Raw genomic sequence first — 142,123 nt, 5'->3', positions numbered from 1 at the left:
ACTACCTGGAAAACAGGTCATTCAGGGGAATCACACATGCACGCATACACATACCTACAAGCATGAATGCACAGACTCGGGTACACTCACAGGCACCTGCATACGCACAGTATACACATATGCAACACCCACATATCAACGCCTGGGGCCAAGACAGTGCTTCTTCTGCTCTGCTTTGTGTCAGTGCTCACAAATTCACTTTTTTTTTTCATATGAACTCTCAACAGCAACAGCAGCAACAGTATTGGACTCCAGAATAGACCCAGACTGTATATAGTCCAGCTAAAACTATAGTTACACTGGAAAAACTGTTGATCTTAGGTCATTTGGTGTGTGGGTTCACTATCTTGTTTGCACTTTTGATGTGAATAATTTCAATACTCGCTTTTCTTATTTTTCTGCTGTCAAAACAGTTACTAGCCAATCTTGTCCATTTTACTTATCGCACTCTTTACTCGTTCCTCTTGTCTGTCCTTTTGATGTCTATTCAACTCATAACTTACTCATTTATTATTTCCCATATGAAGTGCTGTGGTGAGATTACTCCTTTTAACCCTTTTTCAACTGTGTTAAGCACTTTGTAACTCTGTTGTTGAAAGGTGTACATTTACTATTCAGTGCCACAATCACTCCGTTTTTCGGGAATTTTCCAGAAATATTTGTAGAAAGTTATCAGCATTTGTGACAGGGAAGATCACTCCAGTGGAATCGAGAAACTGACTTCATTTAAAATAATATGGAAAAAGTACAAAAAGCACATGAAATAAAAATTGATTTGCATTAAAAACCTGAAATTATCTTGAAATATTTTTCTTGGATGGATATTTTGTGCAGTGCATGCGAGAGGCCAGAGGGTATTTTGCGAGATATAAAGTAAGTCCAAGACCATGGTGTAGTGAGCTGAGCTGCCAATATGCTCAAATTAGTGACACTGTTTCTGTGTTAGACAATTTATTCTGAAAAGTGCTCTTTTACCATAACTAGGACAACATTAATCGAAAAAACTTTGTTCTGTAATGCCCTGGCCCTCATTTCTACTGAGTACTGTTTAACCCAAATCTATAAGTCAAAAACTTGTCAGTGCTACATATAAACACAATGCTACCAAGTATGCACCTGTAGCTAAAAACGCACCTGCACACCAAATCACACGTTACTATAAACAAATATCATGCCCCAGCTAGGTCACCCAGCATTTCTGCGTGACTGCAGGCTTTTTTGAACCATTCTCTGTGGTTAGAAGTGGGTTTGCCAACAAACTGAAAAGGGGACTTTGTGTCATTTTCTCACAAGTACGGCAGTCACGCTTTTCACAATTGCCTGCAACACATTTATGGCCAACACCAAGTTTAATTTGCAGTGGTAATAGTCCATGAAACAGCTGAGCTTCTGTACCAGGGTGACCAGCTTATAAGACAGTGCGCAGAGTTCTTAGATGGGCGATGCAGTTTTTAGTAAGGCGTGGGTCAGCGGAGAGTGCCGGGAGGTGGCATCAAGGGAGAAGCCAATTATACCTCCCTCTCCCACGACGACAGAGCCCACTAATACGGAGCCTGATTGCCATCCTTGCAGAGAGAGCAGACGTCTCATTTCCACCCAGATCACTCTCCTTGGAAAATAAGGAAATTAGAATTCTGAGCACTTGAAGGATCTCTCAAGCCCCCCTCCCTCCCTCCCTTCAGATATGACCCAATTCAGGGGAGCTCCTCTCAGCAGGCACAGAACCAACCATTTTAAAAATAAATAATTTCCTAATCAACCAAAATAAGCCCCTCTCCCTCTCCTCCTCAACAGCGGCTATCCTACACAGGGTCAGGGGATCGATCGTCTTTCTCTCACAAGCTCACGTACACAGATGTACCTTCGACCACTGGGAACAGTCCTGCACGATGCACATGTGCACAAAGACAGATCTATTCCTGCTACATTTACAGTACACCCATATTATTACTTTTAGGGTAGAGGATCTTTGGATGATGCCCTAAAGAAAATGCCACGTGTGCATGATCATGATTACCACACTGTAAAGATCTCGGACCCTCCAATACAATCCCACAACAATGGTCTAATCCTGTCAATTTGGGTAGTGTTACATTGAGGTGGAAACATCAATGAATGTGTTTACTCTGCAAGATCGACTATGATATGCTGACTGAGGGACTATGCAAAGAACTACATATCAATTTCTGTAGCCCCTGTGTGTGTGTGTGTGTGTGTGTGTGTGTGTGTGTGTGTGTGGCATGATTGCATTTTGATGAAGAGCACAACGCGATGGAGGCAGATAAATGACACTGGTGCAAGAAATTAGTCACTGAGCAAGCTCCTGCATCAGTTCTGTCGCTACAGCGTTTTCATTCTTATCTTTGTTACAGAAACGGCACCCATCTGGCCTACACACACACACACACTTTCCATTAGGCTTGATTACTCTCTTTCTCTCACTCCTCAATCATTTCTTCTCTCATCTGCTGTTATCTCTTCTTGGTTACCCCCCTCTTCTGGACAATCTTATCTCCTAAATGCAGCGAAGAACACTGGTTTTCTTGAGCGCACCTCTGCTGCTCCCATCCCCCAATGGCTCAAGGCTACTGCTGGTGTGCAACCTTCATCCATACACTTACATGGACTGCTCCCTTCAAACTTGCTAAAAGCGTGGTTGTGATAGACCCTCCCCCTCCTCCTGCAGGGTCCCTGCAAGCTCCAATCAATCGACCCCCTGCCTAAACCAATGTAGGGGTCTGGCTGTAACAAGGAGCAGTGGACTTCATGATGAGGTAGTGCATTCACCACAGAACACATGCACAAATCGATCATGTGAGCTTAGATGTGCATACACAAACGTGAACACGCTCACACACACCTACACACACACACACACATACCCACACGCCAAGTTCCATTAAATGCCTTCCAAGCCTTCTGATCTGCCCTTCTGTTGCCTGCTTGGGCAACAAAGGTGATTTCAAAAAGCTACAGCTTCATCCTCTAATCTCCCATCTAAGATTGCATCTCATTACTACAGCAAATCCCAAGGGCACTCTAACTCATATATATTTGAAATCACTCACTGACTCACTCACACACACACACACACACACACACACAGGCCCCTTCAGCTTCTAGACTAGACAGCCTGTAACAAAGCAAAGCAGGGGCTGTGAAGGAATGCCAGTCAGTTATTCGGGCATCAGCCCAAAAGCACTTGTTTACCTCTGACCTTGTGATCTTCAGCTGCCAGGGGGTCTCCCAAGGCTGGCCTAGACACACACACACACACACACACACACACACACACACACACACACACACACACACACACACACACACACACACACACACACACACACACACACACACACACACACACAAAATGAAAGTAGACCTCTAGATTTGCATCGGATGGCCACCAACGGGCCCAGCCTGACCTGGCCTACAAGTGACAGGAGGTGGGAGCAGAGGGGAGACAGCAGGAGAACAGTCTCTGTGTTAGGCTGGGGAGGCGTGGGAAGACGAATGGCAGGAGAACACAGGGACAGTGGGAAGAGCGGTGGGACGATCACAGCTCTCCCTTTGTGTCTGGAAGCAGCCTCTCAGGACATTCCTGAACACGGCCCAGGCAAAGGGACTGCAGGCTTCAGCATCCTTGGCTTTTACTTCACTGTTATTTCTTTGTTGCAAATCCACCGGACCATCTGGGGCCTACTGAGCCTATAAAAGTTGTCCCTTTTGGTCATTATTTCCTGCCGTGGAGTTGCATCACGAAGTAAAACCTCAGCCTGTGTTCTTCGATTGCGGTCATAAACCCACTGCCTCTGGATGAACCTTGGCACTTTTATTGCTCAGACATATGACCCCTGAGAGTCAAATAAATGCACTCCTGCCTACCATCCCCCAGCAGATACACATACACACACTTTGCTCCCACTGACAGCGCCACATGACCCAGCCATCAGCCTGCTGCACTGGTGCTCAATCATCTATGTATGTCAGTCGATGAAACAGCATTCCCTGGCCTTAACCGCGCAGCAACAAGCCTTAACCCAGGTCATACAGGGGAATTACAGGGCAGGTTAGCATTGAAAGTCCACCAGTAAGAGGCTAAAAGCAAGAGAGGGTGGAAATCCATGACTCTATCTACAATTCTCATCATAGCCAATCTTGATCTGAGTAGGGTGGATAGCCCTCAGTTTGAAAGAGTGGGCAATCAATCAGAGAAAACAGAGAAAAGTCCCACATGAGATAAAAACAAGCTACACAAACAACCCTATGAAACAAACAACAGCATATCAATCTAGCAGCCCCACATAATAACCAAGAAAGACAACAAACAGAGCCAACTAACCTGAAAGAAAATCCTAAAAAGTGTGTCAGATTTATGCCTTTCCAGAGAGAGCTCCTCTTCTATATCTCTCCTCGTTCATACAAAACCCCAACAGTCCCTTTCTCCTCTCTCTGTCAGCTACTGTGGGTGAAACCTGGCAGAGATGTCATCCACATGGTAAGTGAGGAAGAGAGAGAAGGAGCCGGCTCCTCCAGAGAGGAAGAGAGAAACTGCCTGGCTCTCTACTGTACAGCACAGCTCTCGCCTCCCAGGCTGCTCGCAGCACACTGCCACAGTCCATATGGGAAGAACCCTTACTCCCTCCCTCCCTCTCTCCTTTGCTGTCACTTCATCAACATGGAGGCTCCACCCAGTGGTCATTCCTTATTCTGCCTCCTCTTCTCTCATACTCGCACATACACACACAGTGAAACCGCACACACCAAGCAGTGTTTCAGAAGGGGAGATGCTATATCACAAGGCCCACAGGCTCAAAAAAGTAATACATAAAGGCCGGTTTATTTCAAAAGTGGGTCATTTTCAAACAAGGATGACATTCAAAGCCATGCGCCAACATATTGATAGCTATTAATACAGAATCTGTCCTGAGTGACTCTAGAGCCAGCCTACTTTTTGATACTTCAAGAAGAAAAAATAATAAATAAATAAACTTTGCTGTGTGAAAAAAATCAAATAATATCTAATAATATCTGAGTACCTCAAATATTATGGATTAATATGGATCTGATAGCGCATATTAAGGGTGTAATGGTTCAGAAACTGAGACTGAAACCGTGATATAAACGGCCACAGCCTCAAGTTGCGGTTCTGTCTTCCACCATGCGGTCCCTGAAATGGAAGAACAGAACTCTGCTGTATAGAACTCTATACAATGGACTGTGGAGCGCACAGACAATAATTACTGTGACACAAACAGCAATTTTACAGTGGGAGCTGCAAACTATGGTAGCGAGACAGAGGAAGGGAGAGAAAAAACAAGTGAAGAGCGAGAAGAAGCAAGCTCGTCTAGAACACCAGAGAAAGTGTGTAGATTTTGGGATCTATAACATCAGTGGCTACAACCGGTTTGTTTCACTACAGGGGCTGAATACAACTGGGCGTCTCTTCTTCCCGCTGTTACTGTTGGTAAATACTGGCTGTCCTCTTAGTTGACTGAGGCATGAGACCTGTGAAAAGGGATTGTGAAATTTTCCTGCGGTACCGAACATTTCCCCAGCGAGACAAGCCAAACACAATGCACTATTTAACAAGAATAAACAGAGGCACTGTCGCAGATGACGCACAAACCGACCAACAACACATGAGAACTGCATCTTACCCGTGGCCGGCCTACAAGTGAGGACCGACCGGGGATGAGGATCATAACCAGCCCTGAGGTGGAAGACCTAATGTCACTGCTGACTGCTTCTCATTAGAGGTTGCATTGAGTTAAATTGTGATGCATTCAAGCTCTATTCATTAAAAATGAGTATTGGGCACAGGTAAATTATTATGTTATCAGGATTTGTTCAAATGTAATCTTGTAAAACTTTGTTTTGGTGAGTTTTTGGTGAGAAACTTGAATAAGTACAGTTGTTTGAGGGAGGAAATTGTTTTCACAGCAAAATAAAATAGGTATTAGAGATCGACTTATGACCTGTTTAACTTCCTAACAATAGTTCTAACCAATAGTTGATAAGGCATGAATGTAATATTGCACTTCATGTATTAAACAGGTTTTGTTTGTAAAGATGTCTTTGTATCATTAAAATATTCAATAAAAATGTTGATTTTCTTATATTCCCCCACCCCCCACCCATAACCAGCCCAAAACAGAGGGAAAAAAAGAAAAAACAAGCTAAGAACCAAACCACGGCTTAAATTTTGAGATCTGAGCCGCACCATGGATTTGGAGAATCATTACACCCCTGATAGAGAATAACAAAAACAGTCAAATAAGTTAAGAAAATTGCATCCTTCTACTGTGATGCAACCCCTAAAACCAGGAAAAGAGTCATGCCACGATATTAAAATGTCCAAAATTACAGACGATGGCTAATGTCCTATCACAGTGTCGTGTCAACAGTTACCGACATAATTCACCCAGCCCTACGGGACATACTGTTCTTCCACCGAAACATTCATCTCCTATGGCAGCTATGAGTTTTCCACAGGCTCAAACATGAGTTATCGTTATGAGTCAGGCCTCCAAGCCAGGTCCTCACTCCAGTCATACAACCAGTGATAAAATCACCATCACCTTAAAACCCCAGCTCAACAATGGAGACTGTGCTTAAGACAATAGTGTATTATTCTTTTTTGTTCTTTTTTTTTAAGGATAGTGTGTGAGTGGAGTCCAGGCTTGCTCATTCCATGGTAACGATGCACGCTGACTGATTGAGCAAGATTCCCAGCATTCCTCCTCCCTGCGTCCCAGGCGGCGTGCTCGATCAGTATGAGTCTGCTCTTGCCTCAGATACCTCTGCAGCGGCGGACAGCAGACATGAGCACTCCCATCACGTCTGAATGTAGTTAGATGAGTCAGCCTGGAGCCCTCTGCTGCGCTGGCTGTACCCTGCAGTCCCCTGAATAACAGAGCATCCTATGACTCTACTGCTGGTGTGGGACCCGTGAGTCAGTAGAATTACAGCTGGGATCAGGTGGCTGCTCTGACACAGTATTACAGCTGCAATAGGCATGTTTTTATGATGAAATACAGCCTTACCGGTGTAACTCACAAAGTAGAGCTGTAAGGAGGAGTGTTCCAACCCCTTTAATTGAGACCCAACAGATTCTCCGAGACTGACAAATGAATGGGGTGTTGACAGGTGTGTTGACTTTTCTGGATCAACATGACAGATCGTACAAATTGTTTTAACTATCGAAAACATGTGATGTCAGTTCCTCACATTCAGAGCAATGGGTCACCATATTGAACCAGCAATCACTGATTACAAAGTGAGAGATCCATTGCAGAAGAGAAAGAGATACCAACATCACCACTAAAAGTGGGCTCAATAGACCGCTTTCACAGCAGCCATTGTGACATGAAATAGCAGGTGAACGCATGTAAGCTATTACACGTTACATTAATTAAGGCTCTGTTCCATTTAGGTCTAACAGAGCTAATATCCTGGCATTGTTCACGCTGGCTCTCTGGAAAGACTCTGGTAGACCTAAATGGAACAGAATCTGAATTAATGTCTTTAGTAACACCTGCGTTTACCTGCTATTTCAAGTCAAAATGGCAGTTGTGAAAGAGGTCAATGAAATGCAGATGCAAGATATGTTGCATTTTCAGTAAAAGGGCGCAACTTTTGCCTTTTCTTATCTGGAAAACCCCATTCTATCCATCACGGTCTTTATCAGTGCTGTTATTAGTCTCTCCACATGCACACACCTAAACGTCACAGTTAATGCAAACAGTTCTCTGAGGGTTGTTGAATGGCATTCTGGGAAACGCAGACATCACTGACTAAAATGGAAGTTAGGGGGATCCACAAACAAGTCCAAGTTGGAACAGAGTCACAAAAGACCGGGGTCTCACTAAGCTGTGACCCGACCCATGTTGCTGTCCGCTCCCCTTGCATTAAATTACATTATGATGTGTTCAAGCGATATTCAGTAAAAATGAATATTAGGTAAAGCCAAAATTGTGTTATCGTAATGTGCTCAAATGTGATCTTGGAAAAAAAAAAAAAAAAAAAAAAAAAAAAAAACCTTTTTGGCAAGAAACTACAATAAATTTCTATATAGAGAGAGTATCTGTCAAACTGTTATTTTAAAAGTTGGCATAGGTCTAGAATTTCACAATTGTTGCATCCCTAGTAAATTAGCTCTGTAGCCTGCTGGGGGCATGGGGCGTTTCTCACTGTGAGAGGTCATGAGGTTCAACTGAGGGGCGCTGCTAAAAGAGAAATAACCCCATCACTCTGCTGAGAGCAAACTTTGTCCTATACAGCATCCAGTCACTCTTGTAGCTTTGGTAAGGCCGCTGTCAAATAATGTATGGACAGGAAAATGTTAGCGGGTGGGAACCAGAGCTGGAAAACACACAGAGGAGGCTGCCTCTGTGTTAAGAAAACATACACTCGGCTTGGCAGCATAAACATCCTGCAGGATGAGGGGAATACACACAAACAGCAGTGTATGCAGATGCACACATGCACGTACACAACACAAACAAACCTTATGGATATATATTATAAGATCAGCTTGCTTTATTTATCTCAATTCTGCTTCATTGGCATTTTCAATATTAATTGATTTTCTAGGCCAGAATGGAGGCATCTCAATGTTTTCATCACAGGACAATGTGGGCCATTGTCCTGATACTGCTGCCCCTGATTCTTATCGGGGTTGTTCTACTATCAACATCCTCTCTCGCCGGTAACACACACACACACACACACACACACACACACACACACACACACACACACACACACACACACACACACACACACACACACACACTACAGAAATCACATGATGGAGCAGTTACAAAGGCCACAAATACAATCGAGCAGCCAGGCAGGAAACGGTCTCTCCCTTTTTTTTCGGTTGCACCAACATGCAGCCTAGTTTCTGTGTCTCTCTTATGTCTGTCTCTCTCTCTCTCCTTGTTTTTCTGTCTCTGTCTCTCTAGATTGATGCAAGGTGGTGTAACAACTTCACTCGCAGGCATTGGGACGTCACTTCCTGGCAGGCAGATAGTCGAGCTCTTTGGCTTCCTGTTTGTGAGCCTTTCTCACAGCTCATGGGAGGAGAGAAAGTCGGCGCTAAACCCACCCATCCTGTGGTAAAGACAATAAAACAGTGAGAGCGCCCACACCACATCACCTCGTCCTCCTTCGAAAACTTCAACCTTCAGACTGAGGACCACAAGACGGTGTATTCGGCTTTCTCACAACTTATTATGAAAGGCAGAGTGCCATCTAACGAGCACAGATTATATTAAAAAAAACTGACTAGTGTGGACAGCACATAACTGAGCGTATAGTTAGGGCTGGACGATATATAAAAAAATTTGAAATTATTTTGACAGAAATTGCGCTTGAGATACGATTAACAATTTGAGCTGAAATGATCATTTTTGCCTCAGATTTTTAATTTATTTATTTCTTATATTATAATTATAATAATGGCCAACTATTTTGATAACCGATTAATTTTTAAGAGGAAAATGTCCAAATTCTCTGATTCCAGCTTCTTAAATGTGAACATTTTTTGGTTTCTTCAGTCCCCTATTATTATATTATATTATATTATTATTTTAAATAGCATTTATGTTGTGGATGGTTGGCTGGGACAAAACATTTGAGGACGTCACCTTGGGCTGTGGGAAATGGTGATCAACATTTCTCACCATTTCCCAACACGCACAATAATCGACATATTAATCAATAAAAAAATAAATAAATAATCTGTTGCAGTTCTAACCTCAATTCTATATTGTTTTTGATAATTCTTCCATTAACTGTTCAGCTCCAGCATGCACGGCTAAACTGTTCAGTTGTTTAGCAAAGTTTCAGTTCTTCCTCATAGTTCATGTCATTCCTTCCTTTTCCTAGACAGCCAGCCTTTATACACACATGCACATGCAGTCACAATCCCTCCCCCCAGTCACTCAACATCAACGGGAGATTATATCTGCACATACAAGTTAGCCGCTCCTCCATGTCATGAAAAAAAGATAATGCCATGAATTGACTTTCAGTTTTATCACATTTTCCAGCAGTGCAAACAAATCATACACAAATAATGCTGAACGGAAAACATGAGCAGCAGACCATAACCAAACCACAAACTGCACCGGGGCTGTGAGCCTGGTAGGCAAATCAGCCGACTTCTTGAAATGCTTTCACAACTAAGCTCCTGACAGCCACCATTTTGAATCTCAGGGCGCTATCAAACAGAGCTGATCACTGAGTTTGTGCTTTACAGCGGGAAGAAAATGATGCCAGGCATGTTGCTACCTGCTGAAATAGAAAAAGAAAATACTCAAATCAGTGCTGCGGGAGAAGAATGGAAAATGGACTGCAATCAAAGCCAGTTAAGTGCAAGACAGGGAAATGAAGGATTTAGACACTAGTGTGGTCAGTATAATGAGCCTGTCATCTCCTCTAACTTGCATTAATCTTCCTTTAAATGCTTGCTGATGATGACAGCTGTGAAATACAAGCTTGGTGTGAAAATTGTTAGCCATGGCCTGTCTGGCTACTGGTAAAATTTCCATCCCAGGAGGAAAGCAAAGGAAGCTCTGTTGAACATGCACATTTTCCATGTGATTGACGGAGGGAGAGTGGTTATGGATAAATGTTAAAATGTTAAAACAAAGCCCAGGCTCTGCATGACTGGCAAACTCCTGCCACAAACTAATCCATATCCTCATACACTTAAAAGTCTGTATTTTGGACTGGGTGAACCATCTGTGGAGCTCAGATATTACAAGCAACACAGGATATGGTTATGCATAAGCCTGTCTGTAATGATAAGCCTGTGAAAGGAAATACAGCTTCCATGCAAATCAGCCACGTCTCTAAAGCCGTTAAAAGTAAATTTAATAAAATTTGCAATGGATCAGGTAGAACCAGTCTAGTGTATAATCCTCTTATCATCCTGACAGGCAGCAAAAGGAAAAGTGCAGTAACCTGCAGCAGGCTCCAACTAGGACTGCACAATTTTGGTATGAACTCAATTATTTTGTTACATTAGAATGACAATTGATTTTAGTCGAGTGATCAAACAGAAAATTACTTCATTAAAATTACTTGATTAAATCATTTTAGTCATTCATCATGTGGAAAAAACAAACATTTATCTCATAATTACGAAAGTTTGCTTACTTTTCTCCTTTTCATATTGTTATGAAATGACTCCCTTGGAGACGGCAGGGGATGGGGTCACTTTAGATTCTAGTAACTTGTACTAGGCATTTCTTTTCTTTTCTTTTCTTTTTTTTTTTTTTTTTACATTTTATAGTCTAAATGATTCATTTATTATTTAATTTTTAATTAAATTAAATTTAATTTATTAAATAATCCCCAAAAGCTGATAAATTTATAGATTAACAGGCAACAAAAATACCTGATAGTTGCATCTATGCGTCTTGATCATTTGGGGAACAAAACTAAATTAACCTTAGATTAAAATCGTGACTATTTTCAATTACTGAAATAATTGAAAATGAACTTGTTTCCATACCGTTGATATACGATTGTGCAACCTAAAAACAGAATATGCAATTATTTAAACCAGCCTACCACTAACAAGCGCTATCACTCTAAACTATGCAAGCAATGTAGCCTACTGGCGTGGTGTGTGTTTGAAGATCCTGTTGCTGAGTTACCACACATGGAGCCTACAGCCACACAGCACAACACACTGATCACACATTAGTCCTAAAGCATCATACCAGTAACCACATTAAATGCATACAGGCCCAGTGGAATGGAGAGAGTGGAATGGAGGGATGAAACTGGTGTAGAAATCAGGACAAAAATATGATTATGGAGAGGGGATGATGACTTCCAAAGCATGGGGGCATTAGTGCCAGGCAGGGCTCATTGTTCTGGAGAGCCCATTAGATCTCTCAGAGCCGCTCATTAGGGAGCCATTAGAGACAACTACTCTAACTTCTCAGACCACCCACCTCTAAGTGGCAGAGACAAATAGACGGCAAGAGCATCGACTGTTTCCCTCTCTCATCTCTGGCTCAAAAAAATACACACACACACACACACACACGAGTCGTGCCACCACGACTCAGCCTTGGCCAACGAGACAAAGACTAAGCTCTGCCTCTTAATCAGAGGAACGGCAGCAGCACATAATCAGACTGAGCTCGTACAAATCCAACAAGAAATAAAAGTAATATTTAGATTTTGTTGTGTTTTATTTTAAGTTAAACCATGTGAGAAATTTGATGTGAATGTATTTCCAAAGTCAAACATCAAACCAGGCAGGCTGGCTTGTGATTACAAAGCACAAATGCAAAAAACATAACAATGCATGACTGTCTCATAGTGTCTCCTCAGATTACATTCTTTCATTACGGCCACATCAGCTCCACATATAAGACAGACAGGTTTATCCTTATTAAAACACCTGTTTTCACTGTCCACTTTACATTTTGCTTTTGACTGGCTTGCGAGCAAGTTTGTCAGATAATAACTGTCTCGATACAAGTAATCCACTGAGCTGCTGATGAGTTTGTCAGGAGGAAGAGGGGGCGGGGCACGCAGGTATTTGGAGCTGCTAATTGCACAATGCTGAATTGCACGCTGGGGTTTGTAGTATCGTCGTTCTGGGCAAAACAGAACTGGGCTGGTATTAATAGAAAATCAAAAGTCACCTCACGGGCCGGATATAATTGTGCCATGGACCTGATATGGCCCATGGGCCTTGAATTTGACATATGTGCTCTCACGCTTCTGATAGCGACACAAGTCAAGGGTGCTGATGAATGCTGCCATGCTGGCCAACCCAAAACAAATGAAAATGAACAACAAAGGAGGGGAAAGCTTTCTGTTTAGAGCCAACACACTCATTTAACTCTACACAGGTATACACCTAGTGATAATAGTACAACAGATTATCATTATTAAAAATAAATATCAGTCCTAAAGAAGACACCTTACAGATATCAACAAAATAATTGCCCCAGTAGGAATATTGGTAATGGCACAAAGGAAATAAAATCAGCTGTCTACTATCAATCTGTTAAAAGTAAAAGAATGACTAAAGCAAATCGTGGCTTACAAAATCAAATCAAACTGAATCATTCCAAGAAAGAAAAACATTATTAAACTGAATTGCCAACGAGAAAATTGTGAATAAAACTGAATCACTGTGAAGTCATATTATAGGAACATTATTATGATTTTTTTTTTTTTTTTAAATGTGACCTATTCAAGGACAGGAATAATCATGAGAGCAAATTACCCTAAATGACTGGGCTAAAAATGAGCCTCAAGTAATTACAATATTACACTGAAGACAACAGGCCTCTCCTATGTTGTGACTGGAGGGGCTGCAGGTCCAGTCACACACCTGTTGCTAAAGCCCAGTCCTGCTGGTAGCCCAGCATTGAAATGAAAAATGACACGATGCAATGAAAAATGACACTGTGCATGTGTTCTTTGAAGGAAACAGCAAGCATATGGCATAAACTGTTGAGGTGTTACAGTCCAGTTACACTATAAATGTGTTTATGTGTTATTAAACTGTAGAAGTGACAAACAGGAGGCAGCATCCATGCTCCTGAAATGCATATAAAACTGATTTACAACTGTTTCACAGAACTGTGACAAACCTGATTAAATACATTAGACATGCAAAACAGTGGCAACACTTGCACAGAATCATATAGTAATGGTTTATTTCACTAGCTGAAAATATCACAAAAATATACCAAGAGACACTTTAAGTCTGTAGTAGCCCAAGCTGAGTTTCAGACATATATTTAAGTCAACTTTCAATCTCATATAGTTCATCTTTAGTATTCACCCATAATATTACGCATAATTAAGTTTTGCTGTGATGTTATGCTTCTGTTTATACAATTATTAAAGCCCAGTGACTCTATATGTGCACAGTGTTGATTCAACAAATAAAACCCCATAGAAAGTGATGGCACAGCTACACAGTAAACAGTGTAAACAAGGCCAGAGTCGACTAACGTGAAGTAGCTAGCACCTCCAGACGTTAACATTAGTCACCAGTGTTAGGAGACTTGTATCGTACAAATGTGACCCATAAACAAACACTAAAGGTATCAAGCTGACGTGTAAGTTTATCCCAAACACTTCATCACGTACACACATTCACCGTGACAACATTTAGAGGAGAGCGACGTCTTTTCTTGACCATTTCACTCACCGACTCCGTCCTCTGATTTTAACACCATTCTGCTGTGTGCGCCACGCAGGACCGACTCAACAAAGTTTCAAGCGCTTCTCTGCGTCAAACTTTTGACCCGATTCTTGTATCGATAGATCGACTTTTCTGTCTTTTTCTTTTCTTTTTTTTTTAGTCTGTAGTGCCGTTATAACAGCGACAACAGAAGCGGGTTTCTTCGGTAAAAGAAGGGTGTTCTCGTTACAGCTCAAGGGAGTGGTTTGAAGAGACGGAGGACTTTAGACAGCCAATCTTTCCTCCGCAGTAAGCCTCTGTCAAGTCACACTGAATAGGAAACACAGCTTCCGGTTGGGGCTTTCAAAATAAACCTCTTTGTTTTCAAACGCGTACAATTGGTGCCACAATTTAATATGGCAATGTCTGAGTGCTATTTTAAGATACCATATGTGTTGTAAATTAGCGTTGAGTCAGTTTAATTAATTTATTTTTTAACTAATTCAAATCACTTGAAGGCAGTCTTTTGCATTGCATTCTCAGTGGACCCACTTCTCATACTAGACAGGATTTCATATATATATATATATATATATATATATATATATATATATATATATATATATATATAAAGTGGGCACAAGTAATATCAAAAGGGCACAGATGAGTGCATTGATAACAGCCGGGAGAAAATGCCGAACTTCCAGCTACACGTTTGAAATCAAGCAACTTGTTGACAAATTTTATGCATACGAGGTGTATGCATACTAGGCATGGCACATGAGTAGTAGATTTTTCAATTTTTGCAATGCTACACACACTGTTTTAACAATGAAACAGAACTTTTGAGTCTATTTTCCACTTTTATGTGTTTTAATAAACCCATTGCATCATAACCCATATTTAATCTGCTGACCAAGATTTCCCTCAGTGGTTTGACTGGGCCGCCTATGGACTCGAAATGCAAGTAAAATCAATCAGATTACGGTAATATACTGAGACTGCATTTGATTGCATTATTTTGGAGGCTAAATTTCAACACTTCCGGTATCTCCCGCATGTGGCTGCACGACTTGACGCAGCCGTGCAACTAGGTGCAGCAAATGGGCCAGATGACGCGTTCGTCGTGTTTGCGTCTCTACCTCCACCCTGTTGCCTTGGGCGTCTCTCTCTCTCTCTCTCTCTCTCTCTCTCTCTCTCTCTCTCTCTCTCTCTCTCTCTCTCTCTCTCTCTCTCTCTCAAACTGCTCTTGGGAAAGTATCAGGGCTGAGTGGGGGCAGGGCGGACAGTGATTGACACAGCTGCTGCTGACTTGAGCATATTGCCGCATGTCTTCTCCACCACATCCTCCCCGAGAACAGAAACGTGTGTGTTTACATGTGTAGCAGTCTGTACCTAGGAAGTCAATGCTAACCATTCTTTGGAAAATAGCACAAACATCTGTCTGTGGGGGAAAGAGAAAAAAAAAAAACATACCCACATGTTCCTGTTATACTCTAAAACACCTGTTGAGTATCCCTTACAAAGAAAATAATTTTAATATTCCCATTGGGACTTATAATGTGTCTGTAGTGTGACTTCAGTGACCTTAACATATGTTATTGCATTCTTATCATGTGTGGTAAAACTAGGCTTACAATGCTTCCAAAAGGAATTAGAGAAGTTACAATAAAAGACTGGTATATCTATATTTTACATCCACTTTATGACACTCAATTTTTTACTCATATTTTGCTGTGAAATGTGTTCATTTCAGTTGATGCACTTCTGAATCCAAAATGTGTCTCTTGATTATATCCAGGTCATTATCACACACCACCAAGTGTCACATCGCTGCCACAAACCCACAGAAACTAACGCAAGGAGCTGTCAGGTACAGAAACTGGTTCCACCACATGATGGTGAGATTGAGCAACACGTTTTATACCTGACGAAACTTCAGCCATAGTTGAATAAATCACCCTGCTGCTTGTGCTGTGTCACACCTGTGCCACTGTGCTGCTGTATGTCCGACTGGAAAGGACTGAGCTTGTCTCTTCCTGTCGATGAATACAGGTAGGTAGGCTATGCTGATAACCTATAAAAGAGAGAATAACAGCTATTTTCTCCCTTCTTCCCCTCTATCTGACACACTGGGAAAAAATACAAGAGTCAAAAATCACTCCTGCAGCCGTTTACTTGCATTTCAGTTATCTTGACTAAGCAGACACGTGGGAATCAAAGCCAGATATCGGGATGTGCTGCTTGTCTGAAGACCTTATTGGCTCAAAGGGGAAAATCCTCAAAGACATACTGGGCTCTGAAATGACCACACTTCATGAAAAGGGGCTCTCCACTGAGTCGAGGACTGTGAATGCCTCGGTTGTGCTGCCCAAACAAATGCACGCTGTGTGAGGCAAAACCCCGTTAACATAAAGATGCGATTCACTGTGACGAGTTCATCCATTCCCGCGTGGACTGGTTGTAAATCTAAAAAGCAAAAACAAGCGCAACTGGAAAGCAGGCTGACCTTTAAATCAAAAGACAGTGAACTAATATCAACATATGTGAAGTGTACTGTTCTCTGCTCGGGCCACTTCCTCATCTGCAGCTGGCATACAAGGCCAATGCTTGACTGAATTTGACATGAATGTGTTGCTTATGCAAATATCATATCAACGTCATATCATACTACACAATGTTGTTGTTATGTTATTATACAATGTGAGGTTTTTGTTCTTGCGTGCTAAACCATGCAGCTCATTACTGTGTTCACTAAGCTGGACAAATTCCTCAGAAGGGCAAAAATTTTTTCCTCACACGTTGCTGTTCCTAGTATTGTATTTGAGAGAATGCGTTAGTGTCATGCTTTTTGGCACTCAGTATTCCTATTCTTCCATGCTCCTTTTTTTTTGTAATGTTACCGAAAATTACCACTGAGCTGTACTTCATAAGTTATTGTGAATATGAGCCAGAATGTCAGTTTTCAGAGTGACAGTTCCACTTTCACAAAGCAAGCTTGCAAGTTTGATGAATAGTGGGCTATTTATGTTCTTTTCCCCTGCATTGTTCCTCAAGGTCGAATGTGCTCCATCCACAATGGGGGAAATGTGATTTAGGTTAGCCAGTCATCACGGGGCGCTTTCAGGCAATTTGTTGTCCAGCATGAAAGAAATTCTTAAGCAGTTACAGCAAAGCATTGGCATAAACACAAAGCAGCTCACTAAACCCTGTAACACTTTGTCCTGCTTCACCTCACACAGCAGTCTCAGTCACACTCTGGTTGTGAAATAGCTGAGCTGTGTTTAAGCGCGCTGTATTGAGCCGGTGGATTATGGTGTTATTGTGAGTGACAGAGCCGATCCCCTGGACAGATCATTGTTCTCACGTTAGAGAGGTGCCGCCCCTCCAGTGTGCTGAGACAACAAGCCATTCTGCTTCTGGCTGGCTGGCAAACCACTGGTTGAGGACAACACCCACTTTAAGCAACCAAACAGCATGTCTACATCCCATGCATGCCCATATCATGACCTGATGTACATAAATATGGCCAAGACAGAGTAGGACCAGGTGATGTATTGATATTGTGATATGAGACTAGTTATCATCTGGGACTTTGTATATGGTAATATTGTGATATGGCAGAGGTGTTGGCTGCATTACATGCAGTTTTATCAACTTAAACTGTTCTAGCTGTACTATTATTTGCCTCTATCCACATTCCTCAAAAATCTCTTTTGTGTAAATGTCTTACAAAAGCACTGATAGTCATCCCTACAATATTGTCACAATTTATATTAAAGTATTCAGTCAAAGATATGATATTTGATTTTGTCCACATTGTCCAACTGTACTAAAAGACAAGGATAACATCAAGTGGATGTGGGTAATGCAGGCCATGATGTATGGAGTTGTCAAAAGCACAACATTTATCTGCTAATTTGAGGAAATAGTTACACATGCATGCTGTATCTACAGAAAATCTACACTTGACTGGCCAGGCAGAGCTCATGATTCAACACCTTGGATTCAAAAGAGAGCAACTCGGGTGCTGGGTCAACCTGACGTCACAAAGTCTGATTATTGTAGCCAATCAGATCACAGGAGGCAATGGACTAACGAATCCTCAGGTGGCAACAGCTTACAAAGCCTTCACCTGGGAGTAAGACAGAGCAAATCCTCTCTAACCATGATAGAAGCAGTGACCCCTGCTGGGCATTCCCATAAATTACAGCTCCAAGGTGCAACATTGAAAAGAGGGCACTGTTATGGGAATGATGTAGGGAAATTAAATCCAATATATCTGAGTTCCATGAGTGGTAGCACACCAGTAAAACAGTATAAATTACCCCTGAGAGCCAGACATTAATTTGTAATTAGCTTCATAATTGCCTCATATTTCCACCCATTTATTCCCTGGCTGTGGCCGTTGAGTCACAGGGTGCCGAGTCACTTCAGATGCTGAATGGTTTGTTTTGGTCTAGCTCATTGATATACCATCAAAATTCATTCCCTGGCACACGGTGAGAAATCGGAGGCTTGTGTCCTTATTAAAAAGGGTGACATTACCGTTTAGCTTGCTGCATGGCAGGCATACGCTGTGGCTGGACTCATGGTGCTCCATGACTCATTGCACATGTTGATTTTGGAGGAATTGCTTTCTTTTTACAGGTGCATTCAGAGATAATAAGCCCGTTGGATCTGTCCACAGTGTACCTATCTAAACAACCTGTAATTTCCTAGGTGATAGGGGGTGTAACCAGGAAAGTTGAATTTCTGACATGAGTCATATAATTACACAAGAATATATTTATTCCCCTTTCCCTCTCTCTCGCTCAGAGAAAGAGGTTCGGTGGCTGGCTCAGTGCCCCAAAAACACTGCTCTATCTTCTTGAAGAACACATTCTACACTTTACCTACACTTTCATTTTAGCGTAATTAGCGCAGGAAAAGACATGTATCTTAACACTTGGGCAGGGAAACTAGTGATGTACCACAGATGTATGGTGCATTAAATCCTGCGAACTCTAATTTTCCCTTAATTTTCCACTTAAGTAATTTCAAAGTTTGTTTTTTCCCCAATTTGTACAACAATGTCATATAAATATTCTCTGTATCCTAGTTGCCATGCTTCATCGAAGCTACATCACGATTATTGAGTGAAATGCTAAAACCCAAAATACCATTTTTTTAAGACTGCACCACTGAAGTAAATAGAGAATATCAAGATGTCTTGTGCATCATTTTATAACATTTCCCAGTAAGTCAGTGGGATATATTAGATATCTTTGGAAACCTTGGGATGTCTGCTAGAATTTAAAATAAAGTTTTGTGTGTTTGAACAAAGCTCGGTCGCATGGTATGCATTTGTAATGACAAACCCACTGATGGGGCCAGCATGACTGAGGTATTAAGATGCAGTGTACCACAGTGCAGATGATAACACCGATGCACAGCAAAGCAAGCCACCCAGGTCTTTCACTGAGCTTTTTAGCAGTCGACCACAGAATGGAAAAACCTTACACACACCTACACCTACACACAGACACACAAACTCCCCACTGTGTGACTTCACTCATCAGTCTTAGGAAGCAGGTGTGAAATGCACAGAGCTCCTGCCTTACTTTCTGGGACAAGTCATTGCCCTGGGCAAGGCTTCCAGCACTCTGCACTGTATACATTACTGCGGTTGATTTGGTCATTCCTACAAGCAGCAACACTGCCGAGTAGCTTGACTGTACACTGACAATGCAGCCAACAATACAGACTGACAAAGCAATTGTTCATTTGTTATTAATTATGCATGAGTCTGACTAATACACAGTTCATAGATGAACAGACAAATGCTCATCGATGAATGCATGGCATCCTGCTTTAAATTCATAAAGTTCATGCATGTATACACATGCATATTTTAGATCTAAAATACTTCTGTCTAAAAAATACCACTTCCCTGTCTTTGTATCTCCAAAACAACAGTAGCTGTGTGTGTGTGTGTGTGTGTGTGTGTGTGTGTGTGCAGGGTTGCATGTAAGCTAAGTGTGCCTGCTCTTCTCAAGTCATTTTATCTAAATGAAAATGAAGAGTATAGAGGGGAAAAAATCCCACAAAGCAGCTAGAGGCAAATCTTACTTTGGCTTAAAAGGGTCTGTGGATTTGATCTGCCTCTGTTTGGATTCCCACATATTAATCTATTTGAAGCAGCGTGCTGACTGCCTCTGTGTGGCTCAGCATCCAAAACAGATCTAGCGGCAGACTGCCCTTCTTTCACTCACAATTACTGAGACAGCAGCACACTCGTGCATTACATCTGATTGTAGTGGGCTACACATCAGAGGGAAGGTAAACTAAAACATGTCATTTTTCATTAAATTGTTCATTGTCATCACTGCATGTAAAAAAACATCACAAAACTGCGAGAATTTTACGTTCTTTCTGTGCAGTGAGAGGCTTATCAGCTGATTTCTGCTGAGTCAAACAAACAGCTTTGCAGGGAATTAAAAGCTACTTTCACTTAAGAGTAGAATGATCCTTCAGTCGACAATGGATCTTTTGCTAGCGGTGGCATCAGTGGTGGACTTCAACGCCAAGTCAACTCCACTACTACAAGCCTCTAAAGTGTACATTTCTTGGATGTGAGATCTATGAACACATTTGCTAAGATATTCCAGCAAGAGGTTTATTTACACTTTGCAGGACAGCTGATATCCTCTCACGAAATTAGTTTACTAAACAATTTTTACCCCTAGTAATCAACAAGAGGAGTATATCTACATTATTCAGTCACCATACTGAGTTATAATTTTGTATGCAGAAATCCCATGCACAGCATCAGCACCCAGCCTTGCTTCTGTGCAGCACCCCCTGCTAACCTCCTTTACAAAAAGCTGATTTGGCAAATATTCTCCAACACACAGAAGGCTGCTGACGTGCCGCTTTGTGCCTCCAGAGCAACAGCAGCCCGAGCCAAACAGATCACTGTATCCACAGCTGTCCCTGGAGCCCGCAGGAGTCATTTCCACGTCAGGGAGCCCAGGCGAGGCAGCTCTTTACCAGGCGCACCTGCCCCACAGCGTAGGCGACACTACTGCACTGATATTAATCAGCTAAATTACCATCACATCTGCTTTGAGCGAGGCAATATCAGCATCAGTCTCGCCCTGTCCCATGCGCTGATTAATTAGGCATGTTGAGTCACAGCACATGAGCCTTTCACACTCACATTATCATTTGCAGCTGAAAAGGGCATTGACACAAGATTGCACAAGTGCTGCACTGTATTAATTAATTAAGATCGAATTGAAGGTGGTTACAGATATGAGAAGACTGCAACATGTCAAATATATTAAAGCATTCCGTAAAAGATGTACGAGATTAAGAAGCCACTTTTTTTGTTTTTATTCTCACTTAAACAGCATAACAGCATGGTAATATACTGTAGGAGTGATCTGATGGTGTTGCAAATATCATTTGATCCCACTGCTGAACCATTTGGATGAGTCACACATGAATCACTTGCATGATTCACACTTAAACACACGATTCACACCTAAATGCAAATATCACACAAGCACAAATACACACACACAACTCGTGAGATGAACCACCCAATCCCTCCCCACCACAGGGGGAGTCTTTCAATGTACTGGGACCATCACCAAAATTTGTAGTTCCTGCTGTTATAATTCATGAAAATAGCTGATACATTGCAGGTGGGGTAAGGCCAAAGTGAAGCATCCAAAACAAATAACATTCAGCTCACAAGGATAGGAGGCTGAAAATCAAAAAAAAAAAAAAAAAAAAAAAAAAAATCAGCATTGCTGCGTTGTATTTAACTGGAAGTCATCTGTGACAAAAATCTAAGGTTGCCCAAGTCCAAACTATGTCGTCATAGTTTGTGCTTTGTACTGGTATTTCATATGTGCAAGTGAAATATTCGGTTTTCTCATACAATTTTGCTTGTGTCGCACTCTTCATACCGGAACAATCCAGCTCATAGATTCACTTCCCCCTCAAATGTCTAAAAACGAAAACGTCCCCTCGCCTCACACGTAGTCCCGGTGCTGAGTCAGGACTTTTGCCATCACTGAGACAGCACTGTTTCCTCTAGCTGCGCACCCAGTCAGCTGATTCACCACATGCACAAGTGCCAGAGAAGCCCTTGAGTCATGTCAGCGCCGTCTGCAAACAGTTTGCAAACAGTCCCAAAGAAAAGCTGCACCACCCCAAACAGTGGACCACACACAAACACTGAACACTGAAGCTCCATTGTTAGATGAGACCTTGATATGATCTGTCTTTTTACGATGAAATGAATAAAAGGAAAAAAAATCAAGTTATGGGAACAGATGGCCAGTATAAACTAACTCCCCAAACCTTAGTTCAGATAACAGAGACTATAATGTCTTAGCCCGTGCACCTCCTGCCTGCTTCTTGCTCTGTAATTACAGTGGGATGCACCGAGAGTTGCTTATCCGGGCTTAGGAGATGATCTCAAGTAAACACTGCCATGCCCGTTGTCAAGGGACACAGCAGCTACCACTGGGCACGGAGAGTCAGTCTTGTACACAGGGGCGTAAGCAATCTGAAGGAAGTCATTAAGTCACACGGGGCAGGAAAGGAAATAACAGAAAGCTGTGTGTTCCTCTGTGTGGCAAACGGGCAGTGTTTTACTCCACAGCTGTCCTGTGATCACGTGAGGCTGCTGAGTTGCAGTTTGTGTGATATATGAATTTAGTTGGGGAATCAGGAACACAGCGGCTGTCCACGCGTTCCTGAAACATGTGTGCGCTCTGCTCGAGATTAAATCTGCTCAGTAACGCCATTAGGGGGGCACGATCTTCCCCTTCTCTGAGTGTGTGCGAGTTTATTTATGTTGTGCTTAGTGAGAGGGAAGGAGAGGCTCCCACTATTTCTGTTCAACTGTTCATCATCTCCATGGAAGCCCTGTTTTTGTACCTGTACACATATACACATGCAATCACCACACACACACACACACCAGATGAATAACACCAGATTTTTTTTTTTTTACCTTCGATGATGCAACCAAAAAAACTTGGAACTTGCAACAGACACAAAGAATAAACTGATGCCTCATCACCTCTGCACACCGACTCTCAACATTCACAGATGTATGTGGGTTTTTTTAAAGGCACTCTGCGCAAAATCGCAGAGGATTGATTCAAGTGAGGACCGTTTAGGCTCTACTGACATCAACGTAGAATAAACATGACTGTTAGTGAGTCGAGCCGATGATGAGACCCGTGTAGACTCAGCCAACACATTACTGCTTATTCCGCCTTTTGTAATTTGAGTTTAAGTGTTTCTCACTTCAGTGGGCCCTCATCAATTTTGCACTGTGCGCCGTTAACAGAGAAACAACAATCAGCAGATTATCTTCTTGTATGTTTCCAAAACATACATGCCAAAGAAATGGAGACACTGGTTCAGAAATGAAACACTGTAGCGAGTGCGTTATGTGGCATTATATAGACAAATACACAAAACTGAAAATGGCTATAACAGACACCTTTAAGACACCTTTGTCTATAAGCACCCATTTTTTTGGGTTGAAACAAACCACCTGTCTTTTTGAAACATAACACAAGACACATTGGAGAGTCCTGTCTACAGTCCTGTCACAGCTGTTCCCTCATCAGGCGACATTACCTGGAGCTTGTTGGACGGCCATCTCCACTGGACACAGGAACGTGTGGAGGCTGGACACACAGAGCTCGCTCACTGTCCCCATAGCTCCACAGGAATGCTGTGCATACAGTATATCCGGATGGATGTACGGGAAGCGCGTGCGTATGCGAATGTTGATGTGAACACCCGAGTCGCCTTCTCCTAATGATTCAGATGGAAGCAGGAAAAGGGAGGCAATCGAGGGCCGGGTTCCACGCTGGCTGAGTTGCTGTGTGCTCCATGCGCAACATGTCTTGGCCACCTATGCTCTCCATAGAAGGATTCCACCTCAAGTCCTGCTCTGTGTAAGCCTGCTTCAGCTAATCCCCGGTCTGATGAATCCCGCACTTCCTCTCACTCCACTTGTCTATTTCCCTCTCTCTCTCGTGCTCGCTCTTCCTCTGTGTCGTTTTCAACTTTTCAGTGCGTTGCAATCACTTCTGCTTTCTCCCTCTTCCCTTTTTGTGGCTTCTATGCCTGTGTCTTAGTCACCCTCTCTGCTCCTCTGCTCTCTCTCTCTCTCTCACTCCCTCTCTCTCTCTCTCTCTCTAGCCGCCTTGCACTCTCTTGCTACTTTACATAGTGACTCTACAAGATATTATTAGACTTAACAGATTGCACACAAGCACAAAATCCAAGCTGTATTTAAGAGTATAGATTAACTTGGCTACCAGACAAATTGGTGCACTGTGTATTTCCTTTCTCGCACAATAAACACTTCTCTCTCCCCCCTCTCGCTCCCACATTGTTTGCATGCAGTCACAAACAGAATGAATGCTGCTGCGAGTGTCTATGATAAAGACTTACTAACCACATCACGAAGCAAATAAACAGAGAAGAAAACCAAACACACAAACAACACATAAGAAATTCAAAGTGCTGCCGTCTGCATGGAAATATGGTGGAGCCCCAACAGCAACACATCGCTCTTCTTTAACCAGAAATTTGGAGTTCCATCACCCCTCTGTTGCTTTTAGCTTTTAGTCACTCTTCATTTTGGCTTCAAAAGCCTTGCGTATAAAATCAAGATTTCATTGTTGCTTGGCAACAGGTTGGGAGAAATGGTTTGTTCCTGGGCGCAAATCTGTAAATCATTTCTTTTGATTAGGTTATTCTCCATAATGCAATCATGTTTTGGGTTCTTGGAGCCACATAATGCACACGGGGCTCCTCTTCATAAAGTGCATGAGTGCACATGCACACATGCACACACGCACACACACACACACACACACACATAAACATACACACAAAATAAATTAGGATTGTGAGGCTCATCACATCATTCTCAGTTTCGCTTCGTTTTTCACTTCCCGTTGTGGAGGAAAGCAGAGATTTTCTTCTCCACAGTGGAACAGGAACTATTCATCTGGTCACCATGCGGCTGCCCGCCTGTCAATCACACAAGGAGTTTCTCTCGCTCCTTAACAACAGCCTCTCTCATTCAGTATCAGTCAGTTAAAACTTTTGGGAGTACTCCCTGTGTCAGTCAAGCCATGCCTCAAAACATCACGGCTGGCATGACTATTTATTTACTTTTTTTTAGTTAGTTCATTTGTTTGTTTGTATATTTATATGATTTTTAAATTATTTATCATGTATTTATTATTTGCAACTATTTTCGTTTATGTATTATTTATTCGATTTTTATTTTTTAAAATTGTTTATTGTTTGATGGGTATAAATAGACTGACATATATATTTTTATGTGTTCAATTTTTGTTTATGTTTATGTTAATATAGTGCTTTGTATGCTATGTACACCGGAAAGTCAGTGCTTTTTTTGTATATATATGAATTGTAATTCTCACCTTGGTGTAGGGCACTTTAATAATAATATAACAAAACAAAAAAATCTGTCAGTCAGTTAATCACTCTGACTGAGAGCAGCGGCACTTCCCGAACACCACAGGGTATAGCTGGCATGGAGGTGATATCACCTCTAATCTAACCACCACTGCCAAGTTCAGTGCCAGGGAGCGACCACGGCACAAAGCGTGCAGTCAGGATGAAAGTGCTGCAGCTGCACGTCATCCAGAGCAGCGGCCGTGTCACAGGAGGGACACGGTGAAGTCAGCACAAACGGCACTCCTCTCTTTTTTAATCTGCATATTCTCCACTTGCACAAGGGCTTGACGTTGCCTCTCTGAATGAAAATGTGCTGTCAGCAAAGTAGCCCGGTGGAGCACCTGCAGGCAAGAATGAGCCTGTAAACAGGTGGAAGATAGGGCTAAAGGAGGTGAGTGAGCTGTCAGGATGTATGTGTGTGTGTGTGTGTGTGTGTGTGTGTGTGTATGTATGTGAAAGACAGTGAGTGTGTAGTGTACAATTTCCAGCCGTATGCTTACTCTCACCTGCATGCAAGGTCAAAAGAACCATCAGTTCATCGCAATAAAGGAAAAATATTAATCTATTACACAGACCTGTCGAGTGGCAATACTGTAAGTGGCCTCATGAAACACAAAAGCACGTATCAGCCTGAGCGGTGATAATTTAATTCAGTTCATTATATCTAACATTGCCTCATAAGGGCATGCTGGTTATTTTGAGTAAACCATACCTGTGAGACTGTTAGAGCACCAGATGCAATCAATGTCAATTTGGAAAAACCAGGAGAGCTACATGATCTCAGGCCCAAAGGTGCCCATACAGAATGATCAATTATAGAGCAGCTATTTTAAAAAGGACTCATAACTTAAGAGTGGCACCGGCTGTAATGAAATATTCTCCAATCACTTGCAGACAAAAATTAATTGAAAGGGGGGGAAAGCTCTCCCTTTTGAGTGAAGGGCTAAAGATTCACTCAAAAGGGAGAGCAAGCACACCGCCTCTACACACTCATAAGCAAGTGGATTTAACTCTTGTAGAGCATATGCAGGAAACTGCTGATGAATTGTTGATTTGTTGGTGAAAATTACCTGGAGCTGACAAGTGTTGACTGGAGTGCACTCACAGCCCTGAAGTGACTATCCAAAACGATCTAAAATATTAAATCAACTCTGATGAGTGTGTTGTGGACATTTATAACCACTGGCGCAGTGTTGATTTTTGCACTCAGTGTTACATTAAGACTGACAATTTGCTGTCTATTCACTATCACTATTGGCTCGGCATGGATCAAAAAGTAGGAGGCGCAAAGCAGTCTCTGCCCCTGTTGAGCAAAATGGTCAAATTTGACAAATCCTCCTTTCTCTCCACCAAAATGATTAAATAAATGTAATAAATCAAAAATCAGAAACATGGTATAGTGCTTGCGGCAGGATGTCTAGACATTAGAGGACTTTGTTTCAAACTAGCCTTGAAAAAATCTTCTTGGAGTTCTGTAAAAAACTAGATAGAAATTTTTGGGGGGAGGGGCTCTGTTTCTGCTTTTGCCCATCCTATGGAATATGCTTCCCCTCGGAACGAGTGAAGGCAAAGCATGACTGGTTGGTGAAATATGGATCGTTCAGAGGCAATATGCAATTCACTGGGACGATTAACAAGTTTCACTACTTAGATGGACGACCAGAGAGACCAGTGAGAGGACAGTGGGTGGGTCTTTTTCACTCCTTCCCTTTTCCACAATAATCAGGGACTTTATTCTAGGCTTTTTAATTTGTATAGTGAAGGAAGCCTGGGAATGAGGTTAGCTACAACTATCTGCCCCACTGAAGTGTCCTTGAGCAGTAAAATGAACCCCCCCCCCCAGCTCCTGGGACTCGGCTCTGTAGCTGAGCCTGACCTCGGATTTCCAGGTGGAGAATGGCGAGTGAAAAGGGAAATTTCCTTATGAGAATCAATAGGGTGTTATTTTGCATATTACATTTTCTAATTTATAAAGCATAAGACTTGAAGCTATTTGGTATAGTCATAACTTCAGCAATTAAATGTGCACCTGATTACCTGGAAACTAGTAGATTCTGAGATGTGGTCTCTTCTGTGTAATGCTGTATATTTTGACCTGGCTTTGAACTGGAACCAAATTGCACGCTTTGCTTGAGCAGTTATACATACATGCCACCAGGTGGACACAGCATGCAACAACATTTTTTATATTTCATTCCTCAGATGCAAGCGGTCCATGAGGCCTCTGCCACACACTGACTGCAGCTTTACCATGCATAATTAGCACTAATCCAACTATGACACTAAATTCCAACATCGCTCCGTCATTCCATTTTCAAGCCGCTTATGTTCCACCTGAGGAGAAAAAGAAATGGAAAAAAAAAAAAAACACGAACAAGTTATGACAAGCTGGCAGCATGAAAACCCTAAGCAGCCGACACACTGCTGAAGAACGAGGTGGGAGCGTAACAGGAGTTCAGTGCAGACGTTCTCAGGAAAAAAAATCTGTCAAATATTTGTCTTCAAACAGAGCCAGGTGGGCTGAAAAGTCTTCTGTGTTATCAAATAGTTCCCCCAGCTGGATATGAAACCTGCAGAGAGGTTGGTTCTGTGTTGGTGGAACTCCCACATAGCAGCCTAATGTTAGCATCACCTCCAGTGACTAACAACTGGCCTGGTGGGAGCAGCACAGGCACCTCTGCTGAGCTGTTACAACTCTGAATATGCTCGCCGCAAAGGATATATACCTTAACGTTGAATATACACTGAATAGCGAAAGTATTCATCTTCCTATCAGAGCTGCAGCCCTTCTTGCACAATCTACATCTCACTTGTCTCTAAAGCTTAAAAATCCTTCTCCAACTTTGTTTATTTGTTTACATCTCCTCTTTGGTGATTGGCATGGATCTTTTTAAAGAGGGAACAGGGAAATGTCTTTTACCTCGATTCAGCTCATCAGCATACGTAATGAACAGAGTAATATTTTGTACACTGAAGATATTACTTTTTGTTAGGGCTATTTCTGGGTTTGACAAAAATAGTGGTGATTTATAGGGTACGGCTGCTGAGGAGACTGATTTTAATTTGTAATGATTTTCATCTTTTGATTTTCACCGTTAGGTCTCTCCTGCTGTGTATCAGAGACAAGACATGTCTGTGTAAGTCTGCAGAGATTTCGCTGGGGCTGTGTTGACAATTCTTCTCTGAGGGTGCTTTGAACGTGACACAAGCAGAGCGCTGGGTTGAACCTGTCTTTGTCAGATGCGTTCTGAATAAGACCGTAGTACGGCAGGAAAACAACATATTACAAGCCGGTCGAAGGGACTACACTCCTCCCATGTCAGTTACTCAGCCGAGGAGGGAGGAGGAGGGGGGGTCATCTTTCAAACTGACAGGAGAGATGAAACCTATAACCCTGGCAACCACACGTACCTGCCACTACTACACCACGCCTTTGAACCGTCACTCCATTTCCTCTCTCTGTGCTTGCATTTCATTGTGCAAAGCCAAGAGAGAGCGAACTGCACTGGCAGGCTCGCACGCAGAGAGCATAAATGCATAGGGGGGAAAAAAGAGAAAGATAAAAACAAAGATACATTGACATCCTGCAGCTCAAAGGCTTTGAAGTGAGTCTTGAAACTGAGCCACACCCAAAGAGTCCCAAGATAGCTAGTTTAGGCCACCAGCACCTAGCAACATCTCTAGCACCGAATGAAAAAACAGAGACAGAGGGAGGGCTGGCTGGACTCTCCGGCCTAAATAAATACAGAACCCTGACAAAAAAAGATATATCTGACATACATCTAATATCTGAACAAAGCGATAAATTCTATGGATTATCCTACAAGAATATTCTAAAAGTGAAAGAATGCCAATGTCTAATAATAAATGCTGGTTCAAGTAGTAGAGAAACCTCTAAGACCTTATAGGAAAACAATAGGATTTTTTTTTTTTTTTTTTTTTTTGAGATCGCTAGTCTACCTCAATAAAAGAAAAAAAAAAAAAAGTAACACCACAGTTGCTAAATAATGCTTCTCACTTTCTCGTGCTCTCTCTCTCTCGATGTCAGAGTCCAGCCTTGCCAGTGGACAGATTATTCTTATCTTCTCTCCTTCTCAGACTCCTGTTATGCCAAACAGCCACGGCGTTCAGACAGAGATGGGATGATATGACATATTACTTACTCATTCAAATGCACAAGTCGGTGATTTGACTAAGGATGTGGCAGGGACAGTGAGAGTGCTGTTTGAATGTGCTGAGAGAATCAGCGTGTCCCTTCCCTTGTGCCTCACACCCCAGCAGATCATTACATAACCTTAAACTGAATCTTAAACTGTAGTACAAATAATAAACGTACTAACAAAAGGAATGTGGCAACAGGCGCACATCATTATCCTGCAAGGGCCTCGGGGTGAGCGTGTGGTACGGGGCCCCTACAGTGGCTGTTGGACCCTGTGCATTGTGCATCTAACATGCTGTACACACAGTCAAGAGCCCAAGCAAGATTAGGCAAATATATCAGAACTGCTCATGTACAGCTATTGTACAAGTATGGGAACGTATGGGAATTTGTAATATAGTCAAAATTTACAATCGAGCACATACAGTACAGAAATTGAGAGTAGTCGCCAACTTTTTGTTCACCCATCATTTTTGTCTCCTGAATGTGACTCACTGGAAGAGACTGGAGAGGAGTACAAGGCCCTCCCACCATTTCACCAGAACAGCAGATGAAATCTCGCAATGAGGCCATTGCTGCTGGTTCTATTTTGAGATGCATTAAGCTCACAGAAAACTAAACTGCTAAATAATTGAGAGATGAAGCCTCTATATCACAACCGCAAGCTATCAGCTCATCGTGGCCTGACATCATCATCAAGGGTCATCCTGTACACGATGTCAGGTCACTGGATTTCCTGTAAAAGGTGGTTAGTGTTCATCCAGGAATGGGAGGGAGGGGATGTTGGGGTGTCAGCATCATGTAACAAAAAAAAAACAAAAAAAACTACATGTCAAATTGTTTTCCAGGACCAGTGACCGGCATCCCATAAATAACTCAGTTCATATCCTGATCATCCCCAGACCAAACCAGGAGCTAAATCCTTGACATTAATTCTAACTGTGTAAACGTGTGATTTTCTTTTTTTCTTTTTTTTCCTTTTTTACAGTATCCACAGTGCTGCCAAAGCTACAGCATGACACTCAATTATTAATCATAGAGATCTTTTTATATCTCCACTTGTGAATACCTCCGAGACAACCTGTTTTTCATCTGGCTGATGAAAACAACGCAGGGCATGAAATTAACTTGGCTGAGGAACATCATGGCTAAGGGGGGAAAAGAAAAGAAAAGAAAAGAAAAGAAAAGAAAAGAAAAGAAGAGATTGGGGGAAAACAATTACATGCTTTCCTGTCCATGTCCCTTTAACTGTCCCATCAAGCAAGTCTGGCAGCAGCATGAACATTATGCTGATTATGAGCAGCAGGACTATAAATTCTGTGAAGTATGAAGCTCACTTCAATATGGCACTTAATACTGGGGACACCCTGGCAATAAATAAATAAATAAATAATACTATATGTATGACATCATATACTTAATGTCATATGCTCTATGTATAATGATCAGTAGAATTGAGACCCACCGTAATTCTCCCCCTCCATCCTGGTGCTGATGCTGCTGCAGGCTTCGCTGTCCGGGGATTTCTCTCGACTGGCGCCCGCAGCAACCCGGCTCCCTTCCTCCTTCTCCTCCTCCTCCTCCTTCCTCCTCTCCTCCTTCTTCTTCTTCTTCCTCCTCTCCCCCCCTGCCTTTCCCCACCCTCCAGCTGACGGCTAAATAGCAGCCTGTCCGAATACGCAGTGGCGACCCTTGAAAGTGCTACTTTTCAGGTGTTGCTGCTCTGTTTCCTCCCACTTGCCGTTGAAAGTCTGTGTGCGTGTCAGCGACGCTGTCTGCCTGCGCTGCCTGCTGCTCTGCATCCAGAGGAACAGGTCCACATGCTGGCCCCTCCCATCCCACGTGTGATGTCACTCTCCAACTTATTTTTCGACCAGCAACTACTCTGCATCTGTGTATTATTTTTCTACATTGCGTGGTGCACGCTCAGATAAGAAGAAGCACAGTAACATCAATGCCACAGGTATTAAAAAATACATACATAAATAAAATCATATACCATACAATACCATTATCGACCCTATTTTAGGGATTCAAAGGGAATATTAATGTTATGGCATGTTGATTTAAGGCTGGTTGTTGATGGATTTTTTTTTTTTTTAAGATGGGTAAAATATGACCTTCAGTCAGTGACCGTAGTTAAGACAAACAAGCACAAACATAAACTTGATTCAATCAAATTAATTCCATCATAAAACTGTCCTCATACATCACCCAGATGCTGCTCCCTGCGCCGGCTATTACCTAATTTTTATTTGTGGGTGTACTCTCCACGACATCCCTGTCTGAATCAATAAATTGCTGTTCATTTCTCATTGGCATTCAGGTTCGAGCCCCCATGTCTCACATCTGCCCTGCTGAAGTGCCCTTGGACAAGACACGCCTTACCTGCACTGGCACCTAGAGAGGGAAGAAAGTTGACCTACATTATTTAACTAGATGTGATTATTACAATCTATTATAGATTTTAAAAAGAACAGAAACAAAACAACATTACATGTGAGTATTGCAATGTCATCGTTCAGATAACTGTCTCAATTCTTTGGTGCCTTGTATGAACATGTATCCTTTCTGCACTTCATGGTCACATTTACATTTGAGTACACTCTGCAAAGTGCATTGTGTTTCAATACATTGGAATAAGGTGAATTTAACTATCTGGTATCAGTTTGTCGTCTGATTTATCATATTTCATATTTTGTAGTTTACCAAGGTGTTGTACAGCAGGAAGCATTTGAGACTTTATTTAAACAGCATGTTAGGTATTGTGATACAAATCATCTTGACCCATGTATCATGATAAATCTTACCTTGATGTCCTTGCCAATACCTGGCCCCACCACGTATCCAAATTTCAGATCAGCAATGACTTAAAATAGGTTAATTAATAAGTTTTACAACTTCATCAGGCCAATGTGCCTTCTTATGAATACAAGGAAACACAGCAGCAGAAGACAAATACTAAACCAAAAGAAGAGGAAGAAAGAGAAGTGGTGTTATTCTGAGGTGGATGGTGACATTGAGGTGATTGTTGTGTCGGTGGCTACACCGACACGACCAACCCTGTGGCATCAGTTAGTGAGAAGAAGAGGAAAAAGAAGAAAGACAAAGAAAATGCACACAACCAGTTCACAAAAGTCACAACTTTATTGCACCTGTATAGTTAACTATATTGTGGTAAGAGTCTCTTTCATTATGAAAGGTCTCTTCCCTGGTCAGAAAAGGCGGTGCAAAATATAGAACCATCAATGCAAACATGTGGATCATCCATTCACACTGGAAAATGTTCTTCTGTGTCAGTTCCTTTGAGAGTCACGTCCTAAGTCAGTTTCACAGCCCATGAACACATCCTACGGAATTTCGACTTCTCCGAACCTTTCTTGTACTGTACACAACTACAGTGACATCGGGAAAGTCTTGCATGGGAACAGAGAACTCTCTTGTACACAAATGAACAAACACATTTGCAGAATAATTCTCAAGTTAACATCCACCGACTGTTCTGAGTATTAGTAGCACATTAAAGATCTGTTTTTTTCTTTAAATTATATATTTATAACATTAAATCCTATACTTTTTTATAGCCAATTCAAGGCATCATCTCTAGAATGAAAGTAAATGCATGGGCAAATCTTTACAGCGATGGAAGAGAACACAGGAAGCACAAGGTGGACTGTACAGTCTTCTACACTGGCAAAGCATCTTGTATAATGACATTAATATCTCTATGTATCTGTGCCCAGACAGGTGGAAGATGATCCCATGGTTTTCACACCTGAATTACTTGTGTAAAACAGTTTATACAGGGTGGAAATGGCATGAAGGGAGGACCACTACTCTGACACGGGTCCAGAAGTGTGGGGTGTGATCGGAGAGGAGGATGGGACACAGCATGACAGGGTTCCTGAGGCACAGCCCAGGTCCTTTGTGACCAGCATGACTGTCAGAAAATTGCATAGAGATATAAAATGGGGGGAAGGGAGGATTATTAGCATGTTGCAGCCCCATTCTAACACAGTGCCTTAAGTATAAAATGTAACCCTTTTATTTCAGTACATTAGTTAAGAACAGTTTGTGGCAAGGTCTGTTATAGAAAACAAGTCAATTTCCCAGATTGAGAGCTTTTGAACAGAGGACTGATGAGATGAGCTACATAGTTAAATAGCTGCATTGGAGAGAAGAACTATTCTGGTCCAAGTTACTCATCAATTTTACAACATTCACATTTCCAACATCCCTGCAGTCTTCTCTGCAAACACACACACACACACTGCACAAAGAGAAAAGAATTAGGAGAAGACTTAGCAGGTGCACAGATGGATAAGGGGAATGGATCAAACAAATAGTGTCTGATGTGCTGTTCAGGAATTTCAACACATCAACAGTTGAAACATTCATACAATTATTGGACCAATTTTTTTCCTGGTCAGATGCTTTAAAATGTATCGACTGTATATCCAAAACCAGTCTAACTATTTCTTCCCCAATCAAATGTGTTCAAAACCTTGAAGGAACAGAAAAAAACAGGGACACAAAACCAAGATATCGAAACTTAGAAGGGAGTTTTTCTTTAAGGGCCAATTTGGGACATGCATAATTAAGGATTGATAAGTAATTTTAATACATACAGTTTTCCAAGGGTATGCAGACCAATTGGGTCCTTAAAAACAAACCATGTTGCTCGCATGTTGCAGCAAAATAAAATGAGGGAGGATAAAGGTATAAAATCAAAATAAGAAATTTAAATAATAATCTAAAATAAGATGACTGAGTTTTACTGAAAAAAAAAAAAAAAAATCAGAATCATTGCAATTTGGTATTGATATTCAGAAAAAAGGGAGTAAAACAAGGTCACTTTTCTCATTATTAAACTTACCCAGAGCCTGTATGAGTACATAAGCAGCACAGTGCGTTCTGAGATTGTGTACAGTTTTCAGTAAGTTACTCCAAGATCGTAGGAGTGTTAAACATTATGCAATCAATTACACTTCCGCATTCTTGGCCAATGCTTTTACAAATGCAATACAGGGTGAGACACTTTTCATATAAGCTCAAGACGTTCTGAAGCATTATTCAAGGCTCAAAAGTTGCAAATACAGTAATTCATGGGACATGGTGGTGTCAAGGTACTGCAAAAGACTAGCTACATAGAGCTGCTTGAGCCACTTACTGTAATGCTTTCAGAATAAAAAAAAAAATAAAAAAAAAGCTAAAAAATAAAAATAAAAAGGGACGCGAGTGGTTTTTCCCCCAGGTCACCGTTACTGAGGCCTGAAGGCAACATTTCATTTTGTCATGTTAAAACTGGTCACGGAGAGAACAAAACATGTATCAGTCAAACGCTTCACGAAATGCAGTCATTGTTTTTGGCCTCTCTCTTATTCCATAATTTGGGTCTGAACTTAACACAAGGAAGAAAAACAAACAACAAAAAAAAGGAAGTACAGAAGATGGGTATGTTTGTTGTCTAATTTTCCAGTCAACGCAGCCTCAATGACAATCTGGGCTCTCAGCGACGGACTCCAAAAACCCTCTTCCCCCCGGGCGTCACAGACCACTTGTTCCGCCTGTCCTGGATCTTCTGGAAGATGTTGCTCCCGCTTCTCCACTTCTCCCTTTTATAGTTTTTCATTTTCTTCACCTGTTCATGCATTCAATGAAGAAAAATGTTCAGTGAGTAGGAAGAGTGACAATACTGTATGCTATGCCTTATTTTGTGGAGCTGAATATGTTGTTAACTTTGCCAAAGCAGAGGGATTTAGCCATTTTCTTTGTTCAGCAGCTGACACTGCAACGCATTAAGGCACCTCATACAGAAATTTCTGTTGTGGTCTTTTCTCACCTTTCCACTATCAAATTCTTCATCCCATTCGTCGATCACAGTGTTGTTCTTAGCATGGCGGACATCCTCAATGGCGTCTTTACTGATAACAGAGGCCTCTCCATCCCAGCTGAGAACTGGAAAACACACACACACACAAAAGAAAAACACAACCATGAATACAAACAAAGAAAGCTGAAGGTGTCCTTAACCGTTCATATCTCTTTCATGGATGAGCTCGGGTTCAGCCAGCATTCAGCGTCTCACCATTAGCACCGTAGGCCTTATCCGTGGCGTTCTTGAGGAGCTCCTCTACCACACTGCTGCTAGGTTTTCCATCCCAGCCTCCAGAGGCAGCACGGGGCAGCGGGGCGTCTCCAGACCCCTTCTCCTCAGCTGCTGGCGCCTGGCAACGCTTGTAGCCGTCTTTCACCTGGCTGTCCCACACGACAACCGTGGCTGGATTCAGAGAGACATACAGCACCGGCAAAATAAGCACTAAATATAAGAGTGATTAACTGTGGTAGCCTTGGAAAGTAATTACTACCCCTGTCAGAATTATGGTGAAATGAGTGATCACTCAAATGACAGATGACAAGTTGGGGTGCAGTGGGGGAGGGTTATTTTTAGGAAACGGCTTTGATCAACATGGGAGTGGGCTGCAGGTTCTGACAGCACCTTCCTCACTTACTGTTTGTATGGATGTGCGGGTGTTTGTTTGCATATGTACGTACATTCACCGGCCACTTTATTAGGTACACCTGTTCAACTATTCGTTAACACAAATATCTAATCAGCCAATCAAATGGCAGCAACTCAATGCATTTAGGCATGTAGACATGATCATGGTGATCTGCTGAAGTTCAAACCGAGTATGAGAACAGAGAGGAAAGGTGAGTATTCCAGAAACTGCTGATCTACTGGGATTTTCACACAAAACCATCTCTAGTGTTTACCGAGAATGATCCGAAAAAGAGAAAATATTCAGTGAGCGGCACTTCTCTGGGCGAAAATGCCTTGTTGATGCCAGAGGTCATAGGAGAATGGCCAGACTGGTTCGAGCTGATAGAAAGGCAACAGTAACTCCACTAAACACTTGTTACAACCGCGATATGCAGAAGAGCATCTCTGAATGCACAACATGTTGGATCTTGAAGCAGATGGGCTACAGCAGCAGAGGACCACACCGGATGCCACTCATGTCAGCTAAGAACAGGAAACTGAGGCTACAATTTGCACGGGCTCATGAAAATTGGACAATGGAAGATTGGAAAAAACGTTGCCTGGTCTGAGGAGTCTCGATTTCTGCTGCGACATATGAATGGTAAGGTAAAAATTTGGTGTGAAGAACATGAAAGCATAGATCCATCCTGCCTTGTATTAACAGTTCAGGTTGGTGTAATGGTGTGGAGGATGTTTTCTTGGCACATTTTGGGCCCCTTAGTACCAACTGAGCATCATTTAAATGCCACAGCCTACCTGAGTATTGCTGCTGATGGTCCATCCCTTTATGACCACAGTGTACCCATCTTCTGACAGATAACACGCAAAGCTCAAATCACCTCAAACTGGTTTCTTGAACAGGACAATGAGTTCATTGTCCTCAAATGGCCTCCAAAGTAACTAGATCTCAATCCAATAGAGTACCTTTGTGATGCGGTGGAACAGGAGGTTTGCATCATGGATGTGCTCCCAACAAATCTGCATCAACTGTGTGATGTTATGTCAATATAGACCAAAATCTCTGAGGAATGTTTCTAGCATCTTGTTGAATCGATGCAATGAAGACTTAAAGCAGTTCAAAAGGGGGTCCATCCCCGTACTAGCAAGGTGGACCTGATAAATTGGCTGGTGAATGTATATGTGCCCGTGCTCACATACCTGCAGTGTGTCTGCTCATTTTATCGGTCTCTGTGATGTTCTTGAGATGGGGCTCCGTTGTTTCAGGCTTGTCACTGTGCCCATCTGGGCATCGCTTGCTCTCCTCCCACAGTCCAACATCCTCTTTTAGCCTCTTTTTCTTCTTCTTTAATTTCTTCTTCAACATTATCAAATCTCCAGAGTCACTCTGAATGACTACGGGCTTCCTCTCAGAACTGCAGGAATAAAGCAAATGCTGCTGTATTAATGAAAACAGGTTGTGGGATAATTCTGCTAGGGCACATTCACTCTGATGTGTTTTTGTTATTTATACATCAAAGTGGATGGGGAGGCACCACAAAACAGAGAGCATCAGCTTTGGCTGCATTTTGCTTTTTCTTTAGGCAAAGAGTAACCCTTTAAGTTGGCAACTTTTTTTTTTTCCAGAAAAGCTTAAATGATGATCAAGGACCAACAATTAACCTAGAAATTTCATGAATGAAGGTAATATCTGAACACAGAAACAAAATGAAAATGGGTAATGTACTGGTTAAAAAAAAATAAATCATAGTTGTTAATATGATAAAGAATCTGGCAATCTGGAGCTCATTGGTTGTGTGTGACAGTTGGACATAAACACGATTTGACAATAGTGCCAACTGGTTGTTATAGAAACAAAGCATGTGCCCTGCTTTATCAAATTATAGTCACAAAATGCAGTTGAGGAAATGCTTTTATACAAAAACACAAAATCATGTTGAAAACATATGTATGAAGTGAAAAAAAATAGATACGTAACAATCCTCTTCAACTCACCTGTCTGATGCTAAAGCTGAACCCTGCAGAGTCTCCACCAGCTGCAGCTTCTTCCTCTTCTTTTTCTTCTTCAACAACAACAACACAGAGTCTTTGCCCTGTTCCTTCTGATTTGACTCACATTGTTTTGGCACTAATTGGGGCTTCTGGGGCTTTTGAGGCAGTTCAGGCTGAGGCTTTTCTTTAGACTGCTCGGAGACTGCATTCGAAGGGGATGTGAGGCTCCAGGGCCCACCCTGGCACCAGTCCTCCTCCTGAGTTGGGGCTTCCAGATGGGACACAACACACTCTCTCTCCTTCACTGTCTTCTCACCGTCCTCATCCTCCCTTTTTCGCTTCTTTTTCTTCTTTTTCCTCTTCTTCTCACTAACTGATTGCACAGGGTTTGGTTGTGTCGGTGTAGCCACGGACACAACAATGTCACCATCCACCTCAGAATGACGCCGCTTCTTTTTCTTCTTCTTCTTTTGGTTAAGTATTTGTCCTGACAGGCTGCTGAGGCCTGACTGTTGCAGACTGGAGCTGTTGTTACTGGAAGACCTGGGGCTCTTTGGGTCAGGACAGTGATGCCCATTGGTTTTAAGAGAAAGGCTGGGGTTTGGTTTCTGCAATGTGGAGAGAAGGGACTGTTTCTGAAGGCTCTGCTGTTTGAAGGGTCCACTAAAGAGGGCTGCAGGCGATGAGTGGATTTTGGGTGAATGGAATGGACCAGCTCTGGGGACAGATGATAAAAAAAAAAAAAAAATACATCCATGAACACAACATGCATCTGCAAACTAGACTGGATTTTTTCGAGGTCAACACCCATGGCTGCAAAGTTCCTACCTGTGAGTGTGAGTGGATGAGGCCGAGTTGAGCGGGTGAAGTTGAGTTTGATGCATGGGGTCACGGGACAGCTGGCTTGGCGAGGGGGGCAGAGCATCAATGCTGCTCGGACTCCGGCTGTGAGCCTGCAGTTATCGACATAAATAAAAACTTGGTGGTCTAAAAGAAAATAGCCATGAATGTGACAAAAATAAGGAAGAGAATCAAATAAGGAAGGGGAAACATTGAGGGATGGCAGGAAAAGATGGAGGGAGGAAAACAAAAAGAGGGCGTGGCAGAGAAGAATTAGAAATGGTTAGAAAAAAAGAACAAACTTAAAGAAAAAGAAGTCAAAGAAACTCTAAACAACAGGTACTACCATGTGGTTGATTAGACGGGCACACAGGAGAAATGACACTCATTACAGTGCACATATCAGATAAAACTAACAATGTAAGAATTATTTGCCATCATGAAACTTTTTATAGAGATCAATGGTCATACTGTTGGATAGCAGTGTGGGGTGGGGCAACGGGAAACCAAGGCATGAGCTTGCACTAAGACAGTGAACAGTGGTACTATTGCTGTGGAGGGGAATGAAGTTCACCTTCTTGGCTGACAGGGCCAGTTTCTTGGCCGGCGGGGGTGACATGGTGCTGGTGGCTTCAGATGTGATGGTGCTGAGTGCCGGGGGTTTTAGTTTCACCGTCTTCTGCTCCTCTGTGCTCTGAACACGCTCCAAGCTCTTAGCTGGAGACGCCGGACCACTGGCGCCTTTCCTAGGCGTGGAGGGAGTCTCTCCTACTGGAGCACTTTTAGGACCGACTGAATCCTAGCCAATATAAAAACAATCACAGGCTCTGGTTTCAGCTGGTTTTTAAGAGACCTGATCACACTGAAAATTACTGTTATGCTTCTCCTTGGGCTCTATAATAAAATTTATGTCTATATTGCAACCCCACACCCATTCCCAGTCTTAACTTCACATATGTGCTCTGTAGCTCAGCTTTGGTGAGACAATGTAGTTTTCTGATCACAATGAGTCTTGACTGTTTTCAAATCTGGTTTTGAATATCTGAAAGCAACTTGAACAATGCCCAGTTTCAGTGTCTGTCTCAGTGCATCCTGATGTGCTCAAATGGTAGGTGTTTATTTAAGTATAATGTCTGTATATCACAGTCATAAAGGGCAAAGACCACAAATTTTCTATGACCAGAAATAAGGAAACTGTATGTGCGCCATGAAGTAAGATTTCTATTTTCCTGTGCTTTGTGCATGCAAACATTACCTTCGAGTCAGTGGTGTCAGCTGAGGAAGAGTCAGACAAGGACTTGAATGAGGTAGATGCTGCCATGCCCCTGCCCTCGCTGCCTTGCTTTTTGTCTCCGTCTGACCTGTTGAAGCCGTTGGAGGGGGCAGGAGTGCTGCTCCGTGACTGCGCCTGGCTCTGGGGAGACGGCTTCTTAAGCTTCTTGAAAGGTTCCTCAATCAGCGTAGGCCCGCCTGGCAGCTTGGTGAGGCCATGAGAGGATGAGGTCCCATTGGATAGTTTTGGCTGCGGCTGGGTGCTCACGCCGTTCCTAGATATGGGCAGGCCCAACCCGCCGTCCATAGACTGGATCTTACGCAGCTGAGCAGGCTCAAGTTTCTGTAAAGGGGAGTTAAACCCACATTGAAAAGACAATATTCTATGCACTCTAGCAGACTTTCATGTGTGTATCTGTCGGTCCCACAATGAGCTGTGTGTCATCATGTCTTATACCTTTGTGACCTGCGGGGAGGACAGAGGTCCATTCAGGTTGGCCTTTTTAATCTGTTCAGATGACAAACTGTTTTTCCCAGAGTGCAACATTCCCTGCTTGGTGGTCTGCCCGTCTGCATTCTTCTTGCTATCAGGGATCCTTTAAGACACAAATAATAACTGAGCTTTACTCAATTACCATACATATCCAGGAGGAACGGAAGACAATGTGGTCACCTATAACCAGGGCTGCCCCCTGAAAGTCGACAAACTGAATTATCCATGATAGACCTCCACATTCGACTCAGAGGGTAGAGTTGAAAAGATGTTTTTTTTTTCGTTTGTTTTTAGATACTGGGCATTGCAATAGCACAATAACACAAGACATATTCAATTAGACGATTCATCGCAATGAGAGGCCAACTCTGGAGTCAACTCTGTAAACTGTGAGTCGGGTGCAGCCCTTCCTATAACCTTAACTGACCCCTTCAATGTCTTACCTCAGGTAGAAAAGCACATATGCCTGCTGATTCAAGACCACTTTGATATTACTAGAATGCACCATCGAGTCATTCATTTGGTACCATTGCCCATTGCTTGCCTAAGAAGAGGAAACAAAGAAATAAAGCACACAAGCTTTAAAATCAAAGCAAGAAGCCACAAAAGACCTTAGATTACAATTATTTTACAACAGTTGAAAATGCAGTTGTTACTGTAAGGTAGAGTTACACAAAAGAAGTCATTCATCATTCAAATATATAAATAAAAATAGCAAACCGCAAGGCTAAAAAACACACATTGTTTTATCAACAGTAATTAATCATGGTTAAATTTCATTGTTCTGCCAAACAATATAGTTGTTGAGTGGCAGCTGGCAACAAAGTAGTTGCTAAGCGACAGTCTCTTTCAGGATGCCCTTTACTACTGGGATTGTTGCGTTTCAGTTTCCCCGCAAACACACAAATCTGCTAGACCTGAACTACACATTTTATAAGCTACAGATATACTATCCAAAAAGGTAAGGTTACAGCTTAGTGTCAGGAAGTCTGTCAAGGTGTTTTAACTTGGTAAACAAACGCTCATCCTGAAAAATGCTTCACAACATACTCTGACCCTTTACATCTGGTGATGTGTCTCCTTACTTTGACATAGCAGTAGTAGTGGCCAGCATGACAGCTGTAGCCAGAGTGCACCAGAACAGCATAGAGGCCGTACATTACAGGATCGCCTGAGCTCTGAGACATGTATGGGCGGATGTTGAGGAATTCTGGGTAACCGACATCCTAGAAAAATGATGAAAATGATGAAAAAAAATGAGACACACGGAGAGATGAGACAGCTCTTTCGATAGGAAACAGTGTGAAAATGCTTTGTTTACCTTAGTTATTTTCCCTCCACTGAAGTTGGCAAACCTCTTCAGTGACAGGGTCAGTACATTAGATGTTCGATGGACTGTGAAGCGCTTGGTTGCTGGCACTTTCTTTTTGCACCTGTAGATTGAAAAAAAGAGGAAAGACGTCTCAGCTTAAAATGCTCACCAATGTGAATCTGTCTCTGTGTGCAGAGACAGATTCACAAAACCTAACTCAAAGTACGGGTTAGGGTTTGTGTGGTGTTGACAGACAGCAGAGGTAGAACTCACTTGGCACACATGTAGGCATTCTCACCACTTAATACATCTGGTTTGACAAACAGTTCCAGCGCTCGAACAATGTTTGCTGCTTGCTAAAAGATAAGGAAAGGGAGAAAACTACTCAGTAAAGGTGAAGTTAGTAGGGAAAAGATGAGACTATCTATATATTCAATAGACATATTTAAAGAGATCTTGTGAAACATACCCGAATCTCTACAGCTATGTCCAGGTAAGGGTCATACGTGTCAGACACACTTTTGCAAATAGAGCACTTGACTGAAAAAAACAACAACAACAACAACAAAAAATAAAACAAATGTGATTTGTTTGGGGACTTTTCTGAAGACTGAAAATTCTAACAATGTATTACATGAGCCTCCAATACACTTCCTGTATAAGCACAGCTTCTGAGAACATCAATCAACTGACTGCGCCTCTCATGTCTAAATTAGGACATATTTTTCAGCGATTACGTTCAAACAAACATATGGAAGGTTTCATCAAATTCAAATCTCTTCACTTTCGACCACATAAAGAATGTTGTATAGTTCTGAAAGCTACTGCTCCGAGCATTGTGCAAGCATTTCAGATCAAATGAAACTTAAACTCTTACATTCCAGTTAACTCTATAACTCTTTGAAAATCATGTTCAACAGCAGAGAAATTGGCTGCTTTTCTGAATGTACGATGTATAGTTCAAAATGTCAGAAGAAAAAGTCACATTACTGCAACAGAAATTATGCACAATTGGCCAGGCTAAGTAATACATATGCATAAATGCCCAAGATCTAGCAATTTCACAACAGCGTCGTTGGCACTAAGGTTTATAGTGAAGCAATATTTCCAACAAATCTTGAACATTAAAAAGTGGGCAGCCCTTGTTTAAATACACCTGCTTCCCATCTAATGAGCATTAATAAGTGGGTCTGGTAGGAGATTAAAGGATCAGCTTTTTACAAAGGATTAGTAACAGAATATTTTCACAGCAGCCAGCTTCACACATGAAAACCTAGACAGCTAAAAGCATCCTTGTACTCATCGCTGTGGATATCATTAACATCCCTGCTGGTATGTATTAAACCATTTCCTGAACAAGGGTTTTATCTAGTTATTAAACAAATGCATAAGGTAAACAGATACATTTGAGAGTGCAATAGCAACATCCGGCAACAAGAAATGCAGAAATTCATCAAAGCAAATATTTCTGTTTCTGTGGATGGGCAGCCCGTACCTCTTGACCTGAGGTATCCTCCAAAGATCTGGTGGACCAGTGTTGTAGCCTGGGTCTGCCTGTCAAGCCTAAAACAGGAGGCAAAGGGAAAAACAGAGGTAATCAATCCTACATTCACAAAAAAAAGTCTGACAAATTTGTTTAAACAAGCACTTTTAAAAAGTCTTACTTGGGGTAGCCATTAAGACAGGCTTTCTGCATGGCATCAATGGTGTAACGCAAAAACTCATGGGCATCTTCCTGGCTCCCAAAGCGAAAGTGTCGGGCAATTTCTGTGGAGAAAAAAAAAGTGGAAAGTAGCTCAGTGCAGGATAAAAGCCAGCCACCTATGATCACCTTGACAAATAACTGAAAGCAAGTATTTTCCAGTAACAGTAGTGAATACAGACAATAGCAATGGTTTAGCAAGACCATTTGCTGAGATGACGAGTAGTTTATAGAGGAGAAATTTATAATCCTTAAAATAATGTGTGTCTCTGGCGGTGTGTCCTCATTTATCCTTGTTTGTTTAGCCAGAGAAATTATTGTGGGGGGAATGTGCTTAATAAATGGGAAGCAGACTAATGTATCAATGGACATTTACTGTTTGAGATGAGCACAAAAAAAGCATGATTCATTCTGATTCATGAGCATTCGTGATTCATTCATTCATTATGGAGACGACTTGGCAGGTTACTGTCAGTAAATTAATTTCATTCTTTGTAATCTGGTGAAATATTTTCAAAACATTTGTGCATGTGTGATAAATATTAATGAAGATTAAACAGGCTTCATTAAAGTTGGTAAATTCAAAGTGCAGATTACTTTTAATTATTATTAGGACTATTGGAGTGTCTTTTAAGGACAATGTGAGTCGCAGTGTCTGAAGAGAAACCATACATGAGGGCCATCTGCTGGCCTACATAGTAACTACCACAGTTATTTCAGATGTGCAGTTCAAAAAGAGCTAAAAAAAAGCTTATGTTCACTTTGCGACTTCAGCAGATTGAGAGGGATCTAGATGGTTGCAATGCCTCATAAAACGTCTCACATTAGGCCTAATGCAACCCTAAACCCCTTGGCTCTCCTTTATCTCCTAATGGAAAAAATGTGAAAGTATAAGCTGCTAGAATTGTGTGGTCAGTCATCACCAACACATTCCCAGCATAACATCCCTGAGTCACCCCTGAGCAGGAAGGGGGAATCAGACACCACACACTAATGACCTGTTCAGATCACCTCTGAGAAGCGGCACTGAGGCCCACTGGGGCCCAAATTTAGGGGATGGGGTTTTTTATTTCAATTGTGAAAACCTGGCTGGATCTGAAGGTGATTCCACAAATAATCACAGTAGTAGCTGCAGTTTAAGGGTAGCTCTTTGGTGGGTATTTAGATCACAATAAAGACAACTATGCTGTAATTATATTTTTCAGCTGTGCTGAGCAAACGATACATTCCCATTGTCTGGACATTGCTCTAGCTGTGATGGCAATTTTCTAGCTGCAGGGATGGCCACCAGCTAAATTTATGTGAAGAAAATGGCAAGGCTGTGTATCTCTAAGGCATCATTTAAAGTGAGAGGGAAAAAAGTGGACTGTACATTTTTGTACTAAAGCTGCTCCTCTCAGCCCGCAGTCACAAGGAGACAGAGAGGGCATTGGGGAGGGACGGAGGGAGGGAGGGAGAAAAGGGAAGAGCGAGAAAGAGAAAAGCACAGAAGGTAGAGGCGTGATTGCAGCAGTACATAAGCAGGTAGCAGGCAGGGGTCCCGTGAGACTACAGCGCAGTACCTCAGTGTGTCAAAGTGCAACCTGCACCTCGTCCCTGCTTTGTCTACAAGGTGTTCATTCAAAATCTGCAGTCTCGCCAGTCCACTTACGCCAGTGTTGCGTCATTGCGCTCCAGCCGCATTCAACCAAAAATATAGCCCCTTTGATTTCCCACACTAGCTACAATCAAATTAGCAAGCACAACCTGCTCAGGCAGACATTAACACAGAGAGGATTTTCGAAGAGGTGACAAGCTTACTTTTCAGATCTCTGATGAAGGAAACAGGCTTGATGGCATTGCCTGTGTTGGCAAAGGCTTGGATGATGTGGTTCTGCATAATACAGATCATACAAAAGCCCGACTGGTGACCTGAAACACAGGGACCACAGTGAGGTAGGGAAATCAGAATCACTCAATTTGCCAACTATAAATAATGTGTCTTGGTGACTCTGGTGCAGAGACAAGTAAAAGTGACTGAAGCACATATTCTCACACACGCTACAAGGACAGCAACAACCTACATTTAATGCCTGGTGGAGAGTGCAGGACATACAATAGATAGTGGACACTACAACACCACTAGATGGCTGATGTATCAATATTATATTGCATGGGATTTTGGATACCGTAATATTGTGATACAGTATAGGTGTTGTCTTTTCCTGATTTTACATCACAGTAAAAGGGATGCAATATTCCCAACTGTTCTCCTTGTTCTACTGTTTGCCTCTATGTGCTTGGTTGACATAACTGCATTGTGAATGACTCTTTTGTGTAACTATCTCATGAAAGTACCAATACCAATAGAGGTATTCAATTAAATTTATTGTAATATTTGATAATATTTTAGTAATATTTGTCCATATAGCCTAGCCCTAGGTGACAATAATTTCCCATAGCAAGCAGAAGAGCAGTGCACCAGAGACTGTGTCCACTGAATGAGAGGGTAATTGCTGAGAGTCCAAACATGTTCAAAAAAACGATTCAAGTACTCACAGGCACGGCTGTGCTCCTTGGAGAGTAAGTAGTTGGCAAGTGGCGGGGTGTAAGTGAGACACTGCACTGTGGAGTTGAGGAAGCAGGTGTTTCCCAGGTTGTGGAGGCCGGCTCCAACCCTGTACACTCGCTCCCATTTAAGGGTAAGCTTGTTCCCTGGAAAGAGCATCTTCTGTGGGGCAGGGATCCCATCACTCTGGCCCCCAACCACATTCTCTGAGACTGGGGGAGGAGACTGCGGTCAGTTTTGTAATGACATTAGAACAGCAGCAGTACAGTAAATTACCAAAATTGGCTATTATCATAGATGAAAAAGGAAAATGATGGGCAAAGTAGAGTTTGGAAATCCAAAGTATCACCTTTTTTTTTTTTTTTCAGTGAGTGTTTTTAAGAGCTTACCCTGCCTCTTTATTTGGGCGGGCTCTATGGCCTTCTGCCCTGTGGCTCCCTCATTCCTGGGATTGAGGATCACATACTTGGTCTTCAGGCTGTCTAGTTGGTAGGAGAAACCCTTGCTGGCAGGCTCAAACTCAATCTTCTGCAAGAGGACCTTCTTGGCAGAGGAGGCCAACAGTTTGTTAAGGTCGCCTTCATCGCCTGTGTCCTTCCGGCCTGGTTTGAGGGCCTCCTTGAGTTTATCTACTATCGGCATTGTGGGTGCATCACTGCAGAGAAGATTGAAGGGGATGTCAGAGAAAATATATAAAATTTTTACAACATCTAAATAAAGCCACAAAAAACAACATGGACCACTTAGTTAATTTCCACCCAGGGAGAAATAAGGTTTCATTTTAGTTGGTGGATGCTTTTATCATAAGCCCCTTACAGTATCATAATTTAATTTATTTTTTTACATTAATAGCCTGATGGGATCTGAACCCCTCACCACGGCAGTGTAAGTGGTAAGCACTACCTGTTGAGCTTAAAAGGAAAAGCCACTCAGATAAAACCATGTCACAATTAAATAATACCAAACTTATCTCTGAGCAAATCACTTAAATACTCATTAATGTCCTTTTTCTGTTTGTGCCTGCACAGCTACTGCAGGGCATTGCAGTCAGTTTTTAAATCCATGTGTCCTGAAGTTGCAATACAAGATTAACATGTACACAAAGGGCATTTTGTCAAGATGACTGGCACTTAGCAACTGTCACTATTGATGTTTAAGGCAACAGGCATTGCTGGGGGTTGGGGGCCAGACAGATTGCTGCACATGTGTAAGTGCAAAAGGATAACCACTTAGGGCACAAACGTTGGAACAGCCGCTCTCGGTTACAAGGTCAGAGTCTCAGTCTTTTTGCCCATATCAATCTATAGTCATTGAGCTCCTGCCAAATGACATTTTTCCTCGCTAAAACTGAACATCATCTGGACTATCAGCCATGTAAGAGTTCATAAAAAATCCAATGACCCAAAAGGTGATGGCGGTACTTAGGTAAAAATGATATAATATTTGTGTTGGCTGTCTACTGGCCCTTTAAACACAGCGCACCATGGTACACTGCACACTAAAAAGGGGCCATTTCTGTGGTGATAACACTGTGTGCACACTTCCACGAGCACCATCGGTCAGTGTCAGCCGTTTGGCAAGTGAAAGACTCCTGACACGCCATTTCCTACAAAAGCCATGGAGTTTGGAAAAATGTTGACCGAGTAGTTAGAGTATACTAATCATTCTGTTTCCTACTGCCTCAATTTATGTACACAGAATGAGGGCAATATGTGATTAACAACACAACCACTCTAGTCAACACCTTCGCCACGAGAAGTGACCGCAGGACATCACTGCATACTGACACACTGTACACAAAGACATCCAGTACTTAACAGAGCACGATGAGAGTCATGCTCATCAGAGCAAGCAATGACGTCACAAGGAGGGAGAGGGGAGGGCTGCACATGCATTGCATGCACAAGGGCACACTAACCTTCAAGTGCTGCTGATACAGATACAATTAAGAATGAGACAGCCCACAGGGAGATGGCACAGCTGACTGCAGTGATGCAAGTGCAACTGAAGGCAGGAGGAATGTTAAAACACAGGGTGACGTGTCAGATTATCACGGTATTGTAGGTCAGTGGACCAGCCTACATGCTGTAGATTATTGTAAGTGAGCCATAAGCTAAGTATCAGTAAAGGTATGTAGGTCTATTTCGTTAAGTTATAGGCGAGTGAACATTTTGTTTCAATGTTTTTGTACACAGGTAACAGAAATGTTCCAATTTTCTCTCAGGAATTTGGAGAGCTGATTTTGTGACATCTCATTTTAAGTAGGCTGTCAAAGAGTTTAACATTTGGGGAAGTTCATACTTTAGTAGATGACCCCTGGTACGTAATTAATGTTATAAATGTATATTAAACACTCAATGTGAATATGAAAGTAACTCTCATACTTTTGAGTCCTCAAAAAAAGTGACAAAACTACCATCATGTGTTCTGATCACAAGGTCCCAGGAACACAAAAAGTTCAATCTGTACAGTCTATAAACTGTGCCACTCAACAGTGTAATTACACACTCAGTCTAACCAGCTGCATTGTACAGATTTAAAAAAAAAACAAAAAAACAAAAACACTGCGGAATCTAAGATTTCTCAATGAAAAACCTGCCCACCTTGAAGAGGAAAAATGTGTTGGATAATGACGTTAACTTATTTGATGTTTGCCTATCATTACAGATAATAGTTACACAGTACAATAACTGTTAACAAGGTCCAAAATAGTGACAATGTATTGTGCAGAATGTTTGTGCACGGCAACTTTTTTCCCCCCTCCCACACATCAACAAAGCATGCCTGCTGGTTTTTAGATGACTGCCTTATTATCATCACAAGATTTCAGCTCAACTAACATACAATTTATGTGCAGTTGTAGCTGTAAACTAGGAGCTTTTGACATTAACGTAACACTATAGCAAGCTGTGCAACTCGTTACTGAATGCTTAACAGCTGTACAACTAAATACTTGGTGAATATTAGCTCATGGATCTCTGCATTAATGTATACACACTATGCACACAGCCACAACAAGCTTTGCTTTTAGATCAATGGGGTTTTTAGGGTGACTTCTTTCCTTGTGTAAAGTTTTTTTCTGTGCAAAATGTGTATCGTGAAATACGTCAAAAGAAAAATGGCTGTCAGGGGGAGCATGTCGTGCATAACTTGGACGCAGACAGCTTAGCCATACAGGTTTTAAATACGCTACCAAGTCTAATATTAGTCCACTGTAAATCCCAGTTTATTTGTGCAATACAAGCATTACTCCTTTCATCTGTTAAAGATGTGTGAGTAGAAATGAAATGGTTCCTAATAATATTTGTGCTGATTTATCCCTAAAACCAGTTATCTTCTGGTGGCAGTTTGGATGCAATAAATTACATGGGGGGAAAAGACTAAAAACAATCATATCTGCCACACTTGCGGCTAGATTTCTATATTTCAATGAACCTCCAGCAGCTACATGGTATGCCAAAATTAACAAAACTTTAGTGACAAACCTTGAGACAATTTACATTAGCCTGAGGGGGGGGAATCTAATTAGGGAACCAATACTTATTATTTCCCCGACCAGTTCACTGGAATGGACATGTGTAGCTCACCACTCGCTTGACATCTTCCCTTTGAAAATGAATTCTGGTGCAACCCTGTACATATGCACCAGCAGTGGACAAATCCACGTGGCAAGGGTGTTATTAGTTTACCTTCTGACCCACTGACAGAGCCGTGCAAGTCACCACTTTACAAGTCAGTATGACACCTGACTGACACCGCTCTACTTGTTGGTAAGTGAATTGTGCAAGTCAAAAGTCCGCACGTTTTCCCATCTCAGTCCCATCAAGTCAGAGGGACTCGCGATGCCTTCAAGGCCTGTCAGTAATTACAAATTAACACACCCGACTCCAACACGGCAGAAAACGTGACTGAAAATAAGAATTTGCTGAAACTCCACATGGTGAGATGTGGCGTTTAAGTAGAAGAGTATTAAAACAAGACTGATACAGTTTATTTGCCCTAATGCAACAACTCTGGGGGGCTTATAACTAAATTAAAATAAGTACATGTGCACTGTATGTTACCCCTCCTCATCTTCAACGGCATCACACTTCACATAATTATGCACCACTTAATTCCAAAAATAAGAGCATGTCAACCTTTTGTAAGAGTGCCCGCAATTGTTTTATTATTGTTATTATTTATTTATTTTGCTGACTAAAAGGCACCTGAATATGCGACCTCGCAGCACGTGAAGTCAAACCATGGCGCTTGCGGTGAGCACTTGAAGGCAGCATTGTTCTTGCCGTCACATACAATGTCCCACCGTTAGCACGCTATGAAAATACATTAATACGTAACTGTATTCATTTGTCAGCGAAGTGGGTATTTGGTTGGTGTTTTCTTAGTCGGTGTTTTTTTCTCTTCTTTGCCATGTCCCCCATGCGGTACGTACACCAGCGGGACTCCACTCATGCGGGCCAGTCATCACAGTCAACAGTAGTTGTTTCAGGGCTAGCCCGCTAGCCGAAAGCGACGAGGAATGTCGATATGAACGGAAGCAAGCTTTGAGACACAGCGTCGTCAATGTGTCAGTACACACTTAGTCACTTCGGTGTTTGATAACTGGCCTTTTCCTGGTGTCGTCTACCGCGTTTCTGCCCCCAATGTCCATTTTTCAGGATGGCAACAGCAGCGAAAAGTAGCGAGCGAGCTAACGTGGCGAAAGCCTTCCTCAATGCTGCAATGTGGGTTAGCATGCTAGCTTTCAGTTGGTCAGCAATATAATACTCTGTCTTTTTAAATCAACGATTTTCTCTCATAAACCAGACTTAAAGTCAACTTTATAGTCAATTCTGCCACATGTAATGTTACAGGGCATACAGAGGAACAAAACGCCGTTTAATCTCAGACTCCGGTGTAGGCAACACCGTACTATTGGGACCGAGAGAAGCCGCTGCGTCCCTACACGCCGCCATCTTGTTAAAATACATCCCAACACCATACTGCATACATCCGAGAGGGCCAAAATACACCTACCTTTCGTTCAATCATCCAAAATCGTTGACACTGACAGGACAAGACTCCGCTTCTTTAGCTGAAGCTCCTAGGTCTGGTATTTTCGCCCATGCTGCATTATGGGAGGGCAGGAACAAGAATGATTGATGTGGGTCGGAGGCCAATCAGAGCACAGATCACTCCTGCTGAGGAGCTCGACCAATCAGCGGTCAAGTTTACACGACTCTCAGTCGGGGAGCAACACGACATGTGACTTCCAGGTAGCGCTGTTTACCAGTGATTCATCATACGGCATGATTCGTGTTACAGTGCTTACAACTCAATGTGACAAACACCAAAAACAGTTTCCCGCTTTGTACAGATATTATCACCTCAATAGCCTAACTAACCTCCACGGAAAAAGGTCTCAGATCTTATTTTATTTATTCATTTATTAATACTAATTTCTGTCTGACTCCAAATGCTAATATTTGTTTTTTGTGTAAAAACTAGTCAGCAAATCTCAGTGTTATGTAACCCATCCCATACCTGATTGTTGTGACATTCCCAAATACGGTGGCGTTGCTTTTTAAGCTTCTTGTGTAGGCTAATATACGAATTTGTGTCTTAATATAAATGCTCACATTAGTGCAAATATTCTTGTTAAACTGGGTGTGAGCACCTAGTGTTGTTCTTGGATATCTATTCACGTTGGAACTCTGATTAAGGAGTGGACACGGAAGCCGATAATAGTTTTTGCAAAGTTTATCTAATCACTTGGGGAGAGGTACAAATTACATGGAAGTGGTATCGCCACGAACACACACACACACACACACACACACACACACACACACACACACACACACACACACACACACACACACACACAAAATGTCCTCATCTTGTACTGCCTACAGCAACTAGCAGCCACTGGAAGGATCACCATGTGGCGCACACAATCCCACATTCAGTAGCTCCCCCTATCGGCCACACACAGGTAAGTACATTAAGCCTGTGAGGGAATTCTGCACATGAAGCTCCATCCAGGAAGAAACCAAGGAGTGAGGAAATAACAAGCTCATGGAGGTAATGCCCCCCTCATCCGTGCATTCAGGATTCAAACAAATGCAACCTTTTTTTTTTTTTTTTTTTTAATTACAATTACAGGGCCTTTATTAATAGTGCACTCCTCCAACATTGTTCAGTCTGTTTGAGTGAGTTTCACATTTCCTTTACAAATGTGCTTGTACTTAGCTTGTAGTTGGATGTCTCAGGATGTCATGGGTTGCTTTATCCAGTAGGGGGCAGCTGATTACTATAGTTCTATTTTTAACACTAACTGCTCTGGTCCTTCAGTATTGCATACTGATCTAAAATATGTGAAATTATTATTAGTAGAATGAATGATGATGCCATATATTCAATTGTATGCACAATCTAACAGGTTTTGGCTGTACAAGTCTGTATACCATGCCACTTAATCCTCACATATTTTAATGCATTTATTTCTTGCACTTATATCCTGTCTTCATGCAGTTTTGATCCACTGCATGGGTGGACTCTCACCTGGAGCACCCCTGCAACCTACTGAACTGCATGTTATAATGGACTGCATGAGCATACATAGTGGCATAATGTTTTATTTGTGTGTGTGTGTGTGTGTGTGGAGTGATATGTGTAATGTGTTATTTTATATATGACACTGTCCCTTTGCTCTGACATCTCACGTGCCACAAATTGTGTGCTTGGCAAACAGATTCAGATTCTGAATTCAAATCCTTTTATTTAGTGATAACCATCCTGGAAACTCATCATCCAACACACAACAGATAATCAAGTAAAAAAAAAAAAAAAAAAAATCAACAGATCACATCAAAACATGGCTTCTGGCATTTTATTTTATGTATTTCTCAATTGTACAGTATTGCTTAAGTTATTCATGGACTTGCATGCAAACATCTGCCTTCTCTCAAAAAAGTCTCATGTGAAACCAGCACAAGACATCTAACTACCCATTACTGTCTGCTACAGTTTCTGATGAACCAGTATGCCAACATTTTTTTTTTAACATATCTGTGAACTTGACATAACTTTCACATTAAAGTCACATAACTTTTGCTTCACCATTTCACTTTCATTTCCATGGTTCTGCAAGTGGATGCATCATCGGTCACAACGGGCCACAATCTTTTTTTTTTTTCAATTTGTCCTGTGTAATGTGGCGGTCAAACAGGGAACAGTCAGCCATTCAATTAGGTATTTCGCTGCCACCATTAAAACATTAGGTTTCCTTTGAAGATGTCATTTTTTTCACAAAAAGTAGTAAAATTTGGACATTTTTTTCACTAGAATATGATGAATAATAAAACCTCCTTAAATAAAAGATGCTCTTACACCAAAGCATTACAAAGACAAAAGCACAAATTATACTTGTCAGAGCTGTAATACAAAATACAAAATTGAGGATTCAATCCCCTTGTTTTCAGACATTTTCCATTATAGAAAATATGACTAGTGTGGCAACTGTGTTCAAAGTGCATTCTACATCTATTCAAAAATCATTATTTTTTAAAGAAAACAGAAACTTATGTAAAAAAAAAAAAAAAAAAAAGATTGTATACACAGGCTGGCATCTGATATGTTATCAGTATGCCACTCCTTTAAACAGTCAGATTTACTAAATATTTTGAAGAAACACTTAAAAATAAAATCAACAAATAACACAAAGTATTTCTAATATTTGAAACGGGGCAAATAAGGGGTGGCACTCATTCTTTGTGATAGCACCGCTGTCACAAATGTAGCTCAGGATGCCAGCTGCCAGCCAATGTTTATTTATGAAAACACAGATCATGTACAGAGTAGTTATACTTTTGATTTACAGTATGCGTATGTGCATGTGTCATTCTTTGATTAGTCATTCATTTAGATGATATCTTTGGTTCAGACTGAAAAGCTACCAGAAATGAATAGCGCAGGAAAAAAAAAAAAAAAAAGCTTTGAACAGTAACATCAAATTTGAGGGTTCCCTTTATTTATGTAGTAGGAAAAGTGAGCAGCCAGGAAGTGCTTTGGAATTGGGGGTGAAAGGATCAGAAAGTGCTGAATTTATAAGACTATAACTCTTGATTAAACAATTAACGATTCCTGCAACAAGTCATTTCTTTTTGTAACATCACTACCTCACCCGTGAATGCAAACTCTATGGCTTTGATATTATGAAAAAAAAACAACAACATTGTAACAATTTGCACGGTATATTAATTTGTATTTCTGTAATTTATAGCTTCGTATATTTCAACTGCAGAGATCCTCAGTAAAATTGAACAGTGATGATCTGTGGAGTTAAGGGTCCTCGATGTCCAGGAAATCCTTTTTGGGTGGTGCTACCCCTCTATACCAGGCACAAGAGCCATCACTCCTCTTGATACAAGCAAAGTGTTTGGCCTGTGGGCCGTTGATGTTCTTCTCCATCACCCAGTCCGTCCACAGGCACTCCTCTTGGCTGGTGATCGTACATGGGATGGAGGTGCAGCGAGTGATCTGAGGATCGGACGACAAACAATGATTAGAGATCAAAAGACTCAGTATAATACATCTATCGAGATTATTTTGCTGCTCTAATACTGGCTAAGACTTAACTTCCAAATTTAAAGATCCGCCCTGCTTTCTTACCTTGCAGTCGCAGCCCATTTCATAGCGCTGAACCAGACTTTTCTTCTGGGTGGGACTCATGGTGTCCCAGGGCTCGATGAAGTCACACAGGGTGACATGCATTGTCCCATCATCCTCCAGTTTGCCTGTAGGGCGGAAAAGCAAGTGGGTCAGGATGCAAATGACGTGAAAACTCATGAATATGTATCCAGGAACTAATATTGTCATTGTATAGATTATCGAATCAATGGTTTCGTCAGCTGTACCTGTAATAAGATACTCCTTCTTGCCATTAGTATCCAGAGTCACACCACAAACTGCGGAGGAGGGTGCAGTGTAGATGGCTTCAATATCCTGGTTTGGACCTTTGAACATCTAACAATTCACACAGATACAGAAAATAATCGATCACACATTTCTGTCGATGGGGTGCTGAAGCTTACCCGGACATTAGAATATGAATTTGAATATTTTAAAACAGATTTCGAACATCTACCTTGATCTGCTTGATGTCGTACTTGATCCGTTTGATCGGATTGCCATAGATGTCATTGCCAGCATCAATCTCTTGCCCTTTGACCACCTTCGCTCTGATAACTGAAAAAGAATAAAGACCAACAGAAGTTTTACAATCACAAATCTTTTGCTATTCAAACTCGAGTGGATCTATATCTGTCTGTGTCTGATCTGAGCCCTGCCCAGGTTTGGCATGCTTGGGTTGGCCGCAATGCATTGCTGTGGCTTGGATCTCAAGTGTTTGCAGGTGCCAGGTGGCGGGGAGACAGAGGCACACATGAGTGTTTCATCAGCTGCAATCAGAGAGAGGAATGCATGCTGCCTGCTCCCTGGCTCCTGAGCCGGCACAGGAGGAAGCCAGTCAGCAATCTTTGAAAAGCTAAAGTAGAACACACCCCTCGCCCCCAGGCCGCTCTGCCGGCCTGCCTCTCTGTCTGGACAGAGGTGCTGACATGCAAATCAAACTCTCTCTCTCCCTCTCTTGTACAGCCCTTCCCTTTCTCTCTGGCGCGTTTAACTTCAGCTTCAAAAGTCAGAGAGGTTTGGATGAAAAAAAGGGAAAAAAAAAAGAAAAACAACAGTTCAAGTGGAAAAATATTATCAGAGCCACGCAGATGAGTTTTTGAGCCTCAGTAAGGCCAAATGCTGACTAGTCAACATAAAATATGACTCATGCATTTCACAAACACTTCCCCCTTCACGTGAACTCAAAGGTTGAAAGATATGCAATTATATTCAAATATCTGTGTGTTCCTGGCAAAACGCAAGTTACAATGGTTGCATTAGCACAGCCTCGTTGAATAACTCCCTGTGTGAAAAAGGTTTACAACATCACTTCCAAAATCAAGCTTTTAGCTACATAAGGAGACAAGCGACAGGGATAATGTTAACCAGATGTTCTCTCTGAACTCTCAGTTTAGTCCTCTACTTTCCCAAGGTGGCAGCTACTAACTGCCTTATACCATCGCTAGCATGCTTCCTTACCAAATAAGATCAGTCTTTTTTTATTTGCTTTTTATATGACCAGGGTATGAAGCTGTGAGCCATATGTGCCCTAATTTGATGACAATAGAGGCTCAGAGAACATCTCCTTTTAAGGTTGTAAAGAGTCAACCGTTAGCAGAAGGAAAACAGGGAGAAGAGGGAAAAAAGGAGAGTGTGTGTGCACACAGATTTGGGACAGAGAGAGAGAGAGAGAGAGAGAGAGAGAGAGAGAGAGAGTGATGGAGTGATGAGGATGGTTGCACTCTGCAGGCGAAGGGGAACAGAAGGAAGAGGTGACAGGAATAGAAATCACACTGCGGTGGACAACCAACCCCCACCCATGTCCTGTGAATGCAGGGAGAAGATAGATTTTAAAAGCAACAAAAAGTGAGCTGTCAGCTGATGCGGGGGAAAAAAAGAGGTAGGGAGCAAAACAGAAAGAGTTGTAGCTTGTTCATAGCCAGGAAAAAGTGCAAAACACTGTGTTGTCCAAGCAGCATGCTTTTCTGTGTGCTCTAGAGCTGCTGTTAGGCAGATGCTATAATAACTCTGATGAAAACACAAACAGATACAGGCACTCGCATATGCAAATACAGTCTGACCCACACTTAAGGATAGGCTTCTCACAGCTCAAGGCTAAACAGTAAGATCACGTCTGTACACCAAAGTCATCAAAATCTCAATTTGGGATCACAAACTGCATTTATTGATCCTTCACAACAAAAAAGATGCACACAGTTCTCCAAATGCCCTGAAGCAAATATTGCTAGCGTTGCTCCTGCAGGAAGAATGAAGTGAGGAAAAATCGTCCAACTCCTCTGGTTACAAAGAGGATTGGTGGTAATCCCCTTTCCCTGAGTGTGCAGAATCACACACAGATCAGTTCTCGTGTCCCCTATCAATGTAAAGTAGGTCAAGATCCATATTTACAGTACGTAGACACACAATGCACGAGAGGGACAAAAACTTATTTCAAACATTTGGCATATGAAAATGATAATTTAACTGCATTCAATAAAAATGCTATAAAAAATTACCTCTAATGCATCCCAAAAGTCTTTCTGAGGCTGTATGCACTGCATCTATTCAATCTGATTGGAGCTGAGATGTGAGCCATATTGCATGCAGCTGACTGGTTTTATGTCAAAACAGTGCATGAAGCGGTTATTGCCAACACAGGCCACATCAAGCACAATATGCACAATAAACCTGATTTTAAGGGTTAATGCTTTGAGATTTAGTACATTCCAAGCCCTCATATTCTGCACCCTAACAGACAGATCATAAACAAAATGAAGTGATAAGGTACAAGCATAGGTCACGTTTTAATTGTTAGGGAAAACCCTGGCTTAAAGATTTTCTTTTTCTGTCAGAGTTTTGAACTGTGTGCAGTCTCCAGCTATTTTTCCATTCTAAGTTTTCATTTTTAACCAGAGAAAACGACATGACTCATCCTATAACTTTCCCACACCGTGATGCCACTGACACACACTGTTCTTGCTTGACTATGAGAGGTACACATATACACTAACATGCTATATATATACACACACACACACACACATACACCTAATTCTCATAAGGCATGATGGTGTTTACTGGAAAAGGTTCACCAAACACTATAAAAAAGCACAAGTTTCACAGACCTGGGAACTAAGTGAACCATCTAATTTTCCAGTTATACAAACAATAAACACAATATTTTTGATGTTGTAATATGGTCATGAGAGTGCTTTAAAAACAAAGAGAAAATGAGCAGAAAGCAAATGCTTGTCATGTAATTGCAGGGCCTGCACACCCATTTTCCTCTCTGAAAAGCCACACAGTGGTCACGCGTTGAATGAGAAAAAAGGCAAACTACAAATTCAAACCAATTCCTGTGCTGTCTCTCCCCAGAGATCCGGTCAATCCATCATTATCTTTGTCATTTATCCTCAATAATTTAATGTTGCCTGAAACCTCCATCATGGCCCCATCTAGCACTACTCAAAAATACCCCTTTCAGTGTTTTCTTAGAACTGTAATGTTGCTTAAAGTCTTTCAAAGTTCAGTTGATTTGCATTAAAGTGCTCGCAAGGTGCCAAAAAAAACAAACCAACAAACAAATGTTGCCGCTATCTTTTCAATTCAGTTAGCACAGAAATTGATCCTGCTGAATGGTGAACTTGGTGAAAATCAGACCCTACAGTGGAGCAGGAGTGCCTACCAGTCAATGCGACACATAATCATGAGTGATGCTGGAGCTGAAAGCAATGGTTGTGAAAGCTTACGCACACTCAATTTGGCTCAGAAGCGGGTGATCTGGTTTTAATGTCTCCTCTATTTACACAGCTTGCAGGGCTGTCTTCATACCGGAAATCAGGCAAGAGCCAGCCTTCTTTCAAGCTCCCAAATGATCTGCCCTCTTTCTTCACAAAGCTGCACAGGTACACAGCACTCCAACTATGCATACTGAAATAAACAGTGAATGCATAACGAGCATAGCATATGACCGACATTCCACTGGCTTAAGCCAAACACCCACGGAGGGATTTCAATTTATGAGGAAAGATTTTTTTTTCTGTTTATGTTCCTTCTTTTCTTGTGATAAGAGTATTCTGTTGTGGTGAGGTAAGGACCTACTTACTATACAAGTACAAGTGGAAGTGAACTGGTATTTCAAGAGAGGCTGTTGCAAAATGAGGCAGCAGAGGTCATACCGGTCAACTAGGGGCAAAAGGTGAAGAGTAACTAGGTAAAACTACAAGACATCAACTTGAGTTCATTCTTTTAGATTGATGCTTCTTTTGTGCTACTAAATTTCTACCCTTATTTTTACTTGAGTACAGTTTATTTTGGATATGAGTAGTGAGATCTAATAAAGCCATTCTGGACTTTTGTCTCCCACAGAGGATACTACAACTTGTTAGTCTCCAAAAGCTATCTCCAAAGCTGGAAGTGGCCCAATAAATGACTTAAAATGACCACACTAAAAAGACTAATTGAGTTCACTCCTATATATATATTTATATAAGTATATAAGATTTTGCAGCCTGCAATTCATGTTCTCAATAACATAAGCACCTTTTTCGTCAGCTATGTCTATACATGTGGAACCTCATGTATATTAAGTGACACTTTGACTTTAATAAAACATTGTATTAAGTGGCATACACATACCACAAACTGTAAGTGCGTGAGTAAAAGATTTCCATAATGGATTCAGAAAATCATATCTATTAACAAAAAGAAAAACACTGCATTGTCAAACATTATGTGGCATGTTTTGACATTACTTTCAACATAATAAAGCAGAAATTTCTGTTCATAAGGATGTCATGAATAAATCTTCATTATGTCGTTTACCTCATGCCTTTTAGTTAGGAACCAGAAAGCAAACTATCTGTGAAATCAGTGAAGGTTCCTCAAGGCAGTGTCTTGGGACCTCTGTTGTTTATCTGTGCAACAATAACATGTAAATCTCATGCTCATTAAGTTCATTTAAATGCAAGATAGTGTTTCTGAAGAGTTCAGAGGATGGCAGATCAGCAGATAAAATCAATTAGTATAGCCAGGGCTTTGCATGTCCGATCGTGTTGTTAGCAATGTTTAGCTGTCACCACTAGGAGTCTCCAATGGGTTAGTTCTGAAAAAAAGTCTTTAAGTCAGTAAGGGACATTTAAGTTTCCAGGCTTTTCCCCACTAGCAGGGGTCCAGCAGTAATAAGTCGATGTACATTAGGTCAGTTTCACATATTGGCCATGCAGAGTCCAACTTATTTGGTTTACCTAGTCTGAGCAAAGCTTCAGCACTGAACCTATCTTAGCTTAATTTTCAGTTGACTGAGCTATAGAAACAGTTTGGGAGGGTTAGGGTGGCAGTGAAGGTTCCTGATCATTAATACAACAGAAGTTTTGGTCAGAAAGGCCAAAGAGGGATGCTAAAGAAAACTATTTTTGGTTGTAAAAGTGCCAAGTCCTTTTGACTGACACAGTAGTCGTGTTTGGGCACTACAGCCTATCCATGGTGCTGAAGAAGAAGCTCCTGGTGTGTCAGAGCAAACTGCTCAAGGTCATGTTCGGACTTGATCTCAAAGATTGTTTTGGTCACACTGAGGAGGCCATCTACTGTTAATTTAGATCAGCGTAGCTCCACCCCCATGTGACCGAGTGATTCCCTGAAGCTGATGGTCACGACCATGACATAAAATTTTACAATTTTAAAGCTCCTTGTTATACTCTGGAGCAAGGGAAAAGACCACGATGAGACCAAAAAGATCATCAATGCAATCACTTTCAAGGAAAAGCTTAAAATTTGCCCACTCTGTCTAAGTAAGAGCGAGCTGTGTTTAATTTGCTGTTTGGTGTTCAAGCGTGGTTATAAAAACTGAAAATATACATTATTGATTTGGTCTATTTTAGTGAATGGAAGTTTTCAAAATGTGTTTCAGAAATCACTCAAGAAACTAGACTAAATACAATAGTATTGCTTCATAACTGCATTTCACATTATTAGACATTATAATGAATAAGCCAATACCAATTAAACACATTAAAGTTTTTGTCATTAATGCCTAGTACATTTCCCAAAGTCTCTCAAAGTTTCTAAGGCAAACTTGAAAAAATGCTAACTTTAAAATAAGACTCTTTGAATGCAACTGGTTAAGCAACTGATGAAAATCAGATTTTCCTTTACAGCAAACTCTGCAACAGGATGGTGTGGTTTCTTCATCCTCCAGAGCCATGGAACCCAATGGTAAAGAGAAACCTTTGAATAAGTCAGCGTCTGTATACATACCACACGCTCAGCCAGCTCACAACCAAGAAAAAAGACCCTCAGCAAACCCCAATTTAAATAGCTAGACAAGCTGGTCACTGTTGCGATCCTCGTTAGCATAAGGCCTATGTTGAAGGCAGCAACAAGCAGTGTTTTGTAACAGGTAAAATAAGCGGGAAACTATCTACATGGCCTTTGAAAAGTAAGTAAATTCAAATCCCATTGACTTGGAGGAATTGCACAGTAAAGCCCTGAGCCACTGATCACACCGAAATGATCTGGGCTGAGGACTGAGCTGATTCCTCCTGTATGAGCCTTGCCTCAAATAGACAAAAACAATGATAATAATGTGATAATGTGAGATAATAAAAGTGTCACTGTGGTATGTTACTGTAGCAGGACACCACCCTTGGAGATTGCTCGTGGAGATGAGTGGAAAACAATAGAACTTCCACGTCATTTGTTGTTATGCAGTTGTGAAGCTCCCTGAATGAAACGTAGTAAATACAATCTTTTGATGGCAATGAAATAGGGTTCGTTCAGCAGCGCACATCAGCTGAGAAGATGAAGAGCGGGTATGAAAAAGGGTGAGCACAGATGAGAAGCACTCTTGTGACCCCCTCAGTCCATGTCATTTTCTATCTCCTCAAGTTGGCAGTGATTTGACAGTAATGGCTATCAGATTTATTGCATACAGAAAACTATTAGGCCTACAAAAGGGAACTAGGCTACAGCAAACTATATGTTTTAAAGTGACGCTGAAAACCTCACGGCAACGTTTTGTTTTGCAGCTACCATGGGTCAAAAAGAGAAAAAGGGTCACCAAAGAAAAACTTATATCATAGGAGATAGAAAAGGCCAGAACAAAAGGTCACTATTAACTCATTATTGAGAAACACAAGCCTACTACAATTCCCTTAAGGGGTTTAACAATGATTAGAGACTGAGGAAAGAGAGGAAGACACTGAAATTCTGTTTAAATTGATTCCACTGTAGCTCTAATAACCTCTAGTAATTCCAAACCCAAGATGAAACGGATTATCCCAACAACTGTGTATTTACTTACCGACGTCTGAGCTGCAAAACGCCTGCTGGGGATGCGCAGGGGAGCAGCTGCAAGCCTCTGCTATTTCTTCCACTCGCCATAGGAACAGGATGGCCAGGGTGACCAAACAGCTGTTTACCGTCCAAGTCATTCTTTTTCGTTCTTGTTTAGGCTATGTATTTAATTTTAAATAGAAGAAAATATATATAGGCTATCGCTAAGGAGCGTGCAGTCCAGCAAGCCTAAAGGATATGAACAAAAAACACACGTCCACAGTTTTTCGGTGTGATAAAAGACGGTCCACTTGTCAGAGTGTGAGACGCACAAAGCATGAGAGTGTGTTCATTCCTGTTCAAGACTGCACCCAAGCACCCGGACACCTCCTCCTGATCTGTTTTCCACTACCGTCAGGAGCAGCCGCGTTTTATGACTGCAGGCTGGCCGGGAGCTCCGCCCCGCTGCGGGCTCAGCCAGTGTGTGGGTCAGGGGCTCCCAAACTTTTTTTTCATGTCATTACTTTCAGCGATAAGTCTCCCCCCCCCCTCACCCGACCCACCCACCTACTGCCACCGTCAGAGGCGAACGTGGCTGCAGCACATGATTTGTGTCGGAGGTGAACAATTGTTTTACTGTAAGTGGAGAGTCTGGTCCAAACACGCATTCTTGCGGTTGATCTATTAACCATTCGTCATTCTTCTCGGGCATCCCCTGGAAACCGCCCAGAGACCCGTGGTGGCCCTCGGATCACAGTTTGGGAACCTCTGCTGCGGCCAAAGAGTGAATAATAGCTGCATTAGTAACCTAGCATCAATTACACCCACAACTTTCTCAGGTGACCTTTTATTTTCTAAATAAAATACAATAAAATAAAATGGAAACATGATGGCAATGAGGCAACAGACCTACAGAATGTATTTTCTGTCATCTCAGTTATATCCTTAAAAGGAAAATCAGGGTACAATACCTATATTTTGTATAACTTATTTGTGAGTTTATAGTGACATTATCATCCTTTAAAAAATCGTAAGGTATCACTATAATAGTGTTATGCATATAGGAATAGAGTTTTGCTGTAATTGTTATCTTGTGTTTGTTTTTCATAGGCGCTTAGTGTTTGGATGTTGGTTTTACTATTTGGTGTTTTGTGCTGTGTTGTTTTGTTTTGTGTTGTTTGTGTTCTTTTTCTATTTGTTTTGTTTTAGTCCTTGTTTTCTTTTGTTTAATTTAGTTTAGTTTGGGGTTTTGTTTTGTTTTTGCTTTGCCATGTGATTGTTGATCTTCATTTATGTTAACAGTTCACTGCTGAACAAACACTGCCACAGGTTCTACCGGTCCTCACAGTGCAAACTTTGCACGTGGAATAGTCCTTAGCTCAAGCTGCGCAGTTAATTTATTTGTGATTTTTAATTCAGTGAGAGCATTCAGCTTTGTTTTCTGTTCAAACACAATTTCACTTAAAGACGCTGCAACCTGGAGCAGAAGGAAGGGGAGAGAAAGAGGAACGAAGGAAAGAGAGGAGTGGGGGAGTGGAGAGAAGTGACATCATCCCTTTAAACTTAATAGATTCAATCTGCTGACGATTCCCCTCGCGTAAGCTACCCAAACTCTCCTCCCTTCAATGAAAGAATCATTATTCTATAGTCCATTTCTTTGGTATTTTCTCATCCTTTACTCATGCACAAAAACGGATGGTTGTTTCGTTGGAAAATTCAGCACTGCAACACCACCTCAGGAAACAGAGGATCTCAAGAGTTTGGCTTTGTGGCCTCCCTTGTTGATTCTGGCTTAGAGGGAGAGATCACAGTGAGGGCATGGTGTGTGTAATGATTAGAGTTGATGATGAATAATGAAGAGGACAGAGGAGAGAGGACTGTATCTGCTGTGGTTGCCTTGCTCCCTGACATCATATTTGGCCACCGGCTGTTGGTCTTCTGGGCTCTCCAGCAAATATTTCCACTCTTTTCCATAGTTTAGCATTTTTGCTTGGTTGCTTTTCCACAGGTCTCTGTTACTTGATGTCTGTATAAAAAAGAAGCAGGAAAAGTGGGTAAGAGCGCAGAGGCAAATGGGACAACCACTTTAATGCTTTTACTGTAATAACAAATGTCCCTTGTTTTTTGTTTTTGTTTTTGTTTGTTTTCTTAGAAGGATGATTTAGACAATCATTCATTTGGCCTCTTGATGGCCATTATAATTTTGGAGTAAGACTACTATCAGATAGATGAGGAAAATTCCTGCTAGAAATTTTCCAGACCAGTCTGACTCACAAGCAGAGCGGAAGTTACCAGACACAAGGGATGTGATAGGGACAGCAGCAGAGACGTTGGGCGTGGCACTTAGGGACAGAAATTCAGACACATGGAAGGAAATGACACATCCAAGATCAAGTAGGTTGAAATGTGCTTTCGTCTCCCTCCCAAAGCCATCAGGGGAACAGCAGATGCCTTTTTCTGGGCAAAGGCTCACCGCCCCCTGTCAAAACAGTTCACTGGCTTCCTTTGCACTGAGATGCTGACTGATGTGGTGGGCTCCGCTCAGATCTCAGCCGTGTCCCCAGCTCCTGGGCGGTAGGCCGTTCCACACACACTGCAATCCACCTCCCACCTCGCCTGCAGGACTTTGATATAAGATGAGGAGGGGGATTTGGGTAAACGTCTTATTATGGGAAAGAATTTCAAGAATCCTTCAGAGGACGGTTCCTCTGCTTAAAGAGTTAGTAAAACAAATAAACAAGCGCAAAACACAGACAAATAGTACTGATGGTACAGCACATATTTGATTAAACCAACCAGTAAAAAGACAAAGATTAGAAAAATTGCGTATTTGGAAAATGTTCAGTGAAAAATGGAAATTCAGAAGATGACCAATGGGAATTTAGATGGCTATTGCACACATTGCAACTCTCCCTTTAGAAACAGGGTTTTACGCTCTAATTTAGATCTGGATTATTGTATCAACATGAGGTTTTCATTTGTACAAAGAGGGTGGATTTGTCAAAGAAGTGCAATGTAAGCAGCTCCCCTGTGTACATTACACACTACAAATGCCCAGAGGGGCTTAGGAATGGTCGAACCTCCATTCCCTAAATTACAGACTTGCAAGGCCAGGAATACTCTCAAAAGGAAGTGCCCAGCAAGACAGAAAAAGAGGGTCTCATTGTGGGAACTGGTGGGTGCTGTGGCAGTGACCCACATCCTCTCATTCCCACCCTCTCTCCCCTATTGCATGCACGCATCCCACATGGGGGAGAATGGCTTACATGTGACCTGACCACCTTGCCTTCCACCTTCCATCCCCTGCTGCCCGCCCGCTCCTTCCTCCGCACCATCTTTGTTTTTTCATACTTTGATGTGAGCTCGCCACAGTCCACAGACAATTCCCATAACTTTCCATTCATCAGCACAGCTATTCATATTTTACTGGTGATAATTTGAGACAGTGAATCAGTGTTAGAGATTTCACTGCTGGGATGGTGAGGAGGAGGAGGAAAACATCTGTTGGAAAATAACATGGCAATGGCATCAGAGACTTTGGGTCAAGTGGTCACCATGATGTCAAAATGTGACTGCAAGTCATTGTGTGTCTGGTAATTATCCACAGACAGATTCACTGAAGTTTGGAGGCCATGACTGAATAACCTGGGTGTTCACAGTTGGGACTTTCACTTTTACAAAACCATACTTGTCCAATAACTGTGTGCACACTCACTTCCTCTGCAGTGCCACTGTAATACCAGAGCATGACTAGGCTGTCTGGGGCAACAAATGGACAGCCTAAACAGATGGCTGGTATTGAGCAAACATTTAAAGGGAAGCTTACTATATTGTAAGTCACATTTCATAAAACCCACCTCATGGAATTTCAAAATTTTGACGCATTTTGAACTCAGAAACCCACGTCATGACCTGGGTGGGTGATCAGCTGTTGGGTAAAATGGTAAAATGACACAATAACGAAAATATGGCTTTTTTATTACTCAGGGCAAAAAAAGGTTGTAATCAGTGAGGTTATAATGTTAAAGGATTACACAATAAGTGAACTTTCCCCATTGCGGTGTATGCATACTTTTTGTGTTATTGCTCACAAACTGAGATGATCTGTTAATGGTTCATACAAACAACAGTTTCACCTCACAGACTAAACCATCTGTTATGTCACTTAAGTATGAACTATGAAGTCATCTTCAATACACTGAACACGCAATCTTTGCATCATCTTGTTTTAATGCACCCACACACAGACCCACCACTCATAATTCACTCGTGAGTCACTCCATGTTATTCTTTTACTGTGTTTCGCCCACCTGCCCAGACATGTCCGTTTGCATGTTGTCAAGTGTCACTGTCAGTTCCATAAAGAAGACTTACAGGAAGATTTTAAAACTGCTGGGTGTCAGCTGTCTGGAAGATTCCATGATTCACGTGGAGGAAACCACTAATGCATCCCTAATCAAAAATGGTTACAAAACCCCAACAACATCATAAACCCTTTCCCAGCTGATTTGATTTTATCTGGTATTGTTTACTAAAGCCAGTTCAGTTGAAGTCTGCTGTTTTCATTCTGTTCCACGTGACGTCTGAATTTCTTGTTTAATGTGACTTTTTAGTTTTTTACATTGAGACGAACTTACAGTAACTCGGTGTGGCTGCCTGGCAAGAGTTGTGGTGAATGAGACTACAACTTTGAAAATGTCTTTCAGCGGCACCCTAATTGCAATGCGGCACACAAGATAACATACTGACAGTGAGACATAACAAAGAACAGAAATTCACCTCGGTTTGTATTCAGAAAGAGAGAGAGAGACAGAGAGAGAGAGAGAGAGAGAGAGAAAAGATTGAATAATATGAAAACCTGGGAAAACACAAAACATAAATAAGAAATTATGAAATTCTTGTTTATTTGTTTATTTATTCAGCATACATTTAATCATCAGTTCTAGTTTCAGTAATAACCCACACTATGTACTAAAATGTTCTGTGATTACAATGTAATTAAAATATTCTTTTTCCCTCTATAAAAATTAAATAATACCACTGGTTCTCTGCCAAAGCTTAATTTCATGACATTTGTAAGTACAGTATGTATACAAATCCTTTTCTGTCAATGATCTGAAGAGCATCAATATGGCTGAGGTCATATGCTACTGACAGAGTGATCACACACATCCATTACAGTGGTAATTTGGTTGTCCCAGAAGTAAAATGTCACTTGGTAGTTGTAGGGAGTAAAGTTCTTTTGAAGACTGAATTGAGTTTTTCGAAATAATTGTGCTGAGCAATAGTGTGGAGAAGGAGGTTTATTCCTATTACTTTGTTTATTTTTACAAAGAGACGGGAAGGAATGATATGAATTAGGTTAGTATTAATTAAAGTTAATTGATACAGCTTCATGAGAAAATCATCCACGCAAAGAATATTGTTAGTATTTGATTGCCGTCACTGATTTGATAGAATTATTTCCTGTGGTGGCTACCTCATAACATCTGAGACAGTGCAACTAGATCAGATATAGTTGGGTATCACCACAAATTGGTAGTCGTACTGGCCATCAGGACAGGGATAGGGTAGACCCTGGCTACCATTTGTGGAGATATGGGACAAGTCGTTCTTGAAGTCCTGAACCTGACAGATGTACTTGCCTTGGCACCGAAGCAGGAGCTGGTTACTAAAGCGAATGCTGCTCTGGTACTGCCTGAGGCTGTTTTGGGCTGTCAGCCTCGCCGTGGGGAACGACTCACATCTGACACCCCGGTTTGAACAATCAGATTGGCTCATGAAGATATTTGCCTCCCACTGAATTACGTTGGTCTTGAAGATCAGGCTGTTGTGAACAGGGGTGCTGAATGACTTTTGTCTGAGGTGGCGGTATGGACTGACAGTGGTGTAGCGATAATTGTAACGATAGTCATAGCCATAATTTATAGCTGGATAGTTTCTTCGGCTTTGACTGCCTGATGATTGCTTGACAGCGCTCCGGTCAATAGTGGCAGCCCATGGCGTGGCTGTGTAGATCCTGGCTTGGTAATCATCTTCATCTTTCTTGAACACTGGGTTGTTCTTCAGTGTGCTGAAAAGTAGAACATTAAACTGAAATGCTTTCAGTATGTTGCTACCATACACATCCTGATGAGCATTGTAGAGTGTAGAGTTGAACTGCAGCTCATACAGCTTCTCAGCAGGGATCATAGGGAATCGGATGAGCTTCAGCAGGTCAGCCTGACTTTCCAAACTGATGAGGTTACCCCTCTGTGAGATCCATTCCTCCAGAGAGACTAGCAGAAAGTATTCATCTGACACCACGAGATCGGAGCGAGACAGGAGGGCTCCTAGGAGTTTCACAGAGAGGTGGCTCCAAGCAGGCGACTGGGTAAGATTTTGGTAGTTCCAGGCCATGTACTGGAGGCAGTTCTCCTTCAGAAGGAAGTCTCCAGTTTCCACTGAGTACTCATACAGGGACACCGGGGTGTGAAATGTGACATCCTGTGGGAGAAATTTACTGAAGAGCCGGCCTGTGTCCTCCATCAGCTGCTTCACCCCAAACTTGGAGGCCATCTGGTGGAGGCACTGTGCAGAGGAGAAGGTCACATCTGCCTTTCGAGTGTAAATATACCTAACAAGAACCAGATTGAGAGAGCATAAATTTTAGCAAAAAAAAAAAAAAAAAAAAAATGTATTTGCACAAATATCAGAGAGGAATATGCCCTCTTTGATTGACAAGATGCACTTCACTTGAGAGCAGCCACACTCATCATGATATATTAAACATAATCAGTTACGCTGACAAGGTAAATAATTATACTATGAAATGTAGTAATTAGTAAATATTTCTGATTGTCTTCACATAAGACATGGATGGAAATTATATGAACTTATGAACTCTTAAAGCATTAAAGAGTTATGGTGGTTTTAAAAATATATTCTTCCTCATCCAGCAAGGTTGCCATGTTTCTCTGGGTACCTGTTGTGTAAGTATTAAGTTTCTTTTATGTTTCGTTCTTGAGTTATTGTGTTCATAACTGTGTTAACAACCAGACAGACAGACACGCAACTGGACCGTTCCAATAATATAATGACCTACATATGGGACAGCTCTGCATATGGGTGACTTTAAAAAAAAAAAAAAAATCAACATCAACAGCCTCAATTTTTTTTTTTTTTTTTTTTTGTTGTTGTAAATCAGCCTACCTGATGAATGAAGTGAAATATGGTTGGCAAGATAGGCTGACATGAACAGAGATGGTATTCTCCTCTGAGGTGTTGAAGAGTGGGAATCGTGACAGGATCATTTTGTGTGCACAGATTGTCGTCTGAACTGTCTCCAAGGTCCCATCCAGCTGTTTGTTGCCAGTGGTGCTCTGGACCACAATCTGGAAGTCACAGCCATCTCCACTGTCAAACACCTGGCCAAGCTCCTCCGACAGAGCCAGACTATGGTCCAGCATGTATCCAGTATCACTGATGTTCATATCTGTGTCTAGAAGAGCAAGAGATCGCATGGGATTAGGAAAATATATTGTATCGAGAGGTTGTGGATGGAAGCAGTCACAATCTGGATGAACACTGGCCAGGAGATGAGCACGGCAGTCTCAACCCTTGAGTAGGAATCTCTCTCTCTCTCTCTCTCTCTCTCTCTCTCTCCATTTTGGATACAAACCTGATGATTTACAAACAACTCCAGCATCCTCCTTGTGTGTGCAGTCTGTAACTGCCCAGTCTTTGAAAACACATGTGGACAGGTCGCTCTCGGTACCATTACAGTTCACTTCATCCAGCCAGATGGGTCCAGACCCTAGGATGTGACGTCAAACGAAAGTAAGTAATTATGAGTTGTGTAAGGGACACATTAAACATTGGGCATTTTTGGTGGCCCTGTAGTGTAAATCCTGAAATCACTAAAATGACTTCACTGCCCTCTGGTGGGGGACAAATGGAAGTAGAGGTTACCTTCTCCGTAAGTTCCTCCATTGACAGCAGATTTGGCTCCAAGGAATCGCAGCTGACGACACACCACCTGAGCCTCAGCCAGGTCCCAGCCATCGTCACACACGGTCCCCCATGTCCCGTCGTGGTAGATCTCCACACGGCCCTCTGAGCTTGTCTTCGAGCCTGCCAGCCTCACCTCACCCTCCTTTGCCTGTGCCTCAGGCTTTTTTTCTACATACATACACAGAGACAGGATCTCAACCAACGCCATTCATGCTGAGGTTAAGCAAACACTCTGTTTATTTACATTCAAAGTCGAAAGAACTGCACAGGCAGAATACATTCAGAAAGGAATACATTGTGGTCAGAAAATATACTGTAAATGTTCATACACAAAGTCAACGCCAGCTATTATAAATGGGCCGCTTTTTCCAATAATAATTTTCAAACCTAAGACATTTCTTTAAGTTTCACACAAGTGACATGCACCCCTCGATGACTCACTGAATAGCGAGAATTTCATAGAATCGGTCCCGGAGATGTGAAGAAGCAGCAAAAGCCACAAAGAGAGTGTGATTCCATTCGCCAGCATTTTCAATAGTCAGCGTATAGGACCCTGAAACAAACAATGGAAAAAGCAGGAAATGAGAACAATGTTCATCTTGCTACCTTAGTGTACATTACTGCCTAAGATTATTGAAGGTTTTGAGCACAACCAAGTAACCTCAGATTTTTATTTATTTATTTATTTTGAACACACAATGAATCAATAAGCCAATTTACCTCTTTGGCAGCACAGCTCTCACAGATGGATTTGTCATTGCTGCACATCCAAGCTTTGTTCAAACCCACAGAGCTTTAATGTAAATTTGAGTGGGATCCTAAGGTTTCCAAAATCTATCAAATACTCTAGCTTATATCCTACTTAATTAAAGTGAAATGAATATAAAAGTTTTGTGATCCACAAGACATCGAGATATTATCTATTTGATGTAATGGTGCAACCACAAAACAATGTCATCTTGGATATACCAGAATTTCCCTGGTTGGGATCAATAAAGTATATCTATCTATCTATCTATCTATCTATATATGGAAAAGAAATATGAAAAAAAAAAAAAACATACAGGGAAAATGTCTTTATAACTTTTAAGGAACTGAGTTTAAGGATTTAACATAAAGGATCAAGCAAAGGCTGAGTTAAACTTCCACAATAGTTTCATGACGACAAACAAGTTAATAGTCAGGCCTTGTATTACTCTGTATTTCAGCATTACGCTTAGTTATAACACTATTGTTTTTGTCCAACCACATTCTTAGTTAAGAGCAGTACTGGAACACGGAACTGAAACTAGAAAACTTCAGTGTATACAATTCATGAATTAAAAAAATCAAGGCAAAGTTAAAAGGTTAAATAATCTGTGAAATCTTTACATTTACGCAATACTATCCTCTTACCTGCTGTTTCGCGGTCCCTGGATGTCCTGTAGATCTTTGAACTTCTCCCAGCAGATTTCTATGACAAAATCTCACTCCTTATAAAGACCGGACCACCACCAAGCCCCCCAAAAAGGGGGCTGTCGCTACAATCACTTTCATTTCAGCAACCTTCCCTAAGTTTCATTTCAACTTAAAGCACAAAAAAAGCTGTTGCACAATATCTCTGTCTGGTCCAGCCACAACTTGTTTGAGGCCAATGTCTGTTGTTTGTTGATCTAGTGATTCAGATCCCCAGGAAGAAAAAAAGATGAAAAGACTCACAAAGTAGTAAGAGACTTTACTCAAAGAACCCACAAAAATCGCTATGAAGTTACATATGAATCATTATTCACCAAATATTCCTTCAAATTTTGTCAAGTTGTATGAACAATAAAAACAAGCATTTAGGTATTCCACTGAAGGTGACATGTTTGATGTGTACAGTATGACATTTTTGACACCAAGCAAAGAAATAAAACTCTATGATCGCTCCCTCCCAAACAATATCCGTGTACAGTATGTGCATTTTATAAGGAAATGTAAGGTATGCTTAAAATACAAAACAAAACAAAACAAAAAACAATCACAGTCTCTGATTAATCAATCTTCTTGTACATTCAATTTAAGAAAGGCTACAGTACTTTAGAGGGCCTCATATGGCCTGGAACGAGGGTGACCAGCCACAAGACATGCTGACGTTACTTTTTCTGATTGGTTAGCACTGTCTCAACACCCATAAAAAAGGACCATACGTTACGGTCTCAGACCATTGTTCTTCTATTTTCACAGAAGGAGATCCTTTAAGGAGTGGAAGTGTGCCTTACACAAACTCAGTGAGTGAGCAGCGAGTCACTTCAGCAGTGAATGGATTGTAAACAACATTGAACCACAGTGCAGTGGCCTCTACCTCTGACTTCTACCCTTCTAAATGAACTCCAAACCCTCGTATTTCACATCCCCAATCTTGGTTTCGGGTAAAAGAATGCGTCCATCTAGTGTGAAGGCCATGATGTATGAAGCAATCTTTCCAGCATCTTCCTCCGACTTGAGCGCCAGGATGATTTGGTCGTCTGTATTGGGGACGAACTTGAAGGAGGAGAAACCGTGGGTGGGGTTGTGCGGTCCCACTTTGCTCACGATGATGTCTTCGAAGTCTGGTGAGCAGCTGAGGACGAGGTTTGTGGCGCGGCGCTCATCCGCCGTCTCCTCGTAGCGCTCCATGCTGGCACGGCGAGGGAGGAAAAACCAGCGCTGCAGGGTATCGCTCCACGCCGCTGACTCATGTATAAGATAACCTGTGGAGATACAGAAGAATACACCAAAGAGCGAGCTAAGTTGCACACAAAAGCAAAGGAAGCACTGAATGAACAACAATGAATAACTTTAGATCGAGCCGAAAAGAGAATCACAAAGAGTCTGCTTTCTAGTGCAATCCAAAAAGGAAAAAAAATTCTAGACTTAGCGAAGATTCTGATTTATTCAGGTTTACTTCCTTACCTGGGGGTTTTATGCCTGCAGCAGACTTTAAAAAGTTATACTTGGGGACCCAGTTCTCGTGTTGAATATCTCCTCTGTAGCCGACTACTTTTACCCACTCTGGGTTGTTGTTGACGAACTCCCCCGACGTCGTGGTCCACTCCTTCCCCAGACCGCCAACGTACAGGTGCTCGTCCTTCACTGCCAGCCACTCTGCTTTGAACCCTATCAGGAAGAAAACTTTGAAGTCACAACTTCAAGAGGCACCGTCTCACTTTGAAACCACAGCAACTACTTAAGACCTTTGGAATTACGGGTCTTAAAGTAAAATTAAACTTTGTTAAGTGTTTGGTTGTATAGTTACTTGGGCATTATATGATTCCTGGGTGAGTCCACATGGTGATGAAATATCCTCATTAGCTGCTCCGTGCTCCTCTGGGCTGCTAATACGCAATACTGTATTTCGGATTATGCCAAGAGAAATAAGTCCTGAGGGGGTACCAATATTCTGAGGAAATTAAGTGGCTCTTTTCTTGATATTTTACGATTTGAATTGAAAAGTAGTGCAGCAACAAACTAATGCATAGTAGGAAAGATATGGCTTGATGGTACTTTCATGAATAATCGTAATCACACAATAAAAATGGGTACTGGGATTTACTGTTTTTTATATTGGCAGAATCTGCTTTGTTTGTGTTGGTTTATGTGCTAAAAGTGTTACTTGTGAACCTGGTTTACCACGCTATGGAAGGGTAGAGACACAATTACAGTACCAGCCCAGGGCAGCACAGAGTAATGAGACTATTTCACCACCACATGGACTCCTATCCAGGTAACACTCTACCAAAAATCAATTTTGCTATAAAACATCAGGGTAAGACCAACCTTTGGCAACACTGCCATCGCCATCGGGCAAGATGACCCAGGGCACAGCCTTGTCACCGTCAATATGATAGACTACGCCTGTTCTGTCGTCAACACTGTACAGCTTCCCATTGAACACCACCAGCTCGGACAGCTCCATTCCCCTGCCCTTCTCTGCGAGGTGACTTTCCAGCACCACCCTGTCCTGGTCCCATTCTACTGCCACCTTGTCACCACTCTGGGACACCAACAGATATCCCCGCCGCATGTAGCTGAACCAAGTCAGCTTCTTGTCACTGAGAGAGTTCGTGTCCAAGTCGGCGATGACCCCAATGCGGTAGCGGGTACCATGTGGTGTGCGCTCTGGAGGACTGAGTGGGTAGGTGTCATTGTAATGGGACTCAGCCTGCTTGGGGTCAAGGCGGCTGGCTTTCCAGCTGTGTGGGCTGTAGGGTTGAGATTGTAACCTCGGAGTGAGGTGCATGAGGAGCAGGAGCACCAAGGCCAGGGCGAGTGCTACCACCACGATGGACCTCCACTTGAGGCGGAAGCGAGGATCAGTAGTATTGGCCATGGAAGCCAACATGGGGAGGCCTCCGACAGAAATCCGCAGAGTGTTCATAGGATCATTCTGCTCCAGTCGAGTGTAGCCTGGAGAAGCAGGCATGGGGGACGGAGCCCCTGAGGCACCTACAAAGAGAGAGAGACAGAGACGGTGAGTCAGCAAAGTCGCAAAGAATGGAAAACTACAGAGGATCACAACAGAAACTTAATACCCCAAGTGGATTGATGAATTGATGTTGAATATATTTTGTTCAAGTTTACAAATCAAAAAGTAAAAACTACAAAGTAGCTATAACATACCATTCCTTTTAGTATAACCAGCTTACACAATTTGAGAATGATACAAAAACAATACGTTTAATAGGATAAATGCACACAAAACTGATCATAGGGGAAAACCTGTCTGAAAAAGCGGTCTCAATCCCAGGCTGGACCTGAAACAGTTTCCTCCAGTGAGATTCTATTCAAATGCTAAAACACACGCCATCTCCAAACGTGATGATTATCGATTGAGGATTACTATTATCAGTTACAATTCCAAGTGAAATTAAGGTGAGGTGTACAGCAGGTGAATCAGGGTGGGGACAAAAGGCTCTGCAATTTTCAAGTATTACGAAATTCTTATGATGCCTGCATTACCCTGTGAACAAATGACTGAATCACATTTTAATAATTGTTTGCAAAGTCTCAGGAGACAAACTTTGAAGTAATCCTCTATGGCTAAACAAACTTCTGAAACTGTGGTGAGCTACAAATCAAACTAGTTCAAAAGTATCTTCAAAAGTACCTGTTGTTAAATGTGAAGTAGGCTAATTCATTTACTTTCTTCCACAAAGGGTTAGACTTACATTTTATATGAAAATGAAGTGAAGTACAGGTAACAGATTTTAGCCTTATTCATAATGATATGGCTTAAAACAAAGACACATCATCATATATGTGGCAATAATTTCTAGGATATTACCTAAAAAATAGCAAATAAACCTTGAAACAATACAAGTTACTTGAAGACAAATAAAGCCAATCTCAGATACTATACCAGTCTAACATACAACATGACAATGCTGAAGACATTTAAATAATAAAGTCCAAGTGAATTCTGCTCACATACATTCCATCACAAGATCCTGTTGGCAAGTCCTCGATCTGCATTGCAGGGAAATAACACTGCAGATTTTATATCAGCCTATCAAATATGTTCCACTCTGGGAAGGGCTCACCTAACACAGTGTGAGTGTGAGACCAGCTAAACTGTTAGAAGCAGGAAGTAGTCCAGCCTCAGGTTAGGTGACTATCTGGTGACCGCCTGAATGCTATGTCAACGTGGAGGCTGGGAGGGGCCAAATGTGTGACTTACAAAGGTACAATATCAGTGAAGGCAGGTAAATCAGGAAACACACAACCAGCTGGCTAATAATTTGATTCAGCAATTCCATGACAATTTTTTCTGCTCATTCCCTAGAATAGCAAAATAGCAAAACGCATTTCATTTTAAAACAGATTTGAAACCAAAAAAAGTAGTATCTGATAGGATTCTACTTTTGTTTAAACTAATCTCAGTGTAACAGTACAAACCTTCCAGTATCATGTATCTTAAAGTTTTCTGCACAGAGGAGCGATCCAAGACCTCCATAAGTGTTCTCCAATCTTGTCAGACATTACAGAAAGAAGCTCAGTGCAGTTCAGAGAGGCTCCACCAAATGTTAATTGTAGGCATGGAAATAATTTTGAAACCTACTTTATATTTTGTTAAAAAAAAAGAAAAGAAAAGAAGGCATTACTAAATAAAACTTGGTGCCAATAATGTTGGAGTGGACAGTATAGTACCACTCAGAGGTTACAATGATGAAATGGTGTCTGGAACACAAATACAATGTTTGTGTCTAACAAGGATAGCTCACAAGAGATGGCAAATAGGGAAGTAAATAGACAAGTAGCCTAGATTCTTATTTCCTTGTTAGTCTTAGACTAGCAGTGTCTGGTGTACACACTGACAGATATTTTCATTGACAATGATTGTTTATCTGCCACCCGTAATTTCCATGGCAACTTGAATAAGTCAGCTGATCTGGCATCGTACTTAGTTGGACGGAGGCCACTAACTAGACTAAAATACCAAAATAAAAGGACACTGCAGCCTAGTACAAAAAAAAAACAAACTAATAATAATAATAATAAAGAGGAACAACATCAGGCTCACATCACATGCACTGTGCCTGCAGAGGAAATGCCCACCTGATTGCTCCAAGCCCAGTTACTGTCTATGCATACTCCTAAATAGACGTTTTTTGTTTCTTTTGGTCAGACATAAGTTAGGGGATGTCATTTACCTTGACAGTTTCGGAGGTAACTTCCTCCTTCCTCAGAAACATACTCCTAAATGTTTGTGAAAACTCACTTGAGCAGAGTGGGCGAATTAACACCTACATCTGTAGGGTAAAATGCCATTCCTTAAGTTCCTCTGCTCCCCTATATGACCTATTCAGTTGAACAAATACGTATTAATTGACCTTTGCACAAATGATCAACAGAGGTGAAGTTATGGAGTAGTTCCTGAAGTTAAGTCCACACTGCAGATCACAGATCACAGCTAACACACAGGTTGTCCACCATGTGATGGCACACCTGGCTTCATAGTGTAGACCTTTTGTGCACTTTCAACAAAATTCCAGTGACCTCTAAACTCAGCCTCAGGAGCCTCACACTCTGCGGCCTGAGCGTGGCTGGGTTTCTCTGAAGGAGAGCAAGGGCTTTCACCTCAGCTGAAAGGCTCTTTCATAACAGGGCCCCAAGCCAAACAGCAGTCCATTATGGCAGCAACATCAGGGCCTGCGCTCTGAGGCGAACAAACTAGTCTCTCTGCTCCAAAATATGGTAACAACTGATCGAAACCAATTAACTTAAAGGCACCATTTTCTTTTTCATGCAATAGATTCCACACGCTGTATAAAAATATGACATAATTATGCAAATTAGAGCAGAGCAAGAGTTTATGACAAAGATCCTGTCCATGGAGTCCAAACTAATCCAGATTAGAAAGGAAAGCGTTAAACAAGCATACCCTTTCGTCTCCTTCTGCCAGATTGTCGAGCCACTGTCATCTCAACTGTCCTTTCAGCAGGCTACATTAAACACTGAGCTGCAAATTCTCCCCCCGCCCAAAGACCATCGAGCAACCATGACTAAGGGCTCTAACATGGTTGTACACTTTAACTAGACTTGGAAGATTATGATCAAGTCCAAAGGGGCAAACCTCTCAGGCATTCTACATAATTCAACAGGCTCTCATTCTTCATAGCAGTCTCTGACGAAGTTACACACCCGGCAGTGTAATTCAGCAGCCAATTTAGGAAAATATTGCGTGCACCTGCTCAATCCTCCGACTGCGCAAAGGTGAAAAGTCACTAATCTAGCCGGATAAACAGAATTCCATTCAAAACAAAAGTATTGACAGGGACAATTTCCAGCACACCTACCAGAGGAACTCCTGTGATGCAATCAGCGCTGTTGAACCGAGGCCAGTGACCAACCTGGTGAGGACAGCAGAGGAGGGGCAACAATAATTTACACAGTCTACATGCAAGTTTGGAGGAGCACTAAATCACTTTTATAAATTAATGCCTGAGATAACTTGGTTGACTTGTACAGGATTAGGAGATGTAAAATGGCAGGAGGATGAATACAGCAGATGGTGAATCTCCATGGCATGTGCACAAATTGCCACTTAGTGAGCAAGCAACTTCTGCCAGGATCCATGAAGTTCCCAAGAAAAATGAGAAATAGTTGTATGTTGTATTTAGTGCACTTTGGTGAATTCGCTGTAATGTTTTGCATTCAGTACTGAGTGACTTGTTTGCTTATAACTCGGTGTTGTATTGTTGTGTTTGTACTGGATGGGTCAGTCTTGGGAATGAGACCCAGTTTCATCATCATAAAGTGTTCATCATCACACAAATATTAAACTCCCAGACATTTAGTGCAATGAGAGGATACAGATACACAGGGGTGACTTTCTTTCCTAAGTGTGACTGTAACCAGTTTTTCTGCTTAAAGTACAACCTAAAAAGAAAAATCTACCAGAAGGTGGTTCCTTGAGTCAAAATGCCATTGAATCAAATGATATCTAACCTAATGCCTGTCTATCTGGTGGCTCTTGACATGAAAATATGGGAACTTTGTAGCTGTAAGCCACTACTCTCTCTCTCTCTCTCTCTCTCTCTCTCTCTCTCTCTCTCTCTCTCTCTCTCTCTCACACACACACTCACACACACACACACACACACACACACACACACTCACACACACACACACACTCTCTCTCTCTCTCTCACTCACTCACACACACACACACACACACACACACACCATGTTTATGACAAGAGGGAGGGGGTCGGCTTGAAAGGAAAGAGATCAAGGAGCACCATTTGGAGAGAGAGAGAGAGAGAGAGAGAGAGAGAGAGAGAGAGAGAGAGAGAGAGAGAGACTAGGTGTGTCAAAGACCATAAATAGTTCACTTTGTGCTTCAGGGCGTGATGGGATAAGCAAGAAATACTACATTCCTGCTTTACTAGGAATGCTATAATAACCCTGGCTCACTGATTTATAAATCATCCCAGCTCCAGGCTTGGACGGGTTAATAGAGGTTGGCGAGAAAGTCCAGCCTGATGGGGAACTGTGAGCACACCTTGCTGTGTTGTTTGGTTTAATCTGTTATGAATTATCTTTATGATAGCACGCTCGGTTTATTGCGATGTTGGCAAGAAATAAATGTTTTTAAACACTCCCCGGCCTCCCCCCCTCTCTCTCACCTCAGTTGACACCAAATGTGTCACCTTCTCTAATCCGCGTCCTGCCAGCAGCGGGCACGTTATTTTAGATACAGGACCGGAGCGTGAGAGATGGCATCACACAGCTTACAGCGGCTAGTCCAAACACATTGTCTTAGCGGTTTTCTCCGGTAACCAGGCTCACAATTTACTTGGTACTCACTACAGATATCGGATGGTAAGTTGTAAGTTGGATGTCGTTGGCTGCTGCGATGACATTTTCCTCCTTCCTCAGGGGCCCTGCCTCCGTCCGTTTATCAGACAACGATCCATTTGCCGTTTACTTCCTGTATGTGCTGATGACGCTGACGTCGGCAGTGCTGGCGAGGGATTGTCAATGCTGCCTTCCGGTGCTGTCGGAAATATCCAAACTACAACACACCAACGACCAAATAAACGCTGTTGGTAAAAGCATATTAAAAAGTCAGCCATGTAGGTTAGTGAAAAATGCGGTTTAATGTGTATATTACCTGAACGAGTGTATTCCTGCTTGAAAACCACACCCATCTTTTGGTATGCATAAATTTAGCACACCACTGTTTTTGCGTTTGTCAGATTTTTCTGTGCAGTACACACTTCCCATTGCACGTTTAGTCATAAGCATAATACAAGGAAGAATTTTAGCAGGTGTACTAGAATGAAATTATATACAAATTTGAACCTTAGTAACTGAAGCCAAATGAACTCATGCAACTGTGTATCATTTGGGGATATGTGTACAAATACATGATAAATCAGAATTTTTGCTCATGTGTCCTGTTAATATGTCTCCTGTAACTGGCTTATTCATCTTACATCAGTGGTTTTGTTCAGAGTTGACAAGTTCCCTCACACACATCAATACAATCGCTCTGCAAATATTTGCTAAAGGATCACACCCCATACAGAAGGTCCTGTTCCCGCTGTAAGGAAGGATATGGACGTGGAACATCGCCGACCCAAAGTTTCAAAACATTTTAAGTCTTTATTTGGCAAACTGGTATTACTATGGCATACAGTATATTGTACAAGGCACTTCATGGGAAATTATTTATAAGTAGCAGAGAAGATCAGTGGTACTGCAAGGCACAACTTTGAGGGTGTGAGAAACGGGAGACAAAAAGAACAAGAGTATTGCCAGGTGGATTTTCTGATGGTATGATTGTCATACACTGAATCAACAAGACCGAACGAATCACGAAAGCTAATAAATAGAACAAACTTTGTATTTCAATATACCGCACTACTACTGATTTCCAGAAATCATATTTTGGCTTAAGAGTATACTGTATTGGACATGGAAAAAAAAGAAAAGAAAAAGAAAAAAAGAGAAGAAAAAACATATTATAGAGCTGCAAAACTCCTGAAGGAACACTTAACTTTTGCAGAGGTAGCAGATATAAAGCTCATTGTATAGGATGGGCCACCTTAATACACAATAAAATATACCTGTATATACATTAAACTGTGGCAGTATCTAACTGAAACACATTCAGATAGAGCATGTTAGACTGCATTACAAATATGCAATCAACTGCCCCAAAGAAAGCAATTTGTGTGGTTTTCAGTGCACAAAAGCCCATTTAAGTTCAGTGGTCAATTACAATATCTATGGCAGCAGCCTACAGTAGTTTTTAAGGGAACATTTTCAATGCACCCATTGATTAAATAACAGATGGGTTTGTTGTGTCATTAAAATAAAAAAGTAAAAAGAATTTTGAGGAAGTGTATTCCAAAATTATGAACTTATCAAATTAATATGAAATTAATAATGAAAACATGTTTTTATGCACTGGACAGTAACAAAGCATTCACAAGAAAAAAATAAACCTGTCCATTGTTTAAGCACTCATCTTTGCAAAGCAAAGCAGTGTCTCCTGCAACACAATTTATCCTCAACCACTGGATGATTAGTGCTTTGATATCAACAACTCTCTAATAACTGCAAGCAAAAACACTTCTATGAAGAATAAAACAAGAGGGGGAAAACTGACTACAGTTCTTTTGGTGTAGATATGCATGGCACATTGTCATCATCTCTCTTTTACCAAAGCTAATCTCATTCTAACATAATATTTTACTATATTTATACTTTTGCTTGCCATGTGCCGTTCTTTGCTTGTGGACTGCAAACATCCACCACATACCAAATTACAACAATAGTACAAACTGAAAACATGTCAGTGCACCCTTGTATATGCAAAACACAAAGCATTAAAAATGTTTTTTTTTTTTTTGTTTTTTTTTTGGAACAAAAAAAAAAAAAAAATCAGCATGGAGTGCAGAGAACAGTCTGAATTGCAAATTAACCATGGTAACTCTTAATGGAAAAAATCCCCTGTTGGTTTGATATTCCAATCCCAGTCCTTTAGTATGATGGAGGCTGGTATTCTCCAGGACGCTCTTGACTATGGCTGAAGGGCGACTGCTGGTAGCCCTCTGGCACACCAGTGGGGTATGTGGAGGGTGGGTATGGAGTTGTATGATCACTTGCAGGGTCTCTGTAGTCCTGAGCAAAATCACTCACACCTTGGCGATATCTTCCATAGGCAAAGTAAGTCAGCAGAGCCTGTTGAGAGGCATGGCTTTAATTAACATGTGTAACATCCACATCTGTAGGTCAGTGAAATTTCAGTCAACTGACTGCACTCAGTCAGTGAATTGCTAAGGAGAAGAGGGCGTTATCAAGTCTGTGTCACTTTGTTAGTCAAATACTGGCCATGTGGGGGAGAGAGAAGAGGCTTACCCAGGTGATGATGGAGAAGAAAGAGAAAGCCACAACAGCTTGAGCAGCATCAGTGGCAATGGCTTTGGTGTCATTGGTTTTGGACCACTGGTTGGCCAGGACACAGAAACAGATGAACCACAGGAAGGCCCACACTCCTACACCAGGTTATAAATTGACAAAAGAAAAAAAAAAGTTACAAACACAGTTCAAGCAATTTGTCACGTTTAAAGCACATAAATATCTCTTGTCATCATTTTAAATTGCTTTTAAATTGATATACTCATTCTAAATTAGATTATAAGAAAAATCAAACTCTCACCAGAGAAGACCAAATCCCCAGTGACAATGTACTTTCTCTCTTTGGCGTTGCTGATCTGAGGGAAGTAGGCATCCAAGATGATGAAGATGACACACGCCAGGAAGGCCAGGATTCCGATTGCCACCCCATAACTGCAGGCACTATCATTGTCGTTGAACATGCATTTGGCACTGTCTTGTTTGATATTGTTAATGTAACCCTCTGCTGTGATAGTTGCAAAAACCACAATGGAGAATATCTGCAAACAAAATTATATATAAATGAGAAAGATGGAGAAGAGAGCAATAATCACATTATACCTGAGGCTTATACGTTGAAATGTAATGTTTAGAAACTCTTGATAAAGGCTTACAAAAAAGTCAGGCAACTGTGTGGCTACAATGGATGCAGCTGCTTATCACATGATTCACATGGTAATGGTTTACCCCTTGGTTTTCCCCGACCCGAACAGGAATTAAAACAACTGTGACAAGTGGAGCTCGGTGACTTTGCTGTCGTGTCTGTGGCTAATAACCTGCCGCTGGGACATTTTCAATTCCTGCTTTACTCTCTTTTGTGAACAGTGTGAACATGCAGGAAATAAAAAGATTGAGGTATAAGTCAAACACCGCACACACATGACTTGCGTATGCTCCAGTTTTAACATCAGAGTAACTTTGAGTGTAAACAAATAAAACCAAACAGACGTCCAACTGGTGGTAAACAGTTCAACAGATGGTGAAGGTAACGTTAGTGCAGTGACACAGCAAGGGACAGGTTAGCCAACACAGCTAACAGATGCTAAGGAAAAAAAAAAAAAAAACATTACCGATGTATGTTACAACATTAAAACTTCCTGGACTGGTTAAAGATGGCAACCTGACTTTAGTGTCGTGTCAAACATCACCTAAAAACACGCTGTCTTCCTGATTTGGCTATCGTTGCTACGCACACGTTAATAACGCGGACGTTAACGTCGCTAGCATCGTGATGGGACGGTTGGCTAAACGGTTGCTAACTGCTGTTCGTTACTTGAAGCTGAAGTCACTCACCCAGCTCAAGAAGCGCAATATGGTTTGAGGCTGCCTTATAAAACTCGCGAAATCAAAGGCACCGCCGGCCAGCGAGGCCCCGTAGGCACCACTTTCCATTTTTTACCACAAGACTTCTCCGTGCCCTCCTGTCAAAGTGATTAAAACCCCCGACCAGCAGTGCTGTCAACTTTGGCAGACAGTTTCGTTTTTCTCACCGCTTTCCCGAGAACTTTTTAAACACCGCCCCCCTCTCTGTTGCCTTCGAGTGCTCCTCGGAAATTCCTCGCTCACAAATCCCACTTACGATTCGTCACGTATTTGCGTCGTTTTGCTCGAACATTTTAAGAAAATGCGCCATGAAACAACATTATCATTTTTTTTCTTGTGGTCGTTGCATTTTGGCATTTATGAAACACGTTGATACACGTGTTGCAGTGGCACTATAAATACATGTAACAGGAAATGAACCCTGATTCATGTCGTCAGAAACACCTGTGTTTTACCCTACAATTCCGTGTCAAAATGGCTGCTGTGAAAAAGCTCTTTTTACCATTACCTGATGGTTGCTGCAGATTGTCAGAGAATAATGTCACCCTCCATGCTTACTGTCTCCTAATGGGTCTTCTGAATATCTGCTTTCCCTGTCAGTTTTTACGAAATTTATCGTTCATTGTGCAGTACCTGAATGCAGCATACACTTTGCAAATATAGAAATTTACGACTATCTATGCTATAGTATTGCTATAGTATGCTATAGTATTGTGTATTTTGCTACCTCTTAGTATAGCATCTATAGATACCATAATTTTAGTGTAGAGTGACTTGTGATACAGTGTTCTCAGGTATGGGGATTATACAGTTTATTATCCCCATACTTGTACATATGGGGATAATAAGCTACAAAAGTGCTGGTATCATACCCACTCAGTTTTTTCCCCAACTTGAGTGGGGATTAAACCAGCAAATTCAGCTGAGCTGTTGGTGAAATGGGTGAAATCATTGGAAAAACAACGTACATGCCTTGTGTACTCACTATTAAGGTAACTGGCAGGTTATGTTTCCGAGGACCGGTGTGTGTGTGTGTGTGTGTGTGTGTGTGTGTGGGTCAGTACTGGATGAAAGACTTTTTCACTCTGATGTGTATTGTCCTGAGCACTGGTGGACTCGTGTTTGAAAAAGCATGACTAAAGTGTCCTCTACAGTGTCAAAAATGAGAGGAAGTGCCACACTGTCTGCCTTTCTGCCCTTCACATGGGAAAAAAAAAAAACATTCAATGTCCTTTGGGGTGCCCATTCATGCAATAAACAAATTATAATAATAAATTATAATAAATTTGGTGCTCTTCTAATGGAGAGGTGCCCGTCCGGTGGATAAACTGTGCTGTAGTGCTATAAAGAGTGTCCCTACACGTGTGAGTTTCTTAATGCATGAACCTCCAGTGAAGAAACTGTGATGTGCCACTATGGGGCAGAGGCCCTTACAATGGGAGAAACATGTAGTTTCCTATAGGTGCCTTTCTAATGAAGAAAACTTAGAAGGTGCCCTCTTAGGTGCCCTTCCAAGTGAGAAAACACAATGAAGTTCCCTTGCAATGGAGACAAAAAAAAAATAGCTGTGGAAAAACATGAGATGCAGCGCTCTGTAGTCTCCCAGTCAAGGCGTCCTATAGGGCCGGCTTTCCCAAAGTGAGGCAGTGACAGCAGTCCAGGGCTGCCACCAAACACTTTGCAAGGTGTTTGGTAGGCGTTTTTGCAAAGGGCCAATAAATTAGGCTAATATCTTGCCAGCATTTTGATGTAATCTCTGATGTAATCTGCACTGTCCCAGTTGTTTTAATTTTCAAAGTAGCCTTTAGGTTAGTTGTTAAAACTTCCATCCATTCCACCTATTTTCAGTTTTAGCCACAGCCCCTTTCCAATGTTCAGGTATCAGAGGGGCTCACACAGTCTGGGCTGTAACCCTGCATCCTGCTACAGCGTGGGACCTGTGAGGGAGGCAACACAGCTTACTTTTTTTGAAGGAAATCAAGCAGAAATGTATTAAATCCTATCCTAAGGGGATTATTTTAGAGTAATTTGCACAAAAAGCCTTAATTTAAGCATGGGTTTAGTATTGCGCTCCCCTGTGGTTACAGAATGCCGAGGAGAGAGAGAAAACTGAAACAGATTCAAAAGGAGCAGAAATATGTCATCAGAGGCAGCTTGTCTTTGACAGGACGGCTCCAAAGCTGCAGCAGTAAGGCTGGAGGTGAAGATAAAGATATGTATGGCTGTACGTGCTCACACTGCTAGCGATGTGCTGGCTTGTGTGCTCATCTTAGGTTATCACTGGGAGTCTGGTGCATATGTATCATGTCATATGTAACATAGTCATGAATGTTCATTAAAAAGTGCTTTAAACAACTATCCTTTTAAATTGAACAATATATCTTGTTTGTGTGATGCTGAGTTTGGTTAAATCCATTCAAAGCAAAAGGGCTGCTGGTAGTGCTGTGTTCCTTTGTAATACAGTTATAATACAACATCATATAAGGTACAATTATATTCAGTTATTATTATACAAATGTTATTTGTTCTGGACCAAGACTATTTCATCATACATACATAAATAGCTTTCTGTGTGCTGGTGGGACTGCCTGTCGTGCAGTAGGTGCCCTTTTTATTTTTTCGTCCTTGTCCGTCAAATAGCCCACGTCCACCGCTGGTTGTCAGCCACCGATACAAAGACTGACAGTAAATTATGATCACTGGGCAAGAATAACCATGTGTTCTCAGGCCCATACATAAAAATACTGATAACAGGCTAATACTTCATATATCTTCAGAAATATTGTTCCAGTTAGTTCAAATACAAGTCTGACCCATGTTAATATGCACCATGTCTCAGAGGTTTTTAACATACATTAATGGCTACAAATCCTAGCATACAATGAGTGACTGGGAAGAGTTTTGTTCCAAAATATGACTGATATCATTTGATAAACACTTTTTTCCCCCAAATAATTGCATGAATGGAAAGCACTTCTTGGGGCACTAACAAGACTAATAGTTAGATTGCAGCTGGTGTGCAGCAATGGGATGGGGCCATGCAGGAACTGGGGCGAAGTTGTGGAAGAGGTAGAAGAAGATGAAGAGGAAAAATTAGAACATGACAAGAACAGGAAACAGATCAGCAGTTAGTTCCTTGTCAGTGAAAAACAGGTCTTTCTAACACCATGTGGGACTTGAATCTGCAACTTTCAGTACAACAGGCAAGCTCCTAACTCACTGTACCACTTGAACAGTCACCTGGTCTTAACTTGTTGCACACACACACACACACACACTTGATTTTTAAGCATTTTTCAACATTGAACTTGTTGTTTCCCTATATTTCAGCATATGTCATTTTGAACTGGACAAGACAGCTGAACAAAGTTTGGTTTATTTTCATGCAGGGGAGGACAGTATTTCTATAAGTTACATTTTGATGACTGAATCCTCTGCAATTTTAAAATATTACAACAGTAGTTGTTTATAACATAAGATAAAAATCGTATGTTATTTGCACAGTGTACAAAATTGATTGCATTTTTAAATGATCCCCTCTACATCCAGTCTTTCTTCAGATTTCTATATAAGCGTTCTAGCTCTAGGTGGCAGCAGTATCCTTTAAGTCAGCTGGGGAGAGAGGACCAAAGCGCAGAGCATCTCTGGGAAGTTAAATTGGTGGTGAGTTCACTTTATGAAGACAGATTAATGCTTTACGCCAATTGACAATAACAAGACACAGCTGTGTTTTAATCCCTCAGGGGTGTGGGGCGTTTGTGTGTGTGATTGAGAATGACAGAGAGGGAGGGAGTGACTGAGTGTTTGTGGCCAAGTTTTAGAGTTTGGCGTGTCCCACAATAGTTAGTCTTGAAATGTGGGGTTGAGCTCAAAATGAACAAATGCCACTTAATGCTCTGTGCTGCTCTTGCTCCCTGTGCTTCTGCTCAACCTGCATTTTCAGTGTGTCTGTCTTGTTGTGGCACACAGTACCCCGGTCAAGAGGTTATTGATGTCCTAGCACTATGACAAAGCTGTGAGGGAGGGCAGCTGTCTGAGGTTTACACAGGAAGGAAAGCAGCACATTGTCAAGGTCTAGCTGAGTCTGTACTCTGTGTAAGGCTGAATACAAGCTCTCCTCCAACATGTGGTTGGCAGAGACTAATCCAGAGACAGGTGTGTGTTTGCAGTGAAGGAACACCAACAAGGACCATGGCTCACAGTGCCGGCTTTGATCTCAACAGTTATGAAATGGAGCTTGACTATGAGTAAGTTATCTTTTTGTTTTGTTTTGTTTAGTTGACTGAATATGTGAGGTTGGCTGCTTCTGTTTGTGTGAACTTGGCTGGCTGCTGCACTTCACTGTAATTTTACCTTTAAGATCTGTAAATGTACAATCTCATCATCATAGTGTACACAACCCTGCTTACAAATGCTTACAAATAAAAAAATATATAAATGCATCCTTCTCTTGATATTTTGTTTTCCTATTTAAAGTCCCTTTTCCATAAGACATGGCATTGTTTGGTACATGCAGTATTTTTGTAGTTGCTACCACATAAATTCACTGGAGAGTTGTCGGTGATTTTGAGACTTTTTAAATTTAAATTTCAATCGCAGAAGGAAGACTTTGGTCATTTTTAAATTTGATTTTGTCCCACTGACATTTTTTCAAGGGAGTCCTAGCTGAGATGACCAGCACATGGAGCTTCAGAAAAAAAAAAAAAAAAAAAAAAAAAAAAAACTTGAGTCAAGGTCCAAACATATTGCAGATTATACAATTCTACAAAAAAAAAATAGATGATACAGTGAAATGTATCTCACTAAAGCAAAGACAGAGATTTCAAACGTTCACACAGATGTTCTCAAAGTCCCTCAACAATGGCTTAAAAAGACCAAGGGGAACCACTTTATCAAGCTTAAAAATGGTTTTGTTCCTAATCTCCTGTAATGGATCCCCTGCTCCAGGAATGTTGCAGAAACTGACTCGGTGCAGGACTCTTTCTGCCAGCTCATCAGGGAGCCGGGACCCAACTCGGACAGAAACCCTGAAATCCTGCAAATGGAGGTGCTCGGGGAGTGCAGAGGTACCACTACACATTTCTGGAAGTATTGAATAACTAACTGAGACAAAACAAACACATGTAGTTGTTTTGAGTGCCTTATTGTTGTTTCTCTTAGATAACCAGTCCTTGCATGTTAAAGAAGAGCCACAGGGAAGAGAGCAGACGAACTCTCTGCACAGAGAGCAGAGTTCAGCTGCCACCCATAGAGGCATGTCCTCCTTGCCCAGACGCACCAGTGGTGAGATGAAATGTTCTTTGTTGCACTCAAGAAATCACACAGACTTGTTTTTCATATATATTATACTTCCAAGTGAATGTTCATGCACTAGGTAGCACATCTGTTTATCGGTTCTCTAAATTTTCTAACCAAAAACAACAACCATGAGAGCATGGCTGGCTGCTGACAGTGTTTGTTTCTACATATAGATCTGATTTAAATTTTAAATTGCTTTTTTTTTTTTTTTTAAACAAACTTCCCCTTCCTCCACACAGACCAAAGTAGTGCTGCAGTCAATTCCCAGTGCCCCAGGCGCCAGCACTCCTTACGTGGTGTCTCGTCCAGGACGAGAATTCGGTGTGATTTTGTCCAGGCAGATTCAGATGAAATCAATGAGAGGGGTGAGTGCAAATTCAGAACTCAAACCCACTGTCCACCAGCAACATCTAACAGCCCTTGTTGCTGTCTGTGTCCTGGCTTAGGGGAAATTGGAGCTTGGTTTGTCCAGTTATATAAGGATCCCCTGCTCTTCCTTCCTGAGAGTCAGTATCGGCTGCAGTGGCTGGTCTTAAAGGTTCAGTGACCACAGGTTTATGATCATGGTCATTTTTAACTTGTGGTTTACAGACAACAAGACGGAGCGGTTGCTGTCTAACCTAAAGAGGCTTTCAGTGGGTGATCGCGTGCGCAGGCTGCGTGCCATGCCCATTAGCCTCAAAGATAAGATTAAGCTCAGGTACATATGGCATTGAAAACCAAATCAAATGACCTCACAGCTAAAGTAGGCTACAGACCTGTGGTAACTGTTCCCTCACTTCTCATTCATTAGGAAACGTGCTTTCAGTGATGCAGCCGAGAACTCTCTCATTAACAGAGATGTTCCTTGCTGTAGTCGTCTCAGGGTGTACACTGTGAGGGTGAGTACATGTGGTACGATTTCAAAATTGTGTTTGCAGCCTTGTTTCATCATACGTGTGATGTGCATGATTATGTTTTTCCTCCTCACAGATTTGGCATCACTGCTTGTTCAGCTGTCTCTCCTCCCTGACTTCCCTCCAGCTGTGGCAGTCGCCCATGAAGAGACTGAGTGGGCGTTTTGGAACCAGCGTACTTTCTTACTTCCTCTTTCTCAGGACCCTCCTGTTCTTCAACATTCTTCTCCTCTTCATCAACAGCCTGTTCTTGGTCATCCCTCAAGCCATTCACCCGCCTCCGTTTGACCCCAATCTCAAGACTTTCCCTGGCCTAGAGTTTCTGACTGGCACAGTAAGATTGGCAGGCAATATAAGGCAAAATAAGTGTCTTAGAAGTAAAAGTGCTAACAAGAAGAACCCTTTTTTTCTAAGTGGAACCCTTTGCAAAGGTTATACCAAAACCCTTTCGCATTGTTCTGCTTGAAACCTAATATAAAGAGTTACATGTACAATAAAAGGTTCCACCCAGACCCTGCTATGAGGGCTGATACTCTTTAATGATATCATGGTTTCACCCAGAACTCTCTCTGAGGGTTATATCTGGAACCTTTTCACCTTCTTAGAGTTATTCCAAGAACCTTCAGAGGAGGTTTTACCAAAGAATTTATTTATTTATTTAGAGGGGACAATGACAATGACACAAAAGAGAGACAATCAATTCCTCTCTATTCCCAGGATTTCACCCTATACCCACTTACAGGGGTCTTAGAAAGAACCCTTGAGGTACTGTTTTGTCAAAAAAGAGTTGTTCATATGCAATTGGTTCTGAATGGACTCTCAACCCTCCTTCCACCTTTTGGAACACCTTATTTTTAAGAGTGTAGTTCTATGTGAGATGAAAGGAGCAGGATTACTTCTGAAAATGTACAGTAGATCTGTTAGTACATGTGACATTGGGGTTTCTGTAGCAATCTCTTGACCCAGCTCTCCTCCATTCATACTGTCAGGGTTACTTCTCCCAGAGTGTGATGTTTTATGGCTACTACACCAACAGCATCATCAAGACTTGTACAGCTGCTGACTTGAGCCCTGGTTATACTGGTGAAAGCACTGACCAGACAGTCTGTGACACTGTCACCAGTTCCCAGGTGATGCCATACAACATACCCGTGGCCTACTTCTTCACCATTGGTATAGCCTTCTTCATCATCTGCATCATCCTTGTGTACAGGTTAATTGGCTACCTTTTATTTCATTAACACAATAAGTGAATCGTCTTTACGTTTATTTGTTTTTATTTAAGTCTCCCTGATGGAGTTGTTGGTTTCATGGCTGTTATTGTTGTATCTCAGGATGTCCAAGTCCTTTGGGAAAAGTTTCCAGGTGCTCAAGTCACATGGGGATCTGGCAGTAAAAGTCTTCTGCTCCTGGGACTTTAAAGTCAGTAAGAAGACGTCGATCCGGCTGCAATCAGAAAACATCAGCACCCAGCTCAAGGTATATGAATATGAATACACAGTTCAGATGTTCAGGTTATTTCCCATCTCGCAGTCAGTTTCTTTATCTATTAATAGAAGCTCCATTACAAGGTTTACTTCATATTCTTCTAGTGGCCACTTTATTAGGTCCACCTGTACAATCTAATGCAGTTCAATGCAACAGCTCTGCCATAAATTTTACCTTTTGACAAAGTTCATAATGTTCAGTTTTTGCTAAGAATGTCAAGAATATGTAATTTTAATTGTATACATGACAAGGACAGAATGGTAGAAACGCCTCTCAGGTTGCCCTGGAAGCTCTCCAGAAGAGCGCACGTACCACTTGTTAAGGCCAAGTCCTGATCACAGCGTCCTGGGTTTGAAACCGACCTCAGGCCATTTGCTGCATGCTGTAAGCTCTGTCTCCCCTGCCTTTCCTGTCTCTATACTGTGGCTGTCAAATTAAGCAGAAGTGATTAAAAAAATCTCTTTGAATCACCTCTCAATAAAATGCAGTCCAGTACAACAGCACCACTAACTAGGAGCTCAATGCCAAACACAAAATTGAATGAACACCTCTCTATAGCACTATAGGTATCATAAAACTAAACTTTATGGAATAAGGTTTCCATTAGATTCTACAGGTGTACCTAATAAAGTGGCCACCGATTGTACATTTTATCACAAAACCTTTAAGTTTAAGGCCATAAACCATTTTAAAGCATGTTAAAAATGCCTCCATAAGCTATATTCTGTTCAAAGCCACATACTTAGTCAATTTGCATATGTCTGTCTTCAAGCTGTGTGAGTTTTAAACACTGACATGCCTGTGTACAGGAAGTGTATACATGGTTGAACTTTTGCACAGAATGGCAATATTTAGCTACACTGAGGCAGGTCTGTGAAAAAGAGAATGGGGTGCTAAAATGCCATTTACCTATGACTAAAATTGACCCTGATCATTATTAGTAATAAAACTTTAAAGAACTGATCTTAATGTAAGCAGTGTCCCACAACCAGCATGTCAGTTGCACCGCAGTGTGAAACTGGCGTCGTGCCTTTTAATCAAGTGATGCTGCTGGTTTGACGTTTGACTTTGGGTTTTGCCTCCTGTCAACAGGAACTTCTGTCCGAGTTGATGTGTGGAGAAGTCGAGAAGAGCTGCATGCAGTGGCTGCAACACATGTTAGTGCACCTCTTTGCATGGACTGTGTGTCTGGCCAGCATATTCCTGGGCGCCCTGGCGGTCTACAAACTCTCAGATCACATGCACCCGGTTAGTTAGTTATAGCTTTGCGAGAACTTCTTCACCACCAGACCGTGCAAAATGAATGCAAATTTGAGGAACTTGAGCCTTTAGGGGAACTTTTTACTGACAAATAAACACCTTGACTGCAAAATATCTCCATGACATCAAGTCATTTTGTCTCACATTCAGTCTTGAAAATGTTTTTTTTCCCCCGCAAAAACAGATAACCCCACTTTCCCCAGTGCTCATCAAAAAAATTCTCAATAATCAAGTGTCATTTTCTTGATGGGCTGATCTGCCTTTTTCTGTCTTGTTTCAATATGTTTAGACTCTGGAACATGTGAAACCACATTGCAAAAAGTGGTTTTAAGAAAAACAAGACTGTGAGACTGAATATGAAATGAAATGACGTATTAAGATGCAACTTATTTTTTTACTGTTCACACATCGTACACTGTTTTCACACTGCGTTTAGCTTTTCCACGTTTTGCTTCAGAATAATAATAATACAGTCCTGATCAAAATGGTTGTTTGCAATGAATTGCTTACTCAATTTTTTTTGTCTCACTCCCATTTCTTTCTTTCTTTCTTTCTTTCTTTCTTTCTTTCTTTCTTTCTTTCTTTCTTTCTTTCTTTCTTTCTTTTCATTTTGAAGCTCTACTTAGAACCTTCTTAAGATCCAACAGTGCGAAATGTAAATTCTTGCAATTTTGGTCTTAAAATTTTGATCAGGAGTGTATATTGGAGACTGATGGCTGATATTAAAGATACTGGAGGAAGATTGTGACTGGTGATACTCAGCTCATAAAGTTTGATGGTGATGTGGGCATGCTCCACCTGACCAGGGTTTTCCATTCCCTCACAGCATGATGCTGAGGGGAGTGTTCTCAAAGAAGTTCGTCTTCTGGTCTTGTCAGCAGTCGTGTCGGGGATTAACCTGTTGCTCCCTGGCTTCTTCAATCTAGTGTCCTGGATAGAGACCTATGACTCGCCCAGTGTGCCTGTCTATGTCTCCATCTTCAGGTAAGTTGAGGAACTACAACATGAGCGCTGTAGCATAAACATGGTCATTTTGAAATTCTCGACTTCCAAACAATTGGTGGGTAGGGTTAGAGTCTCTGTGTAAATTTTATTTAAAGTGTGATTAATGTGACTTGGCAATCAGCCCGGCATGGTGATCTCTCTGACAAGATGAAAAGTGATAGTGATAGGAAAACATGCATGTACCCGATAGAGTTGCAAGCATACTCCATTTACGCACTCAGCCATCATAGCCATCCCAAGATATCTGAAGACGTCTCAAAACATAAAACCTGCATTTCTTTGGACGCTTAAACACATTACCAAAATCCAAGACATTGTACGACATCCATAAGACGGGTTACCTGAGACATAGCTGGCCTGGCCCTTAAATTTGCAGTTTCTCTTTAGATACCCTAAAACACCCGTTTGGGGAGCCTTCTGATGAAAAAAAAAAAAATACTTAAATGTTTGAAGTGTGTGTGAAGTGTGTGTGATGTGTTGCTTCATAATTCAGTACAATCACAATTTATTTTAATTAAGATTTAACTAGACAAATGTTTCAGTTCACCTTGAGACATCTCCAGACAAACACCTGGAGCTGAAGTAATTAGCCTTTTTTGCATGAATGTTGAACATAAAAATATGAACCTTCATTTTAAAATCCAGCTGTTTCTCAAAAATAACTGAAATCTAATGCCATGATGTCAGCAATATATTCATGGTTTATATTTTTTTTTTTAGATGTTTAGCCTAAACTATTTGATTGCTCAAGCTGATATAGTCACTATTTAGCCCTATTTATTTAGCAGTATAGAACCAGTTTAAGTCAGAGGACCTCTCATTGGGAATAAAACTTTATTCATCACTGCAACATACACATTTTATTAGTGATAATGAGTGACTTCTGGTCTGTGCCATTGTGAACAGTGTTTTTGTTGTATCTATGTACTGTGTGGAAAGTCTTCTCCAATTATTGTCTTTCTCATTTATTTATTTTTTATTTGTTATTATTACTATTTTATTGAAATTTGCTGCTTGATCATTAAACCCTTTAAGGAACCTGCTATTGAAGGTGAGTGTTATCGGAGTGCTGTGTTACCACTGGCTGGGGAGAACTGCAGTCGAGCCAGAGAGTCAAGGTCTGCAGGTATGTGTCTTAACAATTGTTTTTCAGGTAATTATACTTATGGGAGATGACTGGAATCTACTAAGTCTCTTGTTCCTGAAAGAGCAACTGTTGTTCAAGGTTATGAAATCCGAGTTATCTGAGTGACATGTTTGTTGTGTAACCTGATTAGCTGTCATAAGTATGCAGGGTGCTATTGATATTCCTCTTCATTACTGTGTACTGGATTTTGTAGTAAGGTTGATATGAGGCTGGTATAGTTTTGAATAAACTTTCTAGAGATGCTCTTATGAAGAACCATTTATCTGTATTTATCCACAGTGTTGGGAGAGCTTTGTGGGGCAGGAACTGTATCGCTTGCTCCTGATGGACTTCATCTTCACTGGACTTTACACTTTCTTTGGAGAGTTCTTGTGGAGGAAAGTGGAGCTCGGCCCGCAAACCAAGCTTCTGATGTGTTTCTTCTGTTTATCGCTTATGAAGCCTCTCATTAACTCGTAATCCATACACTGACAGCTGACCTTGTGTCTTTCCCCACAGGCTGTTTTCCAAGCAAGTGTTGAAAAGAAACCGGAAACCAGTGTTTGACATTGCTCGCAACGTGCTCGAGCTCATATATGGGCAAACACTCACATGGTACAACACTCGTTTTTACACCCCTTGATTAAACTTTTACAATCGGCTTACATTTCTACAGCCAAAATAAATAAATAAATAAATAAATAAATAAATAAATATGTATATGTATATATATATAATTATTGTGGTTTCCTTCCTAGGCTCGGCGTGCTGTTTGCTCCATTGCTTCCTGCAGTCCAGATCATCAAGCTGTTTGTGTTATTCTACCTGAAGAAGGTTAGTGACTCAGCAGCTCCAAGTCCAGTGCTGCACCATATGTCTGGGCTTGGTAACAAATCCATTAAGTATTCTTATTTCTATGGTTCCTTCCCCAGAGCAGTGTGATGCTTAATTGTCAGGCATCTGGAAAGCCTTGGAGGGCCAGTCAAATGACTGCACTCTTCACCTCACTCTTGTGGTTCCCCTCCTTCCTCGGTGCTGCCGTGTCCATCACATACACAGTTTGGACGTGAGTGTCAAAAACAGGCTCAGTCTGTCTCTCTCTCATTCAACTCCAAACGTTTTGAAGTCATTGTTGTGCTCGCAAGGGGTGTCTTCATCAAATGGTATGCGCCACTTCCACAAAGTCAGGCACAAGGAAGAATTCAAAAAATCTGTTTGAAACAATATGAAAATACCTCTTGTCTGTACTTTGCAGGATTAAACCATCATCTGGTTGTGGCCCCTTCAGGAATCTCACTGCAATGTTTCAGGCAGGGAAAATGTGGGCCCGAGAGCTAGAGAACACCAATCCCGAGCTGTGGTGGCTCAGCTGGGCCTATACATCTCTGGTGGAGAACCCAATATTTTTATTCCTTGCCACTGGGGTCTTTCTGTGAGTTGGTTATCATCCTATCAATTTTGAGGCATTCCTTTTCTGACACCACTGTAGTTTCCCCACTGAGATTAACACACAAGGTATCATGTGGACATTTTTACCTCATTTTTACTTGCATGATTCTGGTATTTCTTTTGTGTAAAGTTTCTGTGTTCTTTACAAAGCCAATAGCACTACCTCTCTGAATGAGTTTTAAACACTTGATTACGCTAAATGGCTAAATGTGAAAATCACTCAAGCACTTTTTTTTTCAGAATGGTGATTTACATTCATGCTCAAGTTCTCGACGGCCAGAAGAGAGTCATCAGCCTGTTAGAAAAGCAAATTGAAAATGTATGTTTAATCAAGCATCATTATTTCCCTTTAATCAGATACAGATGTGTGCTGGTGTTCATCTGAATGTGTGTTTTTGTGTTTTTTCTGTATGCAGGAGGGCAAAGACAAGAAGTTCCTCATCGCTAAACTGCAAACCATTTGTGAGCAGAGGAATCCAGTTTCCCATTGAAGATTGTAACTATAGTAAAACCTGTCATTCTCCTGCATCCTGCAGCTCAGCTAATGTGATTTATTGTCAGTCCAAATTACCCCCATGTTTTGAAAAATTACTATGGTAGCACTATGGTAGAACTGTGGGGTCGCAAACAGGTTTTGTTTACTTGCTCATTGTTTTTTGTGAAGTTTAAAATTCACTTAATGTAATGTATTTCTTTCATTTAACTTATGAATACAAGGTCGACTATTGAAGTATTATCACCTTAAAGGACCCATACATTCATATTTATTTATACCACCAAATTTTTAAGAAGATACTTAATTTGAATATTGTTGTGAAATAAAAAAAGAAAAGAAAATAGTTGAAGGCATCTATCACTGGAATGAATAATTCATATACAATATCCCACTATTTAACACCCATGCATGATGTGTACAATGGAGTTTCAGTGTGAGTGGAATATTAAGAGACAATATACGGAATGGTAGTGAATGTATAGTTATGTAGAATTAAAAATCAACTTAAATTCAGTGGCATCCCTGTTCAAATACTGACAAACATTGCAACACAGCAAGACAACTGGCTGACTGGTGACTTATCATACACAAGTATCCATAACACCAACAAACTCCATGAAATGACTTGTGTGACTGCAGTATTTAAATCAATAACTGAACTACTAAATTAAAACTTAACAATGCCTAATACTAGTCCAGTTTTGCGAGCATTGTTTTTTCCCCCAGGGTCTTGAACAAGTTAATCATATAATTGGTGAACTGTGCCACAAAGTGCCATAACATAACCTGAATGGAATTCCTAGTATGTCATTTAAACTTCAAGAGACGTCTGTTTTGAGCTGACGTTTTCAGATGGAAAATGTTAACTGCCGGAGTAGACTTTTCCCCCCGTGTCGTAAAACACCATGTGATGTGAAACCCCTGCAAGTCCCCTCCCCTGTGGTTTTAAGTTGGTCTGCACTTACAGCAGCTCCCCAGACAAGTGGCTTGGTGAACATCTTCATGATGGACTCTGATGGTAAGTACAACTGCAACTGGTGTGTTGATTTCATTGTTGGGGACCCTTGTGCCTCTACTGCAACATCAAGGAAAACACTCTGTATTGTTACATATGTCATTTACAGAAAAGTGCAAAAATATCTTTTGTTTTTGTTTTTTTTTTACACCCAAAATATTTAACCCCTTTTCAAGTCAATTTTTTTCCCACATTTTTATTTCTGTAATGTTTAATTGCATTCAGTTGTTTATTGGGCTACAACCTCCACCAGTGCATAACCTTTATTAAAAAAAAATGAAATGTCTTCCTCCAGAAGTGGTGAAATCCCAGGCAGTTCCTCAGACGAGAGTGTACATTAGTCTTCCTAAAAAGCACATGGAGGGATTGGCTATAAACTATGAGCTGGTAAACATTTTGTTTTATTGTCTCATTCACTGGTAGCATCACCGGAAACCAATCTTTTTTCATCTTTACAACATGACATTGATTGTTTCTGTCATTTACAAGGATCATGGATTGGTTATCAAGCAGCTGAATCCCTACATAAATGAAGGATACCTACAGGCTTACTTCAGAGAATTTGGCACCATCACAGCGTGCAAGGTGAAAACTGAAAGGCGACGGTGATCTTCATTACTGCAGTAGTGCCAGTGTTCATGCATTTCTGTGTCGATCGAGATTCTGGAGTTGATTTTGTCAACTTTTAATAAAATAAATGACCAGTAACTGTTGGTTCGCACCCTGTAAAACAGATAATGAAGAACTACACGTCAGAAGATAAAAAGGCCATGGCTTATGTTAGGTTTTCTTGCATGGATGAGGCAGACAAAGCAGACTGGGCTGGACCTCACTACATAGGAGGCACTGAAGTGGAAGCGAGAAGAGTTGTTAGTCCAAAGGTGAGAGCAAATTTTGTTTCTTACTCGCTGTAGGCTTACTAAAAGCCTACAGCGTTTTCATTAAAAAAAGTACAGGAAGATTGACAGTAATGTTTGTGTATTTTTTTTTTTTGTGTCTGCTCTTCCTCCTTTCAGATGGGGGATGAATCACATGAAGAAATCTCCAAAACCCCTGTTATTCCTCGGCCAAGACGCTCCATGGGTCTGGGATACATTCTTGAGGATGCTCAGTGGTTAGATAATGAACTGAATGATTAAACAAAAATTTAAGTTTTCCTATTGAAATAGCTAAAGTAAAGAGTTCCACAAGACATGGACAAAAATAACAAGCTTGAAGCAAATATGTAGAGTCTCAGTGATGTGGTCTTGTGTCTGTTTGCATCACTTAAAAGAATAGTTTGTGTATAGAGGGTATGAATACTAAACGGATGTCACCTGTAATTTGATGCTGAAATTTCATTGTAATAACTGTATAACTAATAAAACTAATGAAAGCAAGGCATTTTTTGTCTTTTTTAAGATACTGTGAAAGAAGTCATCAAGTTTCAAAATCAGTTATAAACCTTTTTTTTTGCATTAATTCAGTCATTAATTTTCCAAGCTGCTTATTTTAATTAGGGTCACGGGCTGCTGGAGCTTATCCCAATGCTCGTTGGGCAGAAGGCAGGGATTGCAGGGCAGACATACACGTTCACGCCTACAGGAAATTTGGTATCCCCATCTCACCTGACTGACACACGTGGGAGGAAACCCACACAGGCACACGGAGAACCTTGGCTGGCCAGCCTTGAAGTGAACCCGGGACCTTTCTGCTGTGAGGCAACAGCAGTACCCACTGCACCATCATGCTGTGTCATTTGCTTTTATTTGTTTGTTAATGTGCTTTGTTGAAGGGCCATTTGTCATAAGATGAATTTCCAAGCAGCCGAGCATTTATTTAGCAACAGAAATAGAACTGAGCCTTAATGTGGATACAAGGGCGAGAGATGTGGTGACTGATGCGGTTTGAACCCACAATGCAGCTGGTGTCAGTGATGTGTCTGTGCTTCTGTTGTTGGGAAAAGGGATGCCCATGAAAAGCAACTTGATTCAGCCTGCAAAACACTAACAGGCCTGGAATGAGGTCACATATTTATGGCAAAGATAAAAGTACAGCTAGCCAATTTGTATATTCTGACACAAGGTTTTTGTCTCCAATCAGATTTGATGAATGTTAGAGTTTTCTGCTTTTTAAAAATGGCAGTGCCAGTTTCCAGAAATAACAAAATATGTGACAGTGGACCGAGACTTATGCAGGGTCAGCACACAGGAAAGGAAAATTTTTGACAGCTTCACTGAGAAGCTGTCGAAACTAAGGGGAAAAAGACGCAATCAATGAGGAATGTCTTTGTTAGGGTCAACTGGCTTCTTGTTGTTGTGTCTGCTTTCCTAGTTTTTCCAGTTGTCTCTCAACTCCTCTTTAATTTGTTTAGGATGGTATAGCAGTATTGGTAGTTTATCATAGCTAATGTTAGGAAGGAAATAAATGAGGCATGGGCACTTTTCAGTTCATATTAGAGCCATAACTATAGGCTAGATGTTATATCCTCTTTCTCTCGCTCTCTTACATGTGTAGTGGAATAGAACCTTGGCTATTTTGTTGGTGTACATCGTTAGTATGTTTATCAATGTGCAGTGGAGATAATTTCAGGAAAAAAAAAAAAAAAAAAAATCCAGCCTGGAAACTACACTCAGGTATTGCAGGCAGTGGCATGCACCAATTTGTGACAATATAATAACACATGAAGGAGAACATGGTGTTGCAATTAAAGGACTCATTGTTGACATGGTTTTGAAAATATTTTCTTATTTACAAGAAACTGGTTTGGCCGGATCCAGGGCAAGGGGCTCTCAACCTCATGCACCACAGAGTTAAACACTACACTGTACCAGCTGATGGCGGTAATGAACTATCAAACTGAAGTCAATTGAAGAAGAAAAAGAAGAACAATGAGAGGGAGGACGGAGGGGGCGGGGCGATGACGTAACAAAGTCAACCGCCTATCGTTAGGCAGAGCGCGAAGTTTTGTCGGCCAGTGTGTAAACATGGCGGAGAGCGACACAGAAGTTGAATTTAAAAAGGTAGGTTTACTTCGCGTCGCTGCGTATTACTGGAATTGTTTTTCTTCCATTGAACATTCACACCGCACACCTTTTTTTTTTTTTTTTTTTTTTTTTTTACTGACAGAAGTGTGCCATAGAAGAAACAATTGGTCCTCCTGTTCACTTGTCCGAAGGCTGTAACAAGCATGTCGCAACTAGCCAGCAGCGTCTGCCCTGCTCCCAACAAAAATCTGGAAATTTCATTGTAGTTTTGCTTATCGACAACTTGCAATAACACCTTACACGTGGACTGGCTTATCGAAAAACGCGAGGACTATTTAACTAAGGTTAACTTGTTCAGAAAAGAGGTTTGACATTTAACAATTAACGTTAACTTGGACGATTATAAACAATGGTGTCTTATTGAAATACGCGGTTTGGCGTATTCTGCGTACGCCGAATTGAAGAGCAAATCCTAATGCTTCGGAAATTGGTCTTATATTGTCGGATATGTGTCTTTAACTGTAAGGAAAGCAGGCAGATATTAAATTAACGTAATTTTGAAGGGAGTTCGGCGTGAGAACGGCACGTAGACACTAGCGCGGACTTGAAGCATCTAGGCTACAAGTTCTGGCTAAGTAAAAGCAGATACTGAATCAATGATCACATTCCTCTAAGCCTATTATAGTATTCCCAGCACTGAAGCTGCTGTTTTGTTTAGGATTCATTTTCGAGAGAAAGCGCGACTAGTACTGATACCTTACCTCAGTATTAACGCGGAAAAACGTCATCTGTGTTGTGTCCTATTGCCTTTGGAAACACAAGAGAGGACTTTTGCAAGAGCACAGGCAAAGAGAAAGCATGTCCTTAAATAGGGAAAAGGCAATGAGCAGTCTAAAGGGCACTTCTCTGACTTTTGAAGTTAATCTCTGTCCCCCCTCAACTAAAAGATCACCTTGTACCAGTTTATAGGATGCATCCTGGAGAAAAGTGTGTGGTTACTGTCCTACAATCTGCTACAGTCAAATATTACAGAAATATGGCCAGTGCCGCTTCCTTTAGGGTTAGCTGTAGTTTCATTGTCAAGATGTGTCCTAGAAAAGCTGTGAGTTACAGATGGGGAAACACCATGTTTTGATTTTTTTTCTTTTGCTTGCGTTTTAATTATCTTGCAGCCACCAAAAATTATCTCATGACAACCAATTTGACAACCACCGCCCCAGAGTAATGATGATTACAGTAGGATATAAGTTAAGTGTTCGAATTTTCAGTCCATTTTAGACATAAACAATATCCCACCTCCAGGTTTTCACAGCTAATCCTCCTTTTTAAGTATGGTTCCCATGTAAACAATGTGTATTTGTGTTCATTCATAATTGCAATAGAGTAGACATGGTGTATATTGTTGTTAGGCCCCAATCACTGTGTTGGAACACACGCAACATGTCACAGGTATGCAGGTGTAAGTAAGTAATTAAGAAAGTAAAGCTTTATTTATAAACACACAATTACAGACTGCCTTACATATGCGGAAAGATAAAAACCAATGCATAGAAAAACCAATACATTAAAAAAAGATATACATATGTATACATACATATACAGACACGCACACACCAACATATGTACATACACACTCATACACACATAATGACAGCACAGACAGAAAAGACATAGATAATAAGACATTCCAGATACTAAGATCTTCAAGTAAGGACCATGCATGTTGTTGGTCTGTGTTGTGTAGTGTTTTTGTTGTATGGTCATCAGATACACATTTCCAATGAATGTTTATCAAACATGTCTTGTGTGTAAATATTTTATGAAAGCACCAATAGTCATCCCCACAAAATCATCAATATCATCGCAATATCGGTATCACAGTATTTGTTTAAAGATATGATATTAGATATTGTCCATATCACCCCGTCTTGGCTGAAAGCACCAATAGTCATCCCCACAAAATCATCAGTATCATCGCAATATCGGTATCACGGTATTTGTTTAAAGATATATTAGATATTGTCCATATCACCCTGTCTTGGCTGAAGTCTCTCAAAATGCATCAGAAAACTATTTGAAGGTTTTTTATGTGGAGCATCTTACAGCATTTCAAGCTAAGTTGTGAGAAGTGAGAGTTTATGGACATGGGAAACTGGAGAAGTTAATACTAAAAATGATTACCGTTTCCTAAAGCACCAATTCACCACGGACAAAAACAACCTCTTGTACTCGATGTCAGCTACGCTGTAATTGTACATTAATGTGTTTATTCTCACTTTCAGGAGACTGTGAGCAAGGTCTTGTCAAGTTTCTTCAGGGAGGACAAAACAAAACGTGAGTTGGCCAAATAGCTTGATATAAGTGACACACCTAAACATGGCTGGAGCGTTTTCTGTGATTTCTAAAGGCCCAACAAATTGCTGTTTTCCAGTCAGTGGTGATGCTACCCTTCTCATGGCAGAGATGCTGAAAGTGTTTGTTCAGGGTAAGGATTCTTGATGGTGTATATAGTCTGTTTGACACCATACTGGATTATGTGATTATTAACATCTTGATCTGTTATGTCTTGATTTCCAGAGGCTGCTGTGAGATCTTTAAAACAAGCTGAATCGGAGGACTGTGACCAAGTAGACATTGAGCACTTCGAAAAGATTTTACCTCAGCTGGTATGTAGCCCAGAGGACCTTTAAGACAAGATTAGGCAGTTAATACATTATTTAGGTCTCATATATATCATTTATGATGATGTATCTCAGCAAAAAACGGCTTTTATTTTGAGTACTTTACAAGAAGTCAGTTGGAGAGCTTCAGTCAGGTGTTTTTTTGTTGTTGTTTTTTAGCTTTGGGTGCTATTTCAGGACATTGACTCGTGTTTTCAGAATTGTGCGTTATGTGATGTGAGCTCAAGACTAGGTTGCTTCAGATTATACTGTCATATCTTCCATAATCTGCACCATTGCAGGTTAGTTCACCTGTGGTTTCTATGACAACCAATTAGAAGAACTTGCCTGCAGAGCTTTGCACTGAAGTTTGATCGCAGCCTGAGGCAATGTGGAGTATCATTTGAAGTTAATCAAGTGTATGAATGAATACACGCTTCTTGAAAGAAAATGGCCACCTTGCATCCTGCTCCAGTCCTTTTTTTAAATGAATTAGAAATGCAGCTAATGATTTTCATTGCTAATAAATCTATTTATTATTTCTTCAATTAATCATTTAGTCTATGAAATATTATGATAAATGCCCCTGGGAAGTGATCTATGTCCAAAGTGATACCATCAAACTGATTTCTTATTCCAACCAGCAACCACAAAAAAAAAAAAAAAAAAAAAAAAAAAAAAATGAAATGAATGTAGAAAACAAAGCAAAGCTTAGCATCTTAATGTCTTTAGTGAAGCTTTAATCAGTAAATGGGATTTTTACTTAATGAGTAATAATCAGTTAAGTTTCTGTGGATCATTCAGTGGTTGGTGATAAAGTATTGGTTACCAATCATTTCAATCAGTAAACACTTGGGATGTAAGTATAGTATATATAGGAGTAATGTTTGTGTTGTGGAAAATGGCTTTGGCTCAACTCTTAGTATCCATTATTTGTTATCATGTGGGTGGATGATTGAGCATTTATCTCTTCTCACCCACCAGCACAAGTATCATTTGTTAGTAACTTATCTCAGTGTGCGTTTGGATAAATAAGACAGATTAAAGCCATTTTCCTGAAATGCCATCCCTGGAGTAGCTATTGCAAACTCCACATCTATTGCTCTGTTTGATCTTTTAAACATCAGTTCACTATAAAGAGAAAATTGGACATATACACTGTTAAATCATAAATTGTGTTAACAATGTCAGCGCTACCTTATTAATCTCTTGACCTTTGCTCTCTTTTCCACTGCAGTTGTTGGATTTCTAGCACCAACTGTACCACAAGATGGAGCCAGAGTGCTGTATGCAGCAATTGATTCAGTCCCTGCAACCAGCTTACCTTTGTTTACACTTTTTGTGTGTTTGTATTTGCATACCATTTTAGATCATCCATTACATTAAGATTCACAGACTGCAGTATTTATTTGAGCTGCGTAATGTAAAGCAGAAAGCCGCAGTGTTGTCCACTCCACTCCTCGCCACCACCAATAGGGCCCACCTGTGCTCCTCTGTGCAACAACAGGTGCTTCCAGCATGCTCTCCGGCGCCCTTCATCAAAGCCTCCTGGAGCAGTTGGAAGCAATTAGAGTAATAAGGGGAGCAGCCAGTCCCTTAGATGATGACAAGTGCCAGGAAAAAAGGAGTACCCCCTCCGGCCACTTTGAAGTTCCCTTTTGCTGTCCTGCGATGTTTAGTTAGAGGTGGGGGGAAGGGCATGGGGGACCTCTGGCACAGGGGGAAAGTTGAATGGGAGTGTGTGTGCGTGGATGCGCGTGCATGTGTTAGCCAAACACGGCCAGAGACCACACGCATAGATATTCTGTTTGAAAGGAAACATAACAAAACACATTGGAGCATGGTCCAAGAAGAGTAGGGTGTAATTCTGAAGGTAAATAAACAAAAGAGGCAAGTAGTAGAGGTGCTTTCTCTCCCTTTCATCACAGCAGAAGGGGAAGTTGGAACTGCTCTGCAGTGGGTAATGTGGGGTTTTCTAACCCAACAGCCTCTGATGGTTTTCCACCAGCGGTGCACTGGGACCGGCGTGTCTTCACTCTGACTCAGCATAGCTCTACAACACCTCACACTATTTATTTGTGTGGCTGATGGGTGACTCACTACACTTACAACTGCTGCTCACATACAGCTGGAAGCAACTTGGGTGAAGCTGGAGTCCAGGCTGTGCTAGGTGTTCAAGGACGTGCCACCTGGAATTTGACCCAGCACCTTTGCAGTAGGGTCCAGACTGGATCTAGTGTTTCCTATGTGTAAGACACACAGCAGACTCTGAAGAAGAGACCCGTATGAAATATAGTTTAATGATCCTTTAGGAGCACTCGACACAATAAAATGTATTTGTGCATATCATCATTCGCCAACAGCTATTCACATTCTCTAGCGGAAAAAAACATGCCTTCTCGTTTTGAAAAGTTCTGTACACTGTAGAACAACACTGCTATGATGTCTAAATGAAATCCTGCCATAACAACACTTAATGGAAACAATTTTCTTATCAGATTAAGCCGAGATGCTAAAACAAATACATCTTAAATACATTTGCATATTGAATGAAGTTATGCTCCAAGGTGTGTCACATGAAATATATACCATGAAATTCCAGGCTGATAGCCATTTACTTTCTCAAAGTTTGTTGTTGATGGATTTGAAATGGACCTCGCCTGATTGTCAGTGCTGTGAAATATAATAAAATCACTTATTCTCTTGGATTTCACACTGGCTGTTTTTTTTTTGTTTGTTTTTTTTTTCTTTCCACAATATGAGCTGTTGGAAGGCCTGTATTGGTGAAGTAGTGCACTACTGTACAACTTTTCTCCTTATGCATCTTAGTGGAACAAATTACATTTGAAGGCAGCATTATTAAACATACGAAAGCAGTTAGGACAAGAATGGGGAGGGGCGTTGAAGAGAGTAATGAGTTAAAGCTTTTCTTGATCATACATTAAAGGCAGGGAGTGTCGACAGCCAGTCCAGACGCTTTGGAGAAGCTCTGGAGTGAGAAGCTTTTCCCAGGAGACAGAGACTGATCCGTCTCCAGTCTCCTGGCTGGTCTTGGACGGTGTTGCACATGGAATAAAGCCTGGATCATTGCTGCAGATATTTGCCTGATTGTAGCCATCATTATCAATATGACTCTATTCAAGCACCAGCAACTTTCAGCTTTCCTTTTAATACAAGATATTGCATGTTTCTTCATCCAAGATAATGAGCTGTGTCAGTGAGTGATGAAGCACTCTGACAACTGGTATTATCAGTCATTATGCTGTTCTTGTTGATGGTCATATTCATTTTAAGCCTCATGATTTTGCACATCTGAGTAGCAAATTTGCATTTTCTAGTTGGAATAAGGAGGGAAAAAAACATCAATAAAATAAAAGAAAGGCTGTCTACTTGTTCTGAGTTCTGGAAACTGCAGAACTATAAAACAAATGACTAAATGCAAAAAAGAAAGTACCCATAAATTACAGAATGTTAAAAAATTTGATTAACAATAAGTCTCTAGTAATTCTAGTGGTGATGGAGGGTGATGATGCTCTAGGGTGGAGTAGTCTGCATCACTCTTCAGTGTTCCTGTGAGGGTCTGTTAAAATTATGTCTGATTTCACTCCCAAATTCCCCATTCACTTGTCTCTATCTTTTTTCTAACAGCTGAAAATGACACAGCTTCTTGGCTCTCCAATAATCTGTCATCTCATAGCTCGTTTCTCCTCAGTCCCAAACTAAATGTCCCATCAATGACAAGCGATCATAATACACCCAGAACAATTATTTCCCTGAGTGTTTCCTGAGTTGGCTGTAATAATATCCAAGCAGGCGAAATCTCAAGCGTATGACCAACATCCAAGTTTTAAAGCTTAAAAACACACTTTTGCCATCGGTGTGTGAATACAAACATTCACTGTAACAAATCATTTTCTTGGGTGAAAGTATAAACCTTTACACTGCTTTCTTTGACTTTGTGGATCTGATTACAACTTCAAGATGATCCAGTGAAATCTTACAATACAAGAAGCTGGAAAGAGGAAAAAATCTACTATTGTGCAAATGGTTTAAGATTTATTGCTCTTTTCAAACACAGGAGGAGCCAAGAAATTCTAAGCATCTACAGGTGGCATTGACTGGCCACTTCTTCTACAGAATGACCCTTTAATCACTTTATCCATGCAGGCCTGGTGTCTCTTAATAATGCAATGAACGTGCAATGCTGTGTCTGTCCCTGCTTGGATGTTTGCGTGCGTGTGTGCGTGTGCATGTTACAGTATGTTGTGTTGTTTCTGGCTACGGCTGTGATGCATTAGTGTGCAGGAGACAGGAGGCCCTGGTGGCCCCCTCATGGGCACGGGGCTGTCTAAGCATGGAGGAATGCTGCAGGGGACACAGAGAGAGAACGCATTCCTCATGGACGCTCCACGCTTCCTGCGCTCACACGCAACTCATCCACAGCTACATGAGCGCTCACAAACACATGGCCTGCTTGCAAACATTTACAGCGCCGTATAACAGAAACACACGGTCACATGTGCGTTCCGTGCATGCGTGTGTGTATCTCAGGGAAGGCTTGCATGTGTGGAGAAAGTAAATAGAGGGGCGGTGTCTGTGGCGACTGTATATACTGCTGTGCATGCAGGGGTTCCTGGAGGCCCCGGGCCTCTCTGAGGGGCCTGGGGTCCTCGGGCTAAGCTTCGTTAAGGAGCCACGGGGCCCATGCCGGGGATGATTAGAACATACCTGGCAGTTTCAGCCACTTGGGCGCTCTGCTGAGATCACTCCTAACTGGTTGTGGCGCTTGGCAGTTAGTCTGAGGCTGGAGATGGTCTGCTGCTGTGCTCTGTGTATTGGTCGGGGCTTTGGTAGCCACAGGGGGCGGAAAGGACTCTTCCGGAACCAGTGAGGTGGATGATGGGGTCAAAGACCTTGGCATGCAGCTGAAGAGGGGAAAGGGAGCAAGAGGGATGTTCAATTAGGCCTAGGGCTGGGTTATTTCTGGAGCCCTGTACTACTACGGTAACTACCCTCCGCTTCCACCCCAAGTCCCTTCTCTACTCTCTCATCCACCTCCCTCCTCTGTATGTTGGCCTACATGGCCAGGGCATAGGCAATAACAACAGAGTAATCCCCTTACATAACACTACACAAACTCACTGAAAGAAGGCCATTCAATTAGTTTTGGGGAGCGACTAAAAATAAAAAAAGGCAGTTTGGCCAAGGTGACGTCAAAAGGGGTGTGGGGGGAGGTGGACTTGGACCCTAAATGAGCTGCTCAGACCCGACAGAGCTGGAGGTCAGCAGAGCACGCTATTTTTAGGCCACATCAAAAGCAGGGATATAAAAATACTGCAGCATGGGCCCTCAGAGTGTCTGTCAGTCAGGCTTACAGAAACTGTGAACCCAAAGGTCATGTGCTTTAAATCATGAAAGGTGCGATGTTTGATGATATTTAAAATGGAGCAAGTAATGACCGAAATCTCTTTAGCTGGTGGCAGGTGGCACAGCGTGAGACTGCCCTTTGTAAGACTTGTTAAAGGACTTCATCAACAGACGTGTAGCCCCACAGCAACTGGCTAATATCCACTGCAATCACACAATAGCTATTAAGGACAAAAGGGATGAATGGGCGAACTATGACCTGATGTTAATGTCAACCTGGACTACTGATGGAAACTGAACCAGCAAGCTGATATGAAAGCTTTTTTACTTCTTTAACCCTAAGCAGGTAGAAAACATAGTATGCACAAAGTCCTCCAGCATGAAAGAGAGGCTAAGAGAAATATATGGTACTGTATTTGTGCATGCATTTTGTATTTGGTCAAACAGATCTGAATTTTTTTACCAACATGAGGAGGCCAAGATGTTGACTGTCTTTCCTCACAGTGGACGAGGGGCACCGGAACTCTAGATTAGCTCTGGTGAGTCAACAAGACAGCTTTCATGTGGACAAGGGTTCATGCCAGATTGCAGGAGAGGTCAGGGTGCAGGGGTCAGGCTGCACTGTTGGTCCTTGTCATTAACAGCTTCCTGTCTGCTGCGTTTCTGGAAACCTGAACGCTAATCCCTTGCATTGCAGGTTCAAAGAAGACACAGGTATGGATCTCATCACTCCACCTGTAGCCGGTCAGAGACACTAGCGATGACTGTCATGGAAGCAGTGTTTAGTTAAGTGGGGCTCAATTTGAACCTTTGAGCTGGGGCTCAGCTCTGTCATGCCCACATTATTAACATACCAGTGATGATTTACAGCGAGGATTGGATTATTTCCATATCATAAATATATCATCAAGAATCCAAGTGATCAACACTGCCAAAAGAATGGTTTAAAAAACAACATCAGTGTTTTTTTTATGATCATCTGTGAACATATAAATGTTATCAGTGACAGAAAATGTGTGCTCTGCTTTCATACTGGTGATGCTATTCTTGCATAGCAGTGGTATACGTGGCATACCGGATGATGTGACTTGTGCATATCTGGTGAGCTCAGGAGCTTTTGCATAACCAGCCTGATAGGAATTAATAAAGAGGATGGTTGAGGTATGAATGAGGCATGAACACACAGCCTCACCCATACCCAGTCAGTGACACAAATGATGGTTACTAGGAGCGTGGGCAGAGGGCATTGTGCATTTTGTGCAGAAAAACCACTGATTAGAAACCACAGAGGCTAGAGGACGATGAAAAGCAAATGAGGTTGATTTCCACCTTTTAAAGATCTGCTTAGCTGCAAGAATGGGATCCAGGGCTCCAGTGGCTGTTCTTGGAGGACACTGGCTATCAAGATCAGATCGGCACATTATGTGTGAAAGTAAAGGTATATGGGATTTGACTGATTAAATATCCCATTGACTGAGTAAAACAGTTCAGTCAGAACAAGCACACTTTACACCACACTGGAATCTCATAAAAACTGCTTAGAGGTAACACATGTAGGATCTGTTGCAGTGATGTTCACAATCATAATTTACTAGACAGCTAAATGCTTAGAGCAAATCCTTTACCCGGCACCTTTAAAATATCATGAGGGTCTGCCCTCAATAATTTACTTGATCCTTGACATGAATGTTTAATTTAAAAATATATCATGAGTGAGTCCCGCTCACCCTCAGACTTTGAAGGTGCACCTGTTTCAGCATATGCGTCATACAATTCAAGTGAAAGCAGCGCTGGAGGGAGGGTGAGACTCAAGCTAAGGTCAGCAGGAGACGCAGCAAGGTGCTCCGATGTGAGGCGTCTCTTTTTCTCACTGAAAGAGAGAGAGAAAGGAAGGAACAACTCAAGCCATTTTTGTTTCTTTGGCAGGATAATAAAAAAAAAAAAAGGGGCAGACTGGGAGAGGTGATTTACCAACCTGTCTTGACATCAGAGTGGAAATAAACCAGAGCTGCTGGAAACAGGCTGGCTAGGAGGAGCAAGAGGAGGACAGAGTTAGTACACACTCGGCACAGTGCAACACTTTCACATCGCACAACTGGAGCTTTGATGATGTATGGTCGCTGCTCCAGGGGACAGTTGACCCAAAACATGGATGAGACTTGAGTCTGCAAATCCCATCGCTTGATCACACATTCTTTTCAATGAGGATGTCTAAATCAAATGACAGGAATAAGGTGACAAAACAAAACAAAGACAGAGAGAGCGATCAAAGGATGACCTTTGACCTCTGGACACAGGTACATCGCACCAGCCTGCCCCCGCAGACAGAGAGACGAGGGCAATACTCTTTTCCAGACATGTAATGTAAACCCTTTCCAAAAACAGCAACAGAGCAGATCCAATCTCAATGAGCTGTAATTTAAAAAACGTCTCCCCTGGAAAAACAACAATAAATTTGAACAGCCTTCAAAAGAGCCGCCGCCGCCGCTTACCTTTCTGTACATAAAACAAAAGTGCCGGCATGATCTAAAACCACTTCAATTGCTCACCCCATGATGGAACACACATCTAACAACACATTGAGACAAAGACTATGAGATGTAGCGGGCATAGAAAAGAGGGAAGACTCCTTTGAATTTGACTTATACGAGCTTTTATGGTGTCTGACTAGGGGGCTGTTGGCTAAACAGTCAATCTCCCTCTCTCTTTTCTCTTTTTCTCGCTCAGACTCTTTCTCTCTGTAACTGGCTGTCAGTCAGCCTTGCTGATGTCATCCCATAGTGTTTCAAAAGCAAGAGGTGGCCAAAATAACACTATGTTTGTCACCATGCTGTTGACAGGGACTGGCACTCGATCACTCCTCCTGGGGTACACTGTGAATCACAAAACGATCCAGTGGCTTGCAAGACTTTGGTTTGGACAAAAAGCCCTACGGAGGAACAAGAGGGTATCAGGATGACCTGTGGACTGCAAGCAAGACTCTCCACTGTGACCAGACATCCTAGTGGTGCTGGTGGATATTGCATTTATACACTTACACGGGCAGAGGAGCTTCAGAAGGCACATCAATAGGAGGGCAATATCCTGCATCCTGTCTCTGTCAAGAGGTGCGGTCATGACATGTTTGAGCAACCAAAGAGAAAAGGCCAAGTGTCACCCAGTCGTCTTTCATACCCCCCATCCAGCACTGATCCTGCTCACTAACAACAGCAGAGAGCCACCACCGCTGGTACAGGAACCCGAGTCACTGAGCTGTGCAGCAGTGCGGGGGCTAGCTGACGTACAAGTGCTGCCTGACAGCACAACTCCGGCATAAATTTACACAGAAGAAAACGAGCAGTCTGGTGTGGCTGTTCAGTATAAACAACAGGATGTAAGGTGTCCCAGATGAACAAAGTTGTAATTCAGATGTAGAAATCTAATTACATAGCGGCCAGGCACATATAACTAACTGCATGCTCACATTTGACACCTAATCATTAAAATAAACACTGAAGTGGAATGAGTAGCGATGGCAGGAGTGAAAATACAATTCTACTGAAATGTGTTTTCGTTTAGAGTCTGCAAAGTGTGCTGCTGGTTTCTATTTTCTGGGCTGGGATGAAGACCTTTCCAAAAGACAGAACACTCAGCAGAGACATGGTTCAGAGTGATGGCATGAAATGTATCAACGAATAATAAAGAAAAGATCCAAAAACAAAAAATGAACAGAAAAGAACACCTTTATTTAATCATCTGGTGTAGCCTGAAGGAAACAATGGGAGATTAACTCAAATATATATATATCAAACACACTCAGCATGAAATTCTGTGACGCAGTGTACAAGACAAGAAACTGCAGCATTAACATACCAAAATCTGTAACAACTGGTTTGAGGGAAATTAAAGTGCATTCTCTGAATTTGAAAATTACGTTATTCTTAATTTTTTTTCTTTCTCACATTACTGATCTTGAGAGTATGTATTGTCTGTCAATACGTCCCTACTGTGGGACAGATGAATCTCAGTGGCAAATAGCAGCTTAATTTACATCCCACTGAGGTCATGGGAGGATTTTTACACACAGGTTAGTTTACGAATGGGATATCCCAGGGAGCCATGCTGCCGACCCAGGTGTAGAAAGCGCGGAAATGACAAGACAGGACGTGCACAGCGCCTTTGAGGTTATGAAACCCTGTATTTGCTGACGGTGTCCCTATCTCCTTCCTTCATCTTTCTTAGTTGAAGAAATATTGTTACAATATGAAAAGGAGGATCAGATGCTCACCAACAATGTAAAAACAAAGCCATCTGAGCAATTTCATTCTTCATTGCATCTCTGACACTGAGAGGGGAAGCAGGACCTGTTCATCTACAGCTGAGTAAACTACTTAAGTCTATCTTATATGGCTGCAGACATGATTTTTGAAATGGGAAAACCCAAAAATGTGGTAGTGATAGAGATAGACAAACATGGCAATGTTTGATTGCCAGACTTCCTTTTGTTATTTCTCTGTGTGTTTGAAGTCTTATGAGAGAGCGAGTGAAATTTTAGTGAACTGTCTTCAATTTCTGCACTCTCTGTGACTCAAATACCCGCTCTTACGATAAAATCTCCTGGACAGGATTCACAGAGGGGCAAGCTTTAACAACACTCCACAGCTACCAAATACTGCACCGGCAAACAGTGCCTTGTCTTTAATTCGGATCTCTTATTGTCCTCTCAAGCCAGCTGTGTTAAGTCTCTCCGCAATAAGATAAGCGCTGGGTCTGTTTCCTGTGTTGCCTATAAATATGGCCTAATCACTCCTCAGTGTAACTGGAGGGACAGATGTTACAATTGCATCCTTCCACCTCACTAAAGTCTATATTGATGGTCCACAGATTGTTTACATAGTTTTCGTTCATCTGTGCTATGACCATTCCCAGTTGGATCCATTTGCCAGCCCGAGTCTCATGGTTTACATTGCAGAGCCCCTCCACCATGTGGAATCCATGCTCTTTACCCTCTGCTTTGTTTCGTGACTGCACACAAGCAAATAAATAAAACGCAAAGATGTATGTCCATGAGTAACCCATGGAGGAGAGAGCCTGGCGGGCACTACATCTAAACAGACATGGATGACTGTGTATGTGGAGTCAGTATGTGGAACATAACTTGATGCTTTGATCTGCTAATTATAGTAGAAAATAACCTGGCACAACAGCGGCGTTTTCCATTTTTACTGCATTACCTGAATTTTCCACCTTGCAAACAAGTATACTGTCCAAGAGATGAAAGTTATACTATAAAGGTGGAAGTTCAGCAGGTGTAGGTCTGGAACCACAACATTGTTCTAGCTGATTATTGAATTAAGAACACTTACTGCAGGCAACTTTGACCTGTTTAAGAGTAAATCTACTGTAATTTCAGCTAGAGTGTAATTGAAAACATCACTTGGTACATTCAAAACGAAGCAGTGAACTTTATAGAGAGAAGATTTTTTGAGATACAGTCAGGGTGACCTAGCTTGTATAAACCAGGTGCATGCCACTCCTCCACACACACACACACACACACACACTCACACACACACACACACACACACACAAAATCAGTTACTGTTTAGCTGTCATTTTTATCTTGCAAAGCCTCTACGTTCCTCAAAGGCATTAATACCTGCACCTTGGTGATGCTTTTAATTGCCATTTAGCATTGAGCCGGCTGAACAATGAAGCCTGGGCTGAGGGGATGCTGTCAGTTTTAATGAGGCCCTCGGTGAAAGAAGGCTGCTGTGTCGGCACCACCAAAGGCTGCTCCCTGAATTCACCTCCAATGGACCAGAGTGGTCCCGCAGGGATTTGATGGGCCGAGGGAGCACAGACTGTCTCTCCCCCACTGTGGGAGTGTGAGGGGGCTGCAGTGGCATCAGTTGCCCTCGCTGTGCACGGGAGGGGAACAGAAAGCACACAGGAGCACATGGGACAAGGGTGTCTGCCCCGTGTTTTAAGGCGAGGTCGTCACCACGGTGCCACAGGGCAGGGTGCTACAGAGCGGCCTGTCAACAGGGCAACGCCAAACAGAAAAGCCAGGCAGCAACGCTGACTGGGAATCGGCACACACAGAGACGAAAGAAACCTTTACTGGGCCAACCAGCAGCTGGTGCTCTTTCACATCACCTGACTGCAAAGAGTGACGCATGGTCCTTCTTTTCTGAATTAAAGAGTGGAAATATACAGTGCTAACAAAGGCATGCAACAGGCACGGCCACAAATAGACATATATGGAGACAATGACATGTAATACAATGGGAAAACAAAGCCAAAAAAGAAAAGCAATGACAACTGTGAAGTCCAGGCCCATATTTAAGAGGGGTACATGGTTCACAGTTTCACATGGAGTCCTCCGCCCCCAAACCCCATTCCACTGCTTTGATTCTTTATTCATCCCTTTCTCTTTTTTTTTTCCTCCTGACCCCCACCACCCCATCCTTAAGTCCAGCTGATGGAGGCTCTTTTGTCCACCAGCACCCAGGCAACAACATCAAAGGGCTGCTGGGTATAAATGCAGAGTGCCTGAAAAACAAAACAAAACTGAAAAATAAAGAAGTCCCAGAGGGGATGGGAGATATTCACAACAGCACCCCGGAGAGGGGGAGGGGGCTGTGTACAGGAAGGGGGGGGAAAAAAAGAAAAAGAAACAGGGAGAGGGATGGGAAAGAAAGAAAGAAAGAAAGAAAGAAAGAAAGAAAGAAGTCAGGACATATGACGGAATGAAGGAAAGAGAGACAGAGCGAGAGAGAGAGAGAGGGAGGGAGAGAGAGAACTAAACTAACACACCCTAACTGGCTCAATAGCAGTCATTTGTCAGACATTCATCATCGTTACTGAATACACAAAGGTGTGGGTTGGGTCATTCTCAGTTTAATGACAACAATAAACAAATAAAAAAAACTCCATTAGACTTTGTATGTGTCCATTATGACACTTTCTTTGTGCCGGATTATCAAAGCCCATTAGGGACGGTGAAAGCCTGCCATTGCGGTTCATGACCATTTCCTCATTCAGTGACAGCTGAATTGGAGGCTAGATGGATTGTTGTGCAAAACAATGTCATGCTTTTAAACTGAATGCACTACTTTGATCTCAGGGGATGTCCTTGAAGCTCCAACAAGGGGCTGATATGTTAACCAGTCTGGTTGTTCCAGTTCGATCCTCCACCTACTGCCATGCCAGTCAAAACTCCCAGGGGAGGCGGCGGGTGGTGGTGGTGGTGGTGGTGGGGTGCTGGAAGGGGAGATAAAAGCCTTTCATCCCCACCCCCCTTTGAGACCCCTGTGGAGTCACGCTCGACGTGGCGGCATGCCTTGTCTCATACCCACAAAGTACCCGCCAGTGACACACTGACTCCAGAGGCTGGCACCAGGTCTCCAGCCAGCGCCGAGCCAACCCTCTATTCAGCAAGACTGAGGAGACACTACTACATCGAGCCCACAGCTTGTAATTAAAAGTCCTCAACCTCAAAGAGCACAACATCTCCATCTTAATGGTAGGCTTTCCTCTGAGGCATTGGCTTAATACTAACTCTGTGTCCCATCAGACAGTGATGTGGACAGAAGAGGAAGAGAGACATTAAGACTACAAAGAACACATGTGTCCCATCCAGGATTAGAGGTTCACATTTTCCTCAGTAGCCTAAGTGCCGGATTGACCAGATCAAAAACAATCACTTCATTCAGATCAAGGCCATTGTCTTGCTCTTGTGTCACTACATTGCACAATAACTCAACAAATGCACTGACAAACTGCGGGGGGACAAAAAAGAAAACGAAATCTAAAAGTCATGGAGCGAAGATGAATGTAGTTCATGTTTAGAGAGCATGTTGTGTGATTAAGGGAAGCCCACATCAAACGGTGTGGCTTAAGAAAACCACCACTTGAAAAACAAGATGCTTCTTCTGTGCAGAGCAGCGGAGACTAGAGATGGTGTTGTTCGGAAGGCGGACCAGCCCAGACTAACCCGCCTGTCTGTCTGTTGGGACAAACAGGGAAATAAGAGACATCATGTATTTACAAAGGACTTGGAGCACGTTTTGAGTAAATGAGGAGGACGTGCCACAAACTTTATGTGCAGTCTAGCAAAAGACTACAGGTTATAAAGCAGCGCATCAGAATTTACCCGTGTGTACTCACTAAAGATTGGGCCATATTCAATAATTTACAATTAAAATTATAAAGCAGTTAAGCAAATGGTTCTCATGAACACCTGAACCACATGTAAAATTATGGAAAAAAAAAATCAAACAAGCATGGCTAAATTACTTATTTCAAAGGAGTCACGCGAATGACAGACAACAAATTGTAACAAAAATGTAAATAAAACAGAATGCGTAATGAAATCCATCAAAGCACATGTGAAACAAGTTAACAACTGAACCACCAAGTTACTGGTTTCCTTTTCCTTTTTCTTTTCCTTTCTTTCTTTTTTTTTTTTTTAAATCACATGATAGTTTATTTGTCACATAACACAAGCAAACGCTGGACATGGTTCAAAATGAATTGAAAATAGGTGTGTTAATGTCAGGCAGTTTAACAGGAATGTATTTGAGTTGATGTGATATTTTATTTGTCTTTCATTTTCTTTACATGTGGACAAAGCCTCAAGGCAAAATTTTACTTTGATAGTCTGCTGTTGGCGCTACATGTGTATGTACTGACTGTTAACAGGATGTCTCGTCTTGTATTCAACCCACTGCTAGTAGACTTTAATACACATCTCAAATGCTAATGTTCAGCAGCTGAGGATCTGTTTCCACATAGGGAATATAAATTCACACAAAAAAAGTTTATGGGGATAATTTTTATTTATAGAAACAATAACTCTGTTAGAGGAGACCTTTTCCATTACATTTTGAAAGCGCACAAAGTTCAAACTACGTTCTTTTAAACTGGAAATGTGGAAATTACAAAGATAAAGGCCATCAACAAAATAAAGCCTGAAGCCCGATTATGCTTCAAAGTCTGCTCACTGACCGATCACTGTAGAAGACTCCACAATTTGTCAGTTTTTGATGGTCCAGTTTCAATATTTATAGAGAGCCAGCCAAATTCAGAATTTCTGATGGACTGGATTTAAAGAGAAGCTAAGTACCATCCACCAGGGGAAAAAAGTAAAAGTTAAAGAAAAATGACTGTTATCATTATTGCTAACTTTAAAACAGACTCAAACAGGGCATGAAAAGGCTTCTCAATTACAGTAACATGAGTAAATATAATAAGTTACTTTCACCTGTGAGCATAACTAAACCTAACCATTCTAATCTATACCAAGTTCTTTTTAAACTTTACCAAAAGTTGCTGCCTGTCTCCCAAAGTCTATTTATAGTCATCTGAGCAGCTGTACTTAAGAGATCAACTGAGAGTTAGCTGACGTAAAGTGCACACACTGTTGAACACTTGTTGATAGTTAAATGACAATCACAGATATTGTGTTGATATGATTCTACTGATATACTGTTGAGAATGAACAGCGGACTACCAATGTAAAGTGAAATCCAAGGCACTCACGGGCTCTGCCACACAGCGGTGGCATATGCCGAATGAAAAGGTTGGATCGTGCCCTCTTTCCCACAGAGAAAACGTCTCTGGACACAAGAGCAGCAATATTGTGGCCACATGTGTGAGCTTGTTTACTTATGCTTGGCTTTTAACTGAAGGAATCTCATGATTTTAACCACAATATAACAATCTAAATTATTAGCATGTTACCACACTGCACACTCTTTCCCAGTGATTGGAGCAGGAGAAAGTTTGCATGAGTCCACCAACATCAATGGACGTCCTACACTTACACAGACACTTCTCCATGTGCCTCTCTCTCTCTCTCTCTCTCTCTCTCTCTCTCTCTCACACACACACACACACACACACACACACACAAAACACACTCACTCTCTCTCTTCTTTCTCCCCCTCACACACACAGACACACGCACAAGCACAAGCGTTTGCACACTCTTAGGTAAAGAGATGGAAAGTTTATTTCTAAAAGCCTAATCATGGAAATCTCCCCTTTAAACAATAAACTTTCAACTTTATTTCATCTCTCTCTTTGCCAGGACCACATCAAACAAGTCCTAAGGTCAGCAAGGGTCAGTGAAAGGATTTGGGTAATCATGAGGCTCAAAGAAAAAGAGAGAGGGTGGTGAAAGAGAGATGGTAAAAGAAGGGGAGGGGAGCTGATGGGAACAGAAGAAAGGATGAGGCCGGTGGGGAGAGAAACAGAGAGAGAGAGAGAGAGAGAGAGAGAGAGAGAGAGAGAGAGAGAGAGAGAGAGAGAGAGAGGCCACTAGCTAGGTGCAAAGGCCCGAGGTCTTGTAATGACAGACCCCCTGATTACATTGTTGCACAAATAAACAGGCACTCTGCAGGCTCCCTGGAGTCCAGCTGCGGTGCAGGAGAGGAAAGCATTCATTTCAGGAGGCTGAGGTCGAGCCAGGCGAGCAGTGGGATGGGGCCTGGCTGTCTACCCACACCGTTTCCTCACATCTCCATCAGCAAGTCAATGAACAAGGGGACTAGGGGAACATCTCATTTCAGGAGCTCGCTGATTACGTGTCATTTCCTGCATTTAAAGCCTGCCCCCAAAACACCGTCACCATGTGGCTTAATAACTGTCAATCTCAGAAAGCTGCAGAGAAGAGCTTGGGTTGAAAAGGGAAGAGAGGATAGGTTGGATATCTGTGTTTTTTGATGATGATGAGAGGCCATCTGTATGCGGTCAGATAAGTGTTAGAGGAAAGAGGCTGGGAGAGACAAGGCTCAGATGTCCTTGAGCCACATCTGTAATCGTCTTTCCTTCACCTCCGACCATTATAGGGTCTTGGCCTTCTCTTCTCTGTGTCCTGCAGCTATCAAGTCCAACATCAAGGCATGCCCCTGCCAAATGTATGCCCCCCATTAAGGGGCCATCATCAGATAAACAAGATAAACAAGTCCAATTCCTGGCAAGCCTGATCAAAGGACTCAATGTTAACCCCATGGCCAATTTCAAGTAGGCAAAAATCAAACGCAGATGAGGTCACATGGAAATGGGGGAGGCTAATCCATTGTCCCTTTATGGGCAAAGAAAAGCAAAGGGACAGAGAAGAGACTGAAGGAAAGAGTGGAAATAGTTTAAAAAAAGTGGAAACTATTTTAGTAAAACTCCAGTTGTCTCTCTGTCCTTGCATCCCCGCATCAACAAATATCTGCAACCCTCTTGGTGTTGTGACAGCAACCAAAAAACACCAGCTTGGCTTTGCATGGATGGGTGCACCTGTTCAAAAACGCACATCAGGAAATGTCCCTCGTTCAAAGCTTCCTGGGACAATGTGCGGCTTTGAAGTGATTATAATAAAGTAAAACAGTAATTTCAGGTGAATATACAAGCCGGTGTAACATTCACAAGATGAAGCAAGTCAGCAGTGACCATGATTTGGCCCGCAACTGCTGCAAGTCACCCTGGGTATAACAGTTTTATGATATTTGTCATTTATTTATTTACTTATTTATGTGAGAAGTGTGGTGTCTGAGACATTGCTGATTGAAGCGCGCTAACATTTTGGCCTGTTGGTAGCGCTGTGATGGGCCAATGAGTTTTATTTTGTAAATTCTGGATATCAATGGAACAGAGAATAATATCCCAAAGGTTCATCAAGGTTGACCCAGCAGTGTCTGAAATATTGAGTGTGATGATACTTTTAGCCATGTTCATGGCACTGCAGTGGAACTATGTCATTTAATGAACTAAAATTATGTAAAAGCCAAATCTTCAATTCAGTTCAGTTCAAATCTCAATATATAGCTACATCATCTTGCCCACGGTGTGTCAAAATGGGGCCAGCTGTATCTGAGAGATTGCTGCTGGAAGTTTGGGAACTTCTTAGCCAGTCAGTGATGCTGTGGCTGGCCAATGAGTTTCATTTCGTAGATGCAGCATATCAGTGTAAAAAATGCATTATTCCCCAAAGGTTCATAAAGTTTGACCCAGCAGTGTCTGAGATGTTGCACGTGAAGGTTATAGCGCTGTTGGCCTGGTGGGTAAATCATGTTCATATTCAACATGCCAGACCTCAGTTTCAAAATCCATCATTGCCGCAAGCCTCATCCAAAGCTGGCCTGCAGAAGCTCCGAAATGATGTGCGTCAGACAAACGGACGGAGGCCAATCAGTAGTCCCTTCCTCAATCGTCGACTGAGGCGAATAATTTCCTTTGCGTAGAAACTTTCAAGTTTCTCTGAGCAGTTGTTCGCATTTTTTCAGCACGGATGGGAGTGAAGTGGGCTAAGTTAACCGTGACCTCTAAGCTTCCAAAGCACATTCTGTACACACACTAATACTGGTGATGGACAGATATGATCACGAGAGTTGACGAGAAGTCAGAACAGGATCGGTATGGTCCTTTAACATCAGTCAGAGAGTCTGGAAGGTAATGCCAAGGGTGCACTCCCAATTGTGAAAGACATCTTTGCTATTGGTTTTGGGCAGGGTGGCTTGGCTACAGTGGTCCAGAAGACTGATATATCTGACCCCCCACCCCTTTGAATTTCACCACTACATAAAACTGCGTCATCAACAGCAAACATTTATATGGAGGTATTCCATTAATCCTCTGCCAAGGCTCCTGTGTCATCTCTCTTCTGTAAATCACCTCTTCCTTAACTGTTGCTCAAACTCTCCCCAGATGCACATGTCAAACAAAATTAGCACTTGAAAGACAAAAACCAGCCAACTGCATGTGCATGGAGGTACACACTCTGGTGATTTATTTTGTATCTCTACACACAGATATCCACACCATATATCATTTCAGAAAGCCATGTGTATGTGCGTATGAACAGAATATCTGCAACACAGAGTGGGGCTGGTCGTGGTTGTGAAATTAAATTTCTGTAAAACAGGTAACAATAAATAAATCAAACGCTGAGGGAAGCTACTGAGTGTGCGAAAGCAAGAGGGATGGAAGAGATGCCTGCCTTTGCTCATGCAATCAGCTCATTCACATAGTCTTTACAGGGGAGAAAAAGGAAATTCCACTGCTCTCTCAAGAGGGCCATATTGAATTGTAATCAAAAGATTATCCCAGAATAATCAAACAGCCCCCCCTTACAAGGGACCACCCACAGAGAGCAGAGAGAAACATGAGACTGGCCACAGGCTCTGCTCTCCACCAAGACCCCTATGGACAGAATAGACAGAACTGGACAGAATACGCAGGACAGAGGCTTTTTGTCCCCACACTTTTGAAGATTTTGGCATATTGTTTGTGAATGGCATCACTCTGTAATTGCTTGTGAGGTGTGTGTGTGTGTGTGTGTGTGTGTGTGTGTGTGAATTTATAGATTGATTAGATGGATGGCAGCACCCTAGACGACAAAGGGAATCATCAGAACAGGCTGTATTTTTAGTGCATGATTGCTCATAATGGACTGATATCATCATTTCAAGACACATTAAAAAAATACTGCCAATTAATTTTACATCATAGTTATGTCATGCTCCCAGAGCACAGCCAACGCCCCAGTGCAGTCACAGCGTATGTCATTGTTTGGGTTGCTGGCTTATCACTTAATGGGACAAAGTAGCTTCAAGCAAACACCAGCTTTACCTCTCAAATGATCCTGATAATGGCGGACGCGGTCTATATTTAGCCCTCGCCTCCCTGACAGGACTTGGACTCTTGTAGCTGGGAGGGAGAGCCATAAACAAACCTGGCAGAGTTTAGACAAGCATGTGTGCCATGATGGCTGCACTGTACTTGGTGAGATACGGTCTGTGGGGGCCAGGAGGAGGGGTAAGAGGTGTGTGTGTGTGTGTGTGTGTGTGTGCGTGTGTGTGTGCCACATGAAGTTTACAGACACCACCACAGACCTTGGTTGAGGCTTGTGGTTCCTCACAGAGCTTTGATTGACTGATATGTCCTATGACAGACAGGCACAGACATCTGCAGTAGCTAGTGAGGATTGTTAATGACGTTTTTCATCAGAGGCCAACCAATAAGGTCGCCTGATTAGGGAGCCATATTTAAAGAGGGCAAATCCTCATCACGAAAAGAGTTAGCCTCCAGCTTATACTTTGGGGTCTGATGGAAAGAAAATGTTTTTGCATCCCCAGTCTTGAAGAATTAGAGTCCCTTTCTCCTCAGACTGGGGTGTTGGGTGGAGGTGGTTGTGGTAGGTGGTGGGAAACGGGTAGACAGACCCCACCCAATTTCTTCAACCCTGGCTAATTAAAGGACCATGAGTCATCCATAGGGATTTGATGGGTTCAAAGAGACCTGGGTGTCCTCTGCTGTAATTTCAAATTACTGATTTCTGTTATTAATTATACATCTTAAGTGCCTTTGAAGAATGCTGCAGACCATCCTTCATCGGGAAGTCATAATGTCTGGCGCACAAAAAAAAAAAAAAAAAAAAAAAAAAAGCAAAGGCCCATTGGCTCCAATGAATCGGAGCTTCCAGGAAAATCAGGAGGCCCCATCTTATTGTATCATTATTGTTTCTCTGCCTCAGTTTTCTAGCAAAACACCCGGGCCTGACGTCAGTGTATCATTGTCATTTCAAGAGTAGTCTTGGAAGCGGAGCAGAGGTTGTGATTGAACTCTGAGAGCTGCCCTGGAGCAGTACTTTGAGGGGAAAGCCACGGAACCACAGATAATGCTTTACAGTCCACTAGTCTCAACTACTGTCATCAGATTTTCACTTTGTAAAATACTTGAATAAGACTGTCATTCTGGTTTCCTTCAGAGCAAAGGGCAATGCACCAATGTCAAACTGAAGACTATGAGAGTCTATGGGCACGAGACACATCACTATCACTAGACAACATCCCAAAACATCTGACACATGTAATTTAGTGTAGCAGGAGCAAAACAGTGATTCAGAGGATCGCTGAGGTGGATATATGAAACAATGTGTCCAGCTGAATACATTTTTAATGCCTGCGTGAACACAGGGAACAAATGATTTATCCAGTCTTATGTGTCCACTTCAGAGGCTCCTCAAGTGCCTGGCAAGCACACATCTAATGGCTCAAATAACCAAACCCAAATATTATTTTTCCCACTGGTGGAGACAAAAATGGAGAGTAGGTGTCAGAGGTCCGCATAGACAGACACAGTTTAGTTCTGCTGGTGTCATCCTTACCTCAAAGAGGATGGTGCTGGGATCATCAAGAATCGTTTTAGGAGGCGCGGTAGCAGTTTATATGAACACAGAGAAGAAAAGCATCATACAAGTGTCAAATGCGCAATAAAGAGCAAACCACCTCCGTTGACTGGTCGCACAGCGAGGGCGCACGAGACATGAGTTCAAACACTGCCTGGTCTCTTCCTCGTCTACTTTCCACTGGTGTAAAAGACTTCAGGAGACAGGGAAGGGCATCACCCTTTCATCCTTTGCCACAGACAAACATAGACATATAAAAACATCCATGTTGAAAAGTTGCAATACTCCTTTTAATTCCAGACAAACCCAATGTGAAGAACTTAATTACAGAATGGGGGCAACCCAGCCCTTTTCAAAATTACACTTACAGTAAGACCTTTGAAGCAAATGCATCCTTTATCCTATTTTTTTGTTTTGTTCAATGTTTTGTCTCTTGTAAAGCATGCCATTGACTACTGTGGTTTCTAGTGGGTCTCAGTCTTTTCTCTTGTGTCTCCATCTCTGTCAGGACTTGATTCATCAAAGGCCTGTCCTCTGGACATACAGTGGAGAGCAAAAATATCTAAAACCCCAGTTAATATCCTTGTTTTTGGACTATTTTAAATAAACCACTACCACACCTATGTCCATATATACAAAAATGGCAAAAGATGACCAAACACATACCAATTCATAATCCAAACGGTACTACCTCTGCTGATAAACTAAACTCTATCAATAAAATCTAGATTCCCAGCACATAATGACACAGTTTGAGATACAGGGAGAGAAAAATGTCTTGATTATTTTATTATTTGAGCAGGTAGAGCAGCAAATCTATGCCTCCCTGGACATTAAATCAATCATTAATGTTTATATATCACGTTATGCTGGCAAAGGAAATATTCAGTGCCATCACTGGTGTACATGAGAGCATTTACTTAGTTTTTCAGCAGGGACTCTGCAATGTTGCTACATTTTTAGTGTGGCAATGAACAAAATAGAATCTGTTCAAATAATTTGGTATTTTATAACATGTTCTGTATTAAGAATGCTATTTTAAACTTACCCTGTTCAAAGTTCTGATTTTTTTTTTTTTTTTTTTTGCTCATTCTGTTTTGGGTTTGCTCTCATACACATGCATTTGTTATGTTGTTATGACTCTGTGATGTGTCCAAATTGCATTTATTATTCCCAAAAGCCTGGTATTGTTGTAATTCTTCTGTGTAAGCCCGTAGCTTCTGACCCTGCTCCACATTAACTTTATCTGATTTTTTCCCCTCTTTCCCCCCCTTCGTACCAATTTTTCTTACATTATGTGCAATAAAAAACAAATCAATCTGTCACCCTAAAGCTACATGCAGGCTTGTCAAACTAGTGCAGAATATGCCATTATATAAAATGACTCTCACACAGGTAAAACTGCTGCTAAGGATTGGCCAGATGCTTTTACACAAACTACCTCAGGTTGCCAACTGCAAACACAAAACACACTATAAGCTATCAACTATTTCTTCAGCAACACAAACATGTGGAAAATAATTCCACCGCAGTCAGGTAAAACAACTTCAAAAGAAGAGCACAATCCCATGACATAATGCCCAGACCAAAGCAGTTACAAATGAAAAACAGACGTTCCTGTTCTGTTTGACCAGAATGCTGTTAATTCCACTCCGTTGTATCTGCACGTCTGACACAGGTAGTTAAGATTTTCTTTGCGTTTGGTGCCGTTTGGAAGGCTGAGTTCCTCCCAGCAAAGATAAATCACCATGCTGGGTTTGGACTGAAGGCCCGGCTCCATACCTCTACCTGCAGCCACCATGGCAAAGTGTGGGAAGCTGGAAGAGGCGTGGTGGGGGCCGGCTCTACAATATCCCCTTTCACTCTCATCTTTTTCTCAAGCAGGCGCAGGCGGTGTTCTGCCAGGACTAAGTTGAGGTGTTGGGTTCTGCAGTAAATCAGCTTGGTCTCAGATGATCAAACGCTTGTCGTTAGTTGCCGCGCTTTCATGTAATCTCATAAAAGGCCGGCCGCTCTGACGGACTGAGTCTGCCTGCCAAAACCAGCCGGGCCTCCCAGGCCGACATTGCAGTATGTGTGGCTCTGCTGACAGTCAGAGCTCTGCGGAAAGCAAACAAGGCGAGGATGACATGTATAAACAATGTACAGGGTCTAACAGCAATATTACAGATGGCGTGTATGCTCAGAATATAATCTGTCCAGCTAAAATGGAAGGGACAGCAGGCATTTAGATACGTATAACTGCACCTGCTTAAGCGACATGATTCATCGGAGGAATAAAATGCAGACAAAACTTCATAGGAGCAGTCTCTACCACATCAGCCGATTTCACAGTCACAGTTCATGTGAAAGTTTGAGAGCATCGTGTTGAGTAAATGATATGCAGCTCATGTTGCCTTATTGTGTCTGTACCACAGAATATGTGCGTGTGAAAAAAAGGTGGCAGGAAGAAGAGCTGAAGCTTCTTGGTGGAAGACTAATAAAATGTCTGAAACCAGCGCAAGACAGAACCAAGGAGACAAACATCAAAGTCAATAGGAATGAGGCTGGCTGTTTGATCTCCCTCGGTTTTTCCTCTCTTTTTAACATCACTCTGGCCCGTTTACACTCTGGTCTTCATTATGCTCCTCTGTCCTGAAAATCATTTCAAATCCATCACTGTCTGACACGGGAAGCGGGGATGAGAGATACTGACTGCTCTGATGTGCAACATTTACAAGCCAATATCACTTTATATCCTGCTACGTTACACATCTCATGTGGGCTTTGAGTCGCTTTGAAAGAAATAGCTGGCAGTTTTAATGAATGTCCTGTTCTTAAGACTCAACCTCCATGCTCTCTGGGAGGTTTATGGCTTACATTTTGACAAATGGGTAACGGTGAGATAAAACGCTTACACACTGACACCCACTCCCTTTTCAAATAAAATAAATCAATAACCATAAAAAGGCAGCCATTAAAACGTTGGATAGCCACACATTAGGAATAAAACTAAGACTTTGGCGGCTGTGTAAAGGCTTTTAGAGAGGGCACAGGCTGCACAAACCAATGATAAATGGATGCTGGTTGCCGGTGTGGTTGGGATGTATCAAACATGTGCTGCTAGGCCATTAAAGACCAAAAATACTGGCAGCCGTGGGATAACTCATTCACAGCTTTCTGAGATCTGGCCAGCTTGGGTGGGATCAGGAGAAGGTAGATGTTGCAGGTCCTCAGCTGAAACATTTTCCTTGGCATGGACTCTTTCTTGGCTTTTGACAGGATATCTGCCCATAGTTGTAACTGAACGTGCTTTGTGTTTGTGTATCAGTGTCGCTCTGTGTGTTTTCATGTTGTAGTATGTCAGCATGTGTGCGTGTGTATGAAACCTCAGAGAGACAAGGCCACTTGTGCCCATGGCGTCTGGGAGAGCTCGTGACTGTGCCTGTTTAACTCCACTAACAGAGCACTGTACCTCAAAGCCCATCACGCAACCCACAGATGTCCCACAGAACAGACAGAACTGCGCCGCAACCAACAAGGAGCAGTAATAACCCCCCAGCCCACACACCCATGCACACACATACACACACACACAACAAACAAACACATACACACCACAGAGTGACAACAGGCAGCACTGAAACTTCATAGGAACACTGCAGGATATCGCTCCCAACATCCACTGGTACATGTCAGTGACGGCACGAGCTCACCTGTCTCCAGCCTGTGAATTCATATGCATGAAAACAGTAACGCAAAACAGTCCCAAGGCCACTTTCAACCCACACTATTACACAATCAGCCGACCTTGATATCAAAGCAATCCCTTTGGACTTTTGTAAAGCTGATTTCAGAAGCAGCGCTGCAAACATCCGAGAGGGTTAATTTACTCTTCCATAGTAACACTAACGGGGTTACCGACACTTGATTTTCTATGATGTTATGTATCCATAAAGCCCCAGATCATGCATATAAACCTAACAGTGGCAGAGCTACAGTCTTGATTTACTTTGGATTGGTTTGTCAGTGCAAGCCGACACTTCCAGCACCCTAGGGCGGTGGTGTTCAAAGTGGGGTCCAGGGACCTCTGGGGGACCTTGAGAAGCTCCCAGGGGGGTCCTCAGCATTATGAGGAATAATTTAATTTCACTATAATTTTCACTGAATAAAAAATGCACCCGAAATTGATACAAAATACACAAAATGTTTGAGTGATATTTTTAACATTTTCTTTTAATCTCATGTGTTCAAGTATGATATACACAAAGCAAAATGTCATGGTTTATAAGGCAAAATCCCTTCAAATGGAGCTGCAGCTTAATAAAAGGCAACTTTGCGGTCTAAAACATGAAAAAGCTGGAGACTCTTGCCCCAGGGCTTGTCAATGAATGCTAGTACATGTAATCCTGTTGATATATCTTATAAAATTTTCTGCTGATCAGCAGTTTGGAATAATCTAAATACTTGCAAGACAAAAGACCTATCTGGAAAAAAATGCTGTAAACATAAGCTTTCTTCATAGTAAGCCTGTTTCCGGGATTTTGTTAATTAAATTCTGTCATTCATCAAATATGCCTGGATATGCCTCTGTGACAATTGGAAAACTAGTGACTATCATCCTGCATTTGATGTTGGGCCGACATCAAAGCTCATGTTGGACCACTGGCGATTGTATTTGAATGAAATTATTGAATGTCGTAATGTTATGATCTCAATGATTTTCTTTTTCTGGCATTGTAGTCTGGGAACGGCTCTTCCAGCTTGTCCTTAAAATTGAGAGCGAGGGGGAAAGCGCTTTTCAGTGAAATCTGTGAAGTTCTCAGAGTCTAAGGTGAAGCTGAACTTTTTCGGTGTCTTTACATTCACAGTTAGGCTACTTTTGAGAGTCGCTTGGGTCCGACACGCAATGTGGGCTCCGACTTCAAAGGGCTCAAAGAAAATATATAAATACAAAACCATTAGCCAGCTTGTTTTCTTTAGTTAACATTTCAAACACACTGCGGAGTGGATCATGTTTTCAGTCCCCTCTCTGTAACTCTAATGTTGATGTTGTTTTTCTGATGCTCCTGGGGCAAACTGCAGAGCCACAGCTGGAAAGTCCTCAACACCCTTAAAAAAGGGCTGCACAAACACACCAGCGACGGGCAGAGCACAACCTCCTCTGGCCCGCACGGCCTTCCCTGCCACATCTCCGCTAGGATACAATTTGAATTTGGCCCTTCAGCTCAGCGGAGCCGCAAGCACAAGTTTTAATGTCAGTGATGAGCCGAAGATACACAACTGGATGGTGAGGCGCTGCAAAAAGAAGAGAGAAGTCAACCCCCACTGCCACGCATCATTATATCATTCTCATGTGTGGGGGGAGCAAAGCGAGTTTTTATTAGTAACACTAAGAAGTTTATAAACAGAGCCACTTGACACAGTGAACTTAAGATATGAGGGTGATCCTCTGTGTAGACAGATTACCACTTCATTAAACAAACCGAGACCTCAAAGAGTAACAAGCCCTTGGACACGCATACCACAGAGAGAGAGCAACCCGGAACCTCTAGCCACATGAGACAGTAATAAGCCGTCTGTCCTAGAAGTTATTACAATTCCAAACATTTATTGGAAGGAAATCAAAAAATGCGTGTCTTTTTTGTATTCCTCCTTATTTTTGCCCACAAAATTACACTGAGGCAATAAAAATGTTTACATGTTAGGTATATAGATGTTTTTGGGAATAGCGCTCTGTGGCTATATTTAAACACACTTGGAACTGAAATAACATCATAAAAAAGACACATGAATCAGTAAAAATAAAATAAATAAATAATGCTCAGAAGGGGGGAAAAAAATAAAGCCTTCCTCTGTTTCAAGAAGCTGGGCCATGTTGTAAAAAAAGCACAGAAAGCTGTCAGGAGAACAATTCGATGTGTGTGACCGCAGCTCGAGGTTGACCAGAATAGGCCGTAAAAGCATAATGAACTACTGGCTTCAGCAGCATCAAGGCATGCATGACAAAATCAGTAGAGAGTGAGGAAAGATACTACTATTATGGTTCGGCCTGCTTTGAAGAGGTAGCATTTTAGTCTGGCATTAATCTTCCTCAGTCCAATCATTCAACTAAAGCCTTTGGATGTGCTCTCAGCTAATAGAAACAGGGCTGTGAGATCTATCATCATTGTTAAAAATTTGTCATATCAAAGATGGACCTTTGTATTTCATGAGTTCAAGTGGTGTAATGCGGTGCACATCACTGTCTATAACCAAGTCATCGTTTATGGAATAGGACTAGTTGTTAGATTTGTTGAGACACCTGTTAGTGTAGACTGCCAGAATGGGGTTAAGTGCAGCCTGAGCAGATTGGATGCTGGAAGAGGATCGGTTTCATCTGATCCAATCAGAGACAAGAGCCAGACGAGCAGTGACATGGTGACACCACTTCAGAGGAAAAGCAGACCTTGTCTCACTTCAAAGAGCCAAGGGGGATGCTTTTAAAAATCACACCGGCAATAAACTACAAAAGAAGTTCATCGCTTTTCCGCGTCATGAAAGGGATTTTCAAAGGTAAGTCTCCTCGAGTAGTCCCCTCTGCCCCAACTCTACCCCTAAACAAAGTTCATATCACGGGTGGAAGACTTGTGGCGCTGGGGCTGTTTACATGGGAGGTGTTACCATGGGAGGGGTCAAATTATTTACATTTCAAAGACAGAGGCCACGGTGCTGCTGCTGAATGTGTGTGGGGGGAAGGAAGAGCAGGCCTTAATTTTAAAACTATGATAATAACAACCAACATAAGTCAAAAGAAACACTGCTTGAATATAATTTCTAGAAATGAGCTGCTGACATTTTACTTGTTTGCTTATTTATTTACCACTGGATTGAAAAATCAGACACTGAAATGACAAATATATTGGGGACTCTGGTCACCAGTAGACTTTGCTTGGCATGAGAGTAAATTACATCCCGGAGACAGGAGCTGAAACCCTCCTCCCTCGCATGACTAATTGAAGTAATTACAGAAGGGACATGAAAGGGGTGGCCTGCCCTGTCAACAGCCTGAGTGCATTATGAACTCTTCACTGTGGATCAGCGTTTCTCATACTCTAAAATAATGAACGAGAACAGGAAGACAACAACAACAGAGGTCTAGAATTACATACAGTGTACGGAAAACAACACAAGAGGAAAGAATGTGGAAAAAAAAAAAAAAATATATATATATATATATATATACATTTCAAAGTTAGTGAAAAAGTGTCACCTGGAAGTCATCATCCAGCAGGTTGTCAGTCTTCTTTACACTGACTCCAGTGTCTTGATGATGGATCACTTGTTCCCTGTTCACAGCCTGAAGACTCAGACGGAGAGCAGACAGACGACAGGAAGGGTAGTGACAGGAAAGATGAGAGATTAAAGGAATGGATTTGACCACCGAAAGACAAACTGCCTTTTCAGCTGAAGAAAATAGACAGGAGTGAGTGACAGAACAGGTTAAGCAGAAGAGCTAGATGCAAGTTAGACGGTGAGTCAAACTATTTTGATTCAGGGCTCTCTTACATTGTACAACAGAGGTGTTGCATACATACATCAACAGGTTTCACAGCAAATACAAGGGGGAAAGGAGCTGGTTGAGGAGGTGACAGGTGACAGAGCCTGCAGTCAATAGTCATGACTGAAATTAGAAAACAATCCTGAGCAGTTGCAGCTCCCTCCTGAGGTAGCTGTCTGGAACAGCACGAAATGCTGGCCACGTCCCATGTTTTCTATCACAATTGAGGTTCAGAAAATATAATGGACCAAATATATGATCATAAAATGTATGAGGTTAATTAAAGACAGAAATTATTATCAAAGCTAGTTGTCACATATTGCAAAAAGCTGTTGATAAGGACTTGCAGGTGGACCTAAGACCTGGGTATTCATTCCAGTCCTCTTTTTTCCCTTCCTGATAGTTACTGATCCACACCTGGTGTCAGGTGGATGCAGGTGTGGCTCATTAACCAAGAACGAACAACAACCTTCTCCAGTGGAAACGCTGGACCTCGAGGACTGAGGCAGGGAGAGCTCAGAGCTGAGAGCTGCAGGTTTTTATTCCAACCAAAAACTCCTCCAGGTGATCTCACAGATTAGTCTCTTCTCCTTGAAAGTGAGGTAATCAGTGAAATCCTGAATCCTGAATTTCCCCTATAGGAGATAAATAAAGTGTTACCTTATCTTAAATCACCTGGTGGAGCTTTTGGTTGCATACTCCCGGCTCTCCATGGCACATGGTTGCCTACCCCTGGACTGGGGCCTCATGCTGCATTCAATTCCATTGCGCTTGGAAATCAGAAAGTTCCAAGTCAAAATTCCCTACTTTTGATCTAAATGTGCTCTTGTGCTTGTGAGTGGAAAAACATGGATGCCTGCATGGATTTCTACAGCAAACTGATGTTTTCTTGGAAATTGTTTGCGTTTGAGCATAATAAGAGATGGTCTTGGTGAAGAGACACAGGCCAACTTCTCAGAAAAATAACAATACTATCTATGCAACGGTCTACACATAAAAATGGCATTGCCCAGTTCAACAGTTCTGCAAAGAGATTTCTGCTCGTATCCTCCGAGTGCGCCGCCATTCTGTTGCGACGTCAAGTGGCAAGGCTACATCGCTCTTGCCTGAGTTTGTAACTGTGAATTTTGATTTCAACAGCCATGTCATTGGACATTGCTGATGTCTCACCATGGAATATGTTGTACAGCAGGGCTAGGGCAACCATGTGACAGAGTCTGCAGGGTTTCAGTCTGACCAAACACTACACCACATGATTTAAATGGTTAACCCACTTTCAACTGTGCAGTGAAATCACCTGATGTGGTTTTTGGTTGGAATGATTCTCAGCCCTGCGTGGCACAACGCTGTGGTTTTTCAATGCTGCTCCTCAGGACCCCAGAGAAATGCAGGCTTCCTGTCCCTGCAGGTACTTAATTGCAGTTAATTGTATTCACCTGGTGTGCTAGGTGTAAAATAGGACTGCGGGACCCGAGGAACAAAACTGAGACCTGCTGTTGTAGATCATTATCTGCTCATGCGTCTACAGTGTGTGAATGACTGTCTAAAAAATGTTAGATGATTGAACAAAGCACTATCAATTGGCTGTGAGAAGCAGGGCTATGACAGATATAACCAGCCAGTAGTCAGTCTGAGTGGCTGTCACTCATTTTTGTGTTCATTTTTACCCGTACGAATTCCACAGCTTCCTTTGATTCCCGCTCTTCATATGTGGCACTCGCTTGGTGCTGAAAGAGAAATTAGAGGTAAAGATGACAAAAGCATTCTGCAAATTACAAGGCTTTGTGTTTACTATTCTGGGCTCAAACGCAACATTCAGTCCAACAACATGCTAGTCTTTCAGGCTTTTCTTTTCTCCAAAAAAAAAAAAAGAGAGAGAGAGAGAGAGCGAGAGAAAGAAAAAGAAAATACCACAGCTTATTGGAAGTACAGAGTGAAAAAAGAGAGGCCATAATTACAGCTGAAGATGGAGAGAGACAGAGAGAGAGTCCCCATCGAGGAACTCTCATCTGCTCATCTTCATTTGTCCCTCACATGAGAGCGCGGTCAACTCTGGTCTTGTTTAGCGGAACATGTCAACAGTCATTCCAGTAATGACTATATATGCCATTGGCAGAGTGTTGGGCCTTTAATGGCATTCTCAGGAGACTTAAATCCTCTCACTGAGTCTGTTTTAAACAAAACATGATTATGATTAACTTTGTAACAGCATCCTCAAAGAGCTAATTCAGGCATGATAGTGATTTGGCTCATACGCCAAGTGCAGCTTGACTATTTACAATTGTTTACATTTTGTATGCATGTTGGAATAGATTTTATCAGTGTGTTTCTTTGGACGTGATTTTCAATCTGCCATCTGGACTGTCATGTTGACTAAATACTTATTTCGAAGATAAAAGAATATCTACGCACAAAGCAAGCGATCTTCAAAAAGAAAAAAAAAAAAACATATTGGAGAGGGAAAAAAAAATAAAACAAAACAAAACAACCAGACTGTCCTGTGCTCTCCCACCATCTGATGTACGTGTTGAATGTTGACAGTGTTAAATTCTCCTCTTCTGCTCTTCTTTGATTTATCCCACAGTGTTTCTAATAGACCTCAACAAGCAGACCCTGCCAGTAAAGTAGTAATCCCAACAGTCTTTGTGTCTCCATCCATCCATTGTGTTCCATCTCTCCATCACTATTCCTCACGGTCAGACAGACTGGAGCGCACATTATTGAACTTGGACTGTCTCACAGCCATCACTCAGGGGCACAACCTTCGAGTAAGTGGAAGCAGATAACGCACAGTTTTCAATCAAAAGCAAAAAGATGCTGTGACAAATGCAAATGTTGAGTCAAAGTGAGAATCCCGTGTAAAAGAGAAGGCATACATGCTGTTTCTGTGTGCTGTTGGACAGATTCGATTCTGGATGTGTGGGCTTGAAAAAGTCTCTTGAGTCAAGGTACTCATCAAGATACAGATCCTGGAGCTGCTTTGTCACAGGAACTGCAGGGGCCAACAGTAACCAACATGGTTTTGCAGCGTCTATGGTCACATTCCCTGGATCACTGTTAGCACTAAGATTAAATTAAACTGTTGGATATAAAAGCTAAAACATCCTCCGAGGCTGCAAGCCTGTTACTTGAGCAGCTTCAGCAAGTCTCTTGTTTCAATGGCGTCCCAGAAAAAACAAGAGGCACTGATTTAACTGTTTTGAGACCACATGAATATCATATAGGAATTCTGTTCCTGGGTAGCCGGTTGTTTTAATTCCCAGATAAGCTTGACACCCGGAGGAAGATTTAAGACGTGCATTTCGCGTACCTCCCCTGCAAATTTTCTTTGATTTGGGTACAGAGAGGGTCAAATGTCATTGTGTAAGGCTTTGATCAGAGAGTCATACGCATGTTTCCTTGACCTCTGCCATATGGTGCCTTGTGTGTGCGTCCATGTGTGACTGCGTGCACACACATGCCCGCATGTCTGTGCACCCATGTATTGTGTATTTCCCTAAGGCTCAGCCTCCCACTCTCAAGTGGATATCAAAGGGCTGTATTTACAGTTATCTCTACTTGGCTGTGCCACGGAAGTAATCAGCGCAGGTCAGGGGTCAGCGCTCTGGCCTGAGACAGAAACACAAGTGACTGACGTCGACTTCAAAGGAAAGCGATCCTCTGACTGACTGTTGTTTTAACCGGGAACTCTGGATATCATAATCAGGAGCACAGAAAGGGACAGTAAGGAGAGAGAGCAGTGAAGTGTGTTGTCAGGGTGGAGAGACTTGTGTCTCAGAAAAGAACTGGAAGAGAGAGAGCGAGAGAGAGAGCGACAGAGAGAGAGAGAGACTACCTTTGAATAATTAGATCCACCAAGATCAAAGAACAGGCTCCAGTTTGGTCTGCTTAACCTCTGTAACACAGAAACAGAGCAACAACAACAAAAAAAGCGTCATTTTATTCCGTCCTGTTGTTATTCCTCTGGTTGGCGAAACCCAAAACCATGTCAAACATAATGGAAAATATTTGAGGTCTTCTTTTATTAACCAAGAACAGCTTTGATGTTTGACGTCTTTATTTGTTTTAGAAGAAGAAAGGGAAGGGGCAATATGGCATGCGAGCGATCTTCTTTTTGGAGAGCAAACACAAAAAAGGGAGGAATGAATGATATGAGAGCAAACCGAGCTCCCTCATTCTACATAATCAATTAAACATCATTATCAGTCCTTTCAAGAATGCCAAGATCAAAGACCAGTAGGAAATGATCAAAGTGACAGCATTTTGTTTGAGCACAAACCCCTTACTGCTACTGAGTCCCTCTCTCACGCAAGTTCAGTGATGTTGCTTAGCAAGGGTTTCTGATGAAAAGATGGGAAAAAAAGTCTGGCAAGATGCTCCGCTGCAGTGTACAGATTGCTGTAAAAGCAGCAAATAAACACTTTTGCATTTCTTCTGCAACACACATTTTTCATAGATTAATTCAAACTTAGTGTCATATTTGCATGTAATCAGTTTTTTGCTATTTCTTGGCATTGACAACACACCAAAGCCTAGGGATTGCTAGGGATTGTAAATTCAAGAAATCTGGCAGAGTCCACCAACTGTCTTCAATCTTAGTGGCTATCGATGGGAATGTAAAACAGCTCTGTTATTGTATGCTAGGAATTATCCACACGGCTTCAATTTGATTTCACCCTGGGCAGCTGAAAAATCATCTTTATCTGACAGCTGTGACAAGCTACTGATGCATTGTGGGGCAAAGTGGGTGGCTGCGACTTTCATCACCCCAGTTTGACTTGCAATTAAGCAAACCAAACAGAAAATGTGGATGAATCACAGCAAGTTAGGTGGAAACAAATTGTTATTTCAGTGGCATTTCATAGAGAAGAGATACACAAGATACTACAAGGCCACTCTTATTCTACATGGCCGTGAAGCTGGAAAATAAATTAGCGAGCGCTGGTGCGTTTTGACCCGATGCTTTGTAAGAAAGTCCAAAAGAACATTCCAGCTATCAAAGGCACAAACCACAGACCTTCTCGAGCTTATGTGTTTAGCAACTGGACACTTCAAATGCATAGCAACGGCATAAAAAGGACCCTCTTCAACTTGCTGGGTGTGAAGACGGGTGGGGGCAGAGGGAGTCTTTCATGGACATCCTGTAAGATGGCAGGGCGTCACAGCGAGGATAAGAAAAGTCAGCGTTTCAGGGTGGTCAGCTGCTGGGTGCAGGGGGTCAGAGAAACAGTGTGTGAACCTCTCACCAGGGCCATCTACGTCTTACCTTTGCATCTTTGTTGGCTTTGATTTCTTAGCTGGTGTGAGGCCAGAAGGGGACAAAGTCATTCTTGTTGGAGGATGAGGAAAACCAGCTCCAAAATGTTCTTCTCATTTGCGCTCTTAGACTGCTTTTGTTTAGAAACCTTTATTGAACCCATCATCACCCATGCTGCTGCTGCTAGGGAACTTTGTGGTCTAACCTCTTCGTAAAAGAGCTCTGTGTAAAAACAAAAAAACATTACAATGTGTTTGTACTACCACGCCTTATCAGCATTAGCAGATGCTCGCGGCCTTGCATTTCTCAGGTCAAATCAGGTCATACCTCAGACATCTAATTTGTCCAATTAGATGTTGAACTTTCTGAATGAGACCCTCATTCATCCACTCAAGAAACTCACACACTGCTTGAAGATATTTATAGCATTGCAAGATTAAAACCTATGTTGTTACATGGTCATCACATACCAGGAGGAATTTGCCAAATACAATCAGGTTCTTGCAAAGTTTTGAGCACATAATTATTTATACAGTGAGAATTATTCATATTTTGATCAGTTTCAGCAGGCCAGGTCCGATCATCTACAGTATAAACCTGCCAGAATAAGTTGCTTGTACCATGCAGGACTTTGGCCTCAGCATAAAAGCTTGTATACAGTGCATTATGGGATCCCAAGAGAGAAGACATTTGATCTAAAGCCCAAGTGGTGGTCTGTTTTGTCTCTAACAATTCTCTCTCTCTTGCTCTCTCTCCCTCTCTCTCTCTCTCTCTCTCACACACACACACACACACACATACACACTGCCAAAAGACTATTTGATCAGCAGCAAACTTGGGGAGAGGTGACATCCCATCCAAAGGGATTCACACGCTCCCCACTCTTCAGCACAAAAGGGCAGAACAACAATATTATGGTGTCCACTGTGTGCCTACTCCCACTAAAAACATTTCTGTGCGAGTGGGGCTTGACCTACCTCTTCTCTCGTATAAAAACACAAAGCCAAGTGTATTCCGACAGCTGCTGCCCGGGTGCCCTGTGGAGAACAGAAGGAGAGCTTTGAAGATCTTGACCTTCTGGAACAATAAAACGCCGTCATCAAACGCTCTCCTGAGACAGACCACTGACCTACAGATCCAAGTGTCTGCTTGAGATGATTTGTATTACACTGTCGGGCACGCTGTGTCTATGCGTATGTGTATATGTGTGCGCGTGCGTGTGTGTGTGTGTGTTTGACACAGGCAGCAGAGGCACAGATAATGTCGGTCTGAAATGATCAGATGCTCCCGACTGACAATAGAGTTTAGTGCAATTTTACTACTATAAATCTGAATCTCCCCACATTTTTTTTCCCATGCTGACATGCTCCCTGTAATATGACTTGAACATCGCAGCGTGCCCATTTTAGCCCGGACATTTGGCAGCCACAAGCTTAGCATTACTCAGCCCTTTGAATCAAACCCTGGATGTTTCAGTCGCTGGTCACAAAGAATCTGAGCTCTGACAGAATCATTCCAGAGCACATGCTCACAAAGACATAAAAACATTTTTAAATAAAGCCGTGAAGCACTGTTGCATCAATACCATAACCATGTGCAGGAAAAACAAAACTCGAAACGATGATTACAGCTTACTGACCACACACAAACAATGTGGATTTTTCATTTCCCATCACTTTGAGTAAACAGTGATTCAGAGCAAAACCACAGCCAAGGTTCAGGTAAGAAAACTGAGGCTGACATCAAGACTTGGCCCCAGATGGATGATATGGTGGTATTAGATTGATGCCTCACCTTTCCTTTTTTACCCATGGAGCTACACATGGTCCCTGTGGTGTCTGTGCTTGGGAGAGAGCGAGATCAGAGGGGTTAAAGGGTAAAATGGCTCATCGGAGTGGTCTCCAAATGTAGGCACACCCGTGCGCAATATGGAACGCTGTGGCTTCAAGGTCAAGGCAAGACGGCAACCTCTCTCCCTTTGATGGCAACAAGAGGAAGCCCTGCCGATTACCACCTCGAGAGATAACGCCAGGTGGCAGATTTTAGCGCAGGGTGAAACAGAAGCTCGAAATGTGAAGTTCATGAGGCAAAACAGAAACGGATCAGATGGTGATGAGGAGTGACTCTTTGACTCTTTACCTCTGACAATAGCCAACAACTCAGCTTCATTCATGAGGACTTAATAAAAAAAAAAATAGAAAACTCGGGCTTTAATCTTTCATTGACTCCCATTTGCGTAACTGGCAAAAGGTGTTGTGCTGCGAGATGCCAGCTGAGTCCTCTCGCTCATCATGCGGGGATTCGAAGGCCCCCTGTCTCTGTCCACATGTTAATCTTTACAGGGCACTCAAGGAAATAGCGTTGACAGCCTAGATTTGAGGTCAAGGGGGGGCCAGGGGTCAAGCACTTCCTGCTGACATGAAAGCACATCCAAGCACACCTTGCTCTTGGTATCTGTCGTCCACCCCCCTGACCATCTGTACCTACATAATCTGGCGCTCATCGGACCCAAACAAAAGCCATGTGTTAATTACCTTTGAAGGTGCAGTGACTTCAGGGCTGCAGCCGATCTTCATCTGGTTTCAAAGTGAGGGCCGGGGAACAGGTTATGCTTCAGACATGTTACAGTTGTCCTCTCCCCTACCTGCCTGGTGTGCTTTCATTTTACAGGGATAGCCGTCCCCTTTGGATTCCCTACGACTCAAACCTGCTCCCTTATCAATTCCAGAGGTACACAACCGCCTCACTCTCACTTTTGCGGTGCTTTGAATGAGTAAATTGGGGGGAAGAAATTCTTACATGGGAGAATTGGCCCTGCACCTGTCCTCCAGATGTGTAAGGGCACTCACTTTGATAGCTTTTTGTCTTATTTTCCAAAAGAATTGCTTTAATTGTTCTTTTTCTCATCATTAAGTGTAGTATTTATATAGTACATTTATGTGTATACTGAAGGGAACAAGAACAAAGCAATTAATTATGGAACAACAAAAAGATCTGTATAACTCCAAAAGCAGATAAATGCCTCTCCTGAAAAAATGAGATACGTTCCAAATGCAATATATAAAATTTTGTTGCAAAACCATTATGAGCTACGCATTAGCCTTCTAGTATGATTTTTTGGTTGACATCTGAAAAAAAAAATTCTCAATAGAAATGAATACAATTGGAGATATCTTTTTTTTATGTATTCATTTCCTCACTGTCTTATGGAAATGGGGGTCAGGAATGTTCAAAATGAACCCTCATGTCCTGATACCAGTACTGTGAATTATTCACAGATCAAAACCAGATAAAAGTGAGTGTAATATGCTGGCGGCAATCTGCTCATTAGTCATCACAAAAACAAGATGATGTGTCCTGATGCTGGCTGCTCCTCCACTCTCACGTTTTGTGAGTAAAGCCTGAGTAACACTTTCCTCTTCCCACAAATGACCACTTTCTTCCTGCCGCTGGAGGAAGGGAAGCGGGTGCTGGCATTTCCAAACAGATATGCCACCTTGTTTTGAATAAATGTTTCCACTGGCCAACCACAGGTAACTGGGAGAGCAAAGATGAGATCTTTTCAGGAAGCAAGACACACAGTTTTCAGTGACTTGTGAGGTTGTGTAGGAAGCAGAGGTGGTTCTTAAAAAAAAAAAAAAAAAAAAAAAAAAAAAACGCTCTTCCCCTACATCAGTGAAAATTGCGTTTTTTTTCTGAAGCTGTGCTAAGCCAGACCGTGACAATCATGCCTAATGATGTTTGTAACAGAACATGATCTTTGCTGGGCGCAACTTAACACATCAAAGGGTACCATGGACCTGGCAGCCACATAAGTTATGTACCATCTATCCCACCTCAACCTCTTAAGAAGATATGCTGTCATTCTCTACATCCTCTCTACTGAGAATAAACAAACAGAGCCTTTAATCCTTTGAAACATTTTCCTTTTGAAAATCTTAAACTCTAGTTTCCAGTTAGCGGATGGCCGTAGGCCCGCAGACACCTCTTGATCCTCAGCTCCAGGGCGTCTAGAGGAGAGTCTGTATGATGTGGGGAGAGCACCCGGTGGGAGAGGCTCCTACTTGCTGCCCAAGCTACCCACGTGGCTCAGACTCCTGACCTACAGGTGAAGACAGACAGCGGGCCTGTGAAGCTGGGCCGAGCAGCAACACTCCCAGCCTGCCTGGCCTGGGGAGGAGAAGTTGGTTATAAATATCCACCCCACACGGCAGTTTTCTCAGTTTCCTCCAAAAGCAAACATTTCAGATTCTACCTTGTAATTTATCACTGCTCTCCCCGCCGACGCAAATTCAAGGGCAGGGAAATTTTGAGTTGAAAGATTTCAATGTGTACAGTTGTTTTTACTTTCCATGAAAATGACAAAACATGTCTCATTTTGTGTTTGTAATTTTGCATCCTCCTACTGCCTGGGAATACATGTTGTGCTCCACCTGGTGTCATGAGTATCTAAGAGAACAAGCTATTGCCTAATGAGGCCTAGCAAAATTTACACATGACTAGCCAGGACCAATACACTCTACATGTACCTAACATATAAAGTGTAATGTAACATTTGAATATAAACATGTAAGTCACACATGCTTGTGTATCTCAGATGTATTTATTTAATTTAAAGGCAAAGGGTGCAAAAGGCGGGGATGATGATTTCAGATTCCTGGGAGAAAATTCCCAGGCCTGGAAGAGCTCATGGAAAGTAATCAAGTAGCAGTATGATGTCATTCTGATGAAAGGCAGCCTGTCAGACAGTTGGCTGCTATGGGTGCTCTTTGGCATGGGCCACAGTGCGCTACACCAAAATATGACATCAAAGCACGTACCAAGCCTGGCGAAGAGGCTGGCACCGATCATTGTCTTCTTTGATTACAGTAGCTTCATCTCCTTTGCCGAGAGGATAAAAGAAAGCGGCTGCTTGGTGTTAAGTAAGTGTCAAAAATAATGAGGCACACATCATGCACTAATGGTGTCCCGGTGGCCTGGTGGACTGGTGCGCATGCCATGTACTCACAGCATTATGAGCTTGGACCTGACACATGACCTATGTAGCATGTCATCAACTATTTCTCCCATGTATTTCCCTGTTATTCTCCACTAACCACTGTCACATTAAAAACAGGTAGCAAATAATAATAATGCTGATTCCTTTTTTTAACCTTAACTCTTTGATGACTACATTCACAAAATCAGTTTCAAATACAGGTTCCATATAATGGAATAATGACCATATTTTACACCAGGATGTAGACTTCAAAAGATTTTCCCCTGAGAGACAACGAGGTTAAAGGACAGAAAATGAATAATGTTTTGTGGCTGTACTGTCATGACCTGTAATAATGGTTTTTCCATGTCCTTTGGCAAACCTATGGCATAAACACACATTTCCAAGACAAAAGCGCCTGATTCTTCTTCTGTCTCTGTGGAGATGCAGGGGAAAGAAGGCAGCCGCCTCTCTGAGAATAATAGCAGGTCTTGGATGGTAATTGGTTTCTGCTC

At 41.8% G+C, this 142,123-nt stretch overlaps 9 protein-coding genes and 1 long non-coding RNA gene across 17 annotated transcripts in view; 3 read left to right on the top strand and 7 right to left on the bottom strand.

The window, feature by feature from the left end:
* cyth1a (cytohesin 1a) overlaps positions 1 to 23,880 on the bottom strand; it is a 47,944-nt gene extending 24,064 nt beyond the window's left edge. The window contains exon 1 of one of the 2 annotated variants that reach the window (XM_030057084.1): positions 23,828 to 23,880. In XM_030057084.1, the coding sequence (XP_029912944.1) occupies positions 23,828 to 23,849 (22 nt within the window). In that variant the 5' untranslated portion in view covers positions 23,850 to 23,880. Of the gene's footprint in view, positions 1 to 14,203; positions 14,487 to 23,827 lie in introns of those variants that run through there. The other variant, XM_030057085.1, reaches the window with a different exon arrangement.
* A 9,100-nt stretch (positions 23,881 to 32,980) lies between these two features.
* usp36 (ubiquitin specific peptidase 36) lies at positions 32,981 to 51,650 on the bottom strand. Its single transcript, XM_030058062.1, has 20 exons — positions 51,533 to 51,650; positions 46,903 to 47,168; positions 46,504 to 46,725; positions 45,766 to 45,876; positions 43,928 to 44,030; positions 43,759 to 43,826; positions 42,733 to 42,803; positions 42,537 to 42,619; positions 42,273 to 42,384; positions 42,037 to 42,177; positions 41,395 to 41,495; positions 40,916 to 41,054; positions 40,442 to 40,801; positions 39,761 to 39,985; positions 39,175 to 39,299; positions 38,350 to 39,063; positions 37,555 to 37,769; positions 35,941 to 36,132; positions 35,695 to 35,810; positions 32,981 to 35,493 (listed from the first exon to the last, which is right to left on the bottom strand). Exons 2-20 carry the CDS (start codon positions 47,153 to 47,155, stop codon positions 35,362 to 35,364), a joined length of 3,483 nt encoding a protein of 1,160 aa, XP_029913922.1. The 5' UTR covers positions 47,156 to 47,168; positions 51,533 to 51,650; the 3' UTR covers positions 32,981 to 35,361.
* A 2,146-nt stretch (positions 51,651 to 53,796) lies between these two features.
* Positions 53,797 to 62,831, bottom strand: timp2b (TIMP metallopeptidase inhibitor 2b). The gene is made up of 5 exons (XM_030059044.1): positions 62,469 to 62,831; positions 55,644 to 55,744; positions 55,414 to 55,522; positions 55,169 to 55,293; positions 53,797 to 55,036 (listed from the first exon to the last, which is right to left on the bottom strand). The coding sequence occupies exons 1-5, from the start codon at positions 62,596 to 62,598 to the stop codon at positions 54,839 to 54,841; spliced, it is 663 nt and encodes a 220-aa protein (XP_029914904.1). The 5' UTR covers positions 62,599 to 62,831; the 3' UTR covers positions 53,797 to 54,838.
* A 4,537-nt stretch (positions 62,832 to 67,368) lies between these two features.
* On the bottom strand, positions 67,369 to 72,046 carry lgals3bp.1 (galectin 3 binding protein, tandem duplicate 1). Its single transcript, XM_030057571.1, has 6 exons — positions 71,828 to 72,046; positions 70,874 to 70,985; positions 70,391 to 70,600; positions 70,101 to 70,235; positions 69,632 to 69,920; positions 67,369 to 69,056 (listed from the first exon to the last, which is right to left on the bottom strand). The coding sequence occupies exons 2-6, from the start codon at positions 70,959 to 70,961 to the stop codon at positions 67,949 to 67,951; spliced, it is 1,830 nt and encodes a 609-aa protein (XP_029913431.1). The 5' UTR covers positions 70,962 to 70,985; positions 71,828 to 72,046; the 3' UTR covers positions 67,369 to 67,948.
* An 80-nt stretch (positions 72,047 to 72,126) lies between these two features.
* cant1a (calcium activated nucleotidase 1a) lies at positions 72,127 to 79,876 on the bottom strand. Of its 4 annotated transcripts, none has more exons than XM_030057573.1 (5): positions 79,742 to 79,876; positions 78,229 to 78,282; positions 74,210 to 74,878; positions 73,346 to 73,549; positions 72,127 to 73,143 (listed from the first exon to the last, which is right to left on the bottom strand). In XM_030057573.1, exons 3-5 carry the CDS (start codon positions 74,853 to 74,855, stop codon positions 72,773 to 72,775), a joined length of 1,221 nt encoding a protein of 406 aa, XP_029913433.1. In that variant the 5' UTR covers positions 74,856 to 74,878; positions 78,229 to 78,282; positions 79,742 to 79,876; the 3' UTR covers positions 72,127 to 72,772. The 4 variants fall into 4 exon arrangements, with proteins under 4 accessions (XP_029913433.1, XP_029913434.1, XP_029913435.1 ...); XM_030057574.1 differs by lacking the exon at positions 79,742 to 79,876 and adding an exon at positions 79,561 to 79,724; XM_030057575.1 differs by lacking the exon at positions 78,229 to 78,282 and having other exon boundaries at positions 79,742 to 79,856.
* A 1,021-nt stretch (positions 79,877 to 80,897) lies between these two features.
* syngr2a (synaptogyrin 2a) lies at positions 80,898 to 83,825 on the bottom strand. The gene is made up of 4 exons (XM_030057576.1): positions 83,636 to 83,825; positions 82,605 to 82,842; positions 82,304 to 82,440; positions 80,898 to 82,126 (listed from the first exon to the last, which is right to left on the bottom strand). The coding sequence occupies exons 1-4, from the start codon at positions 83,732 to 83,734 to the stop codon at positions 81,926 to 81,928; spliced, it is 675 nt and encodes a 224-aa protein (XP_029913436.1). The 5' UTR covers positions 83,735 to 83,825; the 3' UTR covers positions 80,898 to 81,925.
* A 3,469-nt stretch (positions 83,826 to 87,294) lies between these two features.
* Positions 87,295 to 97,027, top strand: tmc6a (transmembrane channel-like 6a). 3 transcript variants are annotated; one of them, XM_030057569.1, is made up of 20 exons: positions 87,295 to 87,328; positions 87,821 to 87,912; positions 88,613 to 88,731; positions 88,826 to 88,948; positions 89,203 to 89,328; positions 89,555 to 89,663; positions 89,757 to 89,844; positions 89,936 to 90,193; positions 90,849 to 91,072; positions 91,194 to 91,338; positions 92,440 to 92,595; positions 93,434 to 93,591; positions 94,648 to 94,738; positions 95,039 to 95,136; positions 95,258 to 95,353; positions 95,497 to 95,572; positions 95,671 to 95,804; positions 95,994 to 96,170; positions 96,428 to 96,506; positions 96,604 to 97,027. In XM_030057569.1, exons 2-20 carry the CDS (start codon positions 87,857 to 87,859, stop codon positions 96,676 to 96,678), a joined length of 2,388 nt encoding a protein of 795 aa, XP_029913429.1. In that variant the 5' UTR covers positions 87,295 to 87,328; positions 87,821 to 87,856; the 3' UTR covers positions 96,679 to 97,027. The 3 variants fall into 3 exon arrangements, with proteins under 3 accessions (XP_029913429.1, XP_029913430.1, XP_029913428.1); XM_030057570.1 differs by lacking the exon at positions 87,295 to 87,328 and having other exon boundaries at positions 87,481 to 87,912; positions 95,994 to 96,126; XM_030057568.1 differs by lacking the exon at positions 87,295 to 87,328 and having other exon boundaries at positions 87,482 to 87,912.
* Positions 97,028 to 98,021: 994 nt separating this feature from the next.
* LOC115363394 (heterogeneous nuclear ribonucleoprotein A2 homolog 1) lies at positions 98,022 to 98,999 on the top strand. The gene is made up of 4 exons (XM_030057579.1): positions 98,022 to 98,085; positions 98,188 to 98,283; positions 98,433 to 98,579; positions 98,715 to 98,999. The coding sequence occupies exons 1-4, from the start codon at positions 98,056 to 98,058 to the stop codon at positions 98,835 to 98,837; spliced, it is 396 nt and encodes a 131-aa protein (XP_029913439.1). The 5' UTR covers positions 98,022 to 98,055; the 3' UTR covers positions 98,838 to 98,999.
* Positions 99,000 to 100,601: 1,602 nt separating this feature from the next.
* cenpx (centromere protein X) lies at positions 100,602 to 106,037 on the top strand. The gene is made up of 5 exons (XM_030057580.1): positions 100,602 to 100,700; positions 102,947 to 102,998; positions 103,096 to 103,149; positions 103,242 to 103,330; positions 104,562 to 106,037. The coding sequence occupies exons 1-5, from the start codon at positions 100,665 to 100,667 to the stop codon at positions 104,574 to 104,576; spliced, it is 246 nt and encodes an 81-aa protein (XP_029913440.1). The 5' UTR covers positions 100,602 to 100,664; the 3' UTR covers positions 104,577 to 106,037.
* Positions 106,038 to 109,768: 3,731 nt separating this feature from the next.
* On the bottom strand, positions 109,769 to 132,774 carry LOC115364067 (uncharacterized). Of its 2 annotated transcripts, XR_003928633.1 has the most exons (5): positions 132,671 to 132,746; positions 131,791 to 132,008; positions 131,086 to 131,172; positions 110,667 to 110,717; positions 109,769 to 110,561 (listed from the first exon to the last, which is right to left on the bottom strand). It is a non-coding gene; the product is annotated as an uncharacterized LOC115364067 (long non-coding RNA). The 2 variants fall into 2 exon arrangements; XR_003928632.1 differs by lacking the exon at positions 131,791 to 132,008 and having other exon boundaries at positions 132,671 to 132,774.
* Between the last annotated feature and the right edge of the window lie 9,349 nt (positions 132,775 to 142,123).

The sequence above is a fragment of the Myripristis murdjan genome, chromosome 8, assembly GCF_902150065.1.
Source record: "Myripristis murdjan chromosome 8, fMyrMur1.1, whole genome shotgun sequence".
Lineage (NCBI taxonomy): Eukaryota > Metazoa > Chordata > Actinopteri > Holocentriformes > Holocentridae > Myripristis > Myripristis murdjan.
Note: the sequence above shows the minus strand (reverse complement) of the source record. Positions and strands in the feature narration are given on the sequence as shown.

What these genes read in the sequence shown, in the direction of transcription:
- cant1a (XM_030057572.1), bottom strand. An exon ending in CGATGGCAGTGTTGCCAAAG is followed by an intron (nt 73,550 to 74,209) that starts GTTGGTCTTACC and finishes TCTTCCTGATAG; the next exon opens with GGTTCAAAGCAGAGTGGCTG. An exon ending in TGCAGGCATAAAACCCCCAG is followed by an intron (nt 73,144 to 73,345) that starts GTAAGGAAGTAA and finishes GTATCTCCACAG; the next exon opens with GTTATCTTATACATGAGTCA.
- usp36 (XM_030058062.1), bottom strand. Translation starts at nt 47,155, where the DNA reads ATGCCGATAGTAGATAAACTCAAGGAGGCCCTCAAACCAGGCCGGAAG. An exon ending in ACATAGCTGTAGAGATTCGG is followed by an intron (nt 42,620 to 42,732) that starts GTATGTTTCACA and finishes CTTATCTTTTAG; the next exon opens with CAAGCAGCAAACATTGTTCG. An exon ending in TGGCCCTGTCAGCCAAGAAG is followed by an intron (nt 39,300 to 39,760) that starts GTGAACTTCATT and finishes CGATAACTGCAG; the next exon opens with GCTCACAGCCGGAGTCCGAG.
- timp2b (XM_030059044.1), bottom strand. Translation starts at nt 62,598, where the DNA reads ATGACTTGGACGGTAAACAGCTGTTTGGTCACCCTGGCCATCCTGTTC. An exon ending in GAAGGAGTATCTTATTACAG is followed by an intron (nt 55,294 to 55,413) that starts GTACAGCTGACG and finishes TCCGCCCTACAG; the next exon opens with GCAAACTGGAGGATGATGGG. An exon ending in AAATGGGCTGCGACTGCAAG is followed by an intron (nt 55,037 to 55,168) that starts GTAAGAAAGCAG and finishes TCCGATCCTCAG; the next exon opens with ATCACTCGCTGCACCTCCAT.
- cenpx (XM_030057580.1), top strand. Translation starts at nt 100,665, where the DNA reads ATGGCGGAGAGCGACACAGAAGTTGAATTTAAAAAG. An exon ending in CAGAAGTTGAATTTAAAAAG is followed by an intron (nt 100,701 to 102,946) that starts GTAGGTTTACTT and finishes TCTCACTTTCAG; the next exon opens with GAGACTGTGAGCAAGGTCTT. An exon ending in CAGGGAGGACAAAACAAAAC is followed by an intron (nt 102,999 to 103,095) that starts GTGAGTTGGCCA and finishes GCTGTTTTCCAG; the next exon opens with TCAGTGGTGATGCTACCCTT.
- syngr2a (XM_030057576.1), bottom strand. Translation starts at nt 83,734, where the DNA reads ATGGAAAGTGGTGCCTACGGGGCCTCGCTGGCCGGCGGTGCCTTTGAT. An exon ending in TATTGCGCTTCTTGAGCTGG is followed by an intron (nt 82,843 to 83,635) that starts GTGAGTGACTTC and finishes TTTTGTTTGCAG; the next exon opens with ATATTCTCCATTGTGGTTTT. An exon ending in TCTTCTCCATCATCACCTGG is followed by an intron (nt 82,127 to 82,303) that starts GTAAGCCTCTTC and finishes GCCTCTCAACAG; the next exon opens with GCTCTGCTGACTTACTTTGC.
- tmc6a (XM_030057569.1), top strand. Translation starts at nt 87,857, where the DNA reads ATGGCTCACAGTGCCGGCTTTGATCTCAACAGTTATGAAATGGAGCTT. An exon ending in GAAATGGAGCTTGACTATGA is followed by an intron (nt 87,913 to 88,612) that starts GTAAGTTATCTT and finishes CCCCTGCTCCAG; the next exon opens with GAATGTTGCAGAAACTGACT. An exon ending in CTTGCCCAGACGCACCAGTG is followed by an intron (nt 88,949 to 89,202) that starts GTGAGATGAAAT and finishes TCCTCCACACAG; the next exon opens with ACCAAAGTAGTGCTGCAGTC.
- lgals3bp.1 (XM_030057571.1), bottom strand. Translation starts at nt 70,961, where the DNA reads ATGCTGGCGAATGGAATCACACTCTCTTTGTGGCTTTTGCTGCTTCTT. An exon ending in TATGAAATTCTCGCTATTCA is followed by an intron (nt 70,601 to 70,873) that starts GTGAGTCATCGA and finishes GTATGTATGTAG; the next exon opens with AAAAAAAGCCTGAGGCACAG. An exon ending in TGGAGGAACTTACGGAGAAG is followed by an intron (nt 70,236 to 70,390) that starts GTAACCTCTACT and finishes GTCACATCCTAG; the next exon opens with GGTCTGGACCCATCTGGCTG.
- LOC115363394 (XM_030057579.1), top strand. Translation starts at nt 98,056, where the DNA reads ATGGAGGGATTGGCTATAAACTATGAGCTG. An exon ending in TGGCTATAAACTATGAGCTG is followed by an intron (nt 98,086 to 98,187) that starts GTAAACATTTTG and finishes GTCATTTACAAG; the next exon opens with GATCATGGATTGGTTATCAA. An exon ending in GAAGAGTTGTTAGTCCAAAG is followed by an intron (nt 98,580 to 98,714) that starts GTGAGAGCAAAT and finishes TCCTCCTTTCAG; the next exon opens with ATGGGGGATGAATCACATGA.